The sequence below is a fragment of the Erithacus rubecula genome (assembly GCF_903797595.1).
Source record: "Erithacus rubecula genome assembly, chromosome: 16".
Classification (NCBI taxonomy): Eukaryota; Metazoa; Chordata; class Aves; order Passeriformes; family Muscicapidae; genus Erithacus; species Erithacus rubecula.
In genome coordinates this window covers 14789910-14929822 of record NC_136668.1, presented here as the reverse complement: position 1 = coordinate 14929822, position 139913 = coordinate 14789910, and the positions used below count along the sequence as shown (strand labels likewise).

Here is a 139913-nt window from a genome sequence, read left to right as displayed (position 1 = left end):
ATATTAATGGGAGAGGAGAGGAGAGGAGAGGAGAGGAGAGGAGAGGAGAGGAGAGGAGAGGAGAGGAGAGGATGAGGAGAGGAGAGGAGAGGAGATGAGGAGAGGAGAGGAGAGGAGAGGAGAGAGGAGAGGAGAGGAGAGGGAGGAGAGGAGAGGAGAGGAGAGGAGAGGAGAGGAGAGGAGATAGAGGAGAGGAGAGGAGAGGAGGAGGAGAGGAGAGGAGAGAGGAGGGAGAGGAGAGGAGGAGGAGAGGAGAGGAGAGAGAGGAGAGGAGAGGAGAGGAGAGGAGAGGAGAGGAGGAGGAGAGGAGAGGAGAGGAGGAGGAGAGGAGAGCGAGAGGAGAGGAGAGGAGAGGAGAGGAGAGGAGAGGGAGAGAGGAGAGGAGAGGCGAGGAGAGGAGAGGAGGAGGAGGAGAGGAGAGGAGAGGAGAGGAGAGGAGAGGAGAGGAGAGGAGAGGAGAGGAGAGGAGAGGAGGCACATGAAGTTCTGCTCTGAGGATAAAATGTTGATGGCTCAGAGATCTGAGCAAAATAAAAGTGATTTATTCCTGCAGTAAGTGCAGTACTTTGTGTTCTTTAAACCTAATGTATCAAAATTGAGCCTTCCCATCAAAGGTGGCTATTCCCCAAGATATCTAAGAGTAGATATTCTCAAGACAATGCTGTGCTGATTTGAGCTGAAAGCTTGCAAATGAAACCTCATCTTACACACAAGAGATAATCTGCAAGAGGAGAGCCTGCAGGAGGTGCTAAAGAAATTTGTATTTGTGCATTTGGTGGTGTACCATTCTCCTCTGGACACTGGCACTGTGATTTATGGCATTCTTTTGTCACAGAGGGATGAAACCTCTGACAGCACTGCAGACTGAATTGCCATCTCCTTGCAGCACTTACTGTAGTACAACTACTTAAACATTGACAAATACATGGGGAATCAGTGTGCATGGCTGCACTTTATAGCAGCTAAAAGTCTGAGCAGAGTGCACTGGCTTTGATGCAGAGGAAGACAGGTGTCATGAAAACAACCCCAAATGTAGGGCAAAACAACCCTTGAAATCCTTTAGATTTAAATACCTTTTGTAGCTTTACCTAGAACAGAAATATTTTGTGTCAATTTGTCCTGGATATAATTTTAATGAATTAATCTTAACTTGCAAATATGCAGAAGAAACGTTTATCTGTATTGATGTGATTAATTGTATATGATTTTTTTAATTTGTTTAAACAATCAGAACTAGTCACTCAGTGAGGAGCAACAAAAATTCATCAACTTCCCACAGCTCTACAGCTCCTGTTGCCTGAGCTATGTTATTCTTCTAAATAAATATCTCAAGAATATCTCCATAAACTCCAATGTGTTTGCACAGGGTTAAAGTAGCTGCAGTTAGCAAACATATTTATTGGCTTGTTGTTATTTTTTGGTAAATTTACCCTAGGAGGAGAAAAGGTCAGATTTAATAGAGAATTATTCCCTATAAGGGTTTAAGACAGATCTTAAATGATGTTCTGCACCAAAATTATTTTTGGTGTGCAAAATTAGAGAGTTAAGAGACTTTCAAATCTCTCATTCACCTCTTAGTCACCTCTCCTGAGATGTGTATTGAATAACAATGAAATAAAAGTCATTGTGCTCAGTATTTTTTTTTAGCCACTGACTTGAGCTTGCAAGATCTGTGTAATAACAGCAGAAATATTCACAGCTGACTAACTGACAAGGGGATATTTATGGAGCTACCTCTGAAGGTGCTCATACTTTCAAAGTTCAGAAAGTAAAAGGTCCAAAGTTCCTTGTGTGTCTCTGCCTTTGAGGGTCTCTGACACAGAAGCAGATCCTTCTCTTGCACAGGGATTTTGTTTTCCCATTCCTACAGGAGCCTTGCTAAAGGAAGAGTTTGGGAGGCAAAGGAAGTTTGGGTTCTGATGGGGCCTGGCAAACAAATCCCAAAATGGGGTAATTGCACCACCTAATTAGTGATTTGTCTTTATTTTCTTCTGTCTTCACTCAGAGTCAGGATTAAAAACATGAAGGAGATGAATTTCTCATTTGGACTTGGTTATTTATTAAATCTTATCTAAAGTACAGAGAGTTCTGCAGCACTTCCAGCTACCAGCTAAAAGTGAGCAAAATGGAGCTGTATTTAGTTAGTTACAAGGTCTTTTAAAGCTAAACAGTCCAATAAAGAACTAACACCTATATTATTTATACTTTTGACCCAATAACCAAACTCCTGTGACCCACACTGCTGTACTTTCTATCCAACCAAAAACCACCTGAAATCATGAAGAAGAAGGAGGAAGACAGAAAGACACAACACCCAAAACCCCCCATCCTATCCCATACCTATTACTATATTATAAAAACCCAAAATTCCAAACCCTTCACCATGTGAAATCAGACACTCCCATTTAACTACACACCCATGATTTTGACTCCATCTCTCAAATTTGGAATCCTTCTCCAAGGTCCCGAGTCCAAAGCAGTGTTCTGCTGGGGTCAGTGTCAGAAAGCACAGAAAGCTCAAATCTCCCAGGCTGAATTCAGGGTTCCAACACCCTGGGTGAGCTGCCTGCACAAAGCTGGGGCTCTGCAGACGTGTCCATGGGTGGGGAAGGAAATAGATTAGGACAGAGATTTTCAGAGAAAAACCTCTTTCACGTCCAGCTTTACAAACTGGAGGGAGACCACCAGGTTGATTCAGGGGATGAAGAACTTCTGTGAGGAAAGGGATTGGGATTGCTCAGCCTGGAAAAGCTTTGGGGTGCCCTAATTTTGGCCTTTTAGTGCCTGAAGGGACCCCACAAGATGGAGAGAGGCGTTTTACATGGCCTGACAAAGCAAGGGGAAATGGCTTCCCACTGACAGAGGAGAGGGTTAGATGGTTATTAGGAAAATAAATTTCTCCCTGTGAGGGTGGGCAGCCCTGGCACAGGTGCCCACAGAAGATGTGGCTGCCCCTGGATCCCTGGAAATGTCCAAGGCCTGGTTGGATGGAGCTCGGAACAGCCTGGGACAGTGGAATTTGTCCCTTCCAAGCCAAACCGATCTGTGATTCTATTCTGTGTTACGGGAAAGTTTTACACAAACCACTTTCCTTGCACAGGCTCTGGGTCAGAGCAATGACATTTTGGTATCTTTCCAGCATTCTTCTAAAAATAACAGTTCCAATAACTTGGTCCAGTCCCCCAGAATTTCCTCCTGCATAAAGAAACCACCAACATCCCACGGAGCCCTGAGAGTGTCCAGACAATGACTCCAGTCAGTGGTGCTTGGAGGAAGCTTGTCTTCCAGAAATAAACCCCCTTCTCTTTTTTTTGCTTCTCAAAGAGCTGCAGCTGAACTGAATGCAAAGCTTCTCCTCCTCTTTGCTGCTGCAAGGTGTGAGCAGCTGAAAACTGAGCAGGTTCTATATTTAGAGCCAGGCATCTTCCAGGGACTGGCTGTCAAAGAGCTGAAAGCATCTGCCTCTTCCCTTCCCCTCTGTCTGGCAGAGGGTACTGGGCACGTTTTCCCACCCCTGACTGCTCAGTGTGTCCACATGAATGGCAGCAGGGAATTTCACAGCTCACAAAAATGTGAAACCTCCAACCCTGGAGATGCTCAGGGTGGGGGCGAGGAGCTGCTGGCTCTGAGGCAGTGGAAAACACTCACAGCTTTCACAGAATTCCTTCAATGGGCTGAAATACCCCAGGGTATCCATGAACCACCTCGTTTCCAGCAGGAATTCACCTCAGCCTCCTGCCATTACAAAATTCCCTCTCTTGCCTGCAGAGATCACCACACTGTTGGGGTAAAAATGCAGGATATCATGTAAGCACCATGGAGCTGGTGTTCCACTCCTTGAAATGTCACTGCTGATCTCAGTTCACCACAGTGCTGCAATCACAGAGCACTGTTAGTCATAGGTTGCTCTCTTTTCTTCCTGTGTCTTTTGCAAAAGGTGGCTTTTCTTTCTCTTCTCTTCCAAAAACCACTCAGGCCTCCAGTGTTTGATGTTTGAACCCAGACTGAGTAAATAAGAACTTGGTCTTCCAATCAGTTTTTGATGACTAAATGCACTGCTGTAATTCCCAGATCTTCCTTGCAACACACTCTTTCATTAAAAATAAAAAGGGAATTCAGGTTTTGAGTGTAGACGTCACTTTTATGACCTTATACCCAGAGTTTTTGCACAACACCTATAAATCATCTTTGCTGGTAATTTCAGCTTTGTTCAAGGGCTTCTGATTCATCTAAGGCACAGTTTTACAGAAAGAGTCTCACAGGAATAGGAGCTCTCTGTATCCCTGGCTACATTATCCCAATGCTTTATTATTTTAAAATATTCTTGAAAACACCCAGCTGTTGATTCTTCTCCTGCTAGATCAAAGTGCTATTTCCTGTGACAATTTCTCTTTCCAAACAGGGTGTACACTCCTCTGCTGCCTTTTGTGTCTCCCCCTGGATAACTGAGTAAATTCTGTTCTCACACTTCCCTGTCTCTGTATTTCCCACATATTCCCCTCAAGCCCTTTTCTGTACATTTTGCTGTTTTCAGCCCCAAACCCAGATTGCAAAGCTCCACACAGCTCCACAAACCTGTGCTGTCTCATCTTCTGCACCACCACACATTTTGCCAGTGTTTTTAGTGCTATGCAAATTTAAAAATAGCTTCAGAGCCAGAGACATTCTCTCTGAAATTCCAGCTTACAGTAAAAGCACATGAGAAGTACAAGAGCTTTGCTTTGTTTTGGTTAAAATGTTGCTCAGAAAATACACAGGAAATGTCTTTTACAAGCTGAACCCTTCTGTCCAACAAACAGACAAAAGCATCCCTGACTGTGCTTGGCTAAACATCCTCTTAATTCCTGTTCCTGGAAGGATTTGACCTTTGAATTTCTTCACACATTCTCTCCAAAGGCTATTGCAAGGCTGAAGCCTTTTGGGAGAAGGCCATGAGAACCCTCTCAATGTAATGAGTCAGTGCCTTTAATCTGCAGCAAACATTGTGAGGATAATGATTTTACTCTGCATTTTACCCAGATCATTGCTCCACCCTATCAGGTCAGTTCTCATTCTCACTCATAACATTTCTCATTTTCAGGTTTTCTTTCTCTTTACTCTTTCTATCTCAAAACCTTTGCTGGTTCGATGATGACTTTAGAAATGTGAATTTCCAGTTCAAGGAACTAGGCAGAAACTTTCTTGTGTGAAAAGACTCTGATCTATCACTGTTCTAGCCTTAAATGATGAGGTTTAGAATTTACAGAGGAAAATACTCTGCAAAATAATTTGCTACCATCAAGAACTGGAAAATGCTGCCAAATTAGTGGTAGAGGAGTTTCTGTGCAGGGCATCTTTCACAGAATAAGTGACCCTGGGGAACTGCTCCTCCACCTTCTGTGAAAAGCACTTGGAGATAAGAATTATTTAGAGACCTGAGACATGGAGATCATCCAAAGTTCAATTCAATTTAAAAATCTCACAACTCAGCAAATGCCCCCTGTGCAGATAAATGAGTGTCATTATCTGTGCTAATCCTCCCACCCTTTGGCTCTTCTTTTCCTTGGGATGTCTCCTGCCACCACATTCCCTCAGTGTAATAACTGAGGGATGCATCTCTGTGACTTTAATAAGCTTTAAAAGAGATTGAAATGCAACTCTTGCTGTAGCCCTGAAACCTCAGATTCCATCATAAACATATACTTAGAAAAATAATTACATTATTATTGATAATGACTATATTATACTGTATTCCATTTAATTAGAAGAAGAGTTCTTTTCCTTATCCTTTTTATAGAATCATAGGATCACAGGATGTTGGGTTGGAAGTTTTCAGTTTTCAGGCTGACTGTAGAATCTGTTGAAGCTGAAGAATTTCCCAACTTAATGACAGTAAGTGATCAGATTGCAGCATAATGCTATTAACACATTTATCCAAGCTGATTTTGTCAGCTTTTAACAAAATTATGGTGCATGTTTGAAAAAAATGGTAACTAATCAAACAATTCTGACATTATTTGGGGTAAATTTATATTAAGATTCGTTGTTTACACAAGGTCTCCAATGCATGCAAAACAAAACCAGCTGTTGGATGCACCTCTCCTCACCCTTAATTCTCAAGGTCCTCATGTCCTGAGGCTCTGAATATGTTACAACACAAGACTACACCATCATAAACCAAAAATGTTCCAACCAGCTCATTTAAAAATTAAAAGAATGAAAGAAATAGAAAATTGTTGTCACTGAGTCCTTGCAACTTCCTACCCAGAAGCAACTATGTAAAAAAAAAAAAAAAAAAACAATGGCATGATCCTTTTAAGTCATTTCTGTTCCATTTGAAGATGTAAGTCTGGAGTTTCCCAAAATATGAGAGTTTTCCTGAGTTTCCCAAGCTGAAATACTCCAAAGCAAATTTAGAAAAATTGCAAAACCAGGTTCCATGAGACTTCATTCCAGCAAAACCATGTCAGCTCATATCAAGGGAGGTTCTTCAGCACATTTCACTTTTTGTTGGTGTTATTTGGAGATTTTTTTAACTCAAAGGACAAAATCTGCTCCTGCAGGATTGAAATTCCTTGGAATAACCTGAATGTTTTAGTGAGTGATTACTTTCAGTGCATTCATGACCTGGGTCTCTCATAAAAGGTTGGAAGGTGTTTTATTGCTGTCTGGATGTTGTAAAGCTGCTTGTAACCTTGGGGCTTCTTACAATGTGTTGTAAAAGATACTCTGCAGTCACCAGAGTGCTTAGAAAAGATTTATTGGCTGCAAACACCAACCTGGGTGTTTTCATGGTTGGATTTTTCCATCTGATTGCTCATTATAGACCTGGACATTCAGAGAGATTCATCTGAACTTTCCTTAACCACATTCCAGGTAGTTCAGTGTGTTATGCTCAATGATACAGATAAATATCAAATTTTATTTGGCAAAAATTGACTTATGTGCTTTTCCAGCTTTGTTCTGAAATACAATAAATGTGACAGCCTGCAGGCATTTTATTTGCTGTTGTTTTTGTTACTATTATTATTATTATTGTTAATAATAATTACATTATTGTGGTTGTGGTGTTTTAATTTGTTGGATTATCTTTTCTCATGTATTGTTTCTTCTAACACTGATCATTTTCTGTGTAATGCTCAATATTCACACCAGTAACAAGCACAATTACATATTCCAGCCTCGTCATGCCCACAGCTCTAGCAAAAATTGATTGAGACTCATTTAATCAAAAGAATAAAAATAACCCCTTGTCCAATGTGAAAATAAGCAAAATACAGACCACAGCATGGAAAACAACAAAAAATGTAATTAAACCTTGACAAGACTTTGGAAGCAATTTTCAACTATTTCAGGGATTTTTTTAAAGCAAAGGTGTTGGCTGCTGCTCCAAGTAGAAGAAAATATTTCTCTTTTTTTCCCTTTATGTATGTAAAGCAAGAGCTGGGATTGTCCCACGGTGCAGAGATTTTCTTGCAGCTTTTCAGACATCTGAGCAAAGCAGCTCCCAGCACATCTGTCTAAAAAAAACTGTCCCTCTCTATCAATCACTTCAGATTTTCTTTCCAAACAAAACAGCAGCAGCCACAAGTTGAGTTTAGCTAAAAGGGCCAGGCATGGAGCAGATGGGAATAAGTTTCTACTCAAAGAGAGGTTTTGTCTGGTTCTAAAACTTCATCAATATCTCCTGATTTTCACACTGTGCTCCTCACCTCAGCCCTGAAAATGCTGCTGGTTTTCCCTTCCAAAAGCTGCCCCTGCCATGGTGCTGCTCATGCAGCAGGGATTTTGTAGATCACAATAATACCTGAAACCAAAAAAGAAGAGGAACCCCATTTTTTTCCCCCTTTTGTTGCTGAGATACCTGAAAACTGAAATGCTTGTGCTGTTCTGCACCTTTGCCTCTGTCCCTGAGTGAAAACAATGCCATCAATTACTCCCTGCTGATTTAATAAAGTGACCTGGCCAGAGCCCAGCAGAGCAGATGGCTTTATAGATTACAGACTAATGCCTCCAGCAAGGCCCAGTGAAGAAAGATCCCCAGAAAAGAACTCAAAAGAAGAAAAATTGCTGCACTCAGTGTCTGCAAGAACTTCCTCAGCTGATAGGACTGGACGAGTCGTGACAGAAAACAATTTCATGTCTCAAAGAGAAACATGTTCAACAGCACTGTAAAACAGATTTATTCCTCCAGGTGTAGAGTCTGAAGTCCTTGAGGTATTTTGGGGAGCAGCAGTGTCCCCATGGAGGGGGTGCTGGTCAAACAGAGCAGGGGCCACATCCCCAGGGGACACTTATGGAAGCTGCACAAGGAAAACCACTGGGAGAGTTTCACCTTGCAGGATTTTGGGGTTTGCAGCTCTTATAAATCGATTTGTCCAATTAATCAAACAACAAGGTTAAATTCAGCAGCAATTTATTAATAGCAGCAATTGTATATATGTATATATACATATATACATATTATATATGTATATATGCATATTGTATAAATGAATACACTAAAAATATGAAATACATACATTTGAGTATATGCAAAATTTGGCAGTGAGTAATTTAGTATAATTGAGGTTCAAGGTTGGAATAAAGCATTAGCACAAGCAACCAGGGGTACAGGTAGGGCCTTTCCTCCTGCACTGTACCAAATCAATCAAAAATCTCTTTTATATACTCTATGCTAATACATACTAATATAGAATTTTCTGGAAACTCTGGTTTCTATTCCTGAATTATCCATCACTATGTTGTATGCACATGCTCCACCAGTGGTCAGGGGTCTCTCATCCTTTCAGGGGTCTTGTTTCTGATGAAGGCTCTGGGTCTTCCTCGTTGAATGAACTTGCAGGTAACACAAGCACACTAAGGTCAGGGTTGTATAACTAAGTACATGTTCTCATAACAAGTCTTGTCCAGGTGTCTAATGCCTGGAATCATCCCAATATGGCCCAGTTCAAGGTTGAGAACTTGTTTCTAGATGCTGCTAGACCTACATCCTTACTATCCTTTACTCTCATCAAACATCTGGAAGATGATTCCATCTGCTTTGTTTGACCATTTCATCCTTTTTCCTTTATAACAATTGAGTACAATTTTTCTACTGATATGAAACAACGATTTTGCTAATATAATTATGATTTTAGTTAGCACAAATGACATTTATCACAAAGGTAGTTTTCCCATCTGCCCCAAGGTATTTCCATTTCACTGGAGTTCACTCTGGCCTGATGGCAGCACTTCCCTTTGGAACAGATGAAGAGTCAGGATGTGCCTGGTGACACAAATGGTACCTCACCACCCCAACAAACAACAAGGGGATGGAGGGTCTGTAGCCACCCAAAGTGGGTCAGAACTTTGGTCTCACCCAGAAATCAGGAAACACGAGCACTGAGCTGCTGTGACCTCTTAAGTGATTACAATCATAATCCATTGTGTGCCTGTCTGCAGCAGATCCATTTCTGTAAGCAGTGGAGTTTAATTGGGCCACAGCTGGTGTTGGCTGAGTGCATGGGAAGCAGGGGGGTGAGGGGAAGGGTTTATTGACTCCACAGCTCTCTGTAAACTCAGCTTTCTCTCTTTGATGGTATCTGCCTTGTTTTCTTCAGTTCCTGAACACTTACACAGGGCTGCCAGCTCCAGAGCAGGAACCACAGTGTGGGCTCACCACAACATCTGGGAAAAGGCACTGCTGCATTTGTGGCTATAAGAGAGTGGGGAAAAGGATAATGCAACATAGTTCCTCCTGTAATGGAGAAACAAAGGAGAGAGAGAGCTTTATTTAAAGAAACACTGCACTTATATAGGGTAGTTTGTGCAAACAGAATAGAAAAGACTCACTGATCCAAGAGGGCAACACCCCTTTGAAAACATTCTTTGTGTAAAACATCACCAGGCACTCACACAGCTCACACACCCTGCAGGTGTAAAATCATTGTTATAATTTCTTGTCCTTATGCAGCCTGAGAAACCCAAGGGTTCAAGGCTGCTTTTCCCTGGTTCCCAGCAGCATCCAACAAGTCACCTCTCCCCACCTTCTGAACTGCTGCTTCCCTTTTCCTCTGCTCACAGCCCTCCCACGAGCTCTGTGAAAATCCTAAATAAGATTAATTACTCTCCTGTGAAGATATTCCCTTTCAGATCTGCTGGTGAGTGATTCTCTCTTCATTTGAGCACACCTTCACCTCTCTGCCTCATTTGTCACTTTGGTTTAATGCTTCCCTGAACAGCTCCAGACCCACTCCCCCAAAGGAGCTCTCCCATCCCCACCAAACCTCCTGAGCACCTACAAGCTGTGAAAAACCTCTCCATAACTGGGGGCTGCAGGTTCTTTGTCCTGGACCTTCTCCACAGCATCATCTCATTTTGTTATAAATAAAATAAATAAAATCCGAGATTTAGCCCCAAGAGATGAACAGCAGCACACACAACCTCTCACTCAGGCCAAGTCTGAGGCCAAACCTCTCTGCTCTTTTTTCAAATGCAGTCATTTTGATTTCTGCAGCAAAATAAGCACTTTAGCTTCTCTGGGCAAGGAAGAATTTCTCCCTAATATCCAATCTGAACCTATCTCTGTCAGTTGAATCCATTCCCCCTTGTCCTGTCACTTCAAGCCCTTGTAAAAAGTTTTTCCCATCTTTCCTGTAGCTCCTTCAAGCACTGGAAAGCCAGAATTAAGTGACCCCCCCAAACCTTCTCCTCTCCAAGCTGAACAATTCCAATTTTCTCAGCTTTTCCCATAGTAAAGGAAATGTTGGGAAGTGTTTGAAGAGGTGCAAAGCTAGAAAGAGGAGAATGTCCCAGTCTGACCCCAGGAGAAGCTGCCAAACTGAGCAGTCGAGTGAATCCTCTGAATTCAGGGCAGCAAACTGGGGCTGGGCTTGGTGAACAGCCCAGAAATCAGCTGTGTGAGAGCCTCAGAATGAACTGCCATCATCCACTTGGCTCTATTTTAGATAAGAGAGCAAGGAAAATAATCTGAACTATTCATAGTTTCAGTGAGCATCTCTTGCAGTTGCCATTTAAAATAAAACTTTTTTTACCCAGTGAAAAATATTTTTTTCTGTCAGTGAAAGCCTTTTCTAGTACTGAGATGCTGTAGAAAATAGAGACAATTTTGAGTTTACACCAGGTATAAATGCTCTGATTTCCAGCACTAAAATGTCACTGCAAGCATTTCATCTGCTGCTCTAAATGTGTGATCCATCACAGAGGAAATCAGCACAGTTCAAGGGAGTAGTTACATTATTAAAACATGGAAATGCTGTTGTGCCACAAACAACCACTGATGTGTATAAAGGAGACATTTTACTGCCATGATCTGTGTTCAAGGCTCCTGAAATAAATTAGATTTGCAGCATGTCATAATAGCAGTGGTTTGTAATACAGCACAGCTCTGTGTGTGTATTCTCATTTTCTTAAGTGTCACTGGTGTACGCAAAGGAAAAAATTATTTGTTAACACTGATGAATATTTATCAGCAAATTCTCAATGAATATTTCACAGCAGAAGAGTTGCTCGTATTCTTATTAATTAGGAAAAGGAATAATGCTGCCCTCTGAATATTTTTGACGTGCTGGAACAGGAAAGTCAAGGCAGTGGGTGGAATTCTGCTCTCACAAGCAGAGCCAGTGGATGGGAAAAGTGAGTCCCACTGGGCCAAAAATGACTTAAATGATGTCACATCCCATCCAGTAAAAGTCAGTCTGATCAAAGGCCAAGCCCAGGTCTCTCAAGAGGCAAAGGGAAAGGAGGGAGACTCAGATCACTCCTTCATTCAGTGGGTGTGACAAGAGGTGGGAGCACAGAACTGACTCCCACTGTGTCTTTCACCTTAATTTATACCTTCCTGGTATTTTCTTTTTTATGTGCTTCAGGAGGTGATTTTATAGAGTAACTAAAAAAAAATAAATCCGTGCTCTCCTGTAATTCAATTACACAGCAGCTGCAGATATTGATCTCTCTTCTACACATGAAAATAAGTAGCTTTTACTAAATTTACTAAATTTAACATGTTACATGGTTTAAAATTGGATGAAAATCAATCTGGATATTTTGAAGAAAATTCAAGCAATTACACACTTAAGAGGAAGCTAAAGTGCAGGATTTCTGTTTCTCACTTTGCTTTCACTTAGGCCAGGCTTCCCAAGGTCCAGCAGAGTCTCACACTTGCAGGAGGAAATGCCTTAGAGGGGAAAGGGGACCCTTCTATCAGTGACTGGCTTTAGCCAGGGTAACCTCATCAAGAGAGTCTCTGGGTTAATTATTCCCAGCAATTTATAAATAAGAGAAATGGAAGCAGAAATAAGAGCTCTCTAGGCCCTTTTAGTCTTCTTCCCATTTTTTTCTATCGCTCCAGTGAATTCCAGAGCCCTCTTGAATATTCAAAATCATTCAATAACAATGGGCAACACACCACACCATTTTAATTAAGCTTGGTGTGCACTGACCTTGAAATTGGATCAGAAGGTCTGTGTACTGACTGTGTTGTTGCTAAATTCAATAATTGATTTTCACTAGTTGTTCTGGAAATGCCCATGAGCAGCTCCATGTAATTTCAGCTGGTCACTGGAGACAGTGGGGCCCTTCAGAGAGCTATAAATGTGCTTGAGTGGGAAAAGGTGCCCAAATATTTCTCTCTAACTAGCACAGGGGAAGAGAAACGCTGATATCTTGGTGTTGCATGCAGAGAATGTCAATAAAAAAGCTCTTTTTAGTGCCTATCATTCAGACTCTCAAATCCTTCCACAAGAATTGGTAGTACTGTGGCACTCACAGAAGTTTTATTTCCAGTTTACTGCTGGGAAATTGAGGCACCAAGTGAATAAATAACTTGTCAAGATCAAATGGAAACACCATCACGTTGCAGAAATATTGAAGGGCTTTTAGTTTTTATCTTCAACACATCAGACTTTAGTTTTTATGACCAAATATTGCCCTCTGCCATTGTAAATGCAGACTAAGGCCACTGATATCTATGAGAAACATCAATTTAAATCTTGAGCAAACGAGATCACAGTCAGCTTTAATCTCGTGGTTCTTTTATGTAATACAGGATATATTCCTGCAGCCTGCTATCTTTTTCTTGTCTCAGCTGGGATATTATAAAACACAGCAAATGCTATTCCCTTTCCAAATGGACATTAGTTGTGTTGACTGAGGGATTTTTATCTTACTCCTGATGTATGTTTTCAGGAGGAAACACTGTTTTCAGGAAGGACAGGGAGTAGAAGTGATTCTCCCTGAAGAAGTGATTTCTCTCCCTGGAGTTTCCTGCAGTTTTGTGTTTACAGTCCCTGGGATGATGCTGCAGTTGTATCAGAACCAGGACAATTGCATAATCCTACAAATTGAACACAAACCACCCCTCAGTGACAGCTGCCCAGTAATAAAGAGGTTTCCCTCAGAAGCAGAATTATCCAGCCTTTATTACCCAGGGCAGTAAGGAAAGGTATGGCCCAACTCTGCAAGTTTGGGTCACCAAAACAGGAGGAAAAAATTCAAGCATTTCACCAAAATAAAAATTCTGCTAATGCAAGTGCAAAGAGTGCAGTCCTGCTGACTCATCCTTAGTGGGGTTTTTATTTTCACTTAAAAAACAACTTTAATGCTCACTAGAGATTGACCTGTGCTAACCACGTTAAAAATTTCTTAAGTGCAGTGGAAGACAAGAATTCATTCTTTAAAGTGGGATTTTCAGTGCATTTTATTGACTTTTAAGCCCCCCAACCTTATGACCTCCATGCCACAATTTCCTTCAGCCAGTGCTTGTTTCCAAGGATATATTTGAAAAGGGAAGTTCCATTACATTCAGTGCTATCTCTGTGTACCTCAATTTTAGTAAAATATGAGGTTATACAGACACAGTTCAATCCAGTGAATTTATAAAGAATACTGGCCCTGTTTGAACAACTTAACTGCTCCCATTACAGCTTCCTCTGGAGATAAAACTGAGGGACTAAAGTCAAAATCCCTTAGAAAATGAGATTATTTAGCAGCTGGAAATATAAATTGTGGCACCTGTTTTCATAAATCTTGATCCAAATTTGCAAATACAAGCAGTTTTTATCAAATCCCTGAATGGGCCCAATACAAATTATCACATTTTCTAATCCACAGCATAGAAATTCAATTTCTTGAGTCCTTCATGTACTGGTGTTCACCAGACAGATTGTAACCTTTAGCAAAGTAAGCATACATTTTGGTTAATTAAAAAGACAGTGTCTTTCACCTTGTATTTTAGCATTTCTCTACTCTGTCATCTTCATTATTGTGAGGTAAATTTAAAAGATTAAGTAAAGATTCTGAAGAAAAAAAAAAAAAAGCCCAGTATTTGAAGAAGATCAAAAGATAATTTTTAAAGCTTCTCTGTTTACTCAATTTTTCATCTGACCTTCAAGGCTTCTTAAGATCTTTGGAAACACAATCTTCCTTTCATGTGTCTGTTTTAATGGCAGGGATGTTCCCTGAATCCAGCACACCTGCAGCTGTTCAATAGCAGGGAAAGCTGCTCTCCAGACCTGCCTTGCTCAGCTATAATACCCCTCAAACTCTGAAATTAAATCATTACAACTGCCTGATCACCCTAATTAGGCCAGCCAATTTCAGTGCTGTTATTTGAAGACTGCCAGCATGAAAAATGAAAGCTTTTTAAAGAAAGTGGACCATAAAAACATTAAGCTGTAACTTTTAGTGGCATGGAGAAGTGCACACACCAATGTATGAGGATTTCCTCTTGGAAGACCCTTGATTTTCAGGTCATTTCTTAATTCTCACTTCATTTTGCCCACCTCTAAATTGCAGTGATATTTTAGAAACCATATTCAAAAACTTCAGAAGTCATATTCCAAATTTGCCCTTTTATTTTTTCAAATTCACACGGTGGTAACAAACTGCATTTGATGTCTGTACATCACAGATTAATTTCAATTGCAATTTGCACACATCAGGGTGTGTGTACATTTTGATGTATAAAGGTTTATTTTCCCAACTGAATTTGGGCACAGGCAGTTCCAACCTCCTGACATTCCCTGCTGGGAAGGCTTTTTAAGCTTCTCTGAGTCAGAATGCATTTGCTTGTGCACAGCACTGGGTTAATGAGTGTGTGTGACATCTCCAGGGAAAGTCTTTCACAGGGAACTATTCTGAGCAAGAACAAAAGACCTCAAATCTCCCTGTGCCCACCTGAGAGGTTTGCTCTGTGTTCAGGCCAACATCTTGTTTTGAGATCTCCCCATCATTTCACCCTCAAAGTTTTTAGCATTACAACCCTCTTGAAGAGAAATTCTGTTACATGAGAATTCGTCAGTGCAGGTTTATTTCCAGCATTTTCACTTTGGCATTAATTTAATATCAGTTTTAGTGAAATGAAACACCCCCAGCCCATGTTTTCCTTGTGCAGGGCGCCTCAGCTCTTGGTGTTTGTGCCAGGATTCAATGGAGCAATCCTACAAGAAAACAGATCCCAGAGCCTAATGCAAATGCTTGTGGGGAGTCAGGAATCACCTGTCACTGAATCTGAAGCCTCAAATCTGTGCAGATGACACTTCCACCCCCAGATCTGCAATTTCTTTCCAGTGAAAAGAGAATCTTGTTTTCTTGATTGAAATTGCTGTTGTTATTTACATATTCAGGCAAAACCAAGACACTTGGTGTGAAGTTAAGGTTCTCTGGAGATGAATTTGCCTGTCCTGGCTCTGCTGGGATCAGCTTTTCCACCCACCATGTTCTGGAGCTGCCTCTCCCTTCCTCCCCCAGCTCCTCAGCACAGAACGTGCTCTCACTCAGCATCCTCCCAACAAGCCTCCATGCACTGGGAATATCACAGAATATTGGGTTTTCTCCTCCCTGGGCTGCTCCTCAACCTTCTATCTTTAATTTCTGTGCAGTGCCAGGCCTGTTTTTAACATGAATTTGTTTTGCACATCTCCCCTGGACCTGTTTTCAGCAGTTTCCAGGATGGGAATCAGCCTCATGCCTCATTCCATGCATCCCCCAGAGCAAAGCTGAGCTGGCTCCTTCAGAAGATGCCAAGAGCACAGGCTCAGAGTGTGCACACCAAACAGATGGATCCTTTCCAGCCTGGAAATCTGCTGATTTCTCCATGGAAAAGTCCAGGAGCACCAGCACTGCTCCTGCCCTGCTTCCCCCTGCACAGGCAAGGCAGGAAGATGGAGGGGAGGAAGGATAAATTGGTGTTTTCCTCAGTTCACAAGCTTTTATCTGCTTTTATCTGCTTATTAATTGCAAGGTGCATCTGTTTCACAGCTCTGTCCTCTGCTTTTCTGTGCTGTCTGTGTTGAAACCTCTCTAGAGCATTGCCCTTTTCCCTGGGCTTGGCTAATGAATAATGGTTGTCAGGAGAAAGTCTGGAAAAGGAGGCACTAAAAACAAAGTTTCTTCTGCTCTTAAATTTGCTCTGTCAGCATCTCCAGATCTGAAAGCTTTGAAAGCTATCAACCCATTTTTTGGATCATTAGGCACTTTCAAAACAAAGCAATTATATTTTCAACAGAAGAGTGTTTTGGAGATTCCCACCTCTTAAATTATTTCCCTTGCCTTGGCCCAGTGCTAGGCTGATGGGACTATTCTACAGGGGTGGAATTATCTGGAAAAAAAAAATAAATAAAGCTTTGAAACGTATTTCAAATAATTTTCCATTGTGTATTATCAGTTTGTCACACAATGGAGAAATCAGCACCTTCATCAGGAGCTGCATTTCACAAGTGGGAGCTCTCCATTCTTTAATCTTTTCTTTTGAAACAGGAGTTTCTGTTCAAATTCAGATGTCACTCCATGTCACATGGAAAAAAATCCCTGTCTGTAAATCATAAGCTTCCTAGGAGCCAAAAAAAAAAAAAAAATTTAGACCAAATATATCCACAAGTAGGAAAGTCAAACTGCTGAAAAACAGGCAAAATTGATGCCAAACAGACATCAATTAAACCACAAAAAGAAGAGTGAAAGAAATTGCATTTAATTAAATCTTGCATTGAAGTAATTCACTTTATCCTGAAGAAGGTGACCTGTTTACAGTTTGTGCATCATCTCCAATATTCCTCCCATGCTCAGCTGAGTCTAATGAATGTGGCACTTGTTTGAACAGCACAGCACAGATTTTGTGCAGAGCTTCTTGATGTCCTCTCTGGGTGGAATGGGGCAAAGCTCCCTTTGCATTTCATTTTTGCTTTTTGTTGTTAAGAGAGAGGCAACACAGGCATGAAGGGGAAAGGCAAAAGGAGAGACATTACAAAGCTTAACACTGATTATTTATTTGAGGGGCTATCAGACTCTGAGTTGAAATGGAAAAGTATGGAGAGTTTTCCAGGCAATACAATTTCTAGCTGTAGCAGGCACAAATGTGACCATCAATTATGAGAAATGAGGAATGGAGCAGGACAGAAAACTTCACACTTCCACAGGCTCTGGCCTCCCAATTTGCTGATGCTCTTTATTCTCAGCAGATTTCTGAGTAAATCACTCTCCTGTGCCATGGAGATGAGCTGACTTTCCAAACATGAAGGGCACCCAACACTTAACAATGATTGTGGAACTTTCGGAGTTTTAAATCAAAGTCCAGTCAAACCTCATCAAGAAAAATCTCATCCCAAAAGAGCAAACTAAAATGAGCCAAGCAGTGGTGAGAAAAGCAATTTTCCAGCACTTGGAAGTGTCTGATACTGCTTTTTTTAGCTGCATTTGGAAAGATTTTCTCCTCAATGATATTTTGTTTACTCCCCTCCTGCACAAATCATGCAGGCATTTCATTGTCTGTTTGGATGCACTTCTTCAGCAAGTTGTCAGACAAGTGTGGGTGCAAAATGATGGCCCAGGAGAGAGGCTGTGCCTGGAAATGTCAAAGCCAGCCCCACAAGGAGACAGTTTGGCATTTCCTCCACTGGAATTCCCATTCCTGGAGATTTCCAGGTCCCAAATGCTGAGTGAGCATCGATTTTAGGGGGTCTGTGTGAGCAGCTGAGTTTCCCCCAGTGAGGGGTTTGTTCTCCCTGTGGTGATTCCAGTTATCCCCTGTGACCAATCAGCTCAGGAACACAACGTGCTTTGAAGAGGGATTAAAACCCTAAAAGAGTTTTAAAGAACTTTTGGACAGCAAATTAATATGATTATGCAGAAGTTGATTTATTGTTTACTTTTTAGCTTTAATTATACAATTTAAAACACATTTCTTGATTGGTGTTTTATGCTGTTATCATGCTTTGCACGAGTTTTTTAGGTGTGATGATTGGTGGCTGTCTAGAACTTTGCTGGTCACTTTTATTTTAGGCCTTTTAATTTCAGTATTTTGCTTTTTAGCTTTTTCTTTTCTGATTTAACACGATTTATGTTTCAGTGGCTTCGAAGGGTTTCAGCAAGTTGCAGAAAAACACTTTAAATGGCTTATTCTGTGCACCTGTTATTGGTCTAAACTAAGAAATATACAGAAAAACAGCCAAGTATGTGAAGAAAAAGGAAAGTATGCAGAAAAACAACTAGGTGGCAAAACACAGTTTGGCTGGTGCATACATACAGAGCATGGCTTAGACTTGTTCAGATATGTTACTGTGGCCTAGATTTGTTCAGCATTACTAAACCCCATCTCCTTCCCTTGTGCTCCATTTGGGGAAACATCCCTCCCTGATCTCTCCAGGGGCTGCCAAATTTTTTTATTTCACAGACTCTGTGGTGCCTCAAGTGTGGCCATTGTGCTACAGGAATGGAAACAACAGGACGACTGGGGTAAAAATTCCACTCTCTTCTCCTTTTTCCTCATTTTTACACACAGTCCCATGGTTTAATTGGTCTCATCCCGCCCTTAGTCTGAGTTTAGGACACGATTGAGCAAAAATGAGTTTAAGTCACATTTATTCCTCCTTGATCCCAGCCTGGCTTTAGGCCAGGCCAGTCATCTCCTAGGAGCTATTTTTAGGCTCTGCACCAGCTCATGTCTTGAAGCAGTTGACATGATATGACAAATGTTTTTAAGATCTCTCAATAGAAAGTTGTGCAGCTGCTTTGCTAGGAAAGAGCAAACAAACCAAATAACCCCACAAATGACTTTCACCAAGTAATTTGCACAGGGTCACTAGAGGGATTTGTGAAGTGGAGCTGACTGCTGAAGGAATATGGATTTTTCTGTTCTGAATTGTTTGTTTTCCTGTGCACAAGCAAGTGGTGACAATATGTGTGGTTAGAAAGTAGGCCATAAATGATAATGTTAGTTTGTTCATGAAACAATAGGCAATAACATATTTAAATTATTAAATTATATTTATTATTTGTATATTGTGCTATATTAATTATATTCTATTATATCAATCATACAATATGTACATACATACATACAATCTATAAAATGTTATATATTTATTCTTTTAAAATTATTTTGAAATCAGGCAAAAAAATGCCTTCTAAATTCTTACATTTAGAGACTTTTACAGCTTTAAAGTCATAAATTCATCTTTTAAATTCACAGCCAGGGGTCTCAAGATGCTGTTTTAAGTAGACATTCATGAACGTGGCAGGTGAAGCCATGTACAAACCCCAACAGCTGATTTCTGATGCCTCTCAAAACACAGACTGAGTTAAAAACCACCTGCTGCCTTATGAAGTTAATAAAATAATCTAATTTTAGCACTAAAATTCAGCTGTTGGTTATACCCAGTGCTGCTGAGATGAAAATCCTTTGCAGCTCTTGGAAGAATCTTCCTTCAATTCAGCAAAACCTGTGTGTGTGAGAGACAATCAAGGGCTTGAGGAACAAAAGCAGCTTGTCAGATAATGCTTTTTTTTATTTAGGAAAGTGTTGAGAAATCCACTTGAGGCATTTCCAACTTTGAGATGTAAAATTGGACACGTCCTCTTAGGAGCTGGAACTACAACATGTGACAACTTTTCCAGAAGGCAGAGAGGGTTGGGGGTTTCCTGGAATTTGCCACTGGATCCATGTTATTTTATGGCCAAGCCCTTGGAAATCTGGGCAGGTTCAGCTCCAATTGAGCCTGGATTTCATTGTCAAAACGATGCAGATTTGGGACACCCCACAAGCCCCATGGTTGGCACAGAAGAGCAGATGAACTTCCAGACAGATCAATTTTAGGGATAGAAAAGGAATACAAACCATGTCTACATGGGGCTGAACTCATCCCAGGCACTGACACCCATGGGGAGAGATTTTGGGGTTGGGGTGGCACTTCTGAGAAATGATCAGGACCTTGTGCAGCAGCAGCATCCTACAGCTCTATAAAAGAGCTTCTCTTTGAGAAGTGTGGATTCACATTCTCCACACCTCAGGAAAGAAGTAGTGGAGGCAGAGAGGTGAAAAAGGGTGAAAAATGACCAAGGGGAAGAAGTTGTTTCCAAGAGACTGAAAAAAAAAATACTGTGAGTTTGGAGAGAAGGAGTGTAAAGTAAACACAGAGCTGCAGAGATAAATCAAAGTAACTGCACAGCAATGGACAAATGGAAGTGGCTGCCCCAGGCACTCATGGCATTCACAGGATGACAAAGGGATGAGATAAATTCCTGCAGAGCAGGTGTTTGTTTGGGTAGCTGGAGCAACAGGCACAGACATCCCAAATACAGGAACTGGGAGAGGCAGGGGTAGAGGGGGAATGGGCCAGAGGATGTGACCATTTTCTGTGTTACTCCTAAATAGCAGCTTCTGATGGATAGAGAGCACTGGGGTGTTTATACATCCAGCAGGACATTTCCTACACTTTCTTACACCATTGCTCATATTTTGAAGTGGGACATTCAGAGCAATAGAGACACTAAAAATTTAAAATCATTAAATGACTGTCTACACTTTTCAATTTTTCAGATAAGTAATGGTACCAGAAGGAAACTGTTTCACTTAATGATTTGTTTATTCTTTCATCACTCATGTACATCTGGCCAGTATTGTGACAGCTTTCAGTTCTATATTGTTGTTTCCATCTTACTCCTGATTGATTTATTCATCCTTGCCAGTATATAAAGAATGGATTTGCAAAGCTGCTCATTTTTTCCAGTTTGTCAGGTGTCAGTCCAGCACTAACAATCTGATTCAAAGCACAGTGCAGTCAATTGACATTTCACCCTCATTAATACTGCTTTGGAGAGAAGCTGAAAATTTGAATTGCTGCTCTCAGCTTCTCTGTTCCAGTCCATAAACTGCATTAAGAGAGAATCTTTGCTTCCAAATTCCTCACTCCAATTTTTCCCAAACAGCAGCAGGGTTCTGGGGCTGTGCCTGCAAACCATGGGCAGCTCTTTTGGTGGGCAGGAATAAACATCAGCATTTACCTCATATCTTCACATGCAAATCCATCAAGATCTCTCCCCCCAGCACTCTCATTCTGATTTTTGATGCACCACAGCCCCTCCCACAACTTCTTCAGAGCTGCTCTCAGTGCATCGACCCTTCAGCTTGATTTTCTCTTACCATAAAAAACTGTTGTTGTTTTGTTTGTGAATTTTTGTTTTGTTCAAATGGACTTTCTAAAAAGTCAGAATTCCTCCGTGCAGATGTGTGCATCTCCATTAATTTACACTGAGATTCCTACAGTTTAATATTTACTACTGGTTATGAGCTGGTACAATGGATTTACATCATTGAAGTCCAGTAAGTTCTGCAGAAAATTTGCCTGAAGCCCAATGTTTGGAGCCCTAATTTTCAGAGACAAGAATGAGAGAACCATGAAATTTTCTGTCCCAGAGGAGATAAAAACCTGAAGCTCCTGAAGCTTTGTGCTTTAAAGCCAGAGGGTGAATGAGAAGTGCTGCCAGCTCTGCATTGTCACAGTTCTCTCTGAAAGAAAAATGTCCTAAAGCAAGTTCTGATTGCAGGTGAGGACAGAATGGGTTGTGCCACACAACCAAGCAGATCCAGCTCCATCCATGTGTGGTCTGGAATTCATTAGGGTATTTGAAGAGTATCTGGAATGCCTCGTTGTCATTTCTGCTTTTCACACATTTCTGTCACATTTGTTCCCATGACAAAAAGTTTTTTTTTTTTTGAAAAATGATGTGGCAGATGTAGCCTGTCTGAGATTTGATGGTTCTTGAACAGAAATGTAGTGAGGAGTCTGCAGACAGGATTGCACTGAAGGGCTGCCTCTGAAAACTGTCCTTCTCAGTCTGTGATGAATTCACATCCAGAGTCCTCAGACTGTTGTGAATTAATTCTCTCTAAATGAGGCTGTTTGGAGATAACTCAGAGCCCATCTGCCTGGCAAGGCAAACCAGGGGCTGTGATTGCAGACGAGCTCCATCACACCCTGGAGAGGAGAGGTCAGGCCAGTGGCCACTGAGCAGCCTGGGACAGGTCACAGCCAGAGCTCTGCTGGCCACGGATCAATTCTGAGCCCCAGCACAGAAACAGCCTGGAAAATAACTTGGGCACACAAAGAATATGCTTTTTGGGATTTCATATTCACCATATGGGATCCTGGCTTTCTCACCTTCCCACTTCCTCCTCCCTGTCCATTCTTTGTTTCTGATACCATAAGATCCGTCTGAAGGAACATGGTCATTATCAAACTGAAAAACACTTAGTAAGAACATTCTTTAGCTCCAAAGTGCAATTTCCTCTATTCACTGTGCAGATCCTCCAGTCTGTCCTTTCAGTTCCTGGCCCAAAATTCTGTGGAGTGTTTGGAGCTGGAGAATGCCAGAGCCCAAACCTCTCACTGTTACCAACAGCTCTTGGCAACATTTTACATCCATTCAGAAAGGGTGCAAAATCTGGTTAAACCCACACCACAAAATAAAGAATGACTGGAAAAAATATTAAAACCCCAAACCAAACCCAAATAGACTAAGCTAAATCCAGAAAGATGGAAACAGATTCTTACTCCAGGCTTTATTGCCAAGCTGCTGTGCACTCTTTGGAAATGCAGGAGCCAGCAGCAAGATACTCAGTGAACTCTCCCATTCACCACAGACATGGGGGGATTTTTTTCCAATTTTATATTTCTATCATTTTTGCAATGTGCATCTGCAAAGCAAGGGCCCTCTCTTTCCAGATGGCATCTTGCCTGCTTCACTCTGGCTTCCATCTGGGAGAATTGTTTTGCATCTGCCTCCAAAACTGGAGCCAGCTCTGCTCCAGTTATCAGTCAGTAACATGAGACAGGGAGGCAGTTCATGCTCTCTGAGTTGAGGATCAGTTCTGTCATCCCCCAGCTTTCAGAAGGATTGAATTTAGAGATAAATTCTCTGCTATCTCCTTTCCCCAAAAAGCTGCTTGGAGCAAACCCCTGGCCAAACTCTGGTGCTGCTCCTGGAGCTGAGCTAGGTGGAAGCAGTGCAAGAAAAATGCATTAACTGGATCTGTGACATGAAGGATTGCCCTGCTGGTGTTTAATTCCAGGCACCTGAAGCTAAATCCTGACGGAGTGAGGGTGGAAGCAATAAAAAATACTGTAAAGCATCTCTACATCAGAGAATTGCCCTCACCTAAGACTGAAAGGAGATGTTGAATCAAAATGAGTCAGAGGACAGAGATATCTGGCTCTTCTTAGTGTGGGGAGAATCACTGACAATCCTGCTAAACTAGCTGTCAAACCTGCCTAAAATCTGATTATAGGAATCCCAGCCCAAAATGGGTCTTGATTGCAATTCAAAGAAGGCTGAAGTTGTTAAAACTGATTTTCTAGACATTAGAGCCTTTCTGTGTGACAGTGCTGGGGATGACAGATGTCACCGAGACATCACACCAAGAACCCATTTTAGCTGAAGCATTACAAGTTTCAGGCACAAGTGTTCCACTCTCTGCTAACAAGTTTCAGAGCAGTTATCCCATGGGATTTGTGAAAATGACCCTGCTAACTTTGTCCTTGGAATGCCACGGGGGGAAAGTCTCTTTGCAGCCTTTGAGCTCCCCTCCTCTGACATGGATGATGGCAGAGACAGAGGAAATCTTCTTGCTGACATGTGTGGGCCCACTGTCTGCTAAACACACTGGTTGTGTTCAGTGTAAGGATAAACTTTGACTAATTAAGGCTTATAAACTATCAGCCACAGATGGCACCAGTTTGAACGTCTCCTTGCGTGATTCTGCATATGGCTGGGAGAACAGGAGCCAAACCCCACCAGCAAACTTCCATCAGGGACCTGAAGCTTTTGGAAAAGATTGGGGTTTATCATTTATTTCTGGTGTCCCCATGAATTTAAAGACATGTAACTTTTCGGTTTTGGCATTTCCTTTTCTACATGTTTTTCTTTCTGAATAATCCCATAGCAAAATTTATGTATTAAGACATAGTTTGGAGGTTCAACAGATGTTATTTCTTGGCTTTCCATTTATTTTTGAGTTATTTTTGGTTTCAGCATCTTACCTGATGACACAATTTATTTTCCCTGCAAGACAGAGTTTGCCTTTAGCATTTAGGAAAAATATGTGTACTGGATTACCCTCAGGAACAAATAAATGAGAAATGAGGACAATTTTGGCTAGGCTGAAAATGCAAATGAGCAGCAAAACCACTGATGGTTACAAAAATGGCAGGAGAGGAAACCTGCAAATTCACCTTAATAAAACCTGTAAAGGGGAATTACAAAATATGCATCTGTCCATAGTGTGATATTTATATCCACCCACTCATTGACAAGGGATGGCTCAGTGATATCTTCATTGGATTCCTGCCTCTGGTTGGTAGAAAATATGGAGCTGAGATATTGATAGGACTTATCTCCTCCAGGCAGCTGGGGTGGAATTAAAAGAGGTAGGATTTTCACTTCTGTGCATGTCTGTACAGAAAACAGCCACATTTGAAATGACAGCATGATTGTATTTAAATGGGACAAATTCAGGATTAACCAGCACTGAACAGGTGTCAACCCCCAAGTGCTCTGTGCTTGTCACAGCCTCTGAGCATTAACAGGAGCTGAGTTTGTCCCAGGGCTGTGGGAATCTGCTCCATCCAAGCTGTCAGTCCTGAGCAGGCTTCACCCAGTGAAACCAGAGCAGTTACTCAGTTATCCACACCCATGGGCAAGGGGGAGTTGATGAACACACCAGACCCTGTCCCCACACTCACAAACCCACCCTGTCCTGCTCTGCAGCTCAGACAGAAAACTCTGTGCTATTCCTTTCCTCCTGCACCCTATGCAGAGTTCAGAGCCTTGACCTAAAACAAAGGCAAAATGTGTGCCCAGAAACTCAGCCCTGTATTTTTTGGCTTCCTTTGGTGCTTTCAGGCAGGAGGCAGGACAGAAACCACAGCCCCCCTGTGCTGTTTCTGTGGTGCAGGGGTGCAGGGCTGTGCTCAAATAATTTGTACAGTAAATGGGGTACAGGAATATTTGCCAGAGCCCCCATGAAGAAGAGAGAACCTGGAGAGCAGCTGCTGTGGTTGGCTGCATGCTGTGAGGAGACCACTGAAGGATTTGTATAAAAAGATTGCCTCAGAATTGAGGTTTTTAGTGTCACTCACTTGACTTCTCTCCAATGATTCCATGCCCTTCAATTTCAGGGAATCTTATATCACACCCTATGTTTTTTTCATTCAGAATGAATAAAATATAACATCTCTATTAATAACTGAACAACTCCAGCTTGTCTTCCTTCCAAAACTTTTAGAGCATCAGTAATAGAGTAATAGCAGTGGCTGGTGACCAGCCTGCTCCACCCACACCCTTAAATAATGGAGCAGTGATTTTGGTACAGGGCTTTAAAGCTGGATTTGCCAATAAAGATAATTTCTCATCACGTGCCGTGGCTGGGAGAGCTTTGCATTTTTCTCTGCAGTCCTGGAGCCCAGCAGTCAGGAAGATGCTGCATTCACTCTTCTCCTATGCAGGGAAATGTTTGTGACAGTGGTCACTGCAGCAGATCCGAGTGGACAGGAAGGGATGCTTGAAACAGGTCACAGCTTATTCTCAACTCACTACCCTGCCCTACTTACTCATTATTTTTGATTTTGAATTCCATGCAAATAAAGGCAGCAGGGTTCAGCACCAAGGCCAGCAGGCTCAGCCTCTGCAGAGGGGGATGCTCCAAGCACAGGGAACCTTCCAGAGCCCCCAGGGAAAGGCTGCCCCAGCCTACAGAGCACATCACTGAAGGCAAGAAATGGAACACAAAGGACCAGCTCAGTATTTTTGGAGAGATATAAAGAAGATGAAGAGTTTTCAGGCAGTGGCAAAGGATGGACCAAATTTCTGTGGGTCCAGAAATCAGTACCATGCTGGTTGCAGTGGGAGAAAATATCCACAGGAGAATAGGTCTGGGGCCAAAATGGGGTAATAAATATGTGGGAATGAGAAATCCCAGAACCATGGGACTAATATGGATTATCTGAATCATGGAGGCAATTCTGGGAATGCACAATCTTCCCTAAGCAGAGATGACCAAAAACAGAGCTGTTAAAACGAAGGTAAAACCCAGGTTAGACTCCAGAAGGGAGTTTTCCTCTCTCAGTACACTCCTTATCACAATATTATTTGCTTTATGGGAGACTGGGGGTTCCCTGCAGCCAGGATTTCCCAGTGTTTATCTCTGAGTTGAGCACAGGGATGTTTGCAAACAGATGCTCCGGTCCCAAGGCTCAAATTCTCATTTCAGGCAGCTCTGCTCTTCTGGAATTTCTCCATCCACATTGCAACTTCTCCACTGTGATCAGATGTGTCTTACCTTGATGCACTGAGTGGCACCTGGTGTCAGAAACTGGTGAGCTGAAGGAACCTGAATTTTCCATTACAAAAATAAAATTCAGTAAAAACAACAAAAAATAATTTCTAACTATAAATTAGACAATCTTTTATTTACCTTAACTAAAATTGTCAGTTTTTTCTTATCTTTCTTATATTGGAATGCTTATTTTTCATTGCATAGTGTCAGACAGACCCCCAGATCCTGTGACATGTTGAATCCCTCATTACTGAAATGCCATTCAGGTTTGGTGGTTCCAAAACAGCCAAATCCAAAATCACTAGTTTGTAAATAAGACCTTGCACTAGCTACCATATATTTCTGCAACTATGTCTTCCTCCTCTTCCTCTTATTTACCATATTTAATATTAAAAATATATGTAAAATACTCTGAAACTATTGAAACACATATTCTCAGAGATCCAACTATCTGTGATAAGTGAACAGTGATTCTGGAGGTGTTTTCAACACACCTGGCCAGATTTAAATTGATCTCTGCCCTGTTCTCACTTTGATTATTTAGACAGAAAAGCCTCGCTGGATTTTCCTTTTCATTATTTAAATTTTCACTGCACGAATTACACTCCCTGTGCTTTCCCCAGTTCGTTGAATCCATACATATTCATACATAAAATGACAAATGACTCGGGCTCATTCATCCCTTATATCTCCCTGACCTCTCAGGTCTTTAATTAAAGGATTTCCTTCCAGCCTGCATGTACAATACAAATAAAAATCTTCATGCCCGAGCCCAGTGAGCCATTTCCTTCTCATTAAAATGGCAAAGCTCTTGGCTCAGGCAAGCAGTGAATAAGATTAAGGGGCTGGAAAAGACCCCACTATAAGGGAGCAGGGGAAGGAGCATTAGAAGAACATCAAAACTACTCAGTCATTAAATAGTTGGTAACTGCTCACAAGCTGAAAGGTCCTGTGGGGTCAGGAAAGCTGCTGCATCCCCCAGAGTGTGCATCACCAACCCACTGAAATTCAAGCTGTCCTTAGGAAAATCTCAACTGAGTATTTCCAGTGCCAGCTGAGAGTGTTCACACACAGCCAGGGAGGGATTTTCTACACCAGGCTCTGTTCAGCAAAGCAGAGTGGGTAAAATCCCCTTTTTTCCATGCTGGGAACCACCTGGAGACCAGTCCCACCCAAATCCTTGAGTCCAGTCCAGCTGGGAGCAGGAGCAGGGCTGTGCCCTCAGTCCAGCTGCTTGTGAAATTCCTTGTTGTGATCACCCTCCCTGTCCCAGCAGCTCAAAGAACAGAAATACACAGGAAAATGGTTAAAAACCTTAAAATCCAGCCTCACCCTCCTGATCAGGGGCTGTAGGCACCACAGGAATGAACTGCTCCTCATCAGGTTAAGGGGATGATTGATTTATTTATTTCGTGTCCTGCAACCACAAAAAGCCACCAAGGATGTAAAGAAAGAGGGAAGAAAAATCTGACTTGTCATGTTTAACAGTCCAGCTTAACTAGGATGGCTTCAGCAGAATATTTTGGTGCCCCCACATTCCTAAAAAAATCAATGCTTGGAGTTATCACCTTGGGAAATCTTCATGCTCTCCAGTATAAACTCAATATTCAGTATAAACTCAATATGAACTTCAATATTTATAGAAAGAGATTGGCCCAAGAGGCAGATTACTGCTGTGTGAAAATCTGCTACCTAATGCAAGTCTGCTTTAAACTCAATGCAGATGGAAATTGAGGGAGGAATTGAATATATATATATATATATATATATATATATATATATGCACACATATTTATATATATATATATCCTCTTAGCTTGCTTAAGTTCAGTCTTTTTAATATATTTGAAAAGTTTGAAACTGGGCTAACTCTCCAGCTCTACAGCTAACATGCCAGTTTTCAAATGAAACAAATATTTGTTCTCCTTTTTTAGAAAATATATGTTTTATGCTGAAAATACAGCCATCTTTGTAAGTGAATAATGCATACTAAAGTTAGAAAAGAGAGGACAAAATGAAAGGAAAAAATAATGCCAAACCAAAAATGTTGGTTTGCCAGCTCCCAGAATGTTTATTCAAATTATCCACATGGGCAATTTAATTCTCCACTAATCACCCACAAAAGAGAGAGTTACTGATGACAAGCTCTGAGTTTAATCCAATCCACTGTAATCCACTCCTTCCTGGCTTTCTTGCTCTTGATTTATACCCCACCACAACAAAGACCAGCACAGATCTGCAGAGTAAATCAACTGAGATGAAGCCACTGGTAAAAATCTCCCCACAATCTCCCACCATAGAAGCAAAACCCTAAAAAATTAATTATCTTGGCCTTGCTACATTCAGGGTTTTTGTGGTTTCATGTCTTGGTGAAGAAGACACAGACTTAAAAGCTGAAAAAAATCAGATACTTTTTTTCTATCTTGCATTCAAGCTCATTTGCTCCATTCCCAACCTCTGTTGCAGAAAAAAATACCAGTATGAAAATCAGTTTTAGATATAATAGATGAATGCACTCTCAAAACATCTGGACACAAACATTTCGAGTGATTCATGACTCTCAGCATGTAAAATTCAGCAAATTGTTGGATTATATTTTAAACAGTTCTTATAAAAGGTGATTAAAAGGCTGCTTTCATGTAAATTCTACAGTGGGAATATGTGCTTCCTACGGAAATGCTCATTTAGTAAAACCAGAAAAAAGCCATAAATTTTTTAGTTGGAAAAAAAAAAAAACAAAACCACAAAACAAAAGAAAAATGCCAAACAATACAAAAAAAAAACCCCACAAACAAAACAGAATTATAGTGAGCAACTCATAAATGTTCACTTCTCAGCCATGAAAATCAGATCTGTGCATGACTTCTGGGAGGGGGATGAGCTTTTCCTGAAGATCAGAAGTGCTGTATTCATAATTACTGATAAACTGACTGATTAATTAAGTACTAGAGAGACATATGAATTTATCTAGTGCCTGATCCAACTCTCATTTACAACTCCCATTAGTAACATTAATGGGAATTGCAATAGGTATCTCATCCATTTCACTCTCTCCACCCATTATGCTTCAGGGAGAGCTGATTGAATGCTGCAAAGAGAGTGAGTGCATCTTGGCAAATATTAATTTGCACTTTGAAATGAATTTACTCTGACTGCTCTAGTTTGCCAGCTGGAATACTCATCAGCACAGGGAATTTTAAGCAGGGATTGGACATCATTCAACAAAAGTAAAATTAGGATGGTATGATATTCCCCAGGAAAGCTTTTCTGCATATTTATAAATCCATTTAAATGAGAAAAATACACTCTGTGAGTATAATGTGCAGTAAGAAGAGCAGTGTTTTACACCTGATATCACACGTCAGTTAAGGATCATTACAGGGTGTCACAAACCCAACTTGCTTCCAGAAATCATTCAATTAATGTAAGCAAAGACCAAAAAAAAACCCCTGAGATTTGAGATAATCCTCTCACTCTTAGTTTGCAGCCAGAAAAAAAGACAAAATTCACTGCAAGACCTTTTCATTTCAAAACCCCCTCAGGTAACTCAAAAACCAAGAGGAGCCCCCCAGTATTGAGGATGATGTGGAAAAGAAGCTGCACATCATCTGTCACTGGGGAAAGGTTGGAATAATTCTGGGTGGATTCACCAGCCCCACTTTCCCAGCCCCAAAGCTGCCCTGCCACACCAGAATTCCCACATCCTCTGTGTCCCACTGGAAAACCAGGAATGAACTAAGAGGAAATTCCTTCTGTATTCAAATGTTGAAGAACAGGGGGGGAAAAACACATCAGTTCTGCTTTATCTCTGAGTTCCCTGGTGCATCCCACAGCCAAACACAAGGCTCAGTCCACTCCACACCTTTGTTTCATTCCTCTGAGCACATGTAAATAGTTTCACCTTCTATTATTCAAGAATGAAGCACATCCTCAGTTGACTGGAAACAGCTTTAATCTTATTTCAATATTTCTCCAAGCCAGGAGCAAAAATTAAGCATAATTTGGGATACAGTGTTCATAACCCAGTTTGCCAGCGGATCCAGGCAAAGTTGTGTGTGTGCACAGCAGGGGATCCTTAGGGATAAAAAAAATATGTATATTTCAGGGATGATAAAAGGATGGGGTTTTTATCTCCATTTTTGGAAACCTGAGAGGGACCTCTAACAAGTCTGGCACGTCTCTGCTGCTCTGCCTGCAGGCACTCACAGCCTGGCTCTGCCTTGATCTTTTCACTCTCTGGTGCAACGATTTTTTCTCTTTTCTTTTTAACCAGCAGAATGTGAATCAAGTGCTAAACCCTGCTGAGATCTCTTGCATCTCCTCTAAGCCATCCTCCCAGGAGCTGCAGCTTTGCTGCAGTGATGCCAGCTGAGGTGAGGCAGAGGAATTTACAGGATCAGAGCTGTGGCATGGATGGATGGAAAAGGGGCAGCAGTTGATTTTCACCTTTCTGTCCTACAGTACCCACTGCCTGTTCTCTTAAACACAGTGAAATAAGCACTTTAAAACAGTATTTCAGCAATTTTCCCAGCTCAAACCTCAGCTGGGTGGCAGAGAATCACAGAATGGTTTGGGGTGGAAGGGATCTTAAAGGGATCTTTTATTTACCATGGGCAGTAACACCTTCCCCTATCCCAGGCTGCTCCAAGCCCCATCCAACCTGGCCTTGGGCACTTCCAGGAATGGAAAATTCACAATTTTTCTGGGTACCCTGTGCCAGGGCCTCAACACCTTCATAATAACCAGTCTGGCACAATCCAGGACCAGTAATTAACTGGAGCTGGCACACACAGGGAATGGTGGAGCTGCTGGGTACAAGGGTAACACTCACTCTGCAAAACAGAAAGCAAAAGTGCTCAGACCACAAACAGCTCATCTTATTAACACCCAAATCATGAGCAGAGCATGGGAAAAAAAAAAAAAAAAAAAAAAAAAAAAAGAGAACATAAAGCCCAGTTCTTGGTATTTAAAGACTCAGAACACTGCACATTTAAATGCTTCTTATGCAGAGAAGCTGGCAAATAGCTCAGTGTTTCTTTTAAAGTCTTCTATTTTCTGCTTCTCAAATTTTGGACACCTCCAGGCTCAGGAGAGCAGAGATGGAATTTACATGAAAATTAAAGAGCATTTTGCATGTTCAATCTGTGTCACTTTTGAAACGTTACCTTCATGAGGGTGGAGGATGTTGGATTGACAGCTCTGGAGATTGGCATCTCTATTTCTAGCCCAGGAGCAGGGAAAACAAAGGCAGGAGAAGGGCAGGCACATGCCCAGATGTCCTCTGGTTTCCTCCCTTTCCTCCTCACCCCTGCCTTGCCTGGGGAGCAGCAGATTTTGGGTGTCCTGCTCTCCCTGCAGAGATGGAAATGGGGAGGAGCAGCCTCTGCTCAGACTGGGGCAGATTCTGTCACTTTTTGGGTGCTCACAGCCCAGGGGGGATCATGGAGCACCTCTCCTGTGAGGAAAAGTCAGGAGAATTGGGATTGTTCAGCCTGGAGCAGCTTTGGGGTGACCTAAATGTGAGTTTCCAGTGCCTGGAGGAGCTACAAGAATGATGGAGAGAGACTTCACAAGGGCCTGGAGGGACAGGGCAAAGGGAATGGCTTCAACTGAGAGAGAAAGTTAGCTGGATATTAGGAGGAAGGATAATTAATTATATACAATAAAAATATTCTCAGCCTGACCCAGCAGAGCCTGCAGTGATTCCATCTCTGTAGCCACGTTTTTGGGAAGGAAACCTTGCCTGCTTTCAAGTCTCTGAGCTGCTGATTCGATTGTCAGCTGTGTTTGAATATCTTAACATCTCATTTTGGAGAGGCTCTTGCTTTATTTTTAAACTCTTTTTAAATTCCAAGAACAGGCAATAACACCTCCATTTAAAACAAAGCCATCTCTTCTTTTTATTTACAAATGGAATCATAGAATGGTTTGGGTTGGAAGGGATCTTCAAGATCATCATGTTCCAAACCCCTGCCATGGGTTCCACCATCCCAGGCTGCTCCAAGCCCATCCAGCCTGGCCTTGGACACTTCCAGAGATGGGGAATTCACATCTTCTCTGGGAAATCTGTGCCATTGTCTTATAGTGACAAATGAATTAAAGAGTCACTTCACTAGCAGAGATAAATGGTTTACTAAAGCAATTGAAGCAAGGTAATAAACTGAAAAGGCCTGGGGCAGTGACTGACATAAATTGGTTAAAGACCAGACAGGGTCATTAGACCAGAGATTATTCATGCAAGGGATGTGAAGGATCTTGAAAAAGAGTTAATTACAGTGCCAGAAAAATGCTGAAACTGAAAACTACAGAAGAGCTGGAATCTTCTTTTGAAGGGAAGGACCTTGATTACAGAAATTTTTATAATAGAGTTTGAATTAGTTTACAAAAAAATTGATTGAAAAAATAGAGAATTGAAATAATAAAACTACCAGAAAAACAAAATTAGTTACAAATTAAACACAATAGCTAATTGTTGGAGAATACTGATTATTTAGTCCAATGAAGTTAACTGGCTAAAGAATGAAAAGAAAAAAAAAAAGGTGATAAGGCAACCTGGGGCTTCCTTGAAAACATCCATCAAAAAATGTTATAACAAAACAAAATATTTTGAGATGCAAGGTGACAAACTGGTGAAGAACCCAGTTGTTCAGCACAGAAGTGAAAAGATTTTATCTCAGCAGACCTGGAATCAGACTCGAAGGAAGGCAGAAAGCCAAGACTGATAATTCACATCTCCCACAAAAGGGTGATGTTAGCTGAAGCACCTTGGAGACCTGCAGGGTAAATTTAAAGTTGGAAACGAGAAGTGAGTGGCCACTGGTTTTGCAGACCTCCAGATGTCACCAGGGATCAGCCACAGCACCCTGTGAGATCTGCTCATGCCTTTATCCAAATAAATGGTCACACCCATCCCTCAGCTGGCTCAGCCTTTGATCACAAGCAGGGTCACTGAGCCCACATTTAAAAATGTCTTTTCCACAGTGCTTTGTCATGTTCCAGCACCTGTGGGAAAACTCTGGTGCCTCCTTTGGGATTTATTTTGGGTCTTTTTTAGAGCATCCTGTTTCAGAGAAAAAAAAAAGGCAAATTCTGCCATGTGGAAATCTTTCCATCTGGCCATTCCAGCAGCACTTGCACAAAGCTGTGGAGGGACAGGAGGAGAAGAGGGAAGGGGAAATCTCCCAACAAAGCCAAAACCAACCACAACCCCACAGTCAGAGGGAGGGGAGCTCCTCCCCAGCCTTGCAGCTCAGGTGCTGCTCGGTACAAGCCTGGCTGCCAAGGCAGGTGGCTTCCCAAGCAGGCAGGATAAATAAAAGGTGATCTGTCAGACTGTGCTTTCCCTCCATGGGTTTGGAAGGAAGGCTTTTAACGCTGTGCTGGAGGCTGCAGTGACTGAAACACTTGGTGAGTAAGAAGTGAAACGTTAGCGTGAAAACCGGAGCCAAAGAGGGGAACAGGAAAGAGAAAGAGAATGAGTCAGAAAAGTGATTGTGGGGGTGTATCAATATTTATAGCAAAAATCCCCAGGCTCCAACTGACTCTATCTAGTGGCACAAAATAGATTTTTTTTTCATTATTTTTTTTAACACCAATCAGGAAATCTGTTTGACAACAATAAGGACCTGTTGATTCAAACCTTGTGCTCTGCATGGCTGCATCAAGCTCTTTTATTTCTCTTTTTATTTCAAAATAGAAATGTTTTTCCTAATAGCTTACTAAAGGTCAAATCCCTTCACTTTTTTACAGCCTACCATGACTGCTTGTAGTGGATTTTACCTCTTTGCTATCCTGCAATTAAAGAAAAAGAAATCATGGAATTAGGCAGATGAATGTGTCATTTGTCTTCCAGATTCTAAAAGTTCTTTGAATTTCAGAGTTGAAGCAATTTGAGTTTGGTGAATCTGTTGCTAAGCAATTGGAGCCATCAAAGTTTAAATCTTGAATTATTATCCTTTATTGTCTGGAAATAGGATGCAAGTGAATGGATCAAAATGTGAGCTGATCTGTTCTAGTTCCAGCTCCCAGGGGCTTCTCCCAAGTATCACCATGATCCACATTGCACATTTTGCAAACAGCCAAATTTTCCTCTCATTGAGCTACCCTTTTCCAAAAAGCATTTTCCAAAGAGTCTTTTGAGGGCATTGAAGCAACTTGGAGTTATGAAATATATAAATGTACCATCGAGCATGTTAAATGCTGATAGCAGCACTCAGCTCTTGGGCAGGCGTTTTAGAGAGTGGAGAAAACAGAACAGATTCTCGCATCCAGCCATTATCTTGTCCCACAAATGAATGGGGTTTTTTTTTTTGCTTACAGCCACTAATGATACACTGTGCTCTGGTTGTGTTTGGAGCCCTGCTTTGTTTCCTAAATACTTTTAATTCTGTTTATTACCCACAGACATTTAATCACCCCTGGCTTAACTTTCAAAGCACATTATCATCACTCGTTCATGTAATTGCTTGGTTCAGACTGGGTTTTCTGCAGGAAATTGTCCTCAGGCAGTCTGGTAAGTTTGGACAGCCACTGATGGAAGCCAGTTTGGGAATTATTGATTGCTGATATTTTCATATTGTGCATATTTTTATTTCAGGTTGGTAGGGATGTGGGGTTCTGTGCTTTCTTGTGTGCTCTGGAAAGATTTATACCAATAAATGTTTGGAAGAAACAAAGCATATTAACTCACTGCATTTCTGGGTTGAACCAGAATACAGCTCTTGATTGTAGAAATACTTCTGGAAAATAAAATTGGAGTGGATTTTGGTTTCCTTTTAATGCTTTCAACAATTTCAAACAGATATGCAGGAGCCTTTGATGTAACATATATAAAATGAACAGCATCAAAGAATATTAATCTGCACAGTAATGGCAGTTCCTAAGGAAATAATCTGATAGAAATGAAACCTCTACTAGATACATTTTCCATCTGCTCACCAACAGCAAGAGACACAGAACTCCTCCTCCTGTAGGAATTTTCTCTTTTAGAGTTAAGAGAAATATTCAATCATTTTGGCATCGTCTCCCCCTCCGTTCTGTCTATTCAAAAATAGCAGTGCATGAAGACCCCAAACTTTTTGGAACTGCAAAAGATGAGACTAAACAGAGGTTAAGAATTAATCTCTGCTCAGCCACAGACCAAGTGGATTTATGTTTATTGATAAAGTGAAGAACATAAAGAATTGAGCAACGGCTGCGCTGACAAAACACCCTGTGAACAAAAGCTGTAGGTCATGGACTGTTAAATCAATGGACATTTGAATATTGAACTGTGGGAAGTTCTGGAGGCAAAACCAACCAACCAAGCACACTGAGGCTGCATCTTTTCAACAGAGGCTTTTCTCCCCTCTCCAGTAATTTTTGAAGTGTTCTGAGGGAGCAGCATTTCCTTCCAGCACAATCAGCAGGTGAAGATCAGCATCTTTAGGAGGGTTTTTCAGGATGCTGTTGTTTCTCTTTCCCTTCTGTGGAAGCTTCTCCCTGGCTCCCTGGCAGGTTTTAGCCCTTCCACCCTGACCCACAGACACTCTCAAGTGGCTCAAGGGTGTTAAACTGTCCCTGGTCCCTCTGGAATGGACCAGACCCAGTTCAGTTTGAATTATGTGAGGAGTGGCTGAGGCAGTTGGGGTTGTTTAGCCTGGAAAAGAGAAAAGCTGGGGGGAACCTTCTCACTCTGCACAATTCCCTGACAGGAGGGGAGGGAACAGCTCAGGCTGGGCAGGGGAGGCTCAGAAATTCCACCAGCAGGAATTTCCCCATGGAAAGGGAGCTCAGGGATTGGAACTGCCCAGGGAGGTTTGGATCTCCATCCCTGGAGTGTCCAAGGAAGGGCTGGAGGGACACTCAGTGCTCTGGTATCACTGACAAGGCTCTTGGTCTCAGTGATCTCCAAGGTTTTTTCCATCCTAAATGATTCTGCAATTCTCTGAGCTTATGGTGAGAGTCACCCAACAGATTCAGTGAAATATATTTTTAAAGAAATTGACAGTTCAGTGTGGAAGCACTGGGCTGGTTCCAGTGATCAGATGGGTGGATGGACAGCAATGCTGCCTGTCAGAATGACAAGGCTCCATCTCATCCCCATCCCTGCGTAGGTACAGCCTGCCTACCTACTCACAGCAAGAACATTTCTCAACAGGACCCTTATTTAAAAAAAAAAAAAGAATTAAAATCTGAGGCTTTTCTGTGGAGGCTTTCTCATACATGCCTATGGTAATAGTATACATAATACATGTGCTCTGTTGTTTCATATTCTTTTACTTTTGGTAAGGTAGGTTTACTAAAATCTGAAATTTAAATATTTATACTTTAGGCTTTTTGATTAGCATATTTTGAAGCTAATCATAATAGGGCTCAGCTCATTTAGTGGATGTGTCAGTAAAATGAATAATGAATTCAGTGACAGGGGTGAAGAGGAAAGGATGAAAAAGAAGTAATTTATACTTGTGAGAAGGATAATATCTGTTACACAGGGACAGATCTACAGAAAGTTATGTAGGAGACAGCTCCTGCTCCCTTTCCAATTCAAGCACCAATTTTTCAGAGAATTCACTTTTGGAATACAAAATATTTTAATCTAAAGTTTAAAACTTCCACTAAAATGGCTTGCAAAGTTTTCCTTAAGTTTAATGGGAAAGGAGTCAGATTAAGATATGGTACAAAGCTGATCACAGGGAGGATTTAAATCCTGGTTTGAAAGCTCTCAGGATTTCAAACACCAGCACTGTGCAAGTCCAAAAGAGCAGATTTATACAATTGTTCTGTTACCATCTATACATCTATATTATAAATATATGTAATCCTGAACTTTATTTGTTTATTCTGTGCAGCCACAAAGGTCAGAGGATGATTAGGAAGCCAAAACTGATCTATGTGCATGACTGAAAGTACTGAGCTTTGACAGAAATGTCTGGCATCATGCAGTTTGTCACAAAGTGATGAGAACAAGGAAAACAGAAGTCAACTAAACAGCAGAGAAGATTTATTTTGTTTCATCTTAGATGACTGTGACACATAACATTTTGTCTCAGCCAGTCAGCCCTGACAAAGAGCATCTCCAGAGCATCATCCACCCAGACTCTTGCAGAGGTCACTGCTCCATGAGGGGACTGGTGCTTGGTTTTTTGCCTTTTGTTTGCTATCAACCATTTCCTTGATTTATTTTTTTCCCCCTAAATCTGCCAAATTCCAAGTGGGAACATGGAAGGTGAAACTGTGGGATGATAATTGCCCAACCCATCAGGTCAAGATCATGTTGTTCAAGATCTGCCACTCAGCTCTAAAGCAAGACAAAGAGAAAAATTCTTTATTTACAGCAACTGAAAGCATTGAGTGGAAAAGTCATTGGTTTGGCTAAAAAAAAGCCAGAGACAGAAATTTCAAAACTCAAAAAAAAAATTGGTCCTGACATTTCTCTAATGAAAAGCCTAGGGGCTTTTTAATATGAAAAACATTGCATTTAGAAATTAACTTGGATACACTTTAAGGGAAGGAATCATCCCTAAATGAAACAAACTCATGAATGCATTGTAAAAGGGTCAAATGGGAGGCAGTTTTTTAATCCAAACCAAATTCCCCTGGTTTTGATTCCATCCAAATCGTATTTGTAAGACAATTAATGAATGAGTTTAGCCAGGCTGATGAGCTGGCACCGTGACAAGCTCCATTCAGAAAGTGACTCCATTCCTTTGGGTGAGTTCAGCACCAGGCCTGGTCCTGCCTATGTGATGCCTGAACAGGGACAGACTCCTGAACTGCTGTGACACTTGGCCTTTTCAGGCTATGATTTATCCCAAATTATGGCAGTGGGACCCATGGTTGGCTGTCACCACATCCATTGGCTGGCATCACCTGAATTTGGATTTTTTTTCCATCTGGTGCTTCCCTCTCCTGTTTGCCAAGCCAAGCAGCTGATGGACCCTGGCCACACTGCAGCCCCTCTGCTCTCTCAGCCTTTCAGCTGAGCTCCTTTGAGAAATGGTCCTATGTAAAAATCCTTAAATTCTTCCCAAACAGGATTTGCAGGTGGGAACAGAGGTGGTGGTGCATTGAACAAAGATTTTCATCTTCCCCATGTCTTCCCCATGAGGAGGAAATCCAATTATCCTGTATTATTAAAAGAGGTGAAAAGCATTAATTTCTAAACACTTCTTTCTGTAACAATACTCAGAATATCTTGGATCTATTTAGAAGACCAAGGGGATAGATTATTATGTTCTTATGAAGTTTAATGGAATTTGAGCACCTAACTCCCAAAGGTTTCTTTGACAACTGCATTCAAAGTCATTTACCAAGGAGATGGAGATCTTTTTAAAACAATTTCTCAAGTCTACATTTGATATCTTTCTCCTTTCCCTTTGTTGTGGTGGCTGTTATAAATATTCAGTGGTTTTTATGAGACTCAGGAAACCAAAAATGATCTTCAAAGAACTCAATTACATGTATTCACATATTTTAAAAACCACATATTCACATATTTTAAGACTTTCTTTAAAAGAAATATTATCGGTATTTCTGCGTGTCTGCAGACAGTGAAAAGAAATGATTTGCAGCAAATTGTATTTTCACTCAGGAACAAAGGGGCAGAGGAAAGGATGAGAGGGCTGGAGAAGTGATACACATTCCAAGAATTCCTGTTATGGAGCTCATGAGAAATACTTGTCTATCCCAGCACAAAATGCCATCAAACTCAATTTCTTCAAGGGTTGATTGTGCAAGATAGTGAGGGAGTTAAAACTCCTCTGAGATGAACCAGAGGCTGTTAGTTCTCTATTCTCTCCATCTTATGTTGTCAATGAAGGGAAAGGGGCAAGCAGAGCAGCTGAAATAATCCTGAAATGCTTTGGTTTCACACCTCTAAAGGTGATTTATCTGATGGGCATTCCAGTTTAAGAAGTAGAAACAAAAACTCCTCCAAAATATGGCAGCTGGAGAAATTCCAGTACAAAGCCAGAGGAGAAGGAGACGAAATCAAAGTAAAATTTACTTACTCACAGCTACAGGCTTAGCTGTGAGAATTTTAAAAAACATTAAAATATCCTGTCTGTATCTTTGTGGGGGCTCCTCAGAACTGTGACTAAACAAAACCTGGGTTATCCTGGTGCACACCCAGCCTGGCCTTGGACACCTCCAGGGATGGAGCAACCACAGCTTCTCTGGGACCCTGTGCCAGGGCCTCACCAGCCTCACAGGGAACAGCTTCTTCTGTACATTCAACCTAAATTTCTCCTCCTAGAGTTAGAAGCCTTTGTCCTGTCACTCCAGTTTCTGAAGATTTGTGCCTCTCCTGCTTCCTTGCAGGTCCTTCAGACACATGAAGGTGCTGTGAGGTCTCCACAGAACCTTCTCTTGTCCATGTCTTGAGTTGCAATACAGGATGTGGCCAGAAATGTGAATTCTGTCCCATCTGCTGCAGCCGGGTGTGGCAGTGACCCTGATCTCCGTGGGAGATATCTCCTGTTAATGGGCTGTTTTTAAACCAGCTGGGGCAATCATCTTTATCTTGCCCATGACCCACCCTTCATCCAGGAGGTATCACCTGTTAATGGGCCATTGTTAAAAACTGGGTGTGGCAGTGACTCTTATCCCTGTGGGAAATATCTCCTGTTAATGGGCCATTGTTTAAAACTGGGTGTGGCAGTGACCCTGATCTCCTGGCACACATTATCTGCTAATGGGCCATCTTTAAACCAGCTGGGGCAATCATCTTTATCTTTCCACAGCCCATCCTCCTTCCAGGAGATATCTCCTGTTCATGGCCAGTGAGTCCCAGTGCATGGCTGATAAAATTCCATCATCCCACTGGGAGATGCTGCACCCGGGGGAGGAGCCAAGCCTTTCCTACCCAGATAAAAACAGATTTGAACACCAGAACAGCCTTTTGCACTGGATTCCAGAGGAAAGCCAGACCCTCCCACATCGTCCCTGGACCTTCAGAGGAAAACTGCACCTTCTACAGGAACACTGCTCCAGCTGAACCACATCTGCCACTGCAGGAGGATGCAGCCACCAATTAATGGGGCTGCTACCAACACCCTGACTGACTGACGGGTGTCAGCTTGGATTCTGACTCTGGCAGGGTTTGGGATTGTTCTTTGTAATACTGCATTTCTATTTTAATCTTCCTAATAAAGAACTGTTATTCCCAATTCCCACATTTTTTTCTGAGAACCCCTTAATTTCAAAATTATAATAATAATTTGGAGGGAGGGGGTTTACATTCTCCATTTCAAAGAGAAGCTTCTGCCTTTATGGGCAGACACCTGTCCCTCAAACCAGGACAGGGAGAATCACCTCCTTCCAAGGATCCACCCTCCAAACCAAGCTGGGGCACTACTGCTCCTCCAGCCCCTTCTCCTGTATTCCTCATGACAGCAAAAGCAGACTGGGATGCTCTGAATTTTTCCCAGTCCAAAATTTCAAGTTTTTCCCAGCAGCTCTACAATTTTCCCTCGTGCCTGACAAAAACTGGAACAGGAACACAGCACTTGAGCAATAACCACAGGGTAATCAATCACTGTGGGAGGAGATTGAAAACAATCTGGCCTCCCACAGGAGGTTCAAAGCCACCAGCACCATTTTATGCACCACCAGCACATGTTTTATGCATCTGTTATTCCATAGTGGGAAGCCATTCAACAGATGGTTTCGTTTTCACTTACATTAGGTATATAAAGTTGGGAGCTTGTTTGTAACAAGTGATAATCGAGTTTGAGCTATAAAAATAAGTGTGTTGATGCCACCCAAATTTTTAGTATGTGTTTGCTGCTACTTTAATGACAGATGAGGTTTCAGATTCTCAAGATCCACGTTGATGGAATTACAGAAGGATTTACCCTCCAAGCCAAGACTGGGTCAATTCTGCTCCTCCAGCACCTTCTGCTTTAGCTCTGATGAAATCAAAAGCAGACTGGGATGCTCAGGATCTTTCCCCATTCAAAATTTCAAATTTTTCCAGAAGCTTGCAATTTTCAAAGCTCAGGTACTCACCAGGGTCAGTTAGAACCCATGAGGTGTAGTGACAGGACGTGAGGACTGTGAGTGTAAATGGCCAAACCATATCTTAATTGTGTTCCTTTATTGTTTGGAAAACAGATTTTCAAATTATCTGAAAACTGAAAGGACTTCCAGACAGTATCCACGTGGATTTAATGTCAATTTACTACTCAGGAAGTGCAGAAGTGTTTGGAAACCACTGGGTCATGAGCAATGAAAGGCACAAAATTGAGAGGCTTTTTCAAACTTGCTGTTACAATCAACAACGAAAAATGAATATTCTTGATATTCCTATAAGCCCCAAACTCCTTTGAAATTCTTGTCAAAATTCACATTCTCAAGGACTGTGCCTTAAGTGAATGTTCTGTGCCCTACTGTGAGCAGCTTCCACCTTCCAACATCCCTTTGATCAGGTAACACAGCACATGGAGAATTTTCTGACCCCCTGCTCACTGCTCAGGCTTTGTGCTTTTCCTTCTTCCCAAAATAAAGAATCCATACATAAATTCCAGGAAAAAGTTCTACCTATGATTAAAAAAAAAGTTAGTTTATGTTAACATTTTAAGCAATGATTTGCACATAATAGCTGAAATGACAGAGCTGAGCTGGAGCAGTTTCTGAATGCAAATGTTTCAAAAGTGAATGTCAAAAGTGGATTTGTGGTGGCCTTGGGGAAAAAAAGTGAAATATTTCTGACAGTGATGGTGTAGCATTTTTATAACATTGTTTTCGCTTTCTTTTTCCTTTTCTTTCTCTTTTTTTTCCATTATCAAGTTTCACTCAAGATTTCTATTGCTTGAGGGAACAGACAGAAAGGCAATAATGAAAAAAAGGGGAAGATGAGCAGGGACAGGCACATGGCATTAAAAGGGACTTCCCACCCCCTCACCATTTCACCCCCTAACCTTCACTGGCTCAAGAATTCTCTCTTTTGAGCAAACCATTCCCATGGTTCATTATTCGAGGTGGTTTTGGTTTCATTTCTTGCAGCATTGCCTGAAATGCTCAGTTCTGCTGGAAGAAATGTTGGTGTTCTTCAGTGACATTTCCTGGGCTGCTTGCCTGGAAGGCTCTGCTCAATCTCACACCCTGCCCGTGGGGAGGGAAGGGAAGGGAGCTGACAAGCCCTGGGGAGGGAGAAGAGCTGGCACAGGGATGGGGCAGGGGAGGAAGGCTGGGCTGTGAGGAGGAGGAGGAGGAGGAGGAGGGTCTGCCATCAGCCTGCATGGAGCAAAGGCTTCCATGAAAATCTAAGCCCTAGACTGGAATGTCAAAGGAAAAGATCCAGAAGAAGAAACCTATTTTGGTTTCTTCAAAACAGCCAGAGCTGCTGGTGCAGGAGAAGACAGCATTTTTACCTGGAACAATTTTCCATGAGTCTTCTTTCCCCCATCTCCAACCAAAACTCATCACACCAATGCCCTCCTGGCTCCCCCAGCTTTCCACAGCTCTGTTTCCTCACTTGCCCTTTATATTCTATTCTCATATTGAAGCATCCTCCCTCTCTCCTGCCCGCTGGCAAAGCACAGGTTATTTTTACATCTCCCAAAGGTGCAAAGCATTGAAAATCACAGACCAAGGCCTCATTTCTCCTGCCTTGTTAACTCCTCTAACCACAGTTCAGCAGCTCCAGGGGAAGAGCCTCCAGCCCCTGCAGCCTGGCCAGAGCTGTTTCCTGGTTTTATGGCAAATTATTGCCCAAAGACAGTGTAAGCACCTTCTGCCACCTCAGGTGGTGCTTCCATATCCCTGACAGCACATTTTTGTGCTGCCAGATCACCCAGCCATGCAACACACTCTGGATGAAATGGGGACATCCAAATGCTTTGGACAAGGTGTTAAGTTTCCCAAAGCCCAAAAAAAAAAAAAAAAATCACATTTTCCCAGTTTTGTAGCTGTGTGCTTGCTCTGCATCTCCTTTTCACAGGGGCAGATTTTCAAAGCAGCATTTTTGATGCACGTTTTTTTTCCTTGCCAAGAACACTGTCACCAAGACAAGGGCTGTAGATTTCCTTTTTCCTGGTTATGAACTGAGCAACATCTTTCAGGACCAACACATTTCTAACCTGTGCTGCTTCATAAATTTCTGTGCCCATCTCTTCCAGCCATATGTGCAGAGGAAAAAGTCACACTTAGAGGAACTGTGCATTTGGAAAACAAGGATTGTTCTTGCTGTTGCTGGTGTTGTTGTTATTCCCTTGTTGGGAATAATCCTGGCCTTGCTGACCCAGGATTTGAGGGTTCATTGCTGCCCTGGCTGCAGACAGAGTGGGGATGGCAGAGCCAGGGAGGGGACAGGAGATTGTTCTGCAGGGGACAGGGTAGCAGGACCAGGGGTGACAACAGGGCAGCACCCCCAGCTAGAGGAGGTGCAGCCTCCCAAGCTTTGGCAAGTGCTGAGAGAGTCCAGTGGCCACTGGCAGGGTCTGCCACAGTACAGAGCCCAGAAAAGTGATGGGGAACTGCAAATCAAACCATGAGCTCAGAGCCTGTTGGTGTCCTCATGGCTGGAATTCCTGTTCCACATCCTGCACCCCACTTTGTGAGCCTCCCCACGAGCCCTGACACCAGGCTGGCTCCCAGGAGCTGCCTTGGCCCAGCCAGCTGGTTCCTCTGCAGCAGAAACACTTCATTCCTGAAACATTTTTGGCTGCACTTTGCCTTAAAAATAAAATGTGCAAAATCAATCTGTGTAGCAATATTGAAATCTGACAGCATCACTCTGCACAGGGCAGGCTGGTTATTAACACAACCACTCACAGCAATGATCCCACTGTTTCTAGAAGAATTGATTACAGGTGAGATAAAAGAGTGAGTTTGCTCTGCAACTCATATTGGCCACACATCTTTCTGCAAAGAACTGTGTGCACTCAGTGTCTGTGCAAATACATCTTCTGGGGGCTGCAGGAGCTGAGTTTGAGTCCCCTGTGCCAGCTGATGTCAGGTGACAGATGTGGAGCAAAGCTCTTTCTGGGCAAGGAAATCGTTAGCAGACTTCAGAGACACAGTGGAGTAAATCAGAGGTGAATCAGCTTTGCAATATAAATCCAGAGAATGGCCAGGTTAATAACAGGACAGTGGCAATTCCCAAATATCTGGGCAGTTCTCTGCAGTGTGAGAGTGTGGCCCAGTGGACTGGGCACAGCAGAGCCATGGACAGCAAGGAAAATCTCATTTTGGATGCATCCAACCCCTCAGCATGAACTGCTCAAGGCATTGCATCCTTCTGCTTGGTGACTCCTCTCCTGCAGAACTGTTATCCACTGCAAACCACCCATCCCAGCAAGTCTGTTGACATATTAAATTCAGGCTTCATTTGTGTGTTGACTTGCCCAGGAGAACTCTCTGAGAAATGACATCTTTCAAGAGTTCATGGGGAGAGCTGGGGAACTGCAGGCAGCAGAGTGCATGTCATTTATTTAGTGGGAAAAACAAAATGTGCATCAAAGCATCTTAATGGAAGTTGTTAGGATGCAGCTTAGCTGTAATTTGTGTGTGTAAGATGGTGGCATTTCTACACTGTCACTTCAGTGCCATCACTGGCATCACTCATTATTGGCAGCTCTGAATATTTGATTACAACCTCACACATACACTCTGCCTACAACAGGCTCTGATTCCTTTGCATCCCAGATCCCAGACCTCTAAAAAAAAATTCATGGAGCTGCAGTTTAGGGAGGGTAAACTCTGAGCTGTTGCTCACTGCTTAAATTAGTGACAGTCATGTACTTTATCTTAGTGGCAGGTGGTGTGAGGCTTCTTTATGTGAGCAAAACAGAAAAGCAAAGATCTGGCTCTTGTTGCTGAGTAAAAATCCAGCAATTAAATTCAAGAAAATAAAAAGGATCCAACAATTGCTGTGAAGAATTTCTCCCGTTCTGTTGAATATTTGTATGAGCAATTAACTGTCTTCTGCCTAAAGTTCTCCTTCAAAGGTAATAGATACAGCATATTTTCTCCCTTCTTGCCCCAAGCTGGTTTGCAGTGAATGATGTACATTGTAAAAAGACTGTTATTTCTGCCCAGGAGGGGCTGAAGGGAGCTGGCAGATAAAAGGATGATTTTTTAGACAGTTTCTTAGAAAACTGTACTGAAAAAGTACAATAAAAAAGAATATTACGAAGCAATTTGTCCTCAAGATGTTCTGCAATATTAAAAAAAAACCATATTGTGATACTAGTTGTTCAGTTAAAGAGGACAAAATTGCACTCAATATATTCAGGAATCAGTGGGTTTTTTAGAAATAAACCAACCCTGACAGGGCTGTTCCTTGTCCAGGTTTTAATGATCTGTGTCACTAACAGCCCTGTTCTTTGTCTGAGCTGAGTCCTCCTCAACAAACACTCCAATCAGCCTTGGAATGAAGGCAATCAGCAGGGTGGGGATGCTGGATGCTGTCCTCGCTGAGCAGAGCAGTCAGAAGCAGCTCCCTGGGCTTATTAACACGATTAAAGCAAATCCTGGGCATTAATTTAATGGATTAATGGATGGATTTAATGGTCAGAGATGCCACAGAGCTCCTGGAGAGGTTCCCTGGGATTCCTCCATCTGACAATGGGAATTTCCAGGGGAAATGTCCTGACAAAGCAGCCCTGTTAGCACAGCAGGAGAGCTCCCTCGTGGAAAAGGGAAATACAGATGGTTTCAACCTCCCTGGCAGGGAAGGGATGGGGGAGAAGCTGAGAGCAGAGCTCTGGGGTGGGAAAGCAAAGCTCTGGCTGATAAATCTTAATAGATTTGGGCAACATGAGCAAAGGAGCTGAACTGAGAAGATGCTGTTGCTCAGAAAGGGACTGGAAAAAACCTGTCACTAACAAGCCTTCAGGTTGACTCTAAAATAGCTCACTTTTTATATTTGGTGTATGAATAACCTAGGTGTTATCCAACATGATAAAACCCACCTTAGCTACTCTGAAACTGCAAGATTTTGCTGCTTTCAGTGTTCAGTTTTGGCTCTTTTCCCTTTATTTTTGAATATATATTCAACTTCTGGAGGGTTTACTTTTGCTTGATATAGCTTTGAATCTGTGCTCTGGGCAAAAAGCCACACTGACAGACAAACAGGTTAAAAAATGTCCTGTGAAAGCATTGCTTGGAAAATATCACCTTCCAACTGAAAATCTCACAAGACCAGCCCTGCTCTCTATTTTCAGGACATTCAAAAAGGCTCATATTTCAGGTATTTTACATTTTCCTGTATGCATTCCACATGCTTTTCATGACATACTTTAAAAAAAAAAACAGTCCTGAGCCTTTCTTCTTTTGAGAAAATACTTTCATTTTGTAAGACAAAAGGTTCTGTAATTCTCTCTTCTATTTCAGGAGAATATTCACACTAAATAAGAATTCGTGCTTCTATAATCAAATCATTTATCTTTAAATTTTCTGTGGGAGGAGATCCTCATCCAGACTCAGAGCCTGGAATCTCATAAAAAATTCCAAAGGGATAAGGGTAGCTTACAGAGGAAATTATGTTTTTTATGGTTTTTCTGCTTATGTAAGAGGAAAACCATGGATTGCTGAGACCACCCTTAGCCCATCCAGCTGTGTTTGATGTGTCCTTATCACTTTGAAAAAAAAATATATATATATTTTAATATTTGAAAAAAAGCAGCAGGAGTTATGCAATGTAGCATATTTGGGACACTTAAAAAGAGATAAAGAGGGGGGAAGGAAAAGGAAAGAAAACCTTTACTTTAAAAGGAACTTTAAATCTTTACTTTGACACGAGGGAAAATTTTGCAAGTGGTTTGGGTTGAAGGATTTGCTGCACAAGGAATCTCAGGGTTGCACATGACACAGCTCCAGTTCTGCTCAGCCCTAACACTCTGCAGGTGGGGAAGGACAAGTTTCTGCCTTCAGAGGGGAGGCTGGACCTCCCCATGCTGTGACCAGCACAGAGCCCTGGGCTCACACAGGGGCTGAATCTGAGGGTTTTGTTTCATTTAAAACCTTTGCAGAACTCTCCCAGCTGTTGGAGGAGTGGGGGGCTGGCACTGCCAGGACAGAGGAACATTCCCTGTGCACCCCAGTGCAGGGGGGATCGCTAAACCTTCTTGGGGAGCCTCATCTGAGTGCCTGGAGCTTTCCTTTCCCCCATCCCAGGGAGGTGTTGAGCCTGCAGGGAGCAGAGGGCAGCAAGATATCACTGCACTGAGCTCCAAACCTTTATTTTCCCAAAGCAGCCTCCTCTATCCCAGGCTGTCCTAAAGGATGGGCATGACAGCTCCTGCACACCAACCCACCCCAGGCTCTGCAGCACCAGCAGGTCCCAGGGCAGAGAGCAGCACCTGCCCATTGCTCAGGTGCATCTCCAGAGCTCCCACTGAGCCCCCCCAGAGCCAAACCTGAGAGAGCCACAAAGGAGATCAGCTCCCAACCAACCCCAAAAAATCCAGAGCATGCACCAAGTAATAAGATACAAGACTGCTCTTTTTTTTTTTTTATTTGCACAATAGTTGTAGGGCCAGATCAACACGAGTTACATCTGGATGAGGATTTTATCCCAGCCCTCCTCCTCTGAGCACAGCAGAGGCTGGAAAAGCCAGAACTGAGCCCTGAGCCCTCTGTCTGCACTCCCCTTGGTGAGCAGCCCCAGGCTGAGCTGCCCCCATGCTCTGCACAGCTCACAGGGCTGCTGCTCTTCTCCCTGCTGCAAATTTTCCAGTTCCTCTCTGGAATGAGCATCATCAAATGTCTCCTTGCCTGACTCATTGCTGCCTGGAGAGATGGCTGGAACCCTGAGCTCACTTTCTACCTCTTGGGCTTGTGGTTGAGCCTGTGATTCACTCATCACTGTCTTGGACTTTTTTGGGTTCAGGCCATTTCCTAATTTCTCCCCACAAGACTCTAAAGATTCACTGCCCATGACCCTTCCTGGAAAATTCAATAACTTCTTTTGTCTTGATCCACTTCTCTCTTCCTGCTGATTTCCTTTACTACATGTTGCTATTTCCTGCATTTTCAGCTGTCTGAGCCCTTTGTAAACACCTGTTTTTGTCTACACACACAAAAATGAAACCTCTCCTCTATTATTAGAATCACAGAACGTTTTGGGTTGTAAAGGACCTTAAAACTCATCTCATTCCAAACCCCTGCCACGGGCAGGGACATCTTCCACTATTCCAGGTTGCTCCAACCTGGCCTTGGGCACTGCCAGGGATCCAGGGGCAGCCACAGCTTCTCTGGCACCCTGTGCCAGGGTCTCAGCACCCTCACAGAAATATTTTTTTTTAATTATATCTAAACTAAATTTTCCCTTTTTCATTCTAAACTCTTCACTACTTGTGCTATCACTACAGTTCCTAATAATGAGTCTCTCTCCTGCTTCCTTTCCTGTGTTTCACTCTGATTTCCAGGACTTCACTGCAAACACCAAATTGTTTCAGAGAGCAATTGCTGGTTTTGTTGAGTGTTTTTTCCAGCAGACATCCCAGTTATCTTTCCAAGCTCTTGGTCCTGTCTGGAGGCAGCCATCCATCAGGTGTGCACCAGCTGAAGAAAAGGTTTCAGAAGAGTATTTTGGAGATAAATCAAGCTGTGGCACTGCCTGAGCTCCTTAAATCCATGTCAGAACAGAGATCCTGGACTGTCCCATGGTTAAATAATCCCATCTGTGGTTATTTGAGCTCTCAGCCACTGCACTCAGCCCCCAGGACAGATCACAGAGTGAGTGAAGGGAAGCACATTACAGAAAATAGGATGCTAAATTTGAAATTTGGCCCAGCCACAAGCTTCTCTCCTTTTTCTTTAAATGTTTTCCTTAGTCTACATATATTATGTTAAGATTTATTTATATTTCAAATTTGAAAACAGCCATTTCTTGAAGAGATAAACAGACAACAAGCAATTTATTCCAGTCAGAGAATTTGGGTTTTTTCATTTTGTAAAGCCCCTGCAGAGTTATCTATTGCTATCTGAATAATAGAGATAGTGAAAGATAGTTCAAGCTAAATTGAGAGGTGCAGACACATCTTTTTAAGCAAGTTCAGGGTGCAAGGGCATACAGAATTTGAACAAGTGAAAATACAGGTTGAAATTCTGAATACAGCACTGCCCATGCAGCCTTTTTGGATTAACTGAGAGCAAATCTGGCAGGAGCAGGAGAGGAGCAGAAGAGAAATGGAACCACAGCAGTTCCTGCACAGACATAGCAAAACCAGTCTTAGAGGCCTAAGCTGGGACCTTCTCCTCATTCTCACCATTGCTGCAGCAATGCTGTTAAAATACAGTAAATTAATTAAAAAACACAATATGGAAGGGAAGGCAATGCTGTCTGCAATGGAGCAAGCTCTCAGCACATCTTCCCTTTGTTAGGAAAAGAGGTGGAGAGTGACAGATGTGGCAGCAAACTCAAGCAAAAAGGTTCTCTCCTGCAATTTCTTGATATTCACAGTCAGATTTAAATATCACTCATTCCACAGCATTTCAACACAAGGTGCCAGTTTTAAGTGCAGTGCTATTAAAGCCAATGGAGCTGTGACAATTTATATCTAACTCACTGTGATGGTACAAAACACTGGTGAAAAATGGGCAGGCACTGTGCACTGATAAATTCTGATTTGGGAACTATTCTTTCAAGGGGCTATTTGCTTTTCATGTTCATTTCTTCCTTCACTGGAGCCTGACATTCAGCTGAAGTTATCTCCTCTCATTTAGAGAGCAATGTATCAGAGCACAGTAAAATTCACATCAGCTTTATTATTACCTAGCAGAGAAAACAGTGGTTAACTGACAGCAAAATGAGGAGGAATAAAACAATTACAATATTGGTGTCTGCCTCACAGATGGGGGAGGTACTAAATAACCACGAGTCCATTACAGGGGATTTCTCAGATGCTAAGAAGGTTAAATGGTTGAATGACTTATCCAAAAGTGATTGCTTTTCTGATCCCAGGTCCCTCATGCTATGGCAACATTACCTTATTGCTTTCAAAATCACTCATGTGGCTTTTTTAAATTATGATTTGACTCTTCTGGAAGGTACCATCCCAACCATCTGGAGCCTGTCAGCTCTGCCCAAGGTATTTAAAGGTATTTAAGGTATTAGTCCCAGCACAGGCAGGACAGAAAGGGACAAAAAACAACCCCAGGTCTGTGCCTGCTGCTGGGGGGACTAGGGAGAGGGACATGGTTTTGTGCTTCACCCAAATCACCCAAAGGAGAGTATTCCAAATCTATCACAGCCTTGCCCACAGCCCAGGGTGGGACTCAAATTCACCCCAGCTGATGGGAAATGTTCTTACAGAGCCCCCTCACTTCTCTCCCTTTGAGACTGCAGCTTTCCCATCAGCCTGGATGGGTTTTATTTCCTCCTTTCCCAAGCTTTCCATGAGCTTTAGGATGAAATAAGCAAGCCAGCATTTGCCTAGAGGAGAAAATCATGTCTGAGTTGACCAAATTGTTATGTGAGGTCATCCTGCACATGTGGCAATGGAGTAGATCTTCCAGTCTTTCCTCTCCATAGAAATCCTCAAAGACTGAGGAAATTGATCAGGAAGAAAGTAAAATACATCAGTAAAACAGAAGAAATACTTGTAGGATCTAGAGACAAAAGAACTCCATGTTCTCAGGCACATGGTGGAATTTATTGGGTTGTCCTGTGCAGGGCTAAGATTTGGACTTGTTCTTTGTGGATCCCCTTCCTACTCAATTTATTCTGTGATTTGTGATTCTGTGCACTGGCATGCCTGTTCCTCCTAAGATTCCCCAGGAAATTAGAATTAATCTGTTTTTAGATTCTTTCAGACAAGCTCAGATCCTCAATCTAAGCACGTCCTGTCTTTCTCCCTTCCATCAGCTCCATCAAAAGCCTGGATACTTGAAATGGAAATGAATCATGTAAAGGAGCTCTGGATTTGTCATTCAATTTTGGTAATAAAAATCTTCCTTTGATCCTGCAAGATGTCACACTTGCTGCCTGAGCATGGCAGCAAAACCAAATTACAGAGCTGCCATGTTTTTGCTGCCTCTCAATTCCTGTGACATGAGAATTGTGAGGGATTCTGCCTTTTTAGCCTCAGATAAATATCAGCAATTTAATTGCTATCTTTAAGCTTGGGTTTGGAAAGTTGATGGGACCATTAGGAAAACAGGGTCATGTAAGTGAGTTATTTTTAGTCAGTTAAGGGAAAAAAAAAGTAACTATGATGCCTATAGGCATAAAAAATAAATAACTCTTTACCCCTCTCCACATTCTCTCACTTTAGTACCTCAGAAAGGCCACATCTAATTGGAGCACAGAGCCAGAATGCAGCTTGCTTCTATTTCAGACCACTCTGTACAGCTCTCACCATCAGAGCTCCTCTTCAGGGAGACTCAGAACATCCAGGGCAGATTTTGTGCCTTAATATCACAGATTATTTTAAATGTACAGCGTTCTGCACGACTGTGCAATCCTGCAAAGCTGCTGCCAGCAGCTCCTGCTTCAGATTCCTGCTTTGATTCCTGCCTGTGTGAGGTCCAAAGGCAGGCAGCAGAAGCTCTGGTGGTGGGCTGGGAGCAGGAGTGGGGATGTCAGTGTCAGGCAGAGCTGGTGTGGAATCCAGCAGTGCAGGCTGACAGCCTCTGGGGATTGTTTTCCCCCACCATTCTGCCCAAGGAAACCTTCTGGAGTCAGGTCTGAGCATCTCAAGTGGGAGCAGCAGCTCCCCAGCATCAATCTGTGCTGTCAGCAGCACACTGTGAGTGGCACACTACTCCTTTTTTTTTTTTTTTTTTTCACAAATTCATCAAATCTCTCATGTCTCTTTGCCTCAATTTGAGTTGAACCTACAGCTGCTCATTTTCCTTTTTATTTCTGTTGCTTAAGTCCTCTCAAGCTGGGCCTGTTTTAATAGGAAAGATTTCTGCAGATCTCTTTTCCTGGATGGCAGTGCTGGAATCACCTTGGGCACAGAATTGTTCATTAAACACACACATGGAAGCAAGTGATCAGCAATATCTTCCCTTTCTCACATTTTGGTTCATCCCTTTAATAAAGATCTAAAAAGCACAAATGAAACATCTCCCTCTTTGTTTTAATTTAAAATTGGAGACCTTGTCTTAGGTGAAACTCAAAACTTCAGTGGAAGGAAGCCTGGATCCAGGTGGAAGGAGAAGGAGCACATTTGGTGGAGTGGTGAGGTTCTTTGTGAGGTGCCCACACAGTCCCAAGCACACAGGAGGTCAGGAAGTTTCAGGGACACCCAAATTCCTGAAGTTCAGCTGTATTTTTCCCTGATGGAACAGCAAAATCCAACAGAAGGCAGCTCTAGACCCAGCCACCTGCAGAGCCCTCACTCCAAAGCACAGCAACCCTCGAGCTTCCTCTACAGCAGCCCCAAATTTTCATGTGGGAAACACAATTTTCCTTTTCTCCTGCACTGATTTCACTGCTGTGACTGACACTACAAAAGTTTGTAGGTTTGCCCGAGGCACAGATCCAGCACAGAAAAATCTCTCTCCAAAGGCTGAGGCTCAGCAAAAGAGATAAATGACTGAAAAAAGGGTTTTCTGAGGGAAAGATCAGAAAGTCTTAAGGTGGGTTGGGTCTCACCCCAAGCACACTGTGCTAATTAGCAGGGGTATTCTGCAGTCTCATATATGCCAGGATAAATCTAATGCAAATCCCAGGGAGCAAATTATATTACTGTGGATTTATTCAGCTGGAATAGATCAACATTTGTCCCCGAGTGATTCCAGCATTTCTTGCCTGGGTGTGCAGTCCCTTCCCTGCTAATGCATCCCCACAGGAGGGAATGTTTCTTCTCCTAAGCAGGAAACAGGGGGAGAATCCAATTGCATTTTTCTTCATGGGAGGATTTCAAATGTACAATTTCCTTAAGACAGAGGCTGCCATCTCAAACACAGATACACAGTCATGCCCTCACATGGAAAATGCAATAAATAAACTCACATTGAAAGTGTGAGATTCCTCAGAGCTCAAGAGGCTTCATTCCTTTGCATTTCTCTCCTGAAACATCTTTTGCATTAACCTGTGGGGTTTTTGTCATGTGGACAGTTGTCAGACAGACTCAGGAGCTCTCTATATTCTGGTCTTGAAGTTTGTAGTTTATTGTTAGGGCATGGGTATATGAGGGAGAGAGTGTAAGAGAGAATAAGAGAGTAGAGAGAATAGAGCACAGAGAGAAAAAGAGAGAATAGAGAGTGATTTCCCATTTACAATACAATAAGTATTCTTTTATGTTGAATATTCTAATTTCCATTAACCAATCTACTGCAACATACTAATTTCCTAATATTTGCATGCAACCTATAGGAATCACCAAATTACCATGTTTTACTGCTTTCTTATCTACAAACCTTATCTCTAAACCTTTCCTGCCACACTTGGAACAGGATGTCTGTTGGTTCTTTGGCATTTGTGGCATTGGCATTATCTAAACAAAGGAAGAGGCCTTAAACCTTCACATGGCTGCTTTCAGCCCCACAGTTGAAAACTGCTTTTATTTCTATTTCACTTATGGTTTCTTCTATTTCCTCATTCCCAACATTAACCCAGAGAGAGGCCACTTGTCCAGATCCTCATAATCATGCCTTCTGCATGCTCCAGGATCTCCAGAATTTAAGTAGCTGCTCATCTGGCACCATCTCTCCCTAAAGTCTCTGATTAGAAAGTGCTGCAGGGCAGAGCAGGGATTGCCTGAGCTCGTTTCTAATCCAGCTGTGGATGGAGTTAACCAGATGCTGCCCACACTGGGGCAGAGCTGCTCCAGCCCTCACACAGGCAGGAGCTGGGAATTGTGTGTTGGAATGTCACAGTGCTGTGGCACACACAGCTCCCTCCTCCTGCTGAGGAGAGCAAAAAGCACAATAAAGTGAATATTTTGCTGCTTGCATTTTGTGTAACTCAGTGCTGTCCAGCAAACATCCTCATTTGATGTGATTCTGTTTCAGGTGACTCATTCATCCTTTGGCTCATGATTGACCTTTCTAGGTGTGACCAGGAGATCAATCAGGAAATCTCTCACAGAATTAAATATATTTTTTCCACCTCACAGCAAGTTCTGCACTGGTAGGGAGGAAGTTCGGGATTTTTTGGAAGGTGGTTTTAAGTACTGAAACTCCTCTGCCCAGCTCTGAATTAAAATTTCTGAAGCCTGCACATTTAATCACAAGTCTTTTCTCCAATTAGGCAGTAGTTCACAGCATGACCACAATGAAAGAAAATAAAATAATGTTTTTCAATATTAGCTGAAAGGTTGGTGCCCATGTCTAGACACACAAATTTTCCTGCAGTGGTAAACATTGGTTTTGATTAGAAAACTGTTCTTACTCCAGTTTTAACGTCACAAGACAGAATTATTACCTGGCAGCTGAGATCTGAGAAAGCTCAGAAGCTGGCCAGTTAAAAGTATTATTTTTCAGTTTTAATAAAAAAATATTATTCACTGTATTTTTCTCCATCCTGCTTGGAAGAAAATGTTTTACTGCAGGGTTCTGACTGCAGCCCTGCATCACATGGGAGTCCAATGGCAGAGAACAGCACTTAGAGCATTAAAAATGCATTTTCCACATATCAAACAAAAAAAAAAAAAATATGTGCCTCTTGGCAGCACTGCTGGCCTAATTCTGGCTGCAAAATGAATAAAATCAAGGCTCCCACTGAAATCCCAGCTCGTAGCTTTTGTAGTTAGTGTAATTTGTTGTTGTTTTCTATTTTTTTGTTTATTTTATGATGTGATAGGAGTTATTAGTAAAAAGTGTGTGATGTGTTTTATTGGTTGGTAGTTGATTGTATGGTGGGGGGTTTTTAGTGTGTGTTATTTGGGTTTGGGTTTTTTTGTTGAGATTAAAGTTTTTATTTTTGGGTTAATTTGTAATTAGGGTGATTTAATTTTTGAATATGGGTGTGTTGTGTGATGAGGGTAATTTGTTTTATGTGGTATGATGGGTAGAGGGAATTTTTGTTTTGAATATTTATTTTTAGTATTGGTCGTTGGGGTTAAGAGGAGTTGTGTTTTAGTGTTAATTATTTTTGAGGTGGTTCCAATTTTTATACAGGTGGTTAAGATTTTTATTTTTTGTGGTGGGAGTGTAGTTGATTTTGGAATTTTTGTAATTTTGATTTTAAAATTTTAGTGGTTGATTTTGAGCTTTATTAGGTATTTTTGTTAAAATTTTAGGATAAATTATGGTTTTTAGTGGTATATTGTTATATACTGTAATTGAGTTGTTGCTACACCAGGAACAACCTGAGCTGAGCCCACACATCAGTGCAGGCTTTGACCCACAAATGCCTGAATTTAGGGAATTTAGACACTGAGAAACTTCTCTGCAGCATTACATGCCATCCTTTTATTTTCTTTAAGGAACTAAAAACACAAGGAGCATTTTGATTAATCCAACTGGTGAAACAATTCCAGCCTGTTTAGTGCCCTGGAGTTATGGATACAACTAAACATGGACTGGCTGCTAAAAAAAACAGCAGTGTTACAAGACAATGCAAATTAAATAATAAATAGAACAATAAATAAAACATGAAATGTAATAAAACAAGATATTCAGTCCAAGCAAGGGAAATCCTCACTTCAGAGGGCACAAACAGCTTCTCACAGAGGGAATTGCTCTTTCCTAATATCACCTTTCTCTTCAGACTCCTGGTTTCCCTGGGCAGTGTTTCTGGAACATTGTTTTTGCTCACCCTAACAAGTGGGCTGGCCTTCATTATCTACACGTATTTGTAGTTTAAAAATATTAAATAAGACACAGAGGAAATTGGCATTTTGTGTCAGTTGTGAGCAATGGAAAGCAGTAAAATATAATCACATTATAAAGTGAAATAGAATTTAAAAATTGAAATAATAAACTAAAATAGCAGTGAAGCTCTTTCATTTTAGGGAAAAGTGCATTTTCTCCTCTGCCCCACCAGCTGAACTCTAAACCCCACAGGCTTTTACTGGTGACTCCTTCCTACATTTTACTTTGAGCACAGGCAGCAAATGGATGTGGAGAGGAATTTCAGTCATTTTGAAAAGGGAAGGAAATATTGAAATTCCACTGATTGCAGCCTGTGCAAAGTGTTTCTTTTTTCATGGATGGGCACTGCCATCGGGGAGATGCTGCTGGGGCTCCTCACCCACACTCAGCTCATTTTGCTTTTGTGTTTTTGTGTTTTCCCTGCCTTACACCCCATCAGTGGGGTGGGAATCCAGCCTTTTCTGATGGGTTCTTTCCCTGGGTGTCAGGATTTATAAGTTTATTTTCTCTCTGCTTTTGTCGTGCAGCTGGGTCATGACTTCAACCACATGTCAGAACTGAGAGTGTTTGCACAGCAGAGCTGGGTAAATACTACAAAATAAATCAATTTCTGCAGGTTATTTTTGAGCTGGGAAGGGCAGGAAGCACAGGAGAGCAGATTCCAGGGGTTAAATTTACCAAGGGCTTTGAGCTCATCCCAAAATCAGGACCCCAGGGTGCTGCATCCTTGCACAGGTGTGAGTGCCAGGGATGGGTCAGACTGTGGCTGGCTGGGCTGTGAACATGATGTTAAAATCATCTTCAAATCACACTCCCACAATTTAATTTATCTCAAGGATGAAGAGGCTGAGGAGTGAACATGCATTAAAGACAGGGAAGGGGGAAGAAGGAATTTGCTCCTGCTGAAAAGCAGCAAGACAATCACAAAGGGCAGGAATTCCTGTGCTGTAGGCTGGGTACAAAAATGCCACTTAGAGAGGTAAAAGTACACTGGGCCTCCCAGCAAAAAGCCAATTAATAACACTTATTACAGTGAAAATTACCTTTACATACTCATATAATCAATTTTTAAAATATAATCAATGTTTTACAATTAAACAGCACAACTGAAATTACTAAATCTCTAAATGTGACTGCTTATACTGTTTGCTAGAAAGGCTTTTATTCGTGCCACACCTTATCCCAAAGATCCCTATCACTGCATTTTATCCTCTCAAGAAAGTAAGAAATATGACTGGAAGTTTCTGCATTAAACTCTTCTCATCAGAAAGTGTTCTTCTCTTTAGAAGATTGTCACACTAGAATAAAATGCATTGAAAATGTTCTACTTTATAAGGATTGTAATGATGTTTAATTTTTTTCTGAAATTTTAACTGCTATGATCCTTCTCACTTCAAAAATACTGCTGTTCTTTAAGTCATAAATCTTGCTTTTGAGAAAATTAACTCAAACTGTTTGCAAACAAATCCAGAAAAATATGAAAATGGATCAGGTTTTAGACTTACAAAAAAGATACCAACAGAAAATACCTTTTTTTTTTTTTTCTCAGAAATAATTTCAAGACCAGCTGTTTCCAGAGGGTTCCTTTCACAGTTCACTGTCCCACATCCCAACACACCTGGTGGGATCCAGGGCTCCAGGAGGTGTCAGGAGGCTGCAGGAGCTGCTGGAGCAGAATCTGTTCAGCTGAGAACACAAATCCATATCAAAGTCTGATACCAGCATAGAGGAGCAAAGAGAAGGAACCTGGTCCAATTTACAATTCTGGAATCATTACAGAAATTGCCACAAAAGCTTAGTAAACAAGAAAGTGAAAAAGTGCATAACACTACCATTAAATCTTTTTTTTTATTATTATTTAAACACTTTCACGATGCAGTTTCAAAGTGTGTTTTCACCATTTTTTTAAAAATTTAATCTCCCTGGCACAAAGTGCTGCCATGGAAGGTTTGTTCTTTAATGCAGGTGATGCAGGCCTGGTTTATCTCCTGCTTCTTTAACAAAGAAATTCTCATTTAACTTCTCTGTTTGTCCCATCCACACATTCCATGAATCCTTTAATTGAGGATGATGGATGCTGTGTATGAACATGCACATGAAAACAGATTATTGGTACTGACACACAGTGGCATCCAAATCATTAAGAACTTGGCACCATTGACAGCTCCTTTATTAACAGAGAAATAAAATTAAATCAGGGGGAAATGCCTTGTGTCTGAATCCAGAATTCCCTCTGAATTTAAGAGAAATTTTGCAATGGTGGCAAAGGTCAGGGAAATGTTTGATTCCTCTGCTTGCATCAGTGGAAGGACAATATGAGAAGCAAATATTTCCTCATTTTCTTCTTTCAAGATCTCAAAAACATTCTTCTGTATCAGGAAAATGTGAAATTAATAGGAATACTATTATCTGAAAATCAAGGGATGGGAGCACGAAAAAGTATTTTACCAATCCAATTGTTTAATGAAAGCCACATTAGCTTCTTTCATTTTATTTTAGTGTTCAACTTCCTTGCCAGTATATTCAAACCAGGGATCTGAGTTTTAAAAATATCACACTGCAAACTTTATAGTTAAGTACATAAAAATTAAATAAAAATTAAAGCAAAACTTTTTCTGATTATCTGGTTTGGGCTGGGATTTTGTTGTCGTTCTTTGAAATATCCCACAAACTCTTTTATTCCTATTGGGTGGGAACTATTCAAACAGAAAAAATGCATCTGGTTTGGAGGCTGTGCCACACACAGCCCTGAGTGAAAAGCACATTATTCCCTGCTGAGCTGTTCCTGTGGTGATGCAGGGACTGGGAGCTGGTTTGGTCCTTGGGTTTTAATGAACCAGACCCAGGATGTTCCTTTGATCCCATTTCCATCCTGGGTGAAGCCAACCCCACCCAGAGGGACAGGAATTAAAGCCAGACCACTGACCTGATAAATCACATTGTTTTGGTGGGTTCAAGTGTGTGGCTGCAGCTCCAGGTGGTGGGTACCAGGATTTGCAGCTCCTGCCATCCTTCCCCCAGGCACTGAGGAAACTCCTTCACCAAAAAAAACAACAGGAACATCCCTCTTGAAAAAAGGGAGGAACAGCCTGGCACGAGCAAAAGGGAAATTCAGCTGGAATAGAAAAGCAATGGCCACCAGCACAGCAGGGCCAGCAGCTTTCTTTTATCATTGCCCAGAACTTTTTCCTAGAAATCAAATAAAACAAAGCACGGCAGAAACTTGCTGTTTCATTCTGACCACAATTGCAACAACAACCAACATGAAAACAACTGCTATATAATCATGATATACTCAATGTACATGCTCAGCCCCAAAATTACACCTGCAGAAAGATGCTGGCAGTGGTGGCTGGGCAGGCCCAGCTCAGGGCTCAGCAGATCCTTGGGAAAGGCTGGTGCCAAAATGCAGCCCCAGCTCTGAGATCTGGGGTGTGGCTGGAGCACCAGATTCTCTCTCCAAGATGGGATCCTCACCTGAACCAAGATTGGAGCCCAACACTTGGTTCACAGACCAGTGCAAGAACACCTTGGATTTGTGCTTTCACCTTTTAAAGCAATGAAATAAATACCACAGTGCTCCTTGTCTAAGTCACATTCATTGCACGGCCACGTGTTCAACTCTAGGAACACACTCTGCTATCATCACACTAGAAACCAAAATAATTGCTGGAATAATCTGCCTTTCAAGATACTAATCATAGCAGGTTTCTCAGATTTCAATCAGATTTGGTTCTGAATTCTGAATAGTTTCTGAAAGCTATTGATTGAAAAAAGTCCAGGATTTGCTCCCAATAACTGTGTCATTAGACCTGTACCTCAGCAAAAGCATTTCCTCATTCATCCTCTATCTTTTGCACACTTTGTTAAGTTAGAAGCTCAAATCAGCACAAAATGCTTGAGGAGGAAAGGGGAGAAATGTATTCAGATTTAATCTGGTGATTGCAGCTCATTCATTGCCAACAGCTCCTTCATCAAGGCCATCAGGTGAATTATTAACCTCTTCCATCCACAAACAGAAAAATACCTTCAGTCACGAGGAAGCAAAGCCAGAAAAAAGGTTCCTTGGTTTATCTGGGTGAGCAGATTCGTGTCCTGTCCTTGCATTCATGTCCTGTCATGGGAAAGGGACACAGCAAGGTTCACTCTGCAGAGGAAAACACTGCTGGAGGGGAGCAGGGCAGGGAGAAAAGTGTGAGCAGGGCAGGGAGAAAAGTGTGAGCAAGGCAAGAAGGAAAGTGTGAGCAAGGCAAGAAGGAAAGTGTGAGCAAGGCAAGAAGGAAAGTGTGAGCAAGGCAAGAAGGAAAGTGTGAGCAAGGCAAGAAGGAAAGTATGAGCAGGGCAGGGAGAAAAGTGTGAGCAGGACAGGGAGAAAAGTGTGAGCAAGGCAAGAAGGAAAGTGTGAGCAAGGCAGGGAGAAAAGTGTGAGCAGGGCAGGGAGAAAAGTGTGAGCAAGGCAAGAAGGAAAGTATGAGCAAGGCAAGAAGAAAAGTGTGAGCAAGGCAGGGAGAAAAGTGTGAGCAAGGCAAGAAGGAAAGTGTGAGCAAGGCAGGGAGAAAAGTGTGAGCAAGGCAGGGAGAAAATTGTGAGCAAGGCAAGAAGGAAATTATGAGCAGGGCAGGGGGAAAAGTGTCTGATTCCCCCAGAGTAGACGTGGGGACCGTCCTGGTGGGAGCAGTGACATCCCAGTGTCCTGGCACCTCACTGCTCCTCTGTGGCTCTGCCTCATTGCAGCACACAGTGAGAAAAGACCTTCCAGGGGAGATGTTCCACCAAAGTCATCTCAGGGGAGATACTCAGAAATGAGTCCAGAGCAGCAGCTGCCTGCCAGGGTGGAACAGCCAGCAATCCCCCAGGCTACTCACAGGTTACTCCAGGCAAAGCTCATCAGCCAGCTCCCTGCTAGAGCCCAGCCAGAGGCTGGCACCCCTCCAGCCCCTGGGGTGCACCCTGACATTGGTGTGACCAGTAGCTCCAGCACTCCACTGGTTTTGAGCAGCTGGGGAGCAGGCACAGAGCAGGTAATGAATGCAGCTCCTGAGTAATTAATTCAGCACATAAATAGAGAAGCAGTTAGCAGGTGCCTGCTGCTGTCCCTGCTAGTCACCCCTGACACTGCTGTCCAGGCTCTGCAACAGGTAAGGGAGGCATTTCTGGGAGCAGGATGTGGGAAAGGGACTCTTGGCTGTGCTGGGGGGAAGGATTTTCATTTGGGCTTTCTTCCAAGCAAAGGGTAATTGGGGCAAATAAAGCCAAAAAAAAGGCAACAGAAAGGCTCTGGCAGTAATGGGAGGAAAGGCACAGAGGAGAGGTAGAGGCACTTGCTGGGAAGGCTGGAAACCAAAGAGTTAAATGGGATGTGTTGGTAAATGAAGATCAAGCCAATTCACGTTATTTTAAAATGTATGGAAAGGAAAGGAACCAGAAGCAAAAATTAGGTAAATCAAATGAGAGATACAGCAATAAAATAAAGGAATCCAAGTGTCTCCCCAGCCTCTCACACCCAGGGGACCCTCTCAGCTGCAACAGCAGCAGCATTTCACAAAGTCAGATCTATCTGCAAGGTGGGAGATTCTATGACAGCTCCTGGTCAAGCAGAGCAAAATCATCCCCTATAAACTTGTGCAAAACCAGCACCTTGCTACACAATCTCCTTAAATCATATCTTGTATTTTGCTTTTATATCAGACTGCTGGGAGTTTTGAGAATAAGAAACCACTGAACTTCCTCTTTGGCCTGTGTACCTTTTAAGAAATTAATTCCTCAAAGGTACCTCTAAAAAATGAGGCATTAGGAAATTTTCCCAAGGGAGCCCAGACAGGTTGGAGGCAGACACGATGCCCTTTTTGCTCAGTCCTGCTGCTTCACTGAGCCCCAGGAGCAGCCAGGGAGGGGAACCTGGACATTCCCACAGCTCCTGCCCCAGCTCCAGTCCCAGGTGCTGGACTGGTCATGCTGGTGTTGCTCGAGGCAGAAGTGACTGTGTAGATTTGTTTCTTCATTTCAAAATGAATCTGCTGACAGAGGCAAAAGCAAAGAGCTGCCAGGGACAGAGGGATCCTCAGCTGCACCCAACATCACCTCACTGCTGAAATGGTTCATTTTGCTCCAAAAAACAAACACCAGCAGTGGGGCTGTATCAGGCTTTGAGAAATACTCCACAGCTTGGGAGGGAATAAAGAAAAAAGAAAAGGAAGAACAACAATAAAAACATGTTATAAACCAAATTCACTAAGCTGTTACACCAAGGCAAAAAATAATCTTTTAAATAAAAGTCACCAGTAGGTCGAGCTTTACATATTTAAAGCAGAGAGTGGCTGTTTCCAAACTGCTTTTATTGCTTTCAAATCCCAGTTTAGAGCAAGGGCTCAGTGGTCTCTAGTAAGGAGGTTTTCCTCTGCTCCTAACAGAAATTCCCATCTGCCTCCTTGGGTGTGATCCCAAATAAGGGCAAATGGGAAAATAAAGGAAATGTCCTTCCCTTTAACACAATCAATTCAACTGCCAAAAAATAGCATGTATTTAATAAATGCAATGTAGATTGCTTTATTTGACCTTCTGTTCACAAAATAATTTTATTATATGTATGAAAGCAGCATACAGGCAATAAAATTATGAAAACATTCACAATACATAAATACACAGACCTGATGCAGGATGTATATAGTTTGTTAGACTTTAATATTTTTTTTTTCCTCTCAGTTCTCTTTTCCTGACAACACTTTTTTTTTTTTTAATATATATTACGAAAAAGTTGCTCCAAAGGGTATTTTTTTCCCATTCAGAAAAGAAATAGATTTCTTTGAATGCTGCTGAACATTAACACCCAATGTTCCTGTTGCTAATGCTCACTGATTGCTTTTGGCATTACAGAGGGAAAGCAGCAGGGAAGGACAGTGGAAAAGTAGCAGGATTTGTTAATTAAACATTGGCAACTTTTTTGGAGTTCACAGGAGGATTTGGAGATGGAGGCTGCAGTTCCACCCGTATTTAGAAATGTTTCAATCCAAAATGGTAATGAGGCCACTATTCCTTATTGATTGGAGTGTTGACATGGCAATCTCTAAACTGGAATGTCCTCCCAGCTCCCAGAGTAAAGCACCAGGGACCTCAGGTTTTAATTCTGACTGTGACAGAGGAGCAGACAGACAGCAGGGTCCAGGTGGTCCTGCAGGATAACAAGGTTTTGGCATCCTTGCTACCAATATAACCCAGTGTGTTTGTTCAGAAAAGATATCCAAGACTTGAAATAAGAAAAGTCTGAGAAAGCTGTTTATCTTACATAAATACAAAACACTGTATACTGAGAATTGTTATCTAAGAAGCTTTCCTTCCCAAATCGGATTCTTCTTAAGGTTGTAGTCATATTTAAGGTATTTACAGATCCACAAACTTGACATTCTAGCAAAGTCTCTGTAACATGAAACTTTTTAAAAAATAAATAGCAGCAATTTCTTTTAATTCTATAAGGGAAGAGAATTCTCAACTCAGTCAACTCTGGTCCTATCTTTTGAAAGAAATCCCACTTAAAAACAAAACAAAAAAAAAGCCCACAAGTAAACGAACTCCACACAGCTTCAGTTCTGTTGATTCCTTCATTTCTTGCTGAGCTTCTTAACATTCCTCTGTTCCCCTCACCAGCTCTCCTGACTATCAGAGCTTGTAATAAAGTGCTGACTGGTTGACTGGTCAAAATGCAGTTATGACACTCCAAAAATATCCCATTATTTAAACATCTTAAATAACATAAATAAAGCTAGATCTGTTATAACATATGAAAAATATCAATTTAAAACAATAAATAAATAAAACCAGTATCAACATATTACCTCCCAAAGCTTTAAAAATAACCATTCTCATTATAAGGCTCAATTATTTGTCAGAATTAATTTTAAGAAGGCATCTATCTACCTTTACAATCCCTCAGTCTTTAATTAGGACCTGTTAACACCCACTATCACAAGACACAGCAATCTTTTAACTTCTAGTAAACATTAATCTTTAAATACTCAACATTTATCTTTTGCCTCACTTTTAGCTAGAAATTGGTTTCTCTGTACAGAGAAAAAGCAACATTTTTTTGTAACTGCACTGTATCTAAATTTGTAGATTTTCCTCAGTATGAACAGTACAGTTTTACATCTTTTTCATAACCAATTTCCAGTATCTTTTTCTCTTTGTTGTTTGAAATGTTAAATTTGCTCTAAATGCCAGGAAAATTAATTCTGGGCTTGGTGTAAATGTGCATTTTTCTCCCTTAGAGCTTAGATTCTTACCAAAAAAAAATCTTGTGTATCTTTTTTTTTTTTTCCCCCCCAAAAAAGATTATTACAACACACACCATTAGATCTGGCTGAGTAAACCTTACTGTTCAGGTTTTATGCTGCCCATTCTGTGTAATGGGATTGATCTTTTCCAAAGAAACATCAGCTTCATAATCCAAGATACCCGACAGTGCTGGAGACATTTTCTCCAAAGTCTTTGCCAGCTCACCCTCATCTTCCTTTTTAAGAGGTTCTTCTTCCGGGCAGATAATGGAGTGTGGAATCAGATAAACCAGGTTGGACTCTTTGGGGCTGGACCCTTTGGGCTCGTGCTGGCTGGAGAAAACCACTGCCCCGTTGTTGTTGATGCTGACAGTCTCGATGGCATTGCCAGACACGGGGCAGAGCCTGTAGCAGCCCAGCAGGCTGGAGAACGCCTTGCGGAAATCAGCGTTGAAGGCATAAATGATGGGGTTGAGGGAAGAATTCGCCCATCCAAACCATATAAAAACATCAAAGGTGGTGGAATTAATGCAGAAAGCCTCTGCTCCCTTGGATGGCTGGGTGGGCTCGCAGAAGGGGATCATGCAGTTCAACACAAAAAACGGCAACCAGCAGCACACAAAGACCCCCATGATCACCGAGAGGGTCTTTAACACCTTTGTTTCCCTCTTGAAGGACATTTTGAAGTTGCTCTCTGGCTGCTGGCAGTCCATGCTGCTCCTGTTGCCGCCCGGGTTCTGGCAGTTCTTGGCATGCACTGCTGCTCTCTCCAGAGCCGAGATGCGCCGGATTTGCTTCTGAGCAATCCGGTATATCCTGGTGTAGGTTACTATCATGATGGCCACGGGGATGTAGAAGCTGATTAGAGAAGAGGAGATGGCATACATCCTGTTTAGGCTAGAATCACAGTTGTCCATGCTTACACCTTGTAAGCTGGAATTGAAGTCCACAAAGCTCGTGGTTGTAGCCTTGTGCCAGTTCAGCTGCACTGGGATGAAGGAGATCAACACGGACAAAGTCCACGCCACGCTGATCATGATGAAGGCTGCCTTGGGGGTCATCTTCCTCTCGTACCTAAACGGGCTGGAGATGGCCCAGTATCTGTCCACGCTAATGACACAGAGGTTTAAGATGGAGGCTGTTGAGCACATGATATCAAAGGCCACCCAGATGTTGCAAAATGAACCAAAAGGCCAGAAACCGGCGATCTCGGCCACGGCTTTCCAAGGCATGACCAAAACTGCCACTAAGAGATCTGACACAGCCAAGGAGATGACAAAGAAGTTGGTCACCTTGGACCTGAGGTGGCGAAACCTAATGACAGCTGCGCAGACCAGCGTGTTTCCCAGCAGCGTGGAGAGGATCAGGAGTGAGAGGAAGCAGCCCGTGAGGATCCGAAAGGAAGAGGAGTCCCTTTCCACCAGCAACCCTTCCCCGTCCATAGTGGTGTCGTTCCAAGTCATAGTTTCTCCTGAGGGAAAATCATATCATGATTTTCATGATGACATCAACTCCTCTCCTTGCAGAGATCACAGAGATCAGACGTCCATTAATTACTCATCACCAAACCGACCAAAGGTCTTTTCCTACAGTCCCTCGCCCCCAGACAGACCTCACCCTCTTTGAATCATCCTGAACAACACCCTGAAACCTCTGTGAGCAGCAACTGAAAATGCACAAACACAGTCCACCCTACAAACAGGAGTTTTTAGCAACCCTCAGAAACACACTGCACCACCCCGGCATGGAGCAGCCTCACTCAGACAGCTCACCTGTAAATGTTCTGCTGCCGTCCTCTGCAAACACACCCCACACAAAACAAAGCAATCACTTTTCCATGCTTGCATCTATTCCCACTTAAATAGACTATTGATCGAGTGCTTCCAGTGTCCACTGCAACAGCCCTTCATATTTACTGAAGCGTATTAGACAAGATGTCTTTTCTCTACTTCCCTAAATGTCTCACTGATGAAACACTCCATCCTTCCTCCTCGGTACATTTCTGTTGCAAAATGCACCAGTTCTCTGTTTCTTGGCAGTATCAGAAAGCAAATCTTCACTTTGTTTCAAACTCTTTTACATTTCCAAGACAAAATAAATACACAGTAGGTGTGTTTTAAAGGTTTTCAGCAAGAAGTAGCTCAGATTATTTAGTTTAACTTAAACAAGAAATGCTGGCTCCTACCTTTCACCTCTGATTCCCTGTTTGCTCTGGGACGCAGGGCCGACTCTCGTCCTGTTTTAGTTTTGGAGTTGCATAGCAAATCTTATATACAAAACCAACGCAGGAACACTGCATTGCATCGCGTATGTAGATTTTTTTCCCTGAAAGTGTAAATTGGCAAGGGAGGAGTAAGAATTGGACCACCGGGAGTTAGTTTTCAAGGGAGCAGCAGGTCTGTGCCGTCGGACCGTGCGTGAGGGACCCTGCTGGTGTGTGCCCAGCTCCCTCCATCCCACGGCCCCTGCTGATCACTCTGCAAACTTTGCTGGCCGCAGCAGTCCCGGTCGCACTTTGTACATCCCGTTGAGGCGGCACATCAGGGCAAATCATCCCAGGCAAAAGGCACGGTATTCCCAACACCGGCAAGAGCCGATTCCCAGTTTTTCCCTCGGTCGTTTGCCGGATGAAGAAAGAGGCGAGAGGGAGGAGAAGGACCCGAGTGACCTTCCCTCGGCCACCACGCCGGCGATGCCCGCAGTGGGTTCCTCTCCCAGCAGGAACGAGTCGCTTTAACACTCCGCTGCCAGGTTATAGCTCTCCATAACTACTCCGGAATAATCCCACCTCCTGCTCAGCGGGGCTGCGCTCCAGGGACCGGGTCCAGCTCTCACCATGCTTCTTCCCTCTCGGAAAGGCGCGGGCGGAGGCAGCTCCTCACTCTCTCCCGCTGCCCGCCCCGGGCCGCGCATCTCCCGGCTTCCTCCTGCCCGGGGCAGGGCTCGGCAGCATCGCCCCTCCAGGAACGCTCTGTCTGCCCGGAGACTCCTTCCTAAAGGATTAACACAAGGCAATGACAGGCATGGAGGCACGCAGCGGGCAAAAAGCCACCCCCCTTCGCCTCCTCTAACATCTTCGGCGGGGCGCCGCTTCTTCTGGGCAGCTTTTCCTGCCTTTCTGGGCAACAACCAGAGAGAGCAGGACAACCGGCGAGGCAGAGCGGGGCCGTGCGAGCGGCTCCCGCGGAGTTCAGGCGGGCGGGATTACTTTGCCCGAGCTGCGGGACGCGATGCGGACAGTGAGTAGCGGCCCCGCGACGCTCGGGAGGGGCCGCGGGGAGAAGCGCTCCGGGAGCCCGGAGAGCGCTCGGGAGTGCGGGGCAGGCAGCGGGGCTGGGGGCTCGGCCGGGGCAGCGCTCCGTGCGCGCCGCCCCCGCCTGGCGCAGCCCCGGCTCCCGGCGCAGCCGCGGCCGCCGGGCTCCCTCTCCTGGGGAGACGATGGGGACAGCGGTCACACACGCGTCGCGCAGCGGTCACACGCGCACCCCGCACCGCTGCCAGGCTGGCACCGCGGCCGGCATCGGCATCCCGCGGGCACGGAGCGGGAAAAGCCACGGACGGGATGCGCGTCCCCACGGAGAGGGACGGACAGTGCGGAGCCGCCGGAGCGCCGAGCGGGCATCCCCGAGGGCAGGGAAAGGGATTGGAGCAGAGCCGCAAAAAACCTCCAAAACCTCTCGGCAAACTCCTCACTCGGCAGTGAGCACCAAAACCGGGATGGTTTTTCCTCGAATCGTTCTTTCTACAAAAAGGTCTTTACGTGCTTACCTTAGCTGCCACAAAGATGAACATGCTGATTTGAAACCTTTGCATAGGAATCTTACCCACCCCCCCCAAAAAAAAATCAGAAAATGCATATAAAAGACATCACAAGGAAGTTTAAAAATCTCCTAGATTAATAAATACTCTCAATAAGTTGTCAACATAAATTCTGTGGGGTCCAGCACTTGTGAAATTGCTTTTGAGCCATCCACAATTTCTCATAATGTCACTTAAAGCAGAGACAGTGTTAAGCTAACCTTGAGTAGTTAACTGAAATACTTGTTTTCCTTCTCCCTTCTCTTTCTTTTTTTATAAATTTTAACTGCTTCTCACCAAGTTCTCATCCCGCCCTCCCCCTGCTTATTATCCTGTCCTTTAATCATCATTCATCCCCAGAGGAGGGTGAAAATAGACAAGAAATGAATCCTGTGCTGTTTGGTAATTGAGATCTCTAATGAAACTCACTGTGAGTTTTCTTTTTCTATTTTCAAGATCCTTTTTCCATTGTCTCCTGTTCTTAAAGCTCCTCACGGGTGAGGTTTAGTGCATAATAAGTATTTGCTGCAAAGGTAACACATTCCTGGTTTTCCATAGAAACCCTGGGCTGAGGGATCATTGCCTGCAAAAGAAGCCACTGAACATACTTGATTTTATTTGCTATAACTTCCAGAGGCTCTCCTAAAATTATTTTCAATCACAGCCATCATGGATTATTCAAGAAGAAATCACAACTTGCAATTGCCCAAAAAGCAAAATTTTTGAGGCATATTGGAGAGAAATACTGAGATACACATTGAAGAGGAGAGAGAAATCTGCTCTCAAGCATCTTCTTATCAGCTCATGCAGTGAACTTCTTTTTTCAGTTCATTTTTACCAGGGAGTGGCCTTTCCTGGGGGAGAGGCTGGATTCATCTTTGGAAGAATCTAATGCTGCTGATATGAGTGAGGGTTTTACTTGAATCTGACATTTTTAAAAAGCCTTTTGGATCACTACTCACAGCAGCTTGTAAGACTCTCACAGCCCTTATTTTTTTGGCAATTTTTTTGACAATTCACCAGTTTCAGAAGCCAGAGCTCTCTCCTGTTTCTTCCCTAAGTTGGTGTGACCAAGGAATGAACGTGAGGTCTGGCTCAGCCCTTCAGCAGTTTCAAACACCAGCAGTTCATCCAAGGCACCCTGCTGGATTTGTCACTTCTGCTAATTTATGAGCTTTTAAAACTTTCATGACTTAACAGTCATAGCCAGGTGAGGAACAGAAGAGAAATCCACTAAACCCCTGTTATTACTTAGGTATGTTTAATGCTGGGATTAGGCAGCAGATTGCCACAACTCTGGGAGTCACTTACACAAGTGTTGGGTCATTTTTCCTTTTGCTGCTCTCCAACCAGGCTGTCCCCAGCCAGTGTGAGCAGAATCAGCTCTGATCCAGCTCTGGGCTTGCCTGACACTGTCAGCAGCAGGATGATGGTGCAGGTGTTTCCTGGAGATTCAGAAACAAGCACAGAGCTTGTTAAATTCTCCCTGGGTACCCACATAAAAGAGCTGCTTGCCTTTATTTAATGTTTTTCAATCACTACTGGAATCAAAGCAATGGCCAGCAAAGGAAAACTTTTGTGTGTCTATTCCCACCTGCTCCTCTCAGGAGACACTGGTTGGAGAAGGCCCTTCTTGGTCCTTATGAAGACTTAAAAATATAAATACTGAGTAGCACTTTGATCCAAATGATCTTAATTCAAGCAGAAATTAGCTACTCAAAGACCAAGCTGAACAAAGTCTAGATCTTGCATTCAGAGATGAACATTCTTTAACCTAAATAGTGCACACACTAGATCTGGAGAAAGGTGAGCTGAATTTACAAAATATATTGTAGTATGTGGACACAAATTGTACTCACATCACCCTCAGGAGGACTTTTTTAGTCTGCAAGAATGAGATTTACTAAACATGAAATCAGCTGAGGCATATTATCAGAAATAATGTCTAAAAGAGCTGTCAGATTTGTAAATAGCTGGTTATGCTAATAAGCCAAGATAAATTTAGCCTCAATGTAACCTTCTTGGAAAAGTCAAGGGTTCCTGGAAAACAAACAGCTCTGAAGTCTTTTAGAGATCGGTGAAGCACATTGTTTAAATTGATACTATCATGTTGTGCATTCCATGAGGAAAACCACAGTAGTGGCTACAAAATCCCAGAGCAAAGAGTGGCAGCAGAAAAAAACCACTGCTAACATCTCCAAGGATCTCAAGCTCACTCTTGAATGATAAAAATCCACCATCAGGGAAAAAGGATCAGGGAGAGAAATTATTTCTAGTTCCAAAAGGCAGACAACAAGAGGCCTAAATATTCAGTATTTGAGTGTGGGCACTGGGGGTTTTTATTGGGTTTTTTTTGACTGTAGATTATAGTCATGGCAGTGGCAGATTCAGCAGGGCTGATCTCAAAAAACACATCACTGCCCTTGTGCACGTTGACTTGTGAACTATTTTTCCAGTGGCAGCCACGGAGCATCTCTGGGTATCAGGTCACTGGTGAAGTGTGTGAGGAAATTTGAACACTGGGAGGGAAGAGAAAAATAAAAAAAAAAAAACAAAAGCCCAGAGAGAAACACCACGTATGAAAGTGTGAATTGAAATGACCCATTTGAGGGGGCTCATTCAGGCTGGACACAGAGGGTTGTGCAGGAGGGGAGAACTGGCAAGGATTTGCTGTGCAGTGCTGTTGCTCCCCAGGATCTGGAGCTCTGCAGGGGCTCAGGGTGCTCAGAAGGCAGGAGCAGGCACTGCTGCTCCCCTGGCATCTCCCCTCTCAGGCACTGGTGCATCAGCACAGCCTCACTCCCAGCCAGGAGAGCCCAGCTCCACCCCTGGGCCACAGCAGATGGAGCCTGCAGAAAGGATTTCAGGATTTCAGCTTCTCAAAAGGCAGCTTCGTGTCACACAGCCTTTAGGAGTGCTGGAAAACCATCCTCTGGTTGTTCCATCTTCCCCTCCCAGCCCCCTCCTGCTCAGAGCCTGTTCAGACTCTGCTCCCCTTTCCCTCCTTCCCCAGTGATCCCTCTCTGCATCTCCCCAGAGCAGATTTCAGCTGGAGCTCCCCCCAGATTTTACAAAATGGCTCTTTTTGGAGAGATGAGGAAATCAGGAAAGAAAGAGAAGTACCAAACCTGCTGCCAGGGATGCAAGCAGAAGCTGTCACCTGCACAGTTCCCATCCCCAGGAGCTGTGGATAATTTAAACTTGGTGTGATGCTGCCAATAACTGTGTTATTTAATCTGCAGAGCTCATGCATTGACTTTTTATGGGGTTTTTCCAGTTCCACCCACTCACTCCCACAGGATCAGAGAAAGAAAATTTTCCCACAAGGAATACTTGGAGTGACCTTCCTCTTGCAGCTTGACCTGCTCTACCATTCCAAAATCCATTTACTGGACCTTAAATCACCTTGGAAATCACTCAAGGAGGGAAATGTAAAATTTCCCCCCTTTTCTTTCTGGGATTTCCATCTGCCAGAGATACGGGGCAGGAGGAGGATTACTGCCCTGCCAACACTTCCCTCCAGAGTGGGTAGAGAGCCAAACTGCAGAGGATGATGAGAATAAATTATAGGAGAGAAGAAAGCTCTAAGGAAAGGAAACTGCATCCTGTGACTGCCTCATCCCTGCAGCACAGAACAGTGCCAGGAAATCCACAGCAAACTAACAAGACTTTCATTAAAACCTAATCTACACCAACATTTCTGATCATGTCACTGACAAGTGTAGAGACTGGATGTACTCCTGAATTTCATATTCTCATCCATGTATATAAAAACCTTAGCTGATTGCTAAGGGCCCACTACATGAAATGGCTCATGAAGTAGTAAGTCAGCACAAAAACAGAGAGTGGGCCATTGCCTCCCAATTTAGGCTTTATTTGCATATGTATATTTTTTACTACTGTACAGCTTTGATTCTTTCACTCCACACTGGACAGACATTTTAGGCCCTCAGAAAAAAAAAAGAATATGTAAATCAAAGGAAAAGTCACGGAGAAAATGACAGCACTTTTCATGTTAAAGATGACTTTGACATATTAATTAGCATCTCAGAGATGAAATAAAGCCAGCAATACCGAATGATTCATTAGAATGAAATTAATCTGAGGAATAATTAATTCTTAGGGGATGGAGAAAAAGAATACAAATTGATATATTAGCACCAAAACTCTTCACCAATGAGTGTGACAGTGATTCCTAGCAGCAGTGGATGAGACTGCAGATAATACAATTTTCTCAGCAGATGGCTTGGTAGGTGGCACTCTCCCTCCTAAGCTGCTCTTACAGATTTACTCCTGAGCTGAGTGCCAGCATCAAACAGATCCTTAACCATACTCCAGCCCAGCCTCTGATTGATGGATGGAGAAGAAATGTTCAACAGAAAAACTGTTTAAAGCAGATTTGTTGGTTTTCTGGTGCAGGACCTGATGAAGAAGAGTGTGCTGGGTACCCACAGCAAGCAGACAATAGTTTGCCCTTCATTTGGTTATTAAATCCACATTATTACACATCCAGCATGGTCAGGCCCCACAGACCTGCCACTGGCAGGCTACAAATCCTTGAATTAAAGAGAACTAAACTAATACTTACCAAAAAATTAGAAGCATCACTTCTTGCTCCTAGTGAAGACTGGCAGCAGCATTTCAGAGCTGCCCCACAGGGAGCCACAGGAGCCCAGGCAGGGCTCTCTGCAAGGGGAGCAGCCCCATGGAGTGCAGCAGGCAGGGTCAGTCCAGCAATGCCCAGACCATTCCAAATGTGCCAGTCCTGCAGCTCTGCTGCCTCAGGCTGCATTTTCCCATCTGCAGCTCCTCACACAGCCCTGCTGTTGTTGTGATGTTGCAGTTCCACCTTCAGGTTCTGGGATTCTCTTCTCCAAGGCTGTTTGTCAAAGTCAAATCACACAGTCTGGGCTTGACAGCAGTCAGAAACATCCCACCAAGTTCAATAAAACACTGGAACAATATTCCAGACAAGAATCTGTACCAAGGTCTAAGCCTTGGGCTGCTTCCCTCCTCCTGACGTAACTTCCATTCAGACTTTTGAAAAACCCTGTGATCCAACTGCCCCAAAATATGATGTTATCCCAAATCCACTCACTCTTCTTCACCTGGACCTGTTATCCTGTCCCAGCCTCTGTGCCTAGCCCACCACATCAGGCAGAACTATTTCATCCCCCTAACATGAGCAACTTCTCCCTCTCTGCATCCTGCTTTGATGTCCTTGGCTTTTCCCTGCCCTGTTGCTGAGGCAGTCCCTCACAGGCTGTACTTTCCCAGGCTGGAAATGTTCCCTGAGTTTCATTATCAACTTATCAACATCTGTCCCAAGGTCAGGGGCCTTCCAAGGCAGCCAGTTCTTCCTGCTCCCTTCCCACAAAGCTCATCAGGGCTCAGCTCCACCAACACAGGCATCCAGAGCCTCTTCTCAGTGCATCAAACCAGTCCTCTCCATTTAGGAGAGGATAAAAGTAGAAATGCCTTCCAGCTACAAGTTCCATGTCAGTAGAAAGTTCCCTGGTGCTTTCTGTGTACTATTTATACTGCTTTCCAAAATTTCCCTTCTGCACTTCAGAAATTTCCCACAGCTTTCTAAGAACTGTGCATTTCCTTCTAGGATTTCTCCACTGATTTATAGCAATTCCTCCTCACTTCATATGAAATTTTCTCCAGCTTGCCGGGAATTTGTAGGCAATTTTTTCAGAACTCACATTTTGCTTTCCTGAGGTTCTCCCATAGCTTTCTAAGAATTCCATTTTCCTTTCTAAGGATCTCTCATAATTTTTCCATGAGTTCCCTGTAGTTTTCTAGGACTTTCCCATGTTTTTCTGAACATTTTCCATACCTTTCCAGGAATTTCCTGCTGCTGTGAATCTCTCACTGCTTTCAGGTGTATCCACCAGGTTGTGGCACAGGGTCGAGGGTTGCTCCATGCTGATTGTGCTGCTGCATGTTGTGACATGCCAAATTCTATTCCCAGTTGTCCTCTAGTGTCCTGTTTTGTCATCTGTGACAGATTTTGTCATTGTTGTGCTGACACACCTCGTTCTCATATATTTAACTATTTCATAAAGTCACAGGAAAGGCTCAGGAGGTGAAAATAAAAGGATCAATCAATATCTGGTCCCTAGACACAGATGGGGAAAAAAATGTCATGTTTGTTCGAAGGAGTTTTGAGAGCCTGTGTCCTGTGGGGTGTTCCTACATCTCCTCTTGCCCCTATTTTGACATCCCAGATCATTCTGCTGGTCAAGAGTCTTGCTGCCAACAGCAGCTGGCATGGATCTTTCATGGCAGCAATGATCCCACACGAGACATTTTATAAAATAGCCACATCATAGAGAAAATGGCTTCCTAATCCTCTTGAAAGGCTGGTTATCCCTTTAAACACAGCTTTATGTCCCTTTCTAAATGCAGATTGGCTTTTCATCTTCATTCCCTTCCATTCTTATCTGATCTAACTGTGCATCTAGAGCAAGAGGAAAATTGAGTATGCATTAATTTAGCTTGGCACAGAAGAGAATGAGTAACCTAGAACTGAGTTCAAATATTGCAGATGGAGCCAAAACATTTAAGTGATTTTGTAAGTAACACTCCATCAGCTTACATAAGAGTTTCATTACAATTTATATTGCCAAAAAAATGTTGTGTTACGTGCCTGTTTGATCAAATTTCCCAAGATAATAGTTTATTCCTTATCAGCTGAGACTGGGAAAACAGGGTGGTGCTTTTTGATGTACTGGCACAGACTCTCAGAAATCACTGGCTCATTTACAAAAACAAACCTTGAACTCTCTCAGACCATACCAATGTCCCAGTCTGAAGTTTGGATCTTCTGCATAAAATTAATGTATATTACATTAGGAAACCACAGGATATGCTGAATATGCCTGGTTGACCTCACCCAGCATTCTGCTCCTGATAGCAAAACCCAGCACAGACTTTCACAGGCACCTCCCATTGAGTGCTAACAAATAATTCCCAGAAATGTTGCTGGTTTCTTCTAGCAAACCCCTGATAACAGCCAGCCTGGTGCCAAGGCCAGTTCCTGACTCCATATTCCAGAGCCAGCCACTGAAAACACCCCAGCTCCTTGCATGTACCTTTGGGAACATCATCACATCATTCCCCACTGCTCTGCAGCAACTTTTTTCATGGAGCAGAAAAGTCTTGACACCTCCCACGTTTGCCTTCACTCTGACTGCAGTTTTCAAATTTGAATTTTGAAATTCCTGGTCCTGCAGTGCCACTTACTGGACATTTCTGTTCATAAAAGCATGTGCAGCAGCTCTTCATTTTCTCCATTGATTCCCAGGGCTAATTTGAAATGGAGAAAAACATTAAATATACCAATGTTCACTTAGGAATAAAGAAAAGCAAATACAGTAAAGCTTTTTTTTTTAGATGAGGCAGTAATTGTGGAGGAAAAGAAATCCTCTCTTGTGGTCAGTGCAGGGAAGAATTTGCCCTGTAATAGTCTGGGAATTCTTCCAGGTGGAAACATGCAGATGGATAAATTCATCCCTAGTTCAACAAATACATATGGGGGTTTGCAGGATTTATTAATATATCCCTTGGGGGGAAAAGGCAACTGAAAGGAATGCTTCAAAGGGAGCTGAGGTGGGGTTTATTTTATTAATCCAGACACATTTTTAATAGAGATAAAAACATTATAGTGTGAAAATTAGTGCAGATGAAGAAAGACATAGAGTCAGAGGTGAGATATTCTCTGTGACTACACATATTCACCCATTTGCCTTCCAGTTTGTAGCTCATGAGTAACTGATGGTGATTGCCCAGAGACATCTCGAGCCTTCTCAGGATTCATGGCAAAATATCAGATTTGTTACTCAGCAATGGGAGAAATGACTCGTCCAGTGAAATAGAAATTGTGTAGCTGTTCAAAACCATCTGCACTGAGCACAGAGCAAATTATTAACTCACGCAGCTTTGCATGCAGTGACTCAGAGAAAGAATTCAGGTATTCATATATCCACATTAAAGACTCTGCAAGCAGAATTTCAACTGTGACGTGAAGTAAAGTCCACATGTGGTTTTAAAGCAGATTAACAAGTTGGTATCCTAGGCATACAAGAAAATTATTACAGGCAGAACACATCAGTCCCCAGAATGCAAACCATACAAAACAACACCAGTTATACTCAAAAACAACTCATTTATTTCTCAGCACAACTTCCAGCTGTATCCATTTCCTGAACAAGGTGTTTTTCCTGCTCAGTCATTGCCATGTTTTTTAGCAACAAGTGTTATGGCCAGATACCACCACAGATGTATCAGTGTTGGATCTGTCAGTGGTCATGGAGACTGGGATCTGACTGACAGGATGAAAAACACATTAGCAGGGAAATATATATAAATTGTGCACAAGTTTTGTTGTGCAGTGCAAGGATATCAGTGCCAATTTTTGTCCTTTCATGATGGACACTCTCTTGGTGTATTTGTACCTGGAGTTGTCATATCTCCAAGATTTAAGTTGTGGAGCCCCAGGGGAAATAGAACACGAGACATCTGAGATTGGATGTGGCTGTGTCAGAATGAAGGTTGACAATTTTTTATTGCAAATCATGAACTGAGTTGGCTTTCGTTAAAGACTGAAAACAAACTCCAGCCTACACAATTCTATTTTATGAAATATATACATATATATATAATTTCATAGAAGTTGAGTATTAACAGCAAAGCTTTCATCAGTAAGTGCAACTCCACAAACATTGATACCTGTGGTAGAGTCATGGCTTTTTAATATGAAATTCTCATTTAGTATCCTGCAATGAGCAGGGAGAGGGAGGTCAGTCCTGTATCCAATGATGTGAACCTCGGGGGAAGTAAAAAAAACGAACTAGAAGGTTTGAAATTCCAAAGTGTTCCTACTGTCGCAGCAGCCCAGCCATCCCTGGGAATAACAGAAAGGAGGAAAATGACAGTGGGGAGGCCAAAATTTGTCCCTGTGCCGGTTTCCTTCCTCCACAGCTGCATCCAGAACATCATTACGGGTGTCAGCAGCTTTGAATTGCTGAAATAGCGATGAAGACGCATCCCTGAGAATTGCCCACAGCACACACAGGTTTAGGGGCTGACACCTGCATACTCCTTATCTGGCTGCTAATGCACTTTTCATCTCCTCCCTCAGGTGCCAGCGCTGTGACAAGACTCTCGAACGACCTTCAGAGCCGCCTCCTGGGCTGGCAGTGCTGTCCTCACACATGGCAATTTATTGTCCCTCATTGCCAGGTCCGGGGGCGTTAGTGTGGCTTGGGTTTCTGAAAATAACCCTGAAACAGCAACCCCAGTCCAGCACAGCCTGGAGGACACTGACAGGAGACCTCACCACGGTCCCTGGGCACTCGGGGCTAGACCTGGGAGCTGGACTCGGCCCTTGGGTGTCCCTTACACCTCAGGATAGGCTGTGATGCTGTGATTCTCTGATTCTGTCATTCTGTCATTCTGTCATTCTGTGATTCCGTGATTCTGTGGCCTGCAGCTTCCTCAGGAGGGGCAGCGGAGGAGCAGCGCCGATCTCTGCCCTCTGTGACCAGTGATAGGACTCAAGAGGATCGCTGTGTCGGGAGAAAATTAGGAGAAGGTTCTTCCCTCAGAGGGTGCTTGGGCTCCCCAGGGAAACCTAACAGAACTCACAAGGAGTGTTTGTTTGGCAAACGCTCTCGGCACACGCCGGGATTGTTGGGGCTGTGGGGGGAGGCCAGGAGTGGGACCGTGACGATCTCAGCGGGTCCCCTCCAGCACAAGATATTCCATGAAATAATTAACGGCAGTGACTGTGCGAGAAACGCGAGCCAGCCCGGGCCGGGCCTTCAGGGAGCGGGCTGAGGGATGCGCCGGCTGAGGGAGCCGCGGGCGGCCCGGGGGGCGCTGCCCGGCCCCGGCGCTGTCGCTGTCGCTGCCCGGCGCTGTCGCTGCCCGCCCGGCGCTGCCCGGCCCGGCCCCGGCGGGGCGGAGCGAGGCGGAGCGCGGCGGCCCCGCCGCCTCCCGGCCGCTCGCCCGCGGTGCCGAGCGAGGCTCTTCCGGGCAGCGGGGCACGGCGGCGCGAGGCCGGCGGCCGGGTGAGTACCGGGCCCGGGGCCGGGCAGCCCCCGCGGGATGGGCTGCGGCCGGTGACGGGCGGAGGAGCCAGCGCCGGTGGCACTGCCGGGGCTGTAGTGGCGACCAGACAGGGACCGGCTCTATCTGCCACCTCGGAGCCACCCCCGTGTTGCTCTGTCTCTTTCACAGGGGACCGGCCCCCCGTGTCGCCTCGGCCCCTCCGCTGAAGCCCGGCCCCATCTGTCACCTCTGCCAGCCCTGTAGAGGCCCTGATCTGTTTGTGAGCTCTTCCCTTCTCAGGGATGCAGCCCTGTGTTCCTCCTCAGGGATCCAGCCCCATTTGTCACCCCGGGCTCCTCCTCAGGGACCCAGCCCCATTTGTCACCCCAGATCCTTCCTAAAGGACCCAGCCCCATTTGTCACCCCAGACCCTTCCTAAAGGACCCAGCCCCATTTGTCACCCCAGACCCTTCCTAAAGGATCCAGTCCCATTTGTCACCCTGGGCTCCTCCTCAGGGTCCCAGCCCCATTTGTCACCCCAGGCCCTCCCCATGTGTCAGCCCATCCCCTCCATGGGGGTCTAGCTCTGTGTGTCGCCCCTGTCACCTCCCCAGGGTGCCAGCCCCGAGTGCCACCCTGTCCCTGTGGAAGCAGGGCTGGCAGTGTGGGGCTGTCACAGCCCTCTGCTCCCAAAACCTGCCCCTGACCTGAGCAGGGCTGTCTGTGTCACAGGGATCGTGTGACAGCGGCACAGACCCCAGGCCTGCAAGAGACGAACCTCCCTGCTGCAGGATCATCATTTCCAGGGGAGGAACACGCCAAATAACTCCAAGGTCAGACACCTGGTAGTCAGAGACAGAATTTTAATTATGAGTATTCGTAATTCTTTTTTATTTATTGAATTATAAATAATCGATTGTTATTATAGAGGTGAAGATAGGCTTTGTACCAATGTGAAATTGAAATATCACCTGGATAGGAAAAGATATATGAAATTGTGAAAAAGTACAGAAGAGAGGGCTGTGAACACACCAAACTGCAGTTTATTGGTGGGGCTTAAAACACAAAGAGCAGAAAAAAGTTTGCAGCAATCAGGACTGAAATAAGAGGTTTCACTAACCTTGGTTAGCAAAGGAGGTTTATTTTCCTCAATGTGCAGATGAGCTGAACACGTGTGGCATCTCTGGACCTGCCAATGGGAGAGGAGGTGGCAAAGCAAAGCTGACGGAGCTGAGCTGGCTGCAGGGACCTCTAACATCTGGAGCTGCTTTATTGCAGAATGATGAAATCTCTGGTCAAGTTACAAGCCAAAGATGGCTCCTGTTTTGAGGAGAGAGCCCCAGCAGCAGGCTCATCTCACCCAGGCTGCTGCTTTTGTTGCTAGGCTACAAGTGGGGTGTACATTTATAAGCAAAAAAAACAGAAAAAAATAGTATCTTGTAGTGTTGCCATGCTTTGCCTTCTCCAGCATTCCATTTAGGGTTGCAATAGGAAAAATCATAGTGCAGACAAAGATTTTTATTTTTTTCCCCTTGGTGATTTAAATAGGCACTTTTACTGGTAAAAGGTGCTTTGGGAAAGAAAAACTTGGCAAGTGGCTTTAACATTTGGTGTAAGTGCATTGCATCAGACTCCCAGTCATCAGCTGTGCAGCTTATTTCAAACTGTGGCAGCTAATGTACTGCAAATGGGAGAATTCCACTGCTTACAGACCCTGATAAGTCTCACATGCACTCTTTTGCCACCACACAAAAGTGCTTTTTTCCCTGAAAAGTCTATTAGTTCTTCCCATTTCAACTAATTAACTGCCATGACTGACATCCCTGGAGAAGACCTTGTGTTCCTTTCTTTGCCACAGCAATTAAAATGTGGATTTGCCTTTCCGCTGTTGCTTTGCCAATGTGTTGTAGTTTTAAAGTAGAACAGGTCACTCTTTCCTAATCAGAGGGAGGTTTGTTTCCTGTCTTTTCTCCTAAGCCAACATTGCAGCCCTCTGGGTGGGCATTGTGGAAAATTGGGCATTGGAAAAGAAAAAATCTTGAGTTTGTTCAGACAGAGGAGTCCCAAGAAAGGAACAATGTGTTACTTGAGGATTAAAGAGGCTTTGCAGGACCCAGGAGTATTTCTTTATCAAAGTGGCATGGGAAATGTTTCAGAAGAACTCAGCTCTGCAAAAAACAAGCAACTGTGGGCACTTAGGTTTGCAAAGAGGAGGAAGAAGAGAAGCTGTTCTCTCCATTTTATAGCAGCAGGTACTTTTCTCAACCTCAAGATTTCCCAGAATAAGGCACTGACAGCTGGACATCAGGTTGTTAAGGGACTTCTTTAAAGAATGGAGATGCAAGGGCCTAAGTGTGTCAAATCTTATTTTTGTCTCTTCCAGTGAGTCTGCACATGAAATATCACTAGCACCTGGCTCCAACTTTTGAACTATTCCTGTTCTAAAGAATCCTAAAGGATTCTGTGAAGAAAGAGGTTCTGCTGTTATCTTCTATTTTTAATGGGTTTTCAGGGAAAAGCCTCACTCTTGTTCTTTAAAAAAAAAAATTCTTAGTTGCCTCTAAAAGATTTTGTGAGTCATTATCTGACCTTTACATCACCAGAATTTATGGGTCTAAATCCTGGTAAAGGACACCACAAAAGTTAAACCTTTGTTTCAGCATTTTTGCAGGCTGATTGGAATTCTGTTTTAAGCTGGGTTACCCAGCTCATCCCATGCTTTGTAACAGAAGGCTGCAGGTTGCAGTTTGAGAGTTGGGCACCAAGAAGTCAAATGTCACAGTGAGCATTATCACAGTTGTATCTGCTCTACTTTAGAATATAGAATTCTCTTTAAACTTCTCCCTGGGTTCACAGTTACATCATTATGAAATTTCCTTTTCTGTCTCTTTAGTCCCAGTTTTAGCTTATACTGTAAAGAAACTGACAAAAATTCTTAATTTTTGAGTGGAGCTTTTCAGGGCTAGGGTTAAAATACAAGGTGTCAGTAACATATGAAAATATAAATGGTTCCAAGGAAGGTGGCAAAGCTGCATTTCATCATTTGTGCTCTGCTACCTGAGTTTAAGTTGCCCAGAATTTCCCTGATCATTTGCCCATCTGGATTATTCAGTCATGCAACACAGTTTAAAATAATCTAATATCTGAGTTGTTCAAAATTGAATTAAATAAATTAAATAGTCATTGCTACTCTTCTAGCTGTTGCTTTGATTTGAAAAGTGGTTGCATGACCTTCAAATGTTGTGCTTAAAAGATGAACTTTGTAAAGGAACAGCAGAGAGTTGAACTCCTGACAACTCCTGAATCTGCATTTTGTATAATTGCTGCAACTGCTGCTGTTAACCTTTAAACAAGGTTTAAAGTCTTCTGCAAATGCTGGTTCTGTGGAAAATCTAAATGTAGCCTTTGTACCAAAACTGTTGGTCAGACTTTGTGCATGTTCTGTATGTAATTATTATGTTAAGGGAAGCCACTCTCACTTATTCTGAAGCCCTTTATTCCCCCCAGTTAATATTAGTGTTAAACTTTAGAGCAGCTGATCAGAGAGGGCAAGAAATTTGCTGTGGGCAGGAAAAACCTGGGTACCCCAGGGCCTGTCCAATCTGACCTTGGTCACTTCCAAGGATGGGGCAGCCACAGATTCTCTGCCACCCTGGGTTCCTCACCACCCTCACAGGGAAGGATTTTTTCCTGATATCCAATCTAACCCTGCTCTGTTTTGGTTTGTAGCCATTCCCCCATTCCCCTGTCACTCCAGGCACTTGTAAAAAGTCTCTCTCTATCCTTCTGTGAGCTCCCTTCAGGCTCAGTGAGGCTGAACAATCCCAATTCTCTCAGTTTTTCCTAACTGGAGGAAAACACAGCCATGTGTTGAGGCAAAACTTTATGAACTCACCATCAGTTATAACTGACTAAGTTATACCAAATTAAAACTTGGTACATAGGGGGAGCCACACATGGATGATCAAACCTCTGTGTGAGTGCTGGGGACACAAACAAAGCCAAAAAATGTCCCTGGTCATGGGAGTGCCACCCCCTGGCATTGTTCAGTTGATGCTCAGCCAGATAATCCCACAGCACGAGGCAGGATTTAGCTGCTCTTCTCCACGTTTGGATGCAGCTGCTCTGGTTTGGAAACTGAAAGGGTTCAGTGATATGGATGTGCCAGAGAGCATAGTCCATCCTTTATTGCTGATTTAATTTGCTGGGCAGGACAGCTGCAGGGTTTCCAGGTACAAGTGGTTCTATTAAATACCTTCCTAATTGTTCTGTTATGTGAAGCAATGGAAATATGGATCATTTTCTCTCTTACTGCAGGTTTTAAATGAGTTGTTACTTGTTTGAATGTTGTTCTTTATCCTTTCAGTACTGCTGGTCCTCCTGTGTGAACATAACCTCAAAGTGACATTTCAGTATGGATTATTACAGCTGATGTGTTTGTAAAATTCTTTTTGTTTCCCAAATCCCCTGTAAGTGGCTTTGTTTGTGGGGAAGAGCAATTGCCTGGACAATTTTGCTGCTTCCACATTAAAATTCAAGGTGCTGTTGATTGATAGTTTTATCCTGTTTTGGGATTAGTTGGTATTTCCTGGATAGCAGCAGATGGGAACAATAAATTCAGGTGTTTACATATATTGGCACCTTAATTACTTAATTAATAGTTAGGTAGTTTGCCTTCATTAGTTGATTGTAACAGAGCAAACAGTTTTATCTTTGTCTTTATCTTTATTGTGCTTTTGCTTTCCTTTTCCCATACAGACTTTCTACTTATCTCAAGGTTCAGATGGGTTTATTTAAATTTGATTTAATCCTAATGCCCCTTATTTTTTCTGTATCCAGTTTGATTATGGATAATGAGAACTTAAATCTTGGGCACACTTAGAAAAATAAGGTCACTGAAAGTAGTAGAGTTCCACTCTTGACAAAGCATTGTAGTTAAAATAGTAATTAAATCTTAAGTAGTTTTATTTTAGTGCTTTTGTTATTGAGTATTTGAACGGATTATGCAAACAGCAGCTCCCCTCTGAAATTGTATCTAAAAATTAACGGGACAGGTAGGTAAAAACAGTGTTGCAGCAACTTAAATTGAGGGTGTTGGACCTATTTCTTACAGTTTTACAGTCTCACTGTTTAAATAAAAAATTAAAATTTTAAAAGCCAGATAGTTTATGGTGATGATTCTATGGGTGTCAGATGATACATTGATGAAACCATTTTTGTAGAGTCACCACTTTTACTTTATAGGTGGACATTTTATTTTATAAGGGAATCCCTTTGAAGTATAGCAGCATTTTATTAGCTTATGTTTTTGCTTTATGAGATTTATTTCCCTTTTCAGCATTCACTAATGGGGTCTGATAAGCCATGAGTAGCATCATGCAGTCTCTTTAAAAGAAATGGGGCTTTTGTTGTAAAAACATTTTGCTGGAAAGCTTCTAAGTTTTGCAGACAGAATTCCCTGGTTCTCTTAGGCACTGTTGTAACAGGTCTGTGATTCAGAGTCCCGTGACTGGCAAACTCAGCCACCTTTTTTACCTCACTGCAGGTTTGATGTGCCTCCAAATCATATTATTCTCAACTTTTTTTACACTCCCTTGTGTGTGTGACATCTGCTCTTTCTCTGTGGGCATTGGTGGTCTGTCTGGTTTAAGTTCTTTAGAACAGTGTTGTTCCTACTTACCTGCTAAAAGGGCAAGTCAGCCACATCACTGAGAACAAAATGAGTTTATATACTTAAATAGCTGTCACCTAAAATTTAAATCCTTTTTTACAGGGGATTTAACCCTTTTACAGGGTGGACAACTGTCCCACCTCCCCATCCTATGCTGGATTGAATGTCCTTTATTAAGATTAGTAACAGTGAAATCCATGCTCTCTGTTCCCATCTTTCTAAACAGACACAGACATTTCAAGCATGGTTTTTTGTTGTAGCACATGAATTAATGGGTGTTTTCCATTTTCCTGCTAGGTTGCTTTTTGCTGCTGCAGCAGCACTAACACTGCTTTGTAGATTTACAAGGAGAGAGAGAGAGAGAGCAAAGGCTGTGCTGACGTGTCTCTGGTAGCTGAGTCTGGCTAGGGTGGATAACAGCAGGAGGAAAGGCATGGAAACATCTGGGACATCTGTTGCAGGGTTTGATCCCTGCCCAGAGCAGAGTTGTGCCTCCTGTGCAGGGGCAGTTCCTCGGATCAGTCCCTGTCCATGGCTCTGGTGCCATTGCTGGCCCTGGGGCTGGACCCTGCTCTGACCCTCTCTGCACCCAGGGACACCCAGGGCTGAGACTCCTCTCCAGGCTGAGCAACCCCAGCTCCCTCAGCCTTTCCTGAGATGCTCCAGGTCTCGTGTCCTGAGGATGCAGAGCTGGACACAGCCCCCCAGAGGTGCCTCAGAGGGGCAGGATCACTCCCTGACCTGCTAAAAATGTTCTTCCCAATGCACCCCAGGATCCTGTTGGCACTTTTGGTCCCTGGGACACTCTGCTGGTCATGGGGAGCTCATTGTCCAGCAGGACTCCAGAGCTGCTCTCCAGCAGGTCACCCCAGCTGTGCAGCTGCACAGGTTTATTTCCCTCCAGCACAATCTTTCTGCTGCATTATTTTCCTGCCAAGGTAATAAATTCCATCAGCATACCTGGGTCAAGGAGTAGATAAAGTGGGGAGGTGATAAAGACAGGATGTGAATGTGTTTAATCTACTGTGTTCTGTACATTCACCTTTTCTGCTTGTTTCATACTGAAACAATCCCAAATTGAACCATCTGCAGTGAAGGAAGATCCTTAAAGTTTAGATTTCTTATTACTGAGGGACTTGGGTTTGTGGACAGAGGTATCAGAAACAAATAAAGGGAATTCACAGACAACCCAATAATATATATTCTAATCAAAGTGAAAAGGAAAAATTATCCAGAATGAAAAGAAAGAAAAAAGCTTCTGTAGATGCACTGCTTTATTCAGCATTCATTAGACAGCTTTAACCAGATTATCATAAGCTATTTTAAGCAGTTTTAATCTTTCTTAATGAAACAGATTATTTAATTATAAAAACATTTACACTTGAACTTTCCTACAAATAAGGGAAGCAGTCACAGAACAAGTTACCAACCCTAATGTCCTGATTTTTATCTTTATTTTGGTGGAAAAGAGGGTTTGAATAAATGAGTGCACTTGCCTTCATAGGGCTTTGCAAAACCAGCAGTTCCCATTTTAGACCAGAAGATGGACTATTAATTCACAACACAGCACTGCTCACAGGAGGGTGTTTTTAATGGCAAAGTACTAAGAAAAGGAAAAGAAACCATGGGAGCATCTCCTGTTGAGATGCTGTGCATGAGAAATCTGTTCTCCAAATCTGTCCTGAGTTTTTTCATTTCCATGATCTGCGTTTATTTATAAATAAATATATTAAAATGGATTTCTATGGATCCAATTTCTTTCTGCAATTTGAACATACATTATTTGGAGGAAGATTTTTTTTTGCTGGTTGTTGAATGTGTTGCAGAAATGTCTTTTAATAAAGCTAAAATCCATATACTTGTGCTATGGAAGGATTGTACTTTTGTCATTAGATGTTGAAGGAAGATTAGTCATCCTAAAGTAATTTTTTACTTTTCTGGGCTTTATGCCCCATAAATGCACAACTCAGTGTCCTTCATTGCAGTTCCTTAACCATCTTTGAAATACCATTAGAAGATCTGGTCATGTGTTCATAATGTAGCAAATTGTTGCATTATATAATCTCTGTTTTGTTAAAGCATGGATTTAGAGAAACAATATTTATTAAAATAAATTGGTGAGTTTGTGTTCCTAATTTTTGGTTTGTTTTGCTATGCCAGACCAGTTTACTGGATTTTATTAAATACTTCATCTGTCACTGCACTTCAGTCATTGCTTGAAATGTTGATTTTTTCATTCCCTTCAATACATTATTTTCCACAAGCAATAATTCATCACTGAAGTAAAGCACTTTCTGATTAGTATATTGTTGTTTGGTATGTCTGTTTATTAATAAACTTCTATGCTTCCTCTTCATCTGCCTCATCCTCAGGTATTTGTACAAATGTAATAAATAAAGTATGAATATTTTGGGGCACTGGACACAGAAGTATTTCTGTAGTTTTATCCCTTTAAACCTCCAGTCTGCAAATTCTTTGGTGTTTGTTCTCTGGGTTTTTTACTCTAATGTGGCCACTTTTCATCTTGCAGGTCCTAGATGCATTAGGAAATGAGTGGAATTTTGAATTGCAAATGTTGATGTTTTGTTGGCAGAGCTTTTGAAGATGGCACCAGATATCCCATTAGATATTAATATCAAGGAGCCCCGATGGGATCAAAGCACTTTTGTTGGACGAGCCAATCACTTCTTCACTGTCACAGACCCCAGGAATATTTTGTTATCCAATGCCTCACTGGAAAATGCAAGAAAAATTGTGCATGATTACAGGTATGACATTGACTAAAAGTCCAAGTTAATGATATATTGTGATATATTTAAAAGGAAATACTTAAATTACTGTATTCATTGCAATACTTCTTATTCCCACTTCAGAGCTTGAAATCCTTTTATTTTTAATCAAATTTGCTAATGAATGGGGAAATTATTCCCCTCTTAAGGGCTCTGAAATGCAGGAGTGTCTTATTCTGAAAATAGTTATTATGACAACAAAGCTTAAAACTTCCTCTTATGTGTAGCATTTGGAACAATTGGTTTCTTAAATATTCTCAAAGTGGATTTTCATAGTTTCAGACTAATGACCTCAGAGATTTTGCCTCTACATTTTAGCTCTAAAACCTAGTGCAGGTTTGAGTAATCAGACTCAGCCAACATAACCACTGCTGGCACTTTTAATTCTTTCTATTTCACCAATGCATTTGAAAGCTGAAGAATCTCTACAAGCTGAGAGTCACAAATAACTTACAATGAACATCCCCAAATCCTCTGATGCCACATTTCTCACAGGAGTTTGCAGCATTTTCTAACAGTTGTGCTTTTTGCTGTTCTCTTGTTTCTTTACCTGTCCCAAGACAAGGCATTGTGGCACCTGGCTTGACAGAAGATGAGTTGTGGAGAGCAAAATACATCTATGATTCAGCTTTTCACCCAGACACTGGGGAGAAGATGTTTGTGATCGGCCGAATGTCTGCCCAGGTCCCCATGAACATGACCATCACAGGCTGTATGATGACCTTCTACAGGTGAGAGGTGGCAAGAAAACACATAAAACATTTGCCTGCAAATTAAAATCAGTGTTATTGTCAAAAGATTTATTTAAATATTGTTAAATGTGAAATTTTGCTTCCTTTTCCTCTTCTCTCTGTTCTGTCACGCTGATTAATAGTTCTGTCTGAAATAAGCCCTTAGCCCTTCTCCTTCACCATCCCACTTTCCCTCAAACTGGGAAGTGTTCCAAAATCCCATCTGTGTGGAGGACAAATAGAAGGAGATCCCTGGGAATTTCCAACCTTACTGGCATGCAGGATGTTGTGTCTGCCCCATGAGTACTCTGAATATTTGGATTCATTGGTTGTGGAGCTCCTGCAGCTCCCCTGTGACCCCTGCATTTCCTCAGTGGCTCTGGAATCTCCAGGACATGAAGCCACTGAAGCAGAGCCAGTGCTCTCTTAGCAGCCTCAATGTCAGAAACACTTTTTAACTCAGGGTGCAGGAACTGGTGGGAGCTCAGAGCAAACAGCAGCAGCAAAACTTTTGGAGGCTGAGATTGTACAAATTCCTCACACACTCCCCAGTTTTGGATGGTGTTTATAAAATGTGTGTGTGCTTTAAATGTCAGTCAAGAGTATGAATCTAACTCCCAGCACAGCTGCCCATTCCCAAGCACTGCCTCCTGTTGACTGCTTGTTCTGTTATTATCTATAACTCTTAGAGAAGCTTTCTACCTTTTCCTTGAATTATTATTCAGGTTCAAAACTAGGTGATTTTTAATTCTTCTTCTAGAACAACTCTGGCTATCAAGTCAGTATCTCACTGACTATATTGTTTCATTCAAATAAGCAAGAACTTCTGCATGGTTACTGCTTGCAGTGGCTTTTCTTGATTGTCATCATTTTCTCGTGCTGTTAATTCAACTGTGAGTTTAATAATAATAATTACAATTGTTTCTCTTTTCAAGAACGACTCCAGCAGTGCTTTTCTGGCAGTGGGTCAACCAGTCCTTCAATGCTGTAGTAAATTACACCAACAGGAGTGGAGATGCCCCAATCACTGTCAGGTCAGGCACTGAACCTCATAATTCTGCTGAGTTTAGAAGTTGCTCTCTGATGTACTTGAACATGGCTGGGCATTAAAGTTTGAGGTGAGACAGGGATAAGTGTTTTCATCTGTACTAGTTATTAATTTGATATGAAATTATGAGAAGTCTGAGAATGGCAGAGTTGAGAACTCCATTTCTGCCATTAAAGACAAGCCTGAGCACCTTGGTGAAGAGCACTTAACAGTGCAGGATTTAACAGGAATCTGTGTTTTAGGGCTCAGTCAAACATTTGCAAGTTTTTCTCATCAGTTTGGTATCCTATAAGGATATTTCTAGGCTGATATTTTGTGGGGGCCTTTAGTTGTGTCACTGTGCCACCTTCTCAGTGCCAGCACACACCACACTGAGGGTTCATTTACAAAAAGAGATTCCTTCAACTGGTCTGTGCTTGTTTCTACTTGATGTCTAAAAAAGAGACTAAACAGATGCAGGAAGCAAGAAATCTCAAACTGAAAGAGGGGAAATTGAAACAGAAAAAATCTTCCCTATGAGGATGGTGAGGCCTTGGCACAGTTACCCAGGGAAGCTGTGGTTGCCCCATCCCTGGAAGTGTCCAAGGCCAGCTTGGGTGGGACTTGGAGCAATCTGGGATCATGGAAGGTGTCCCTGCCTGTGGCATGGAGTGGGATGAACTTGATGGTTCCCTCCCAACTCCAACCATTCTATGATTCTATGAATAGAAAACTGGAATTGCAGTACTTGACTTTCTGGTTTTGGGGCTGACTTGCTTAAAGATGTCTGGGAGCAAACTGTGAATTCCAGCATATGGAGACACCTCCCAGCTGGGAGTATGTAAAGTGTGGTTTGGGGCAGGTTGGGTTGGATTTGAGTCTTTGCAGCATAGCTGGTCTGTGTGGATGGGGTTTGGTATGGTTGATTATAATTACTATTATAGACATGGCCTTGGAAATGCAACCTGATTTTACTAGGTTATGCAATTAGGAAATTAAATAAAGAACAAACCCCTTCAAGGTGTTCATTCAGATACATGAGAAAATGCTGAACAGGCAGCAATGCACAACCAGCAGAACCTGATTCAGTATTACAATGTGGCTTGAATATGATTTTTACTGCTAGTGAAATGAAAATGTTTAATTCAGTGTCCCATTTAGATCTTCCATCCTTACCTTATTGCAGTAGCACAAGAAAAACCTATTTAACTTCTGGAGGGGGGGCAATAACTATGTGTGTAAAATGTAATTGTTTTTCAAAGTGACACCAATGTAGCTATTCATGTGCAAACATTTCCATTTCTGTTTCAGCCAGCTGGGAACAGCCTATGTTTCTGCCACCACAGGTGCTGTTGCTACAGCCTTAGGACTTAATTCACTAGCAAAGGTAATTTTTTTTCTGTTCTTACTAAACTGTGATGTCCTGTGAGAAGCTCACAGCTCATTTCTCCTCTGATTTATCTGTGTCATGCACAGCTCCCACTGTGGAGTTGTTATGACTGCCCCTTTCTTTATTTTTTTCCTGTGGAGATGGGTTTATGCATATCTGTCCAACAGCCCATGTTTGGTTCATGCAGACTCTGTCTAATAAGGTGCCTTTTTCCCAGTTTCTTTTTCAAAGCATCTAATAGCACTTGAAAATTAATTGGAGTTGTAATTACACTTCCCTGTGATGCTACTAAATTCAGAATAGTTTTGCAACTCTCCTGCCACTGCTCACTCTGGAGAGAAGCAATTTATGACTTATTTCTTGTTTGAGTCTTTTTCTACCTCTGCCCCACCAGTGAGTTTTCACTGAATTTTAATGTAAAGGAAATAAGTCTAGTCTGTCATTAGCAGATGAAGCATTTCAATAAAGACAGTGATTATGTACATTTTTATTTCCCTTTTTTTTCCTCTCTGTTTTCCAGCGTGTCTCCCCTCTCATAGGGAGGTTTGTTCCTTTTGCTGCTGTTGCTTCTGCCAACTGCATCAACATTCCACTAATGAGACAAAGGTAGGAAAAAGAACAAAGATCACTCATGCTGGAAGAAAAGATGTTGTTCAGGTGGTAGATCAGCAAGTTACTAAATAAAGCACATTTTGTGTCTTTAGCTTGTTTCAGAACCTTGCAGAAACCTCATGCATGAGGTTTTTTTCTAACAGGTGTGAAATAGAACATGCTCATTTTCTTCAGATAAATATCCAAACAGTTCTTCAGTCTTGGATCTCAGAAACCAATTACTGGTTCCTTCAAAACTTTGATCACATGGACCTTTGAATACCAGCTACACTTTGGAAAAACACAGTCATTTCAGAAATGGTGCTTAAATTCTCACCTGCAGAACTTAGTCATAGAAATCAGGATCTGCAGTTCTGTTTAATCATCGAGGTGACAAAAATACACAGTTTGTCAGAAACAAACTTTTTTTTCTGTGTTGTGATTTGACTAGGAATAAGAATAGAAATAGCATAGGAATAGTAGTAGGGAAAAGCAAATTAAAAGTATTCTGTTATAAACACATGGTTATGGGCAGAAAAGGGAATATTTAGACTTTGTATTTACAATGGAAGTTGATCTGTGGTAGTATTTTATGTTTTGCAAAATCTGAAGAGAAAAATAAAGACAGTCCTGAGGATATTTGTTGTTCTCTGCTCCTCCCATTGTGAGTTTAACAGCTAACCCAGCACTTGAGCAAAAGATCTAATAGAGAATAATGCAGTTACAGAAACATAGTTTGGTTTGTGTCTTCTTTTATACTTTCAAGTATATTTTTCATGGTTGAAATGACAGCTCAGACTGGAATGCCAGGGGGGAATTTTCACAGAGCCTTCTGTTTCAACTCAGTGAAAATAATCTTCCTGTGTTCCATGAGCTGTCAGATGGGACAGACTCCACTTCCAGAGCAGTCCAGAAAATTCCACTTTTCTGAATTAATGTGTAAAGGGACCTCTCCCTTCTGGAAGGGAACACAGAAAAAGCAATCTCCTTTCTTCCCCCTTGGAATGCTGTGACCACACTTCAGCATCAGACTGATGTTACAAATATTCAGTTGGTGACTTCTCAACATATTTTTCCTTGATCTTTCTCTGCTTTTTGGATTTATTTTGTTTTTGTGCCAAGGAGTGTTACAAACAGAATCACTTAGAAACTAAAACACATAATTCTTACAGTTGACAATTTTAAGTAACAAAGATAAGGTGACAAAAAATGGTGAAAAAATAAGTTCACATCCATCACTGCTTTATTTTTTACCTCTTATTCAACAGGGAGCTCAAGTTTGGAATTCCTGTCACGGATGAGGATGGAAACAGACTGGGTGATTCATCCAGAGCAGCTCAGCAGGCAATTGCCCAGGTGGTGATATCCAGGATTCTGATGGCTTCTCCTGGCATGGGTAAGGAAAGTCCTGTGCAGTCCTGATTATCAGCTCTTGCTGTGAGAAGGAGATTCAGTTCTATCCCAGTGATTTTCCTCAGGATCCAAATTACCTTACAGTTCCCTAGGCAGTGTTTGCCTTTCTGTTCAGAACTTCCCCAGGGAAATGTGGAAATCTCACAGTTTGTTAGACTGAGCTGCAGCAGGAAAGCTCCTGGGATGCTTGTGCAGAAAAGATAGAGATAGCAAAGGGATGGGAGCTTGCTTAGAGTTGGTTTAGGTTCTCTGTAACTGCCAAATTACTGAGCTCAGGTTTAGCTACATATGAAATTTCAGATTTGCTTATTGGGAGAATTCACCTTTGTAAATACCAATCCAGTTGGCAATGTGAAATGAAAACTGAGTGAATGACAAAAGGCTGTGAAAATTGTATTATGGTATTAGTTCAGCTAAACAGAAGATGAAAACTAAGTGCCTTTCTCTCCAAGGTTAATGCCTTTTTTTATCTTATTTTCAGCAATTCCTCCCTTCATAATGAATGCCCTGGAGAAGAAAGCCTTTTTAAAGGTTAGTATTAGATAATCTATCTCTATGTATTTCATATCCTAAGTTAATATTTTAATGAATTTTAAATACTTCCTGAATCTTCATATTTGCCTCCCAAACACTGTGGGAGGACATCCCTGCAGAACTTGCTTTACAGCTGTCACTTTCCTTCTGCCTTTCTTAGAGAGAACTTGGTTCTTTTGTCACAGTGCAAGGTAGTATTGAGAAAATAGGGATTACTTTTATATCTGTTCTTAGAAAGCACATTTCCTCCTGTGAAATAAACCTTCCTTGTACTGAGCCTAGGAATGCAATTTATTGGGGAAAAAGGAACATACCAGTAATGCTGATTTTCTCAAGATAGCAATAAGGAGGCTTTGTTTACCTGCTGTAGTAGCAATCTTGAGTTTGGAAACAAAAGTGATGGTAAAAATCTCTCTTTAAAATTTACTGGATGTAAAGTGCAGAATAGGCATAGAATGGATATTCTTTATCAAATATTACTTATTTCCTATATTGTTTTTATTCTAATGTAGAGTGAACCCCCTGGTGTTGGTAAATCCAGTACCTACATCAACATTCTGCACTGTGTGTGCATGAGAGGGTAAAGAAAATAATGGGATTAGTTACAGGGTTGTCTAACACAAGGGAAATAATATTCAGGTGAGGAACCCTTTAATTCTTTACCAGTAAAGGGAGTTTCATCCTCATTGCTGATATCACTGATTTAATTACTTGGTAGCTCCAGGCAAAACCTCTGCCTGTGAGACCCACCCAAGATTCCTAAGAAAATCTGTCTCCTTCCTGTTAGAAAAAGTTAGGAAAGAAAACAGACCCTGCCTTGGAAAAGTTTGTGTGGGGGCAAAGAGGACAAGCAGGGGAAGATTTTGTTTGGGATGGTTTTGTTTGTCAAAGATAAAGCTTTCTAAAGGGTTTGAATTTTATCTCTGACTGTTTCTTCCCTTTGTGTCTCTTGTGCAGAGTGAGATTACCCAGTCACACCCCATTTGAAAGTGGTTCTGTATTTATAAGGCAGGAACAGATTGTCTGGGGTAGTTGTGGCTGACTCATCCCTGGAAGTGGCCAAGGCCAGGTTGGAAAGGGCTTGGAACAACCTGGGATAGTGAAGGGGGTGGAACTGGATGATCTTTAAAGTCCCTTCCAACCCAAACCATTCTATGATTGTCTTCCAGTCTTAAAACTTCTTTTTCCCTGAAGTGCTTTGCTTCCCTCCCACGTGTTAATAGAAAACACTTCTGCTCCCAGTGTAAAAACAGGAAATGTGGCATTTGAGTTTCAGGCTAAAAATCACTTTTATCTCCTGGAAGAAGTGAGCCTGCAGGGCACCAAACACACCACAACTTGTGATACTGTGATGTTCTTGGAAATGTATTGCCTGGAAAATTAACGCATGTTAAAAGAAATTTAGGGAAAAAAAATATTTTGTATGTCTTTGACACGTGAGAAATGTCACAAAGCCTCAGCTGACAAATACATGACATTTGTGGAGAAGTTGCAGCAATCCTCAGGGTCTGCAGACAAATACCTGTTGTTTTTGTGTGGTGTAATCAACATAAGGGTGTTGTGAATTTTTCAGATCAGCCAAAATGAGAGATTTCTGCAGTGACTACTCAGTGGTCTCTGGTACCATCCTGACTGTTCATGCTCACCTGTCCTGTCCCTCAGCCTCAGAGACTGAATGCAGGTGAAACACTGCTCTGCAGGTAGCCAGTGGTAACACCTGGTAGAGATTAGCATTAAACCCATTAAGGAATGAGCTGCATTTTTAACAAGCAGCTTCTGCATGTCCTCATGGAGTTTGAGAAGCACCATCCCATCCCAGCACTCCACCACCATCCCCACACTGCTTTACTAACTCAATACCCTTGGCCTCTGCTTCACTGCCACTCTTGGAAATAATTCCTGACTGCTTGCCAAAGCCTATTAAGCAACACACAAGGCCAAAAAATAAATAAGTGTTTGTGAAATGATAAAAGAAATTAGAAAGCTGGCCTGCAGTAAGACAGAGAGAAGGAAATGCTCCTGGAATGCTGGTCTTCATCCTCTGATATTTGGGATAAAATGTAGGTCATGTAGCACAACTCATCCCCCACGTTCCTGCAGTGTTTTGCACCAAGGCATTGGTGTGAATTAACAACATTCCCAGAAGGTATTGCTGGATGATGCCTCAAGAATGTTCTTGGAACCACAAGCTTGTATTTACTGCTTCAAAAAGAAGTTGCCTTGAAAAAGTATTTTTATCTGTAGAAGTTTTTTGCCATTGGTAGCAGCAGCAGCTTTGGGGCCTGTTTATGTAATTATGCAGCATAGCAGTAATTGATTAAACTGCATAATGTCTATTTTTATTATCCCTATGGCCCCTTCATTATCCTGACCAGCTGTGTGCAGAACCAAGTTATTTTACCTGCTGCAGCAGGAGGATCCATAAATAGTCCTTACCCTGAGGGTTTCTAGATTCTCCTTACAGGTAACTTTTCTCCTAAGGAAGTAAACATGTTTTTTTTCCATAGAAACTTATGAAAATTCCAATCAACACTAAAGTTTTTGTTTATATTACTACTCTTAGACAGCTTTAGCTACAGTTCCTCTTCTGTTCTTGGATTCTGTTCTAGAATCCAAGTTGATTCTAGAAGTTTCCTCATATATCCTTGAAACAAGCTCTGTGAGATCTTTTAATTTGCAGCTGAAGTCTGTATTCAAAATGGTCACAAAACCAGAGCAGAGTCTTCAAGCATTGTTCTTGAATGTCTTATGCCCTGAAGTCCTCCATGCATTCTTAATTTCACTGTCATTTCATTTATTTATTTTTTTGAAAGCAGGCATAGCTGGCCTGGGAATGCTGAAAGATTTTTAGCTCCAACAAAGAAAGGAGGCAGTTAGAGAAAAGCCAATTCTCCTTATGGCTTTTGTTTGCTTAATTATCATTTCTCCATTTTCTCTGTTTGCACTAACCACTAAAATGTCATAAAGACATCTGGAAATTAAATTCTAATTCATTGGGAACTGCCTTCTTCCAGAGCTAAATGAGAGTTCTCTAACACAGTGAATTCTTCTGCTCTTTATCCTGTTTCTCCATTTTCTCTCTTTGTGGGGGTGTGCAGCCTGCATTTGAATTTTGTTTTATTGTTTTCTGTTGTTCCCTGGGCAATTCCAGCTCTTAATTCTGACCTCCCAGTGTTACTCTTTCCTCACCATCTTTCCGGATTAGTGAAGCCTGGTAACAATTTTGAAAAATAAAGGCTATAATTCAGATCAAGTTGTTAAAAAATGTTCCAGTACATAAACTCCCTGTTCCTTATGGAGTCTGTATTAGACACCTCTCTCTCTCAGATCAATGACTAGCTCTGACAAAGGCATGAAACCATTTATTCCTCTCAGGGCACCTTCCAACAGCCTTTTCATTTATAAAATTGTGTTTGGGGCTTTTCTGTTACATATTGTGTCCCACACCCCCTGCAATGCACAGCATCCCCCTCCCTCCCTTCTCAGAGACACTGGTGGCTTGTGCTCACCACCTCTTGGCTATGAAATGAAAATTTGGGGTGAATTTATCTCAGCTGAAGGTCAGATGGAGGTGTTTAGAGAATGCCAGAACAGCAGAGCTCTGCTGCCTTCACTCTTCAGCCTTCTTGCTGTTGTTGTCTGTCCCCATTTGTTATCTCTCTGCAGGTTATTGCTGAATTGCACAATTCTTCCTGCACTCATTTCCGGATTACAGATTGGCTCCATGAAAACAAAAAAATAAAGAAAAGAGAAGCAGTCTTCTACATTGTTTCTTATCCCTCAGGCTCTGGAGAAGTTTTACTCCACACAGGCTCATTTTCCTGCCTCAGACACTGCTGTGACCTCCCTCAGCCCTGAGCTTTGTGCTCCTGAGCTTTCTACATTTCTTTTCTCCATTTCTACTCTCAAACAGTGCCCAGCTTTTGTTCACCATTTCCCCCTCTAACTGCTGTATCTTGAGAAATCCTTCTTGCAGAAACAAATCTTCATCTTCATTGAAAACATCATCCTCTGTATCAAGTGATTTTTACCTCATGAGCTGTTTTGTTTTAAAGTTCCCTTTGTGTCCTCACAGCAGTTGAGTCTGTCGTGCTCTTAGTGGAGCAAGAGGCAGCAGTGTCCACTGAACAGCTCTGGGTTTACTTCCTTAGTAATGAATTTCAACTAAAATTCTACCAATGAGAGAGAGTGGATTCCTCAATAATTTAAAAGCCTCCAAAAAAAAATCTCTTGGCATACATTCAAGTTCTGCAAAAGTTACAGAATTAATGAGGAATATGCTAAAAATGCATCCATGGGTTGTGTTGCTCTCTCAGCTTTGTTTTCCCAATCCTTCAACCCTTCTTTCCTTCAATAAAAGGTGAACTCTTGCAAAACTGGAGTGTTGCTACAGAGACAAGTTCCTGCACATCAGGGGAAATCATATGACAGGAGAAGGGGCTAAGAGATTTACATCTCCCTTATTTATGGCTGGTGGCTCTTAGTTGCAGGTTAAAACCATTTGATGCTTTCAAAGTGAAAGAGCTGGAACCAGACTGAGCTTTTCCTTTGAATGCCTGGGCAAAATTCCCTGTGCCCTTGCAGCACCATTCCAAATTTCAGTTCTGTTGCTACTGTGGGTTTGTAAGAATCAAAGCAAAGGCCCAGGAGCAGGTCCTGAGTCCAAGAGCCAGACACTCACTGGAGTTTCTAAGGGACTCTTACTCAGGATCAGTGTTCATTGGTTCCCTTGGGAATTTCCTTGCTGCTTTCCAAAGGGATTTGGCTCTCAAACTGGAGCTCAGCATGAAGCCACAGTGATCAGGGATTTGCCTTCACATCTCAGAGGCTTTTAGGTACAATTTGTCTCTTACAAGAATTCCAGGAAGGTGGGAAACAGGAAGAAAAGATTGCACACTCACTGGGTGTTGTTTTATTTTCAACAGAAATTTCCTTGGATGAGTGCTCCCATTCAGGTTGGATTAGTAGGAATCTGGTAAGTGGTTTCTTTGGGTTGGGCCTGCTATCTTAAGACATACTTGTAGGGGTTTTGAGAATGCAGCAATATTTGCTTTTTTTTTAAGGAAAAAAGGTTGAGAGAGTTACTGAGAGCACAGCAGTTATTTCCATCTCTGTAACTGATAAAATGTTAAAAACAAAAAGCCGTTAGCAGGGAAGAAGCTGCCAAGAAAAAGCAGAGGGGGGAAAGAAGGGAGTGGCAAAAAAAGGAATGTGGCAGTTTGATTAGAAAAGATGCTTTGGCTGCTACCTCAGAACAGTCAGTGGAATCTCATCCTGGAGGTTAATAATTCTGGAAACATTTGGTTAATAGGGTTTAATTTGCTGTGTTCTGGCATTTTTTGTTGTCCTGCACACAAGATACTGTAAGGACATCAAATGGTAATTTTAGACAGATTTGGGAGTGTGGTATTGAAACATTTAGTGCTATTTGCAGTTAAATGATTTCATAAGGTACAGTGCTGGCAGAAATAAAAGTTACATAGCACTTTGTGGAACTTTACCTCACTGTGTACAGAAACAAGAAAGGTTTTTTACCTAAATCATGCATAAGATTTTTGAATTCTGTTTTGGCACCCTAATACTGTAAACCTGCTTTTGTCTCCTCTAGTCTCGTGTTTGCAACTCCCCTGTGTTGTGCACTCTTTCCTCAGAAAAGGTGGGTACTGCTGTGAATTATTCTCACTTTAATGTTTTTCCAGATCAATTCATGATGCTGCACACAGACACAAACATGAGGCCATTGCCTGCTCAAGCACAGTTTTAATTCCCATATAACAAAAGGGATAAACAAGAGAATATACAGAAAAGTAATAAGTATGTTATTCATCAGTAATATATAATAGTTGTTTACAAACTCCAGCAGCTCAAGATGAGTTCTATACAATATATTCATGTCCAGTAAGGTTGTGGATGCACTAAATAGAGTCAGAGCCCATTTTATTTTCACTTGGAAACTCTTCTAGTTATACAGAGCAGCCCTGGACTATCTGTGCTCATTTGTTATTTGATTAGTATTTTTCCAGACTTTTGCATCAATACAGAAATAGCTCAGTACTGAAAGCTGTCTTAGAATATTCATTATAGCTGAAATCATTATGAAATCTGAATGATCACTTAACAAAAAAATTAGCTCAATTTGGTACATAATATGGACAGGGCCTTAAACTTAGCTGTCCCTCTCATTTTAATAGTGGTTGTCTAAACTCAACAAGCTGCCAGATGTACCTTAAACAGTACAAGCTTGAGCTGAGTCCATTAAAATACTGAACAACTAAGGCAGCTTTGGACTTCCAGAAAACAATAGCCAATTCTCAGTGTTGTTTGAGTACAACAACTGCCTGACACCATCTGTCTCCCTGCTTGGCCCAGGACAGAGAACTGTGGTAAACAAGTGTCACTAGGCTACCTGGAGCTGACTTGACAAACCAACCCAGCACACATGCCACAGTTCTTGATTTCAGCCAGGGCTCTCCAGTTCAGAGGAAGATTAGACCTTGAACTGTGTTCAGGAAATTGCAGCTGTTCAAATGACCTGGCAGGTTAATTCACTTTACTGTAAACCAGCTCTCATAAAAACCTTTTATTCAACTGGCAAATGCATTATATTTAATAAAAACCCTTTTAGGAAAGTAAGTTTATTGCCAGCAAGAAGAACCTGAGCAATGAAGTGGATCCTTATTCTCATGGTAGTAGGAACAGCCATTTCCTGACTCCATAAACTATCCCCCTGCCCTTGCAGCAGGGATTCACATGCCCTGGTGTGGGAGCCTGCTTCCTTGATAAGATGTTTAAAACAACACTTCTGACATTGCAGGAAGTTTAAGCAAATGCATTGTCCATCTTATTTCCCCCTCTGGTGCTTGTTTGATGTAACCCATTTACTGTTTCTTTTGCTCAGTTCCATGTCAGTGTCACGCTTGGAGCCAGATTTGCAAGCCAGGATCAAAGAAAACAGCCCTGGCCTAGAACGTGTGTACTTCAATAAAGGATTATAATTCAAGGAAGGCAAAGTATCTTTCAAGGAGAAACTTGTGAACTTATTTTTTGAATTGTGTGCCAGCATAGACAAGAACACTTTTATCTTATCTTGTCCGTTTGTTAAACACGTTTGATTATCTGCATTGTTTTACAGTTAAAGACTTTCCTGGGTACAGTGTTTAAATTACATAAGGTCACTTTGTCCACTTTGGTATTGATTGAAAGTTTAAACATACATATCCAGAGATGTTTACATAAGCTCTCAAGCAGCTACAATAACAATAAACAAGCGCACAATGAAAACCAGATGCTATTATATTGGATTTGCCACCTGTTCCAGTAATAGCGGGGCAGGGACCTCCTCCTGGAAAGTCATAGAGCAACTGACCGAAGTTGCCACCCTCTGGCAGCCACAGGACGGGTGGCTGAACGTGTCAGGATGTTGTGCAGGAAGGGCCTTTTGCCAGGAGGCTGATTGGGCTGCAGGTTTTCCCTGTTGGCACAGAAGCGTTTCTTGAGGGCGGAGCTGGGCGGCGCCTGCAGCTTCTGCACGGTGTGGTACTGCTCAGCAATGCAGGCTGCCTTCTTGCGCAGGTCCAGCTTCACCAGCACCATGTTGTTCTGCAGCTCTGCCAGGGTCTGGTCCTGAGGAAGGCAAGGCAAGATATATTTATATCAAATGGTATAAAAATGTCAAATGGTAGAAAGGAAAGCACATTCCTAGTTCAACGAGACCTTAAAGATCCTCTTGTTCTCTGCTGTGGACAGGGACAGCTTTTACTATCCCAAATTGCTGCAAGCAATCTGGCCTTAAATGCTTTCAGGAAATGTGCTTTCTGTGCTTCAGCACCTTCACAGTAAAGAATTTTTTCCTAATATCTAATCTAAACCTCAGCGTGAAGCTATTCCCCCTTGTCTTGTCATTCTCTGCTCTTACAAAAATTGCCCCTCCAGCTTTCTCGTGGGCTCCCATCAGGTACATTGACAAGTTGTCTTAACTCCCTGGTTACTGTGAGCTGAGGAGGATAAACTGCCTTTTGCCAGCATTCACCAAGTCTTCTAAATAAGACCATGCTTAAAAGTTTCTACTGTCAACAGCGTAGCAGTTCAGTAATACATAGGAACTGTAAGAGTGGGACAAAGCTGACTCCATCCTGCTGCAAATATGCTGCCATAGCAACAGTGATGGAGGGGATAAGGAAATGAGAACTCTGAATTCTCCTACTTTAAGTGCAGGCTGCCAGTTAACTGAACAGTAACAACTTGGGTCTCCTTTGGAGAAGTAAATACATAACTGACTCAGCCACTGGAAAAAAATCAGCAACAGAGCTCCCTTCACAAAATACATACTACCAAATAAATCATTTTTATTTGCAGCAGCAAGAACTTTGGCTGCTCTGATTTTGGCAAAGCACACAGAATAAACCCCTCTCTCCCCATTCTAGCCACTCCAAAGCACACACATCACCTGTCTTGCCAGGATGTCATCACACGTGCCCAGGGCTTCTCTCAGCCTCCCTGCCCCTGTGCTGTGGCAGCACGCCCGCTCTGCAGACTGGAGAGATTCCCCAATTTTTTGTAGCTCTGAACGCAGCAATCTGACATTCTAGAAGAGAGAGGTTTAATTCAACAGCTGATTTTGGCACTGCTCTGCAAACAAAGGCACTCAAAGGAAATACAGACATGCAGCACTGAGGGAGGATCCTATCTGAGTGATCACTGGTAGCACAACCTTCAACAGCTCCCATAACTTCAGCAAACCCATTTCATTTGTTTAAAAACCAGGAAAACTGCAGCCCCAAACACTGTTTAAGCTGGCAACCACTTTGCCCTGCAAATGTTCTTTTCTGTAACACAGAACTGGAGTTACCTTCTGTCCATCCTCCAGTTTCCTGTCCACATCCATAGTAATGGGTCTGGCAGAGGGGGGTGGCTCGACTAATTTCTGGTACTTGAGCAGCTCTAGGAACAGACAAAAAGTAGTGAGCAACAGGATCAGCTTTCAGTACTCCCAAAGTTCAGGACTTCTCTTGGGACAAGCTGCCACAGGCAAGCTGGAAAGACCTTTTGAGTTTGTGCAGAAAGGCACAAACATTCCAGGGTTCTCCCATTCACTTAAGAATGTGAATGGAAAGATTACCTGCCCTGAAGTCCATTTTCCTGTGAAAATCAAGTGAAACTGTCCACCCAGCACATTATTCCTGTCACCTTCAATTCAAATAGTGTTTTGAGGGTGTCTGAATCCAATGTACTCTGAAGAAAGTCTCTCACCCTGCACAAGGATCTCTCAGCATGGTTCAGAGCCAGTGCAGCATTGCTGCTGTACCTGCACTCGTGGAATTCAACTGCTTTTGGCACTGCTCCAGCCTGGCTTTGGTGTCTGCCAGCTCCTGCTGCAGAGCAGACGAGGGGGCCACTCGTTTGGATCGACGTACACTTTGCTCTGAGTCCTTTTGCTTGGCATCCAGGCTCTCCAGTTTTTGTTTGGTCTCCTGCAGAGCAGCTTTGAGCTCCAAAATCTCCTCGTCACGCTCCTGAGAAAGGAAGTTTGTTCAGAAAGTCAACAAGATTTTCATAGCACAACTTGTCTGAAACTTTCTATGTCTTTATTCCTGGAGAATTTCTCAATCCTACACTTCACACATTGAATCCAGCCTTTAAGGTTCTTTTAAGTGAGTATAGCAAGCATACTTCTTGGGAGCTTAAACCACTTTTTTTACAGGCTCTGAAGAGGAGGGGTTGTTTTGAGAGTTGGCATCTTCAGAGCACTCTACAACAAGTCTCCAAGGTCACTCAAATGCCATAGGCATGAAAATATGGGCAGGTCCATACCCATCATCACAACTAAGAGCAAGAAAAAGAAATTGCCCAACTTGTGTGAATCTGAAGAGCCCAAATCAAGCCATTAGTGAAAAGAGTAAAGGGGGGGAGAGAATCATGTTGGAACAAATGGATGAGTCAGGGTGGTTGCACATTAGCTTCCAGAATGTGTTCAAAATTAGGAAGCCTAGTGGGCTACAAAGTAGGAGACAAGAAGCAAAAATTGTGGATCAAGAGATGAAATAATATCACCAAAAATACCTCAGAAAGCAAAATCATTCACTTTGCATAAAGATCTTCCTCGACTCAAGTACCTAGAGTCCCCTCCCAACCTATTGCCACTTTCCTGATGCCATTGCATTGCCCTGAACAAACCTGCATCTTCTCCTGGTAGTGGTCAGTCAGTAACTCCTTCAGGATGGTCATTTTATCCTCATACAGCTCCTCCAGCTGCTCTCTCTGAGCATCCACGTGCTCACTACAAAGAGAACCAAAGAGAACAACTCCATGTCAGGTTCTGGCAGCTCTTGGTGCTGCAGCTCATCCTGAGCAGAGGGAAGGAGACCAGCACAGGCTGTACCTCCACCACTGCTCCTTCTGTTGCATGCGCTCCAGCATCTCGTTGCAGATCTCCTCGCGCAGGCGCATCTCCAGCTGCAGCTTCTTCTGCCGCTCCTGCAGCAGCAGCTCCCGCGCAGCTTCGACCGCGCGCAGCAAGTCCTGCAAGAGGGACACAGCTCCACTGCCCACGCTGCACAACAGAGTTAAGACATGGTCTAACCTGAGTCTGCAGGATGCAGTGATCTGGATTTAAGGGTTTAGTCATTTGGAAAGACAAGTTGCACCTTGATACATGACAGCTTGAGTCTCTGTAGGGATAGGAGTTCATCTTTATCTTCCAGCTATCCCAGCTGCCTGCTTTGAGTATCTAGGAATTTGATTATTTGAGTATCTAGGAAGTTTGATTATTTTTCCCCCATTTTGCCTCCTGTTATGCACGTTTTCTAGATTTCCCTTGCAGAGAAGGAATTATAAGGTCTGCACCCATACCGTTACTGCCACTATTCCACAGATGACAAAGTGCTTCCAAATTCAGCATGTGTGTCAGATTTAGACCAACTGTGGAATGTTTTTGTCATGGATTCCAAACATCCTGGGTCCTATATCTTTCTGAGGTTCTGTGTCATTTCTCTTAGCATAGTGCTGAGCTCCAATCCCAGCTCCCCAGGCCAAAACCAACAATGATGTTCTTGACTTTGCATGCACATAAAGGCTGTAAAACAAATCACAACCCACTTTCTTCTCATACATGGAGACATCTGCCTCATCATTAGTGTCTTCTTCTGATTCCACATCTTCTTCTGACTCTGCCTCTGGACCCTGGCTGGTCCGCCTGTTGTGTTCTTTGATGATGGATTGTAAGGATGGACATCTCAGCTTTGTGGGAGGTGCCTGAACAAGCTGAAGGGGAAAAGACCACCATTATTAGTCTGCAAAGCCTGGAAATTGTGTAGTCTTTAAACACAGCCCCTCCTTTCTGCAACCTGTCAGTCCTCTCAGTTTAGCAGAATCTGGAAATACTTTGGAGGTAATAACCACTGAAGAAGCACAGGGAAGATGTACAAGCATGCCTCCTCTCTTTGAGGTGTGAAGGGGCCAAGTCCCACAGAAACAGGAGAAACCCAAACTACCCTGACCATGCCACAATCCTGGTGTGTGTTACTCACCTGGCTGGCAATGGCTGAGAACTTGGCTACGTGCAGAGTCTCATCATAGGTGGATGCACACTGGTTGATGTTGACAATCATGCAGGAGCGCCCGCGCCCGGTGAAGAAGCCCTGGAACACACGGGTCAGTTTGCTGTCCCGGAATGGAACCACCGCCTGCTTTGTCCTGTGGGAGAGGCACAGTGTGAGTGGGAAAGCAAAAAAAAACCCACAGCCTCCCTCTGGAGGTGGGGATGCTCACCTGGCCTGCTGGTTCTGGCGGAGGGCGGCGATGCAGCGGCCCAGGGTGTGCAGGGAGGTGTTGATGTTGTTGGCTTCTTTCATTCGCTCCCCGTTCTTCTGGTCCTTGCAGCGCTCGGACCCTGCCAGGTCACACAGGGATAACCTGAGGGAAACAGTGATACTCATATCACTTACAGGGTTTGTTCTGCCAGAGCAGGTTTACAGTTCAGACATTTTGCAGTCACCTTCCCAGCTTCCCCCTAAGGGCACAGACCGTTCTTTTGGGGTGTTCATGGATGGAGGGGCCTGCCCAATTGTAGGTGTTACACAAATCCTTTGCCAGTCCTCAGAACAGCCACTTTCCAGGAACAGGCACCAGCTGCACTCAAACCAGCCCTGCTGCATGGGTAAGGATGCACATACTTACCTTCACTCAAAAAGCCTGAGAACTACCTCAAGTTGTACCTTGCAGTATTTCTCAAACTCCTCTCAGTTCCAAGACTTTACACTGGGAGCATTTATTCCTTCCAAGTACTTTTAACAACACCATCATCAAGATACTTCCCACACCCCAGGCCCTCAATCAGAGAGGCCAGAACATTGAGATTACACCCAAATCCTAAAAACCATGCAACTTACTCGCTGATTTTTGGAACAACTTCACTGCCACCTCTTTGCAAGTGCAGAATCCGAATGGAGAACACACTGTGACTGTAAAGAAACACGCAAATATAAAAGAATTTTAAAAAACAAACTTTAAAATCCCCTCAGAATTGTATTTCTGCCTAAACAATCCCTCCCCCCTTCAGACCTGCGACTGGAGTTCTGGTTCATCTGGGTGCTTGCAAAACTCTGGTTTTTGCGACCCAGTTTCAGGAGCTTCCAGGCCTCATCAGCATCCCGGACATTGATCCAGTTCAGATCTGGAAAGCAAGTATGCATTGGGCACAGCAGTTGGGAGATTGGCAGAAAACTTACCTCAGCCCCAACTTCACCATATTGCATATTCTTGACATCCACAAATGTGACAATCCTGTAATCCTGATATCAGAGTTCTCTGTGGGGCTCTCCAGCACATCACTGCTGAACCACCCACCCACTCAATGCTAAAGCTTTCCTAGAGGGCCACTACACCTCTCTTGCAGGTAAATGTACCTTTGACATAGGGGTTGCCAGTCTGGTCCTCGCAGAGCCGCAGTGTTTGCCGCTTGCGGTTCTGCCCGGCTAGAACTGGTTCTAACAAGTCATAGATTAGCTCGTTGTAGATCTCAAAGAAGGAGACCCAGATGGAAAACTGCACATCTCCTGTGCTGGTGAGTGGAATGAGATCCAAGTCAGCCCAGCGAGGGCCTAGTTCTGAGGAAAAAGTGAAAAAAAAAGAAGGAAAACAAATCATGGCTGCAGCTCTTCATGGGTCCAACTGGAATGGTTTAGCTCTAGAGTGAGATACTTGCCTCAGCATCAAAACCACTCCAGAAACAAGTCCTTATATTTACCCCCTCCCATTTGTATTTATTCTAATGCCCAACCCCAGTGAGACAGCCTAAAATTTTCTTTAACAGTATCAGCTGCTCTAAGGACTTCTACATACTCAATTCTGACTCCAGAGTCACAAGATATTTCAAACATTAACTCTCTCCAGCATAACTGAAGTTCTAGTCCTTGTTATCTCAATCACTCCATGCTTCTGGATACCTAAGTAGCTGGTAGTTCCTGGGTTTGATGGTCAGAGCACAAGTGCTCAGTGCAGCCTGTCACTTTGGGATCCTGCTTCCCAGCAATCCCCTACTCACAACAATCAGCTGCTCAATTACCACATTCCTTGAATGAAGTGGGCAAATATCAAGCAATTTTTCATCTCACAAGGCTTGGTTATTATGGAGTGGTGAATTCTTCTTATATTGGCAAAATATAAGCACAGAGTTCTTCTGGTGTGACATCTTACAAAAGTAAGATCTGTCAGGCTACACCTTATCTCCCTTAACCACAACACAGCATCCAAATAGCCATCACCCTTTTCTTCCCCCATCCTCCAGCAAAAAGAAGCAGGCAGTACACAAGAGGCTTCCAGAAATACCTTCTGTCTGGCTGAGGTCTGAACGGTTGGTGAGCTGGCTGGATGAAGACAGACCAGCAACTCCACTGTCAAAACTGCCACTGGTGGTGGCCTGGAGCTGAGATTCAGCACTGTGACTCCTCTTCAGTGGCGTTAGCAGCTCCTCCTTGAAGGAAACAAACAGGAGCATGCAGGCAGTGTGACACCAACCCTTATCTCTTACTACTGAGCCCCAGAGGCCCTGCTTACCTCCCAGAGACCCCCCTGTAGCATCATCTGCTTCTTGGTCTCCTCCTGCTGCACCTGCCTGCTGTCCAGGCAGGTCACCTCGCTGGAGAGGACAGGCTTCAGGTCCATGGCCTGGTACAGCCTGTCCCCCACACTGTTGAAGATGGTTGCCAAGGAGCGAGGCAGAATCCCCCCATCCTGGGTGGTGCCTGCAGCAAGAACAGCAGCAAAGCTGAGGATTCAGAGGCAGAAGACAAAACAACTGCTTCAACAGGCCCCACAACAGCTGGTGCTTTTCTTACCTTGAATGGTGTGAGTCTTCCCTGAATTGGTGATGCCATAGGTGTAAACCAGACAGTTCTGCCCACTCAGTACATCCTTTACCACCTGCTTTATTGTCTCATCAAAGAACAATTTCTGCCCCACCTCTGGTCCAAAAATCTGCAAACAAGACATAGGAAAATGGCTTCATGTAGATCTTTGCTGATGGTTGCTCAAGTGATATTACATGGTCCTTTATTCCCTGCACTAGCCATGAGCAAGACACCCATCAGCAATTCCAGCTGAGCCCCCTACAAAATAAACTGCTCAGTTGTTTAATCCAGTAACATATCACTGCAGCCCCTAGTCTGTTAGGAGCCTCATGAACAGGAATTTCCCATTTGCTGCCAAAAAAGAGTCGTCAGATTCAGCTTAGAAAGAAAAAACTAATAAAACAGCAACTAAAACCTGAAGTACAAGGGACTGTATAAGAGTGTAAAGTTCAGGCAGTGCCTTGGGGTCAGTGGATATGAATAAGACTGCTTTTCAAGCTGCTTGAAAATCACTTCCAGATGTTGTTTGCCCCAGCTACCTACCCGGGTGAAGGAGAATCTGTGCACTGCGTGTCCCACTCCTCGCTCCATGCTCCGCATGGTGAAGGAATTCTTTGGAGCTTTTAGAACAAGGGTTTCTGAGTTCTCAATACAGACACAGCCCTAAAGAACACATAAAATCCATCACTGCAGTGGCTTACAGGAGGACAAACAACAAAGGACAGCAGCATCTCCCAGCAGGCACACAGCCAGTTCAAACTCTGCTTCATTCAGTGTCTCACCTGGTCTTCCCCCTTTTCCACTTCTGTAGATTTCAGAGGTCGAACTCTGAGGTAGACCTTTAATTTTCCATTATTGTCTTCAGCTGCAGCCTGCAAGAATCAGCACAAGTTAAATATGGCAGCCAGACAGGCAGCACACAACCCCCCAGGGGAACACTTAACAGGAACCACAGTATGGAACACACATGTTGGCTATGCTGCTAGTGCTGAGGAACTTCTCTGGCCCCAAAATCACCAGCGATGCCAGAAGCCTTCTCAGGCATTTCCAAGCAGACCAACTTTTTTTTTTTTTTTTTTTGGTTGTTTGATCTAATGGATCAGACCAACAAGCTGAAGGCCTGGCACCAAAACCAAGCATCACCCCAAGAGGCACTTGCTGCCCACTGCTCTCCCAGGAACTGCTTCCCCCAATGCAATATTTTGCTCCTGCCTCTTCTAGAGAGTCTCTATTGTTTCTGCATCTCATTACCTGTGTGCAGAGAACAGCAGCCATGAGTGAAAACGCTGCCCTGTTTGTGACAGAAGAGCTCCAGCCTCACCTGAGAGCCCTCCAGGTCTGGGGAGATGGCAGAGAATTCCTGCAGCAGGTCCTTGCGCACGTCACCCCCAAACCCTGCTGCTGTGGACTCGAGCACAGGAGAGGCTGCAGCCTCATCGTCTGAAAACAGCCCTGGAGAGGCAAGTGCTTGTGCCATGGTGCCTCACACGGCTCCTGGGGAAAACAGGGCACAGGACAGGGTGATGTTACAGCAACCCACGCATGCAACCCCCAGACACATCCATCAGTCCTCACAAACACCAGTGGAAGCCTCCCTGCACGCAAGGATGCTGCTTGCAAATGTGCGCAAGAGGAAAACACACAGAACCCGCACACGACCCATGCACACACAAACACTGCCCAGGACTCCAAACCCAACTCTGGAACATACGGACACCATACAGGACCCCTTCGTGCACACCGACCGCCTCTGCACCCCTTAAACACACGGTACCGAACAGACCTAACGCATGCACCAACCCGCAAACAGGACACCCCCAAACCCACACTCAGCTCCACACCGCCCTCCACCCGCACACACACCGCAGCACCACGCGGGGTCTGGCCGCACGCACGGGGAGCCACAATCACCGCCGCCCGCCCCTCACGCCGCAGCAACCCCAGGACCCCTCACGCCGTCCCTCGCCGACGCTCAGGGTTTCAAACCTCGCCGCCCGCCGCTCCACCAATGGGAGCACGGCACGCGCGCCCCGCGGCCAATCAGCGCCCTTCGTTGGGAAAGAGGAGGCGGGGCCCGGGCAACGGGCCGGCCGCGCGCGGGCGCACACGGAGAAGGAGGCGTGACAGGGCCCGGCCGCCTCCCGGCGGGCTTTGCGCACGGTGCCGCCCCTACCGCCCTCGGGGCCGGGCGGGGAAGATGGCGGCGGGGCCCGGGAGTGAGTGCGAGGCGGGGCGGGAGACGCGGCAGGGAGCGAGCGGCGGCGGGGCTGGGGAGGAGAAGGGGCAGGGGAATGGCTTGAAGAGAACGGAGCGGTTGCGAAGGACCCTCCCGGGAAGAACCAGCGATGGCGCGGGGCGGGGCGGGGCCAATGGGTCTGGAAAGGGTGGAGCCAAAAAGTCCGGGAGGGGCGGGGCCAGACGTGTTGTCCGCGGGTTCGAGTCCCGGTGCCGCGCGCACCCCTGCCCTGTCCCGCAGAGCACAAGCTGCTGAGCGCCGGCCCCACCGAGCCCTGGTCCATCCGCGAGAAGCTCTGCCTGGCCTCCTCCGTCATGCGCAGCGGCGACCAGAACTGGTACGGGAGCGGGGAAGGCGGGCGGCGTGTGCGGAGCACCGGGCACGGCACGGGGCTGCCTCTGCTCGCTGAGGAGATGGGTGTGAGAGGTGTTAAAGTGTACCTGGACAGGCATTGTGTTGCCTTCATAAAAGTAGAGGTGTGTTAATCAAAATGAAGAGTGATGAGAGCTGGAGAAAGACTTTGGACAAGGATATGGAGTGTCAGGATGAGGGGGAACGGCTTCAGACTGACAGAGGGAAGGTTAGGTTGGAAATTAGGAAAAAATTCTTTACTGTGAGGGTGGTGAGGCACTGGAAAGGATTGCTCAGAAAAGTTGTGGCTCCCCATCCCTGGAAGTGTCCAGGGCCAGGTTGGACAGGGCTTGGAGCAGCCTGGGATAGTGGGAATGTCCCTGCCTATGGCAGGGATTTGGAAGGTGATGATCTTTAAGGTCCTTCCCAACCCATTCTATAATTCTGTGTTCATAATTAGATGAGATTTGTTATGGACAACAAAGGTATTTGTTAACAGATTTCTATACACTGAACCTATAGCTCTGTTTTACTGTATTTTTCTCCTCACTAAGGTAAGGCTTTGTGGAAATGCAATCATGTAACCAGATGCAAGAAACTTGCTTTTCAAAGCAAAGGAGGAAATTAACTGTTTAGAAGCAGGAAAATATTTTGGAGACTTGTACAAGTTCTTGATGAGTTTCATGTTTCGCGGGGTTATTCAATGATATCAAGAGAGGTTTTAATCTTTTCTTGTTAGAGGAGAAGGTAAGTTGATGGTGATTTGCCATTTCCCTCCACAGGGTCTCAGTCAGCAGGGCCATCAAACCTTTTGCAGAGCCAGGACGCCCACCTGACTGGTTTTCCCAAAAGGTAAGGCACTGACATTCAACTCTTGGACACCAAATCTCTGCACCACCAGAAATGCCATATTGAGGATGAATTAAAGATTAATTGTTCCGTGCTTTATATAGTACACAGTTATTAAGTAAGACTAATAAAGAGATTCTTTACCAGCCATGTGATTAAGCTGTGAAATTCCTTACCTCAGGACTTTGTGGATGTCCATGTATTTTGATGTGTCTTGTTTGGGCAAGCAAATTGTCCTCTGACATCTTTTTTTTTCTTCTCAGCACTGTGCATCTCAGTACTCAGAGCTCTTGGAGACCACAGAGACCCCTAAGTGAGTACAAAGTCTGACCCCAGCACAGCCTGCACCAGCTATGGGGGGACTCCTGGGCTCTTACAGCAAAGTCCTTGTCACTGTTAAATTACTTCCTACCCCAAGAAACTCCTTCCAAAAGGAGCATTTCAGAGTGAGAAAATTCAGTTGGAATAGCTATTGTGGGACAGTGGGATCAGGGTTTGTCAGATGGGAAAGATAATATTTATTTGGCTGGAATAAAACACTGCATATTAGTCTTACTGATCAGAAGCTTTACACATAAGTTTATAATTCAGAATAGGGGTAGAAAAGAAAAGGAATGAGAAGGGATATATTCTGTATTTGTCACTATTTCAGTGGTTTCTTAGAGTTTTCTTATCAGTGTTGTCACTACAGCTCTGTGATGTCACTTATCACTGCTCCTAATTCCAGGCATTTTGTTTGGGGGCTTCACATTATATTAATTTAAAGATGGAGTGTTTAAAAGTAATATTTGTATGTAACTGTTGTTTGTGAATGATCTTTAGCCCTAGAGTTGCAAAATCAAAGAGCTTAGTAGGGTTAATGAATAAAAAAATAGATGTTTCTTCCTGGGGAGAAAATAATTTTCTCTTGAAGTGGAAGGATTACTTTCAGGTTGAGAATTTTTAGTGGACTTGCATCTTTGATCTTTTCCTGAAGACTTTAACACTGGGTGAATTAGCAAAAATTTGCTGAAAACATTGTTTGAACATTGTGCTGTCCAATCTAATTAAAGGCAATTGGAGGAAGTTGATTTTTTTTTTGTGTGAGCATTTCACAAATAACAGAGAGTGGCCATTTATGAAAGAGGAACTGGGCTTTCTTGTGGTTTGTGTCTTGAGTTTTTCTTTTCTCTTGCTCTGTAGAAGAAAACGTGGTGAGAAGGGAGAAGTTGTGGAAACCGTGGAAGATGTGATTGTGCGGAAACTGACTGCAGAGCGGGTCGAGGAGTTGAAGAAAATTATCAAAGAAACACAGGAAAAATACAGGTACATGGCAGAGCTGTTAAAATGTTGCACACCTGAGAGTCCTGTCCTGAAAAAATAATCCAGGTGGGATGGTGGTTGGGGTGAAATTGCTGCTTAAGGTGTCCAGTTCAGTGATCGGGAAGTAAAAAGATTTTATGATTACAGGCAGCTCAAGAAGGATGCAGAGCTGATCCAGGCTGGACACATGGATAACAGACTGGAGGAGCTGTGCAATGAGATTATGATGTGGGTTATTTAATTCTTTCTTCTAAGATTGTAGTTTCCTGACACTGTTTGTCCAGCATCTCTTGCTGCACATAGTTTGGGTTAAGAGAAATGGGGCAGAATGGGTAGAATGCTCTGGTCTCTTGAGGGGAGGTTTAGCTTGGACTGGGGATGTTCCAACTGGTGTGGAACATCCTTTGGAGTTGCTCAGTAAGGAGCTTGGCCATGGCTTGCAGAACCATATTTGCTGCCTCCATTTTGACAATCATGTGAAAGTGAAATTTCCTGTCCATTGTGTCATTCTCTGGCTGTTTCTTGCCTTGGGGGATTTGAGCCTGAGTCCACAGGAGTGATTTGATGTTGTCTGGAGATAACAGGGTGGGCAGCAGTAAAACACATTTTAAAGGGGGAATTAAGGGGAGCTGAGACACCCTGTGACAGCAGAGTTTTGTTCTTTATACAGAAAGAAAAAAATGGAAGAGGAGGAGGCAGAAGTCAAAAGGAAGGCTACAGATGCTGCTTATCAGGGTAAGCTGGAAATGAGCTGCCTCCATTTTCCTCAGACCAATGCATATATTCATAAGAACATTTAGAAAATACTGAAGTCTTGTTAAGACCTGCAGGAGGAACTCCTTGACCCTAGAGTTGGGGAGAGAGGTTTTTCCTCTTTCCAGCACTATATTTGTAACAGGGTAAAAGGCAGAGGCTTCTGAAAAAGGAACAAAATCTTCAGGAAAGGTGTATCCAAGGGAAAGCAGGAGTAGTAAGGAGTTCTGTGTTAGAATGCCAGGCTTTTCACACCTTTAGTTTCCTCTGGTCACTGAAGATAAAAGGAAGAGACTTTTATTCTGGATGTTTAGTTATTCATAACTTTTGGAACGTTTAATTTGGTGGTGGGAGGTGGTGAATACCCACCTGCTAGAGAAACCTGCAGTTGAAGTGCATTACCCAAATTTGGGAACTGAGCCTAGTGGAATGCAAGAAATCCCTATAACATAAATTCTTCTCTTAAAGTGCTAAAGTCAAAAGTAACTCTTAGGGCCTGATGATGGAGTTACAGAATCTCACTCCAGTTTCTGTTCCCTCCCAGCTCGCCAGGCCATTAAGAACCCCCCTCGCAGACTGACGGGGGTGATGGTTCGTTCTCCTGCTGGCTCCACCTCCCCGGGCGGGGATTATTCCCTCGGAGATCTGTCCCAGCCCGCTGGGGATGAGGCCAGTCCAGGGGTAAGGATCCTTCTCTGGGTGGGAGGGAAATCCCAGCCTGGGACATGGGGCTCTGCATCCATCACAGAGAAGGGGCCTGGGGAGAAGGCCTTGCCTTGCTTTGCAGACTCCAGGTGCTGTAGTGTGGTTGGTGACAGTGCTGCTCCAGATCCTCTTCCCTGTCTCTGGTGATCCAGTGCCTGGATCAAAGGCCGTGTAGGGGCAACAGTGGGTTGGCCAGGCAGTCTGTGAGTGCCTGGGAAATGGCTCTGCAGGGCAGGGAAAGGGTGAAAGCACATGCCTGGATAGGGGCAGCGAGTGAATGCAGTAGGTGTCTGTGGTGTGCTGGATCAATGCTCTTGGGGGAAGCAGCAAGTGGGGCTGGTCCGTGTGGTGGAGTGTGGCTTTGAACAGTGTGGTTTTTCTCTTTCTCAGGTCACGCCAGGGACATTGCCCAGCACCCCAGTTGCCTCCTTCATTGGAATCCCTGACACCCCTCCAGGCTCTGCTCCCCTGGATGCCCCCATGACCCCAGTCACTGATGATTCACCCCAGAAAAAGATGCTAGGACAAAAAGCAACTCCGCCTCCTTCCCCTCTGCTCTCAGAGCTGCTGAAGAAGGGCAGTCTCCTGCCCACAAGCCCCAGGCTGGTATGGAGCTCTCTGCTCATATATGCAAGCACACAAAGAAGTTGCTCCAGACTTTCCCACTAAAAAGGGGGTATCTGCAAAGAATTTTTTAAAATGTGCAGTTTTGTGAGAGAGCCAGCAGAAGTGTTAATCTGAGAGGTATAAATACCCCTTTGAGCTGCAGAGATGAGCCCCTTTCCCAGCAGGACTGCAGGGATCATGCAGCACATAGGGCTGGCTGTCCCCTCAGTCATAAGGAGTTGGAGTTGCAGGGTTTGCTGGAGGAAATTGTTCTCAGGGGAGGGAACTTGTTAGTCAGCATCATCCCCATCAGCCTCCTTGGAGCTGTTCCTGGTGATTCCTACACTGGGTTCACAATTCTTTACACTTTGTCAGGAAGTTGTGCTTCAATATTTTTAATTTGGCTTAGTATAAGACTAGGAAATCCTTTAATGGCATTTATGACCCATACAGAAGTGCTACAGTTCTCTCCTAATTGTAGACAGTTACTAAAATCCCTGTGATGAGAACCCACTTGTGGTGTTAGTGACTTGGGAAGTCTGAGGAGATGCTGACACTGTTCAGAGCCCAGTCTGCAAACAGCAGCCATCAGCCTGCTGGTGACACAGATGCCCTGGGTTAGTGTTTGTGTGATGGAGTAGGTGTGTTGCTGTTGACTTTTTTTATTCATAGCAGTCAGATTTAGGGTTTTTTCTGTTTGTTAGCTTGGGAAAATGTTCCATGGATTTTGTGTTTGCAGGATGTAGCATAAAGAGGAGCAGGGAAGGGTAATGGCTGTGGAAGTTTCTTAGAGTTTTCTTTGTAGGAACAGGACTGGTTTGCATCTGTTTCAAGGTCCATCATAGGTTCACTGTGTGACCTTGGTCAAGTTATTTTCCATCTTGGTGTTTCTGCTTCTCTCAGCTGAAAACAAGGGATATTTCTGTGCTATCTCAGGGTCTAGAGAGACTCATATGTATAGAGGATTGTGAAATCTTTGAATTGTGATAGAGTAAAGGATGCACTTGGCCTCACCTCAAAGGAAGGTGGCACTGCAGCTATGTCACAGCTGAAGAACAGCAGCAGTTTCAGACTGTCATGTTCTGCACTTGTATGAGGGGCCTCAGGCAGGGACTAACTTGAATAAAAAGTGCAGAAAATATGCTGGGACACAAATGCTGGTCCTGTTCATGGAGGTGCACATCTGGCAGAGAATCACTGTTGTGGTGGTGTCTCCAGGAACTTCAGTCTCATCCTCCTTTGGCAGGTTGGTGAAAACGAAATGACAGTGGCTTCTGGTCACATGAACAGCTCTGGAGTGCTGCTGGAGGTAGGAAGTGTCCTTCCAGTGCTGCACAGTGGGGAAATGCAGTCAGCACCTGGTGCTGTCCCTGCATCTCCAGCTGCTTCAGGTAACTTGGGCCTCTCCCTGCACAGCTCTCCCTAAAGATGTTCTGGGAATTTTCTTGGGAGAAAGATGATGTCTGCCTGGCTGGTTTGGGGGCTTCTCTGTCAGTGGTATTCCTATTTCTGTACCTTGTCCCATCTCACCCCTACCTTTTAAGAAGACCCTGATCCTTAAAAGAGTGACTGAAATAATTCAGTTTGATTCAGTCCTGACCCATGCAGTCTGTTTTTCTGGGTTTGACACTGGCTAATAGCAGGCATTTGAGAGTAGAAAGAAAAGGCTTATTCACAGGGTGTTGGGGGAGAAAATTGTCTAGATCTGATTCCCAGTGTGTCAAATCCCTGTGGATCTGGAGAACTCATGTGCCTTCTCTCTGCTGTATTTAGAGATCTGTTGAGAGTTAGTCCACTGAGCTCCAGAGGAAGTTCCACAGGGTGGGGGTAAGGGGGGTGGTCCAAGACTCTGCATTGGGCTTTTTCATAGCAGCCTGTGAAGTTTTTTTTCTCAGCTCTTGCTGACCAGTGATTTAATCACATTGTCTGCAACTGAGAATTTATGTCATTCATTCATATAGAATTCATACAAGTAATCTTGCTTTCCTTATCCACATCTGTTTTTTTTTAAGACCTGTTAATTTGGTCCAGACAGTTCAGTAAATTCAGACTGGAAGTTTACAGCTAGGATGAATGGCAGTCTTTGATATAAAAGGAACTCTCCAGGAAAAACCTGCAGAGAGATCCCCTCCACTCCCTCCCAGCTCCTGTGACGACCTTTTGTCTCGGCTTACCTTGTGTGGCTCTCTCAGCACTGTTTTTCAGATTTCCCATAATTGTTTTGGGATGAGCCTTTGGAAGGGCATCTCTGTGCATGTGTGGCTTAGTCTGTCCAGCCCTTCCAGTGAGTGCAGTGTTCCATGGCTGCATGATTCTGCCTCACACTGCACACACAGCAGGAGTCGTGCAATTTTTGGTGCAGGTTCTCTGTACAGCTTTTGGGACTCTATGGATATCTCTCCATGTCTTTTCCCAGAAGAAGCCACCAGGCTAGTGAAGAGCCCAGTGGTGGCTTTGTGGACTTCAGTGGTGGCTGCTTCTTGCTCATGTGCTTTTCCCTTCTACTCTCTGTTAGGTGCTCCTACGCTTTCCCGGCTTTTAGAAGCTGGCCCTGCACAGTTCACCTCACCTCTTGCTTCCTTCTCCGCTGTTGCCAGCGAGCCTCCAGCTAAGCTCCTGCCACCCCCAGTAGAGCCTGTGTCCCAGGCCACTATTGTCATGATGCCCACGCTGTCAGCACCAGCCGTTGTGCCACCAGCTGCAGCTGCAGAGAGCGTAGCCACAGGTGCGTTCCTGAACTACGCACTCAGCTCACGTCCTGCTGGAAAGCAGAACTTCCCCTGGGATCAGCACCCTGCCAGCTCTCAGCTGGGCTTTATCACCATCCTGGCCATAAAGGATGGTTGTGCTTGGGTTCTGGAGTAAACAGATGGTTTTAGACAGGGTTTGCTGGGTGGGGGTGCTGGTGATTTGGTGGATTCAAGGGTTGGAATCTCACTTTGTCTCTCGTGTGGGAATGCAAACCTGTGTTTGTCTTTTATTAATCTAAGCTGTGGTGGGGTGGGTGGTACTGGAATACTTGTGGTTGGTGCTTGGTTTTACCCACTGCAGAGTTTGTTTATGTGGGGACTTGTCCAGCTTGGTCTCTGACTGTCCCTCTCCTCCTTGTGCAGTGAGCCAGCCAGAAGCCTGTGTTTCCATGGAGGCAGTGTCTGATTCCCATACTGTGACAGTGTCCATGGACAGCAGTGAAATATCAATGATCATTGATTCCATCAAGAAAGAATGCCTGGGTTCTGGGGCTGGCAGCACAGCAGGATCTTCCAAAGATCACTGCATGGATGGGAAAGAAGATCTGGATTTGGCTGAAAAAATGGATATTGCAGTGTCCTATACGGGGGAAGAGCTGGACTTCGATACAGTTGGGAATATTATAGCCATCATTGAGGACAAGGTAAATGGGGAGAGCAGAGTGCCACTGCTTTTCACTCCACATTCAGTTGGGTTAATCTCGAATGATTGCTGTTCACCAGTTTACTTTAAACAAGCAAGAAATAACTATTCCAGAATGTACATTCTCAGAATCATTTCCCAGATCAATAGCAAAGGATACCACTGCTGCCTGACACTGGTGCTCCTTTTCAGAGTACAAAAAGAAATGTGTTTCTTCCTTGGAGGGTAGGAGTTAGGTCATGTCTTTGGCAGACAGATGAGCACTCCTCATGGAATCCTTTCCAGGAGTGCCCTACTCCTGAAAATGAAGCTTCAGAGAAACTCCCACAGGGAGATACAAATCTGGCTGCAAAAGGCAACTTTGTAAATGGAGTAGACTCAGATTTCCACAATTACCTCATTACCAAATGACATGAACTTTTCCTTTATCCCTCTTTCTGACCTCAGCCTGCACTGCTGTGTGTTTGTTTTGACAATAAAGGTAGATGACCACCCTGAAGTCCTGGATGCAGCAGTTGTTGAAGCTGCTCTGTCTTCTTTCTGTGAAGATACTGATGACCCTCAGACCCTTCCTGGCCCATGGGAACATTCAATTCGTCAGGAGCATGAGAAGCAGGCCCAGATGCCACAAGTGTCTGTGACTGTGAAGCAAGAGAGACTGGAGTGTGAGGAGCCAGAGACAAAGGGAATTCGAGACCTAATGGGCATCAGTGAGCTGGGATCAGAAATAAAGACTGAAATTGCAGAGCAGGACCAGAGTCAGCTGGGCCCTGAAGAAACCATACCAGCAACTGCAAGAGTGACAGAAACACCAGAGCTTAGAAACCAAGAGATAGAAGAAGATCAAAGAGCAGCTGTAACATCAGGAGAGACTTCTGAAATCAAGATAGAGTCTTCCCAGGGAGAAGATGCAGTGCTCAATCCAGTGAAGCCAGAGGTATGTGGTCACAGAGGCTGTCTGGAACTGGTGTGGGGAAAGAGAGGAGCAGTTGTGGCAGGTAGGAGCAAAGTTTAGAGGAAGGGTGAGTGCTGGGTTGAAGTGACCCTTCAATGAATGTGACTGACTGTTTTCCTGGGAGTCAGGCTGCTGATGTGCAGAGCAGCTCTGCTTTAGGCAGTACCTTTGTGTATCTCCCCCACCCATGTGCAGAATTGCTGCTGGGAAGGTGCTCAGTGAACCTCATTGCCTGGAGTTAGGTTAGGGTGAGTGAGATGTGCCCACACCTTCACTGAAGTAAGCTGACACAAACATCTAGATTTGTGCATTTCTCTTCCCTCCAGACCCCACCTGATGATGATTCATCCCCTCCACAAGTCCCAAATGTGAGTGAAGACTCCTCACAAGCTGATGTTCAGCACAAATTTGAGCTGTCAGGTAACTTAATTCAGCTAGGAAATCTTTTACATGCACCATTATTAGCTGGATAGTTGTTAGTTATCTGGTTCAGGTGTTTTGGGGAGGAGGGAGAAAAGATACCTGTAGGAACAGTGTTAATTACTGCAGGACAGTAGGCACTGGTGCAGGAGCTTTTGTAGGAAAGGCTGCTTGGGAGAATCAATCTTTCTGCATTTCTTTCTTTCAGAGTCAATGAAGGAGGAGGCCCAAGCCCTGTTTAGGAGTCAGATGAAGGTAATTCCCAGTTGGTTTTAGTCATCCTGAATTTATTAGCTGCTGTCTGCTGAAAGGCAAAGCTTGCGTTCAGCTTTCTGCACTGGGAAGTGAGCAGTCTGCAGCTGAAGGGGAGATTGCTTCAGAATGTAAAGGTGTTTGTGTATGTGCTTCTGGGTCTGTGGGGAGAAGCAGGGCAGGCTGGGGAGACTGGGATTTTGTGGAAGTGCCTGTACAGTTGTCAGCAGCCTCACAAGAAAATCACTTTGCTGACAGAACCATTGTTGCTCTGGAGGCGCTGAATGCCTGCTGTAACCGACTGTGCCAGCTGATGGACTCTGTGTTTCAGGATGGGCAGGCTGAGGAGGATGATGAGGACGGTGCCAGTGAGGCTGCCAGTTTGGAGGAAGCCAAAGAAGAAGACCAGGGTGAGGGGTATCTGTCAGAGATGGACAACGAGCCCCCCGTGAGCGAGAGCGACGACGGCTTCAGCGTGCACAACGCGCCCCTGCAGTCGCACGCGCTGGCCGACTCCATCCCCAGCAGCCCGGCCTCCTCACAGTTGTGAGTGTCAGGGCACACAGGCACTGCAGGATTCCCATTTCTGCTTTGCTCAGTGGCTCCTAAGGGGGAATTTGCTGATGGTTTGTTTGGTTCTTGCTTACAAGGGCGAGCGTGCAGACAGCACTCCAGTACCAGCTCCCGCTTTTGCCTTCTGTCTTTGGTGTGGATTAGCAGGGGCTTCTCAAGGACAAAACAAACCATGAGTTTTCTGCTCTGAGGCAGTGATCAGACTCCTGAAGGAATTATGTTCTTCTCTTCCCAGCTCAGTGTGCAGTGAGGACCAGGAAGCAATACAGGCTCAGAAGATCTGGAAGAAAGCCATCATGCTGGTTTGGAGAGCAGCAGCTAATCACAGGTGAGTTTGATGTCTTGGCAGAAAGAAGTGACTAATCCTAGACAAGTCTCCACTCTCCCATTTCAGAGGCTTATCTCTCTTGGGAGATGATGAATCATATTGTTACAGACAAATAAACAGGAGAGTGTGGAAAAAATATCTGCCAGCAAAGACAGGTACTGAGTGGACTCTTTCTCTCTGCAGGTATGCCAATGTCTTCTTACAGCCTGTAACTGATGACATAGCACCAGGCTACCACAGCATCGTGCAGAGGTGAGTCTCAGCAGTCATCTGTCATTAGAACTCTGCATGTTTGCATATTTCTAGGGATTTCTGGCAGGAATAATGTAGTTTTTGCCTGCTGTGCAGACCTAGAATTGTTCTTTTTCTGACATGATTCAGTCAGAAGCAGGTTTCCTCAAGAGCAGAGTTATCATCAGTAACAGGCTCGTGTCTGTGCATAGTCCTGACTTTGCATGAAGTACACTGACTTACACAGAACATCTTATCAGTATGGTGAAACGAGTCTGTTTCTCCCAGTTTCTATCCAAGACCAAGATTTAACCTTTGGAATTCCTAAAAGCTGTTCTTTAATCAGCATTTTTTACTGTCCCAGATGGTAGACTTTTCTGGAAGCATTACCAGAATCCCCTGCTAGCTGCTGAAATCCCTTGTAAACAGCTCAAGCTCAGTGGCTGCAGCTCTGGCTCCTTAGTTTCTCTGTCAGTGGTGCCTGGAAAAGGCAGATGCCTCTCCTGAGAGATTTCTTGGGCTGTTGTTACCATTCCAGGTAACTGCTGGACACCTTGTGTCTTCTGACCCAGGCCTTGGTGCTGGGGAGCACAAGCCCATGGGGGGAGAACCTGTTCAGCTAAATAAAACAGACACTGTAACTAAACACCTTACAGACCCAGGTGTGTTTCCAAAGGAGATGGGAAAGAGTTAAGCATTTCTGTTGCAATTTTGCCTGCATTTCTTTCACAGGCCAATGGACTTATCTACCATCAAAAAGAACATTGAGAACGGGCTGATCCGAACCACAGCCGAGTTCCAGCGGGATATTATGCTGATGTTTCAGAATGCAGTGATGTACAACAGCTCTGACCATGATGTGTACCACATGGCTGTGGAGATGCAGAGAGATGTCCTGGAGCAGATACAGGTAAGGTGCTGAGCTGAGGACAGAGCACCTTCCTCAATCCATAGGTCTGACAGTTTCATCCCAGTGTGTTTGAATGCAGTGGGTCCTGTCCTTCCTTGCTTCTCTCACAGGAGCTCAGGTGTTTGTGTTGAACTAAATTGTGGGTGAGTTAAAAGTAACGCAGCAAAATTTTTTATAAGTTCATCCCAAACCAATTTCAGATGTAATTTCCTTCAGGGAAATGCTTAGGCCAGCAAGAACCAGGGTGTGGTTCAGGAACAGAAACAAGCAACAAGAACAGTGAATGACAGGGGACGCGACGGCTCCTTTAGGTGGCTGTGCTGGTTTATGTTGATATAAAGTGCACATGAAACTGCCCTGTGAATTTATGCTAACTAAAATATCCTTCGAAGCAGAATGTCCCAGCTAACAGACTTTGAATTAGGGTTTTGTAGTTCCTCAGGACTTGTGGCTTCTGAGGTAAATTGGGGAACTTATTCTGAGCATCACACAAGGAACTGAAACTGCCTCTGACCCAGTCATTCCCAGCTGTGGTCTGTGATAGTTAACTGACACACTCACTGAGCTTGTTTTGCCTGACAATCTTAACAGAGTGTGGTTTCCTTGCAGCAATTTCTGGCCACACAACTGATGATGCAAACATCAGAGTCAGGGATCAGTGCAAAGAGCCTGCGGGGACGAGACTCCACTCGCAAGCAGGATGCTTCAGAGAAGGTGAGAATGCTGCACCCTGTGCAAGGGCACTTGGGATCTTCTGAAGAATCCCAAGATACTGCATGAAGTTCCCACACCAAGGAGGCAAAACTTCCCACACCATCATCTTCATGTGAACAATTTTTCTTTGGATGTGTCTGTTGATTAGATTTCAGTTCTGGAACTATACAGCATGAGCTTTTTCTGTAATCCAAACACTTCTACTACCTGTGTTTAAAACCAGCTGATAAAAACTGTAGGGAAATGAGCCAAGTATTGAAAGAGGTGTGAATACTCTCAGGCACATGGTGTGACTCTTGGGGATGGGCCTGCAGGGCAGAGAGTTGGACTCAATGATCCTTGTGGTTTCCTTCCAACTCCACAGATGTGATTCTATGGTATGGCAGAAAGGTGAAGGAAATTGCTGTATCTTTCATTTTCTAGTCAGGTTTTAGAGCTAGGGAATTGGTCACCTCTGGTTTGCTGTATAAAATACACCAGAGAACCTTTGAATTCCACACTAACCTAAGAAATGAAGGTTAGTGTTTTTTTTCCTCTGTAAAGACACATGCAAATTTGATAAAGTGATCTCAGGTACTCTGTGCACACAACACTGTGACAGCAGGGACTACCTGCTTAGTTCTAGTGACAGCTGCACCAAGCAGGAATTGTTTGGTAGACCAGGAAAACTTGCTGTGGCTGTGGAGGGAATATCCCTTTCCTGGCATTCTGGCTCTTGCAGTATCCCTCTTTTTGTCTGTTTTTATGTTCCTGCTGCATAAGACTGACGCCCTGCAGGAAGGGGAGTGGGGCACATGTTCCTCTATGCTCGTGTGTGGGCTCAGTGCTTCTGTGTGGTGTGTGCATTTCTGTAGCTGATGCCTGATAAGTCCTTCTGTTTGGCCTTTTAACAGGACAGTGTCCCAATGGGCTCTCCTGCCTTCCTTCTCTCTCTCTTTGTAAGTATTGAAAGGCTCCAACAGTTTCTGCAATACTGCTGCCAGGTGCTCTGCTCCTTGTCTGGATGATCACTGCACTGTCACAGCATCCTTAGCACTGCAGCAGGGTGTGTTTGACTTGGGGCTGCACCACTGTGATCTGAGAAGAGACAGCTCAGTCCCTTATTCTCAAAATGGGTGAGCGGGTGGGGCTTCAGTCTTTCCTTCTGGTTCCAAGTGTTTTTGTTTTGTCATCTGCTTTTGCTTTTTTCCATGACTTCTCTCCTGCTTTCTTTCCATGTAAGTGGGAAGACAAACCAAGTGGTGCAGTCCTGCAGTTCCTGCATCTCTCATGTTTATACAGCTGCCCCTTCCACATGTCCGAGGCAGTACAAAAGGTCTTGGGAGAGTGAGGAGTCAGCTGTGTGTCCTTTATCCATTCCTGGTTCAGAAAGCAAATAAGACTGCAGAAATATCTTCTCTGTGCCCATGATGATCTGGAAGTGTTTGGAAAAACATTCCCTCTGGGAAGCCCCAAGTGTCTTGAGTTACTGTGATGAGAGAGAGGAGGAAGATGGAGAGCTGCCCTTATCTCACATGTATCTAAAGGCAGAGGAGTGCTCCAGGAGAGGCAGCAGATCAGCCAGAGAGAGAGGGCAGCGGATCAGAGGAAGCTCTCAGCTCAAGTGCTCTTGGAAAGGAGCTGTGTGGAGGAACTAGGGAGCTAGTGCCAGGGTCACTCAACTGGAGGAGCACTTCCCATAGGGATCAGCAGCTGATAAGGTAGGTTAGTCAGCAGTTTTCCTTTGCCCACCTTAAGCTAGAATCTCCTGCTTAGGAGAAAGCCTGCACTGTCCAGGCTCCAAAAGCATCTGTCTGGGCCAGAGGGGTTGCCTCTCTCTGCCCTGGCTGCAGCAATGCAGTGATGCTGCCAAGCCCAGCACCCTGCTGTGTCCAGATCCAGCTTTAGGTAGGTCTGCAGGCAGGCATTGGCAGGGACATCTTCCCTTTCTCCTGATGGGAAGGCACCAGAAATTGTTGCCAGATGCAGAATCCCCTCCCTCCCTGCCTGCCTCCCTCCCTCCCCTGTGCCGGAGGGAGGTTCCTGTGGCGTTGTGTAACTGTGTTTGTTTGCCTTGTGAGCAGGACGGAGGCACCAGAGGGCGGCGCTGTGCCATCGAGGCAGACATGAAGATGAAGAAATGATGCTGCAGACCCAAAATCCCAGCAGAATCCCAGGCAGCCGGAGCTGGAGTGTGAACAGGCAGCTCTTAACAGCTGGTGGAGGAGGAAAAAAAGCTACAGGTCCATTTCTGGGACCTGGTTCCCCACCTTCACTTGCCCTTCTGGAAAGCAGTGTCTTGTCAGAATGTGTAACCCAAAGAAACTTCCCCAGAGGGGAAGAGCAGCCCCCCTGCCTGTTTTAGGGCAGTTGTCTTGGGCTTCATCAGTGTCCTGGTGTTAGCTAGCAACTGGTGGCTCGTATGTACTGTAATGTGAAGTGTACAGATTTTTACTAGTGATGTGTAAATGTGATGTATATTAAAATTTGGGAACAAACCTGTGTGCAGTGTGCTGAGCATCACAGCTCTGCAGGGAGGAGCCCTGTGGTACAAGCCTGGATCCCCACCTGGAATATCTGCAAATAGAATTCTCTTCCAGTTCTGTCTATAGCACATGCATGGCAGAGCTCTGATGTTAGAGACAATCCATAAATCACAGGAATGCTGCACAGTGCTTGGATGGAGAGGAAGATTCCCTGCTTGAGTGTGTGAGGATATGGCACCACTGTGGTCACACTGGAGATCAAACCTTGAGAAGTTAAATGCTGCAGTCTTGTTGGAGCTTTCCTTAGGAGAAAATGCATTGAAAAGGACTTGGCATTCTTTCCCCAGAGATCAGTGGAGGCTGCAGTAGTCAGAGTGAAAATCTCTGATCCCAGCACCTGCTTTCACATCTGAGCTTATGTTTTTACTGTTTCTACTGGGAATTACAGTCTCCTTTTCCTCAGCTGCATGAAGGTTTAAGTTCTCTTCGAGAATTTCCAAGTCAGTTTCTGCTCATATGACCCGAGATGAAACTTGCATGTTTTCTGCCCACACAACCTTTCCTGAGGGAAAAAAAAACAACAAAATGACACCATCCTTGACTGTTGCACTAACTGGGAGTGCTCTGCACTCTGTGCAGCATGTCCAGGGTGCAGCTTTCTGGTAGACAGGTTTCAGGAAACTGAGTCACTGGGATTAAGACCAGAGGCATTGTTGCTTTATCCACTGAGAGCTCTCAATTTTCACAAGTTCAGTGTTGAAGTTGGCTGTGCCTGCTGTGTCAAGTCCCAGGTACTGCTGAGGTGAATTTTCACCAAGAGTCACCTTACTGATGTGGAAATGCTGAAACTCCCTTGGATTGGTGATTGTTTAATTGTCCTTCACTGCTAAACCCGAGAGCAAATTTCTGCTTGGGATTTGTATTATTCTCAGTTCATAGCACAAAAAGTTACAGAGGTCTTTGTCTTTCAGGCTATTTTGGGGTGATTTCAGTTAGGGGCAAACATTGTAGCACTGGCTGTTTTGACATTTCTGAAGGTAATGGTTCTGAGCTAAAAGGGAGTCTGTTTAGACTGGGTGAAGATTTTTTTTTACTGAAGGTGCAGCTCAGAGTATCACACCCTCTGGTAACTTCCTTTCATCATGGCAAGCATTGCTGTTCCTTCCTACCCTTGGTTTCTTCTCTTAACCAGGTATTTTTCTCTCATCTTTTTCTCTTGTCCCATGACATTTTAATAGTCTTTAGTGATGTTTAAGAGCTTTAAAACACCAAGATATGATTTTCTCTACAGAGCCTCATTCCCTCTTTTCCAATTCATCATCTCATGCTCTGACTACTTATTAATTCTCTTCTTACTTATACTTAGTTCTAATCTGTCTGGTACAGAGCTGATGTTTTACTGTGCTGCATTTCCCAGCACCCACCCTTTTACAGATAGATAAAACTGTCACCCCTTTCTGGTTTTCTTCTTAAATGACAAGTTACACAGAATAGGCTCAGACATGTTATATTTAAGCTTCTTTAGGGCTCACAGATGAATCCCAGTGGGTTCTAAGGTTTATTCAGTCCCTCAAATTGTTCTAAAATCTCCCCTGTTGACATTTTAATGAGAAATCATCTCTCAGACCCATCCCAAGAGATGCTCTCATGTGAGCTCCTCTGTGGCAACTGCTGATAATGATGATTAATTTGGTTTTTCCAACTGGCCCTATTTTCCACTGAGATGTTTGGCACTGATCATGTGTCATCCCCACTGATCATCTGGCAGCTCTCTGCTTCTGATGTTTTTGATGAGGTTTTTTTGTTTTTATTTGCTTTTATGTCTTTAGCAAATTGTTCTCTTTTTTTAATTTTTTTTTTTTGCCTACTTTATGTGAATTCTACATTTCATTTATTAGAGTTCGGGCTTTTATCATTTTTCTTGTTTTGACATGTAAGTTCTTTTTAAAGGCTCTCTTTTGATTCCTAACAGCTTTTTCCCCAGACAGCAAGGGTTGTGCAGTGTCTGATCTCTGCAAAGAACTAAAACTTTCCAATTTGAGAGAGGTTCCTTGCTAGTGATTTATGTGGCCAACATAATTAAGAACTACCAGGCAATTCTTAATTAAAAGTTCAAGTCTGTGTCATTTTGTCCAGAATTGGTGTAGAGCTGAGCTGTCTGTGATTATTTCACTCATCATAGCTTGCAATAACACTGCTGTTCTGCTCTCTGGCATCTTGAGTCTTCCAAGATTTGGTAAAACTGAACATAAGGATGAAGATCTCTTTAATCTTATGCCCAAGTTCCCGGGACTTCCTGATTTTCAGCATTTATCCCTCTGGAGCACAGAAGGATGATCACAAGTGATCAGATTACCCCAGGCTGAGGCTTTGCAGTGCCTCTGCTCGTGGCAGCTCTGCTGAGGCTGCAGGAGAGAGCTCCAGGCACAGGCTTTCTCTTCAGATGGAATCTCAGTTTGCCCAACTCCCTCACCTGGAAGCTGAGAGCAGGTAATGTTATCTCTCACCTCATCAAATTTCATCTGCTGCCACTGAAGTGAACTTTGAAAGAGGTTTTGGAAGGACAGGCTTTAGATCCCAACTCAGCTTGCAAGTTCACAAAATAAGGAAAGCAGTTTTCTCATCCCAGACCCAGTGGATTCTGTATTTCTGCCAGTTATGCACCATAAGCTGAATTTGGAGCTGTGCTACCAGTACTGAGAATGGAAAAGCCAATCAGTGAGAAATGTGCTTGTTTAAAACTCTGCAAAAATTAGGTTGTACGTAATTAACTGAAGACTCTAAAGACTGTGTTAATTAATGCATAGAATTCTCCATAGGTGCAGAATCCAGGCAGCTCCATTCAGTGGCAAGATGCAGATTTTGGGACATCCTTTACTGTTGTATTGTGACTCTGCAATCAATTTCCTAGACTTAGAGGACTCAGAGTGCACTCATGCAGTAGAAGACATTTAGAAATGGACAAATGAACAGAGATTAAATGAGTGATTTCTTCCTTCTTAAGAGAATGCTAACTTTTATTTTCTGCAGTGGATAGAACTGTGCCTGTCAGTTTGTGACTGTGGGTATAATTCTTCTGGCTCAGGTACATCAGATAACACCATCCAGATAAATCACACCTGCCACTTGCAAAACTGTGTCTGTAAGGTTTGTAGTAAGTTATCTCCAGTATAAAAAGTTCTCAGGGGGCAGCAAGTGGAATTTCAGTGCATTGTCCTTGGAGTCACCAGTTGTCCCCAGCACTCAGCAGCTGAAGAGCCCCAGCAGGACTCAGTCTGAGCTTGCTGGATGCCTTCAGCACCTTAAATATTGAGCAAAGCCACTGCTCCCAGACAGCTCAGCATGCCCTGAGCAGAGTGACCCACTGACCAGAGCAGGAAAAGCAGCAGGAAACATGAAATTGTTCTGAAGCAGTTTATGTTGCAGTGTTGCAGCCCTGCCATGTGCTGTGATGAGCTCAGGTGTAGGCTGCTCATCTCAGAGTCCTTCCCATGCTGTGGCTCTCCAAGTGTGTCAAGAAATTATCTGGGCTTGGGAGTTGTGGGTCAGGGTACAAAGAAATTGCTGTCTTTTCATTGTTTGCAGATGGGCCATGCCTGCAGGTCTGAGTTGGACTCTCCCATCACGTCAGAGTACAGTGATTTCCAGTCTCTTCCTGACTCGGATTCAAGCTCAGATGTGGATGTGAGGATCTGGAGAACTACTGAAGGGGTGACCTTGGGGAAGCCAGAGGGGAGCAGCCAAGAGCAAGAGACAGACCCTGAGATGCAGCTGAGTGAGCCTGCCTGGGTGGATGATAGTGAAGAGGAGCACCAGGCAAAGCAGCCATGTGAAAGCAACAGTCTTTCCCAGTTCCTCTTGGAGGTAGGGCTGGTTGGATTATGGGAGGGTGGCCAGCATAGTTCAGGCCCTCCTGGGTTTTTCAGGGCCCGCACCATCCATACAAACAGAAACAATCTGGGGGCACAGCAGAAGTTCTGGGTTCACTTTCTCCCCAGCCCAAGTGTAGCTTTTTCTCCCATTTGGAGCTCCCACTGCACCCAGGCAGCTGCTTTGCCAAAACACAGCTCACCCTTAAGCACAGAAATGTCAGTGAACTGACACTGTAATAATAACACAGGGCTTCATCAGATTTTGCAGGGATTCCTAAAAATGGAAAGGCGTTCGTGAGTGATTGCAAAAATAGCATCTCTGCTGTTTATTTCTTCTCCCTTTTGCCTTCACAATTTGAAGTAATAAATCACTGTCTTGCAGGTAACCCAGATGTTGGAATCTTTCTGCATTAGCAGCACAGAGTCATCACAGACTCTGTGGGATTATTGTGGCTCAGAGAAGCAGAGTGATGAGGAGAACGTGGAGTGCCAGGAAAAGACCACAGGAACAGCAGTCTCAGGAGCAGAGGAAAATCAACTGCACACCCTGGCAAAAGATGAGAAAGAACACTGTCTGGGAGGAGAGGTAGGAGAGTGGTGGTCCTAAAAGAGCCCCTGGCCCTGGATGAGAGATGAGACAGTGAGGGAAACCAGCTCCAGAAGAGACAGGGGAGCCCCAGGTTTTGAGAGGAGAGACAAACACACAGGAGGGGAACACAAAAGAAATGTATGAGGGAAGGCTGTTTTTTATGTGTGGCTGTGTATCTTTATAAACAGGAAGCTTGTTACAGATGAAACCCTCAGATGTGAGTTGGAGGAATTGCTCCTTGGCAGTGTAAAGGTGACTCATGAGAGCTGGCAGGCTGCTCTCAGGTTTAAGGCAAGGTTGGAATCCTTGCCTGGTTCTAATTGCTGTGTTTTGCAGCACAGCTTGGCTGGTTTCAGGCCCACGTGGCTGTGCCAGCAATAACCATCTGCCCCTGGGGACTGTCATGTCTTGGAAGCAGGCACTGTCTAGCCTGGGTTTGCATCAGTCCTGGGTTTGGGGGCTGTGAGCTCCCACCAGCCTGCTGGGTATTCCTGGGATTTTAACACAGCACTGGAGGAGCAGAGCCATTTTTCCACACTTGTTCTCTTACAAACTCAGGACACTGGAAATAAATAACCTCCATGATTTCATCTGTTCAGCCAGGACAGTGTATTCCCTGCAGTTACTCTGCTCTCAGCTGCTGTTATTCCCAGCAGTTCCCTCACAGTTCTCCCACTGGTCACAGCCAAACACAGCACAGTGTCCAGTTTCTTTCTGAGAAGTCTGCTCGTGCTTCAGATCTGTTGGGGAGTCTGAGCTACTCCTGCATGAAATCCCACTGAGCATTTTCCTGGCAAACCACTACAACAACAGCACCACTCTCCTTCCTGGCTGAGTCTATTCCCTGTCATTTTAACGTGGGAGTCTGTGAGGAAACAACCTTGTTGAACTCCAGGGGTTCCTGTTATCTGTATCTGGAGCTTTAGCAAGCCTGGGGCAGTCTTACCTCAGCTCCTGATTGCCCTCTCTACATCCATGACTCTTGCCAGAGAGCAGAGAGACACAACACTGGGCACCACTCAGCTCCACAGGGTCTGTGTCAGCCAGGGGTGGATGCCATCCAAGAGATCAGACATGGCTCTTGCTGGGAAGGCCTGAGTGAGGTCAAACAGCAGCTCTGAGTAACAGAGCAAGTGAGCTCCCAGCTGAGCCTGGGTGCAGGAAAGGGACATGCAGCAGGCTGGATTCCAGATGAAGGATTCAGGTAATGTGCTGCCATTTTAGATGTATCCTCTGTACTCTTCAGGACAAGACTCAAGAGCCACCTGAAGAGCCACCTTCAGATGAGCTGCATCCACCAGAAATGAGTGCCCAGGCCCTGGATCAGGGTGACAGTGGCAGCACCTCTGCATCCCCAGAGCTGGCTTCCACAAGCTCTCCCAACATGCAGTAAGTAGCTGGTTCTGCACTCTTGCAAATGCAGCAGAACAGAGTCACTTCCCTTGTCACACATGAGAACAAGTGCATGGCACAGGTCACATCCAGGCAGGTGAGATAGCCAAGCAGAGCAGGAGAGAAGGAGGTAACTTGTGCTGTCTCTGGATTTGCTGGTATTATAGGGCATTTATGTGAGAAGAGATTAAATAAGAGATTAAATGGAAAATGCATGTTTTCTCAAGTCAAATAGGCCTGGTGTGAGCTGGACATGAGACTCTGTCAGGCAATGCACAGCCCAGCATTACCAACCCCCTTTGAGCAGGTGCAGGTGCATCAGTCACATGCAGGCTCTGCCACATGTGTGATAACTTGGACTGCCTTTCTAAGGAAAAATGTGGGATTTTTGGAAGAGAAACTTCATAAAAACCACCTCAGTAAAGTTCTGAGCCAGAGTACCTTGAGCTTTTCTCTCCAATTTGGTCCTGCTCCTTATGTCAGTTTTGTTTTTACCTCTTGTCCTGCATCTTCCTTCACTCTGGGTGTTCAGTTGTGCATTCAGATGCAGAACATCATCACACTCAGAGGCTTTTTGTAGCTTCATCCACCTGGATGTGGTGGGTGCCAGCAGAATTGTCACCTCCTACTTTGTCTCGAGTGTGATGATCTGACAGTGTCTTCACTCCACAGGCTGCAGCCAAGCTGGAATAACCCCCTCCAGAACCTGACCCTCAAAAAAAAGCTCCTGTCCATCTGGAGGATGATAGCCAGCCACAGGTACGTGGGAGCAGAGAACACACTGCCCTGAGTTCCAGCTGCTGGGTCACCAGGCCTGGTCCTCCCTTCCCAGGGGCTGGCCTGTCTCTCCAGGATTGTGTTTTGGGAACAGCTGCCTGCTGCAGAGCTGGAGAGAACACTGCATATTGATTTCCTCTGCTTAATGTAGCAGAGCCCAAATGCTGCTTCCTACACAGCTGGCACAACACTGGCTGTGGCCCTCAGGGCCAGCAGGGAGAGGCAAGCCCTGCTCCATGTTTCTGGTGCAGGGGCAGGCAGAGAACATTCTTTTTCCTTTGTCCCTGTAGGTTCAGCAGCCCGTTCCTGAAGCCAGTGTCAGAGAAACAAGCCCCTGGATACAAGGATGTGGTAAAGAGGTGAGTTTGTGGAGGTAGTACTCACTGGCTGATTTCTCTCTGGTTGTTTTCTGCCTTCTCTGATTTCCAAAGGGCTAGTGGGATGGTTTCCTTCTTCGTTTTTCAGAGTTTGGCTGTCACCAATCTCCCACTGATTCCTTTCAGTAAAACTCCCTTCTGGGTAATTAGAACCTGGAAGCTTGCACTTATTCTGGAGCTGGTGGGAATTGTGCCTGCCCAGTGCAGGCACTGCATGGCTGGACAGACCCTGGGCAGGGGATCCAGGCCCTGCAGCTCAGCAGTCCCTTCTCCCCATGCCTGGAATGGGCCTCAGGAGATGTCCCCTCCTCACCCGCTGCGAGCGCCCCAGATGTTTCACTCTCAGCACAGAAATGGGTCATAAGAATATTTCTCAGAGAGATTAATGGCATTTTTTCAGAGCTGAATCATGTTCTATTCTGGTCACAGTTGTCCTCTCTGCAGCCATTCATTTTCCCATTCTGTCAAAATAAGGGAAGTAATATTTATTCCCTATCATGTTCCCCTTACCAGCACTGCTATTTTTGCCGGTGGCACCATTCGATCTTTAGGGGATTTAATAGATACCTATTTTAGTAACTTTTCTTTCTCCACTAAGACCTGGACTGACTTCCTGAAGACTAATTACTGCTTGCCTTCTCTGGAGCTCAGCATCCCATTTTTTCCAGAGGTGACTGCTAATGACCTGCCAAGTTGATTGGATAGCAAGTGTCGAATTGGCTGAACTCGCTTTTGTCTGGCTTGGAAGAAAAGCCTTTCTCACTCCCCCCTGTGTCTTGAGCAATAAAATTGATTGAAAATAGCTGTGCTTTCAGGGCCACCCTAAAATGAGAACATTCATGCAGATCCCAAAGGGTGCCTGGCCCTGGGTTGCAATTTCATTCTTCTCTCTGTCTTTTGTAGACCCATGGATTTAAGCAGCATAAAGAGGAGGCTGGTAAAGGGCCACACTCAGTCCGTGATGCAGTTCCAGTGTGACCTGATGCTCATGTTCCAGAACGCCGTGATGTACAACAGCTCTGACCACCACGTGTTCCACGTGGCTGTGGAGATGCAGCGAGAGGTCTTGGAGCAGCTGCAGGTCTTGGCTGAAGCTGTCCTGTTGACCAGGGACAGGCTGGAGTGAGGCAGAAGGGAACCAGCCCTGCCTGAGGCCTCTCTCAGCCGGAGCAGCATTGTCTCTGTGGGTCAGGGCATCTCCTGAGCTCAGGGATGTGCTGCCATGGCCTTGGGTAAACCTCATTATCCCCAGTGCTGGCTGCTGGGCTGATGGGTTGATTGAAAGCCGTTTTTGGGAGGATACCATGTTGGAAGCCTCCATTTTTGGGAAAAGCATCAATGTAGTTCTTCAGGGAGAAGAGTTTCCTGGGATGAAAAGCAAGGGAGAAGATCCTGTGTGTGGCCAGGAGGATGAAGCAGGCACAGCCCGTGAGGGTGGCTGGCTGCACACCGGCAGCGTTCGCGTGTTGAGACTGTTGTGCTGTTGTGTTGGGTCGGGTGGGTCCAGCGTTACCGGCACTGAACACACCCAATAAACGCCCGTGTTGAAGTTTGTCCCGGCCTGTCTGATACCGAGACCAAGATCGGGACCGGGAAACGCGGGACCGAGCGCGTGGCCGGGGCGGCACAAAGGCCGCTTGCCATTGGCCGTGTCGCCTGTCTGTCAATGCCAGAGCGGTTGCTGATTGGCTGGCGGGGAGCCGGCGGCGTGTGTCCCGCCCGCGCCGCCGCACGTGTCCCGGAAGCGGAAGCGACCCGGTGCGGCCATGGCGCGGGACAAGCCGGAGGCGGCGGCCGAGTCGGAGGCGGCACCGGAGCTCTCGTACCGGGAGCAGCTGGACTTCCTGAACCCCATCGCGCAGCCGCTCGCGTCCCGCAAGCTCACGCGGAAGCTCCTCAAGTGCATCAGGAAAGGTCTGGCGGGGAGGGGCCGGGCCGGGCCGGGACATGGCGGCGGCGCGGTGCAGTCCCCCGCGCTGCGGTTCCCATTCAACTCCTCACGCCGTGGCTCTCTTGCAGCGACCAAGCAGAAGCAGGTCCGCCGCGGTGTGAAGGAAGTGCAGAAGTTCATCAACAAGGGCGAGAAGGGGTGAGTGCTGGGCTGGCCCCGCGGCCCCCGCGGCCCCGCCGGCCCGGCCGCTCACACACGGCTGTCCCGCAGGATCACCGTGCTGGCCGGCGACACGCTGCCCATCGATGTCTACTGCCACATCCCCATCATGTGCGAGGACAGGAGCCTCCCGTACGCCTACGTCCCTTCCAAATCGGTGAGTGCTGGGGCTGGGAGGGGGGAACCGGCCCTGGTGAGGGGCTTGTCCCTGACTAAGGCACAGAAGGGACAGGGCGAAGGTGTAGGAGCGCTTCACGCTGGAATCACACAACTGTTGGCCATGATCGAGTTCCTGCAGCAGCTCCAGGACAGAGCCAGCAGATCTCTTCTAGGTGTCTGCCAACAGGGAGACTTTCCAGCTCTTTTGTAAAAAGAGAGCTGGGAGAGCAGTCTGTGTCTTTGGAGCTTCATCCCTGGTACAGGCAGCTCTGCAGACCCGCTCTGGGGAAGGACTATGGCACATGAGCCAGGTGCCAGTCCCTTCTGCCAGCCCGTTTGCAAGAGACAAGCCGAGAAAAAGACTCATGAACCCAGCACGAGTCTAGAGGACTTGGGGGTGATGGGCTGGACAGGCAGAGCTTCCCTGCATTGGAGCAGGGCCTGCAGTGAGCTGGTCCCGAGCTCCCAGCTCGGGAAGGGAGCTGGCAGCCATGGCCTCCCTCTGTTCCCTCAGGACCTGGGAGCCGCAGCCGGCTCCAAGCGCCCGACCTGTGTCATCCTGATCAAGCCCCACGAGGAGTACCAGGAGGCCTACGACGAGTGCCTGGAGGAGGTGTCGGCCCTTCCCATGCCGCTGTGAGGGGCCGGGCCGGGCTGTGCCCTGCGGGGCTGCGGCGGGTCCCTGTCCCTCTGCCGCACGGCTGTTTGTGGGACTCTGCCGAGAGGACTGATGGGGGGGATGCTGAGCGCTGCGGGGTGAATAAAGGTGACTGTGGTTTTGTACAACGTGGTCCGGCTGCTCGGGGCGAGGGCTGGGAGGGCCCATGGCAGGGTTAAACCGCAGCGGGGGCGGGGGTGAGGCTGCCCCGGGGCCCCGCCCGCTTGTACCGCCCAGCCCAGCGCTGGGCAGGCCCAGGCCGGCCCTGCACCATCCCCCGAGCCCCGAGGGAAGCCCCCCGAGCCCGAGGGAAGCAGAGCGGAGGCCGGGAGAGAGAAATGCGGGTTTATTGCAGGAATGGAGTGCAGAGCTGGGCTCGGCTATGCGGTTCTGCTGTTACACACACAGAGCAGGGCTCTTCCCTTCCAGCACCTCTGGGCTCCCCTCACCTTCCCTGGCAGGGGGACCCCAGCCTCTTCCCCAGCTCAGGCACACGCCCCAGTCCTCTCTCCCACCCCAGTTCCTCCCAGTGTGGCAGAGCACCAGTTCCCATCCCTCCTTGCACAAGGCACTCCCCCATCTCAGCCAGAACCACCTCCATTGCAGAGCAGCTCCACACTGGGGACATGAGAAACCCCAAAAGAGGTGCTGGGGCAGGTGCTCCCTCCCAGCAGCACCAGAACTCCTCAGGGTTTCCTCCTCTGCCTCCCCAGTGGCACCACCAGCTCCAGGGCCCTGCTGACAAGGCAGCCACTGCACACAGTAGCTGCAACCCCCACAGCAAAGCAGTGGGGTGAGTGGGGAACAGGGCTGAAGCTTCTCCTGACAAGACATAAAGTTACTGGGTTGTAGGAACAGGGGCAGCAGAGCAGGAGGAACAGGAATGTCTCACAGGGCGCTTGGTTTCTGCCCCCATGGCAGAAGGAATCACAGGGCAAAAACGCCTGGAGTCAGAGCACGGGGCACATGCAAGACCCCCACCCTGGCACAGATGACCCCCAGCCCTCCAGAGACCTCCAGAAGAAGGGCCTGAAGTGCTGCAAGAAGGAAAAGCTCCCCTGTGGCAACCAGTCCTTCAGCCCAGGGCAGCGCCGAGCGGGGCCAGTCCTTGTGCACACCCTGAGATCGTCCCGTTGCAGCAGCAAGAGACCTTCCCCCTCCTCAGTCCCACTGGCATCCCGCCCCTCAGATCTTGGAGGACTCCACCCGCTCGATCCAGGGCGAATCGATCCTGACATCCCTGGGCTCCGCCCGCAGCTGCCGCAGCTCCCGCTCCAGCGCCTGGCTGCGGTGGTACATCTCCATGTAGCTGGCCTGGAGCTCCCGCTGGTACCGCAGCACCTTCTCCTTCTCCTCCTGCCACGTTTTCCTCTCCAGCTCAAAGTTCACAGCCTGCAGCTGGCCCTGCCGGCGCTCCCGCAGCAGCTCTGCCCACAGCCACTCCACCTGCCGCTCCAGCGGCTCCGCCGAGTCGCTCTGGAGGCCCCGGCACTTGGAGTCATCAGTTTCGCAGCCAGGGAAGTCCTGGCACGATGGCATGGGGTCATCGCCCAGGGGCAGCGAGGTGCTGGGCTCGGGGGGGCTCTGCAAGGAGTCTGCCAGCTGTGCCAGCTGCGAGTCCCTGGCCTGCACCTCCGCCTTGGCCTCCCGCAGCTGCGTCTTCAGGCTGAAGATCTCCCCCAGCTTCTGAGCCATCTCCTCCTGGGTGTCCCGGAGCTGCTGCTTCAGCAGGGAGATCTCTGCTGCTTTCTGGCACACCTGCGGGGCACAGGCAAGCAGTGAGGAAGGGCTGGGGGAGCAGGACCCCAGAGGTGGTAGCACCCCAAGTTGTTCTCCTGGGAGACTATGAACACCACAGGTGGCTCATCCCTCCCGTACTGTGACCCTGAGTGACACCAGAGCAGGGAACTGCTGCCCGCATCCTGCCCCCACAGCCAGGAGGGTGACAACACAGAAGGAAGAAAGGGGACTCACCTCCCACTTGGCCTCCTCCATTTTGGGGCTGCCATGCTCGCCCTGGGACTGCCGCAGCTTGGCCTCCTCGCACTGGCACTGCTGCAGGCTCAGCTCCTCCTGCAGCCGCTTCTTCTCCTGCTGCGCCTTGTAGAGCTGCAGCTGCAGCGCCCGCTGCCCGCGCTGCGCCTGCTGCATCACCTGCTGCAGCCGGGCCATGTACATCTGCTTCAGGTCCTCCAGCTCGTCCAGCCACAGCCGCTGCTTGTCCTCAAACGCCTGCCAGCACAGGTGGACACTGGTGAGAGGCTGTAGCCCCAGAGGGACCCCAAGAGGTTCTGTGATATTTGATCCTCACGCACTTGGGCATTTCAAGCCCATCACCCACCACTGTAGCTCCTCCACTGCCCCTTCCACCCAGCACCCCCCCAGCCCCACAGCTCACCTGTGTGAAGGGGTCTTCAGTCTCGCTGAGGCTCCTCTTGAGCTGCCGCAGCTCCCCTCCTGTCTCCTGCAGCCGGTCCTCCAGCTGCTTCACCGCGTCCTCCAGCGAGTAGGAGAACTCGTACGGCGGCGGGGGCTCGCCGGGGCTCTGCAGCCTGCTCAGGGTGGCCATGCTTTTGCAGGACAGGGGCATCTTCTCAGGGGCCAGGGTATCCTTGGGGCTCCGGGAAACCCTGTCCAAAGAGCCCCCAATGTGGTTGATGTGGCCCATGGAGGCACTGAACTGGCTCTGGGCAGGCTTGAGGCGGGAGCCGTAGGATGGGAAGCTCTGGATGGAGTTGTGGCTGGAGTCAGAGGCCTCGTCCAGGCTGATGGCATGGAGCAGGTGGGTGCGGAGTGGGCCGTGCTGCGGGGCCGCTGTGCTGCTCTGCGACAGCAGCGTGTGCAGGCTCCCGTTGCTCTTGGACAACTTCTGCCCCTTGGACGAGGACAGGCCCTGCATGGACACCAGCCCCTTCCCAGCCACTGCCTTGAAGGCCGAAGGCCTGATACGGCACTGAAAAACAAGAGCAAGGTCAAGTTTGAGCCTCTACAACCAAACAGACTGCCACGCTCCCAGCTTCATATCCCTGAACATCCTCAAATCCCTACATCCCACCCAGCAGGATGCAGATCATCCTACTCCATGCCCATCCCTTTGTCCATCAGGCCATATTTCAGAGCTCACCTTGTCGAAGCGGCCCCGCTCCGGGAGGGAGCTCTTGGAGAAGTCGGCCCCACGGTGATGCTCGCGGGAGCAGCGCTCCGGGGACCGGTTCTCGCGGTCGCTCTCGTAGTCCCGCTTGTAGCAGGCGCCCGACGCCTGGTGCTTCCGATCCACCCGCGTCTCCTTCTTGGCCCCGTGCAGGTACCCGAAGAGCTCCCGCTGGCTCGGGCCCTTGCGCAGCAGCCCGTCGGGCTGCCGGAGCCCCCGCGAGCCGCCCAGCGGGGCCCGCAGCTCCAGGGGGGACAGGTCCTGCTTCTCCACCAGGCTGCCCACGCTGCCCATGCTGCCAACGACGCCGACGGGCTCCGAGGAGAGGTAGGTGCCGAGGACACGGGTGTCGGGCTCACAGGTCACAGGACCCTGTGCTGCTGCCATGGAGAATTAAAGGAAAGCCCAGAACCAGCACTGCCGGGGAAGAGACAGAGTCAGCGAGGCCGGGAAGCCGGGACACACCCCCGGCACCCCCTTCCCAGCCAGCCCTGAGGGCCCGGGCGGGCTCCTGACACTGGGATGGATCTGCCATCTCCCGTGCAGCTTCCTGGGGGACAGGGCACAGCAAGCGCGGGGCGGGGGCTCCCCGCTGCTGCCCCCACCACGGTGCAGCGCCTCCTCCCACACCCAGCCCCACCTCCCGCCCGCGGCCGGGGCCGGGGCTGCCACCAGAACAGGCACCTGCCGTCCAGCCAGGCGGGCGAGTTCGGGAGCCGGCAGCACCTGCCCGGGCCTGGCGCCAGCCCCGGCCCGGCGGCACCCAACCTCCCCGCCGGGACCTCCGGCTCCGGACATCCTCTGGAGACCTCCCCAGAACGCCCCTGGGGATGCCCATCAGGGATGGCCTCCCCGGGACGGGCACCTCTGCGGTACCTGGGGGACACTTCCCGCACGGCAGGGGCGGCACGGGCTCCTGCAGCTCGCAGGGCGAGCCCCATCCACCCACAGCATCCCCTCCCCAGCGCCGGGCAGGGAGCAGCTGCTGCGTGCGTGCCGGGGACCCCGTGGCCGGACATGGCGTGAGGGCGGTGGGAAGGGGCAGGATGCTGACGGGACAATGCAGCTTCCTGCGCAGGTGGCCGGGGGAGGAAGGATGAGAGGATGCCTTCGGCCTCTGGATCCCCAGCGCTGGGGAGGGGGCGATGGCCTCACACCAGTACAGGGGACACAGAGAATGTGGCAGGGGCGAGGCAGAACCCCCAGCACCGCTCCCAGCCTCGCCGAGGGCTCCGGGGCCGGGCTACACCCAGGAAGCTGTCCTGGTTCTCAGCACCACGCGCCCGGTAAACAAACACCCCGGTTTTAATTGCTGCCACGCACAAACCTGTCTGACAGCTCCCGGCCTGCGCTGTCACCTCCCTCTGCGAGCCCAACACCTGCTCCGGGCACCGGCACCCCACGAAGGGCACCGGGCACGGACCCTGCGGAAGGATCCGGGCTGCCTGCGGTGCCACCCGTGCTCGGGAACCGGGGACGTGGATGTTCCCCTGGCGGTGGTGGGGAGGGGGGGCGTGGATGCACGTCCAGCCCCCGGCACTGGGAGCAGCTCGGCCGAGCCCCGCAGCGGCTCCTCCCGGCACAGGCGGCCGAGGAAGTAGGTCAGGTTGTGGGAGGTTTGGGAATCGCCGGGGGAGCCCGAAGGTGTCCTGCCTGCGGCAGGGAGGGGATCACCCTCCAGGCGGCAAAACACCGGTCCGGCCAGCCTGGCTCCTTTGCGACCTGCTCCCAATCCCAGCCGTGCCCGGGCAGGATACGGCCACAAGCCTTTTTCCATTCGCATTCGCATTCGCATTCGCATTCGCATTCGCATTCGCATTCCACCCGGGAGGGAACAGCAGGGTTGGAGGGAAGCAGGCGCGGATCCCCGCGCAGTCCCTCCGCGCCTCCCCGCAGCCCCGCCGGAATTTCCGGCACGGCGAAGGCGGAGGGGGCAGTCGGTGCCCGGGGCCGAGCCCGGGACAAAGCCCCGCTGGCCGCTGGCGGGGAATGGGGATGGGGCTGGGGCTGGGGCCGGCCGGGCCCGCACTCACCATGCCGGCGGCGCTGCGGTCCCGCACGGCTCCGCTCCGCTCCTTCCCTCGCCGCGTTTGAACGCGCCCCTCGGCCGCGGCCGCGCGGGGCGGCGGGCGGAGCCGGCACCGGCAAATCGCGGCGCGGGGGCGGTGGGACGGGAGGGGCGGGAAGCAGCAGCAGCAGCAGCAGCAGGAGGAGGAGGAGGAGGAGGAAGGAGGAGGAGGGGGGCGGCCCGGCCGTGCCCACCAGCGGGGCGGGGCAGGGCGCGCTGGCTGCCGGCGGCGCCGAGAGTTGCGCGTCCCAACGGCGGGGAGACCCCCCCAAATCCCCCCAGCTACAGCTCCGGCACCGGCGCCACTCGGCTGCCAGTAACCCCCTGACCGGCGGGCTGGTATTCCCGGGTATCGCCCGCCAAGAGTGGAGAGAAATATTTTGCTGCGTACCTGCGGCGTGGAGAGGGGTCTCCACTCCGTAGGACACACTCCGTGCCGTTCTCTAGCAGGGCAAGCCCGTGTTCCCCCCTCACAGCAGCCGCGTGGGACAGAAGCCTCACAAAGCCCCGGGGACGCGGTGTGGGGACACGGTGTGAGGACACGGTGTAGGGACACAGTGTACTCCCGTGGGGCTCTCGCCTGGCCTGGCGCCAGTGAGACGGGACACGCTCCATCCCTCTGAATCAGCGCCGCCACATCCTGGCCTGGAGCTGGTTTAGGCAGCCGCAGGGAGCGAGGATCCCGGCACGGGCTGCACCTGGTCACCGGTGTCCCGGCCTCGTCTGTGAGCCGGGCACTGGAGCAGCCCTGCTCCGTCCCGTCCGGGCCCGGGCAGGCACCGCTCCGTCTCCGGTGCGCCCCCCGTGCGCTCGCACCCCGCTCG

General features: G+C 45.0%; 6 protein-coding genes across 18 annotated transcripts; 3 read left to right on the top strand and 3 right to left on the bottom strand.

Moving 5' to 3' along the window:
• Nucleotides 1-62823: 62823 nt before the first annotated feature.
• DRD1 (dopamine receptor D1) lies at nt 62824-73793 on the bottom strand. Of its 6 annotated transcripts, none has more exons than XM_079320122.1 (3): nt 72932-73793; nt 66318-67538; nt 62824-66016 (listed from the first exon to the last, which is right to left on the bottom strand). In XM_079320122.1, the coding sequence occupies exon 3, from the start codon at nt 66006-66008 to the stop codon at nt 64650-64652; it is 1359 nt and encodes a 452-aa protein (XP_079176248.1). In that variant the 5' UTR covers nt 66009-66016; nt 66318-67538; nt 72932-73793; the 3' UTR covers nt 62824-64649. The 6 variants fall into 6 exon arrangements, with proteins under 6 accessions (XP_079176248.1, XP_079176247.1, XP_079176246.1 ...); XM_079320121.1 differs by having other exon boundaries at nt 62824-66064; nt 66731-67538; XM_079320120.1 differs by having other exon boundaries at nt 66731-67538.
• A 4489-nt stretch (nt 73794-78282) lies between these two features.
• SFXN1 (sideroflexin 1) lies at nt 78283-99632 on the top strand. Of its 4 annotated transcripts, none has more exons than XM_079319613.1 (12): nt 78283-78422; nt 79135-79235; nt 86667-86841; nt 87423-87593; nt 88529-88627; nt 89932-90007; nt 90531-90616; nt 91870-91997; nt 92496-92545; nt 97474-97523; nt 98157-98204; nt 99447-99632. In XM_079319613.1, the coding sequence occupies exons 3-12, from the start codon at nt 86678-86680 to the stop codon at nt 99541-99543; spliced, it is 969 nt and encodes a 322-aa protein (XP_079175739.1). In that variant the 5' UTR covers nt 78283-78422; nt 79135-79235; nt 86667-86677; the 3' UTR covers nt 99544-99632. The 4 variants fall into 4 exon arrangements, with proteins under 4 accessions (XP_079175739.1, XP_079175742.1, XP_079175740.1 ...); XM_079319614.1 differs by lacking the exon at nt 78283-78422 and adding an exon at nt 78564-78682; XM_079319615.1 differs by lacking the exons at nt 78283-78422; nt 79135-79235 and adding an exon at nt 82504-82634.
• A 191-nt stretch (nt 99633-99823) lies between these two features.
• On the bottom strand, nt 99824-108884 carry KIF20A (kinesin family member 20A). Of its 2 annotated transcripts, none has more exons than XM_079319611.1 (19): nt 108757-108884; nt 108215-108387; nt 107676-107765; nt 107437-107556; nt 106882-107020; nt 106601-106788; nt 106373-106517; nt 105451-105651; nt 105107-105218; nt 104935-105006; nt 104315-104458; nt 104074-104239; nt 103643-103807; nt 102927-103066; nt 102722-102824; nt 101853-102060; nt 101397-101488; nt 100995-101132; nt 99824-100171 (listed from the first exon to the last, which is right to left on the bottom strand). In XM_079319611.1, the coding sequence occupies exons 2-19, from the start codon at nt 108368-108370 to the stop codon at nt 99899-99901; spliced, it is 2652 nt and encodes an 883-aa protein (XP_079175737.1). In that variant the 5' UTR covers nt 108371-108387; nt 108757-108884; the 3' UTR covers nt 99824-99898. The 2 variants fall into 2 exon arrangements, with proteins under 2 accessions (XP_079175737.1, XP_079175738.1); XM_079319612.1 differs by having other exon boundaries at nt 108735-108861.
• Nucleotides 108885-109010: 126 nt separating this feature from the next.
• Nucleotides 109011-132202, top strand: BRD8 (bromodomain containing 8). 4 transcript variants are annotated; one of them, XM_079320154.1, is made up of 27 exons: nt 109011-109109; nt 109370-109466; nt 110263-110332; nt 110593-110642; nt 111512-111634; nt 111779-111859; nt 112302-112366; nt 112929-113065; nt 113480-113695; nt 114942-115086; nt 116211-116420; nt 116809-117089; nt 117570-118025; nt 118370-118463; nt 118672-118718; nt 119047-119261; nt 119524-119616; nt 119800-119868; nt 120580-120757; nt 121367-121471; nt 122365-122409; nt 127522-127800; nt 128191-128394; nt 129644-129786; nt 130462-130548; nt 130857-130925; nt 131847-132201. In XM_079320154.1, the coding sequence occupies exons 1-27, from the start codon at nt 109091-109093 to the stop codon at nt 132067-132069; spliced, it is 3801 nt and encodes a 1266-aa protein (XP_079176280.1). In that variant the 5' UTR covers nt 109011-109090; the 3' UTR covers nt 132070-132201. The 4 variants fall into 4 exon arrangements, with proteins under 4 accessions (XP_079176280.1, XP_079176282.1, XP_079176281.1 ...); XM_079320156.1 differs by lacking the exon at nt 113480-113695 and having other exon boundaries at nt 131847-132202; XM_079320155.1 differs by lacking the exon at nt 116211-116420.
• Nucleotides 132203-132672: 470 nt separating this feature from the next.
• On the top strand, nt 132673-133994 carry NHP2 (NHP2 ribonucleoprotein). The gene is made up of 4 exons (XM_079320153.1): nt 132673-132857; nt 132963-133032; nt 133105-133210; nt 133727-133994. Exons 1-4 carry the CDS (start codon nt 132710-132712, stop codon nt 133850-133852), a joined length of 450 nt encoding a protein of 149 aa, XP_079176279.1. The 5' UTR covers nt 132673-132709; the 3' UTR covers nt 133853-133994.
• Nucleotides 133995-134199: 205 nt separating this feature from the next.
• N4BP3 (NEDD4 binding protein 3) lies at nt 134200-139193 on the bottom strand. Its single transcript, XM_079319822.1, has 5 exons — nt 139055-139193; nt 136995-137438; nt 136269-136823; nt 135845-136102; nt 134200-135628 (listed from the first exon to the last, which is right to left on the bottom strand). Exons 2-5 carry the CDS (start codon nt 137406-137408, stop codon nt 135056-135058), a joined length of 1800 nt encoding a protein of 599 aa, XP_079175948.1. The 5' UTR covers nt 137409-137438; nt 139055-139193; the 3' UTR covers nt 134200-135055.
• Between the last annotated feature and the right edge of the window lie 720 nt (nt 139194-139913).

What these genes read in the sequence shown, in the direction of transcription:
- DRD1 (XM_079320122.1), bottom strand. Translation starts at nt 66,008, where the DNA reads ATGACTTGGAACGACACCACTATGGACGGGGAAGGGTTGCTGGTGGAA.
- SFXN1 (XM_079319613.1), top strand. Translation starts at nt 86,678, where the DNA reads ATGGCACCAGATATCCCATTAGATATTAATATCAAGGAGCCCCGATGG. An exon ending in GATGGCTTCTCCTGGCATGG is followed by an intron (nt 91,998 to 92,495) that starts GTAAGGAAAGTC and finishes TCTTATTTTCAG; the next exon opens with CAATTCCTCCCTTCATAATG. An exon ending in AGAAGAAAGCCTTTTTAAAG is followed by an intron (nt 92,546 to 97,473) that starts GTTAGTATTAGA and finishes TATTTTCAACAG; the next exon opens with AAATTTCCTTGGATGAGTGC.
- KIF20A (XM_079319611.1), bottom strand. Translation starts at nt 108,370, where the DNA reads ATGGCACAAGCACTTGCCTCTCCAGGGCTGTTTTCAGACGATGAGGCT. An exon ending in CAGAAGGAGCAGTGGTGGAG is followed by an intron (nt 102,825 to 102,926) that starts GTACAGCCTGTG and finishes TTCTCTTTGTAG; the next exon opens with TGAGCACGTGGATGCTCAGA. An exon ending in GTTGAATTCCACGAGTGCAG is followed by an intron (nt 101,489 to 101,852) that starts GTACAGCAGCAA and finishes GTCTGTTCCTAG; the next exon opens with AGCTGCTCAAGTACCAGAAA.
- BRD8 (XM_079320154.1), top strand. An exon ending in GGGATGAGGCCAGTCCAGGG is followed by an intron (nt 113,066 to 113,479) that starts GTAAGGATCCTT and finishes TCTCTTTCTCAG; the next exon opens with GTCACGCCAGGGACATTGCC. An exon ending in TGTTTAGGAGTCAGATGAAG is followed by an intron (nt 118,719 to 119,046) that starts GTAATTCCCAGT and finishes TCTGTGTTTCAG; the next exon opens with GATGGGCAGGCTGAGGAGGA.
- NHP2 (XM_079320153.1), top strand. Translation starts at nt 132,710, where the DNA reads ATGGCGCGGGACAAGCCGGAGGCGGCGGCCGAGTCGGAGGCGGCACCG. An exon ending in CCTCAAGTGCATCAGGAAAG is followed by an intron (nt 132,858 to 132,962) that starts GTCTGGCGGGGA and finishes GCTCTCTTGCAG; the next exon opens with CGACCAAGCAGAAGCAGGTC. An exon ending in ATCAACAAGGGCGAGAAGGG is followed by an intron (nt 133,033 to 133,104) that starts GTGAGTGCTGGG and finishes GCTGTCCCGCAG; the next exon opens with GATCACCGTGCTGGCCGGCG.
- N4BP3 (XM_079319822.1), bottom strand. Translation starts at nt 137,408, where the DNA reads ATGGCAGCAGCACAGGGTCCTGTGACCTGTGAGCCCGACACCCGTGTC. An exon ending in CTGAAGACCCCTTCACACAG is followed by an intron (nt 136,103 to 136,268) that starts GTGAGCTGTGGG and finishes CTGTGCTGGCAG; the next exon opens with GCGTTTGAGGACAAGCAGCG. An exon ending in TGGAGGAGGCCAAGTGGGAG is followed by an intron (nt 135,629 to 135,844) that starts GTGAGTCCCCTT and finishes TGTGCCCCGCAG; the next exon opens with GTGTGCCAGAAAGCAGCAGA.